The sequence below is a fragment of the Pagrus major genome, chromosome 22 (assembly GCF_040436345.1).
Source record: "Pagrus major chromosome 22, Pma_NU_1.0".
Lineage (NCBI taxonomy): Eukaryota > Metazoa > Chordata > Actinopteri > Spariformes > Sparidae > Pagrus > Pagrus major.
Genome location: NC_133236.1, coordinates 16,639,989 through 16,776,001, shown reverse-complemented (window position 1 = coordinate 16,776,001; position 136,013 = coordinate 16,639,989). Strand labels below are relative to the sequence as shown.

Sequence of the window (136,013 nt, the reverse complement as noted above, 5' to 3'; positions counted from 1 at the left end):
GTGCATCAGGGGTGTTGAGAACTAAATGTAGAGGAGATCGACCTCAGTGCAAACATCTAAATAATATCTTGTGGCACTGTTTGTTCTTGTTCTTTTTCATGAGGACAGCAATGTTTGTCACTCTGGTTCAGAGCAACAGTTCTCAACAACAAGCCAGATTGCAACTGGATTTGGTATGACATTATCATATTATTATTAAGTAGATGATTCCTACTCTGGTTCAAGAGCTCTGAATTGCTACCCACATCTCATCCATTTGTTAAGCAATTCAAGTCTGGTGTTGTTTAGTGATGACTGTTTCTGCCAATCACAGTTTTGTAGCTGGGGACAGCATCTACCTACATTGCAAACTAACTACCTAGCTATAGAGAGCCAAAGTTCTGCCCTTCCAGCGGACCTCTTGGGATCTTATTTCGGACAAAATGTGTACAGTCGTTTCCGGGGAGGGACAATTCCTGTGTGAAAAAAGGTCTTAGCAGATTTTCAGACTGAAAACAAAATGTAAGGATTTGTGTTAGGGATGGATAAAATGCCTTCTCTACTGCACACAACTCATACATTCTCTGCAGTCTGGGTTTTCCGGTCTCTTCTGAAGTAAGATGATCCTTTCTCCTCACTGCCATGCTTCTCATCTTTAGCTTCAACTACAGTCACCCACTGTGCGCCTGAAGTGGACTACTACTTAGATCCAAGCCGACTGACCCCTGCTCCTGCTGTCACATTATACCAGGCTGCAGTTGCACATAACAATCATGACGTGTAGAGGGGAAAAAAGTTGACTGGAATCAAAGCAGGCAACCCTTTAATAGAAAATTAGTAGCACAAGTTTCGAGGAATATTAAGTCTTACATTTGTCTCCACAAAAGTTTCAACACCATTCAGTAAAACACCTGCTGGTTCAAAGACAATAATTCTGCAGCTGGAAATGTTAAGTATGCATCGCACATATGAATATAATCCCACCCATGACCAATGCCAACATGTGTATTCATTTTTGAAAAGATTCCTTACTCGTTTTTCACGTCAAGTGCCTAAAGAGTAGTAACAGTATCTACTGTACATCTATCAGACACTGGAGAGACTGGGACTCACTACAGTTGGGACAGAGCCTGTTTCATAACTGCCTTATCTACAGTGTGGACATGTTCGCACCTGTCAAAGTGTCCTTGAGTGAAAAACTGAACCTTTACCTGCTCTATGATCCAAACTAGCCCTGACCTCTGTGGTGATATGCATACAGTATTTTTAACTACGTCACAGAGCAGAGGGGTTGTATAGAAATGAGAAATCAGCCCTACGAATTACTATAATAATTTTAGGGTTTTCCTTTGGCTCAATTCAGGTTAACATGCTGCTCTCAGGTCAAAATGATATGTTTATTATCCTCATCCAGCTAATTTGGCTCTTTCAGGATTGATGTGTTAATACTGGATAAAGTTCTCTTGAATAACATTTCACTGCAATTCTGAAAAATAAATGCAAAATGAGTAGTGAGTTAAAACCATGATCAGCATTCAAAGGATTCAGTGAGTGCTGATCATGTGATTGCATGAAGTAAGGGTGCAGGGAGCCTTCCCAGCATGCACTGGAGCAACAGATTCATGGACTTAAGTCTCATTTTACGTGTGTTTATGTGAAACATAGTACACCGTATTCAAACGTGAAGTATTTTTAACTTCTAGCTTCGGGCATTTTGAGCTCTACAGGCAGAACAACCTTGCAGCGTTGCTCTGACTCTACAACAGATTGAAACCAGAAACAGTACAACATCCCAAAATTTCCCAGTGGATGCATCGGCTTCACTGAAGGCTTCAAAGTATCCTCACTTTGAGGCGAGGTCAACACTCTCTAGAGGAACTCTCCTCCCTTTTATTTATCAGGAGTCATAAATCAAGCAGGATTATTGAAGATACTGCTCATGCAAAGCTCTGCAGAGCTCACGCACATTTATGAAGAAAGCTGTGTGTGATGTTACTTAGTTACCCCACCCAACAAAACTGCTTTACAGTTCTGATTAATGAGGAGAAGGGACCTGGCTTTTGTCTGTCACACCGACTGGCCTGTTTCCAATCAGCCACAAACATATCTCCTCACGGAGCAATCCTCCAAACTGAGGAATGCGGTGTTGATCCCCTGAGTATCCAACAAGGGGTGTGTACGTAGCGTCACGCAAGTGCAGAGGTCTGTATCATGCAGTGTGTCGGGAGGAATCCTCTTAAGGATATACTGGTCCTCATTATGAGTGATAAGAGGGCAATACAATGGGGCACCCAAAAACGATGCATGTGGAGTTGACCTTTGGAAGAGGAGGAGCTGGACAAACCACACAGAGGAATGTCCATATAAACAGATCAGCTGCAAGGTAGTGCCCCCCACACAAGACAAGAGTTAAAACACCAAGTGAGTGTCCTGAGAAGAATGACTTAAATTAATAAACAGCTTTAAAATGTTCTATCCGTTGAATGACTTCTCAATAAATACATTAAACAGACTGTTCCGCAAATCTACAGTATCTCCTTTTACTGCTCAGATAAAAGTAAAGGTTTTCGTGGGGAGTTTCATCAAAAAGCAATAACTAGAAGTATATATGAGGCAATGAATCTCCAAACCTCAATTTGACCTCGACATATGATAGACTAAGGCCTGTCCAGGAATGTCCTGACGCAGAAACTAAAGCGAACTAAAGTAGTCGTCTATCATCCAACGCCTTCGCTCTTTGATCCCCTACAGTCACAGAGTCGTTGGCCATTACAGCGAGACTCATGTCCATAACAGATGGACCAAGTGAACGGAGGATCAACTGCGCAGCCAGTCAGAACATCAGAGAGGTCCGTGTAGTCATGTATGTTGCATAACGGCACGTGGGGGTCAGACACAAAGGATGGAGCACATTTAGGTCTGATAGCTTGTTTATTTTCCACAGATCTGCGCTTTACGGTGGGGTTGTGAGTGAGTGGAGATAAATCGCTTAATGGTTTTCCTGGAATGTGGAGTTCACAGGGAGGTTAGATTAAACGTGATTTGAGCTGATAAAGAAATTAGCTGTTTAGCTTAGCTGTTTTCTCTCTGCTTTGTTGTTTTGATGTTGAAACTTTTTTCAGATTCTGTGAGCCTAAACAAGCCAACACATTTATTTCCAGCATCAATAATGGGGTTTGTAATACGAAATTGCGAAATGATTCCCTCTGAGACTGACAGAGCTTAAAAAACAGCAATGGAGCCGAGATTTGATGTAATACATCACAGGCTCAGTGAACTCCCTTCTTGGATCTCCAGTTGCCAAAACTATAACTACTTTCTTGTGGGCACAGCACAGAAAGAAACAAACAAAAAATCAAAAAAGGCAAGCATTTTAATTTGCATGGCTAGTTTCCTAATATCTGCAGCTTGCTGTAGCTTAACTTACATGATATAAAGCCAGGAATATGCCAGTGCTACAAAAACAATAGCCTACCTATTGTGACTTACATTCCTTGTTGCCATGAAAATAGAAAAGTAAATTTGAAAGTGTTTTCCTCTCAGACTTGTACACCATTACATTCATTAAGGAGTAATTAAAGAGGGGGAAAGGTTTTCCAAGCTAGCTAGCATGCTAGCTGTCAGTTAACTTGTATTAATTAACTGTCAAAGCTAACTAGCTCTCAGTTACATGGCACATTCCAGGACCACAACACATGGTAGCTTCATATTGTTGTTCAATCTGATAATAGTGGGACATTTCAGAGTGGTGGGACCTTGAGTCACATTACTGCAAGTGATCCACCCATCTATCCCAACCTCGTCCCTTTTGCTTTGCTTACTGGTACTTACAGATTTACTTATGTACATATTTTAATCAAAATCATGAACTTTTCCTAAACCTGACCAAGTAATTTTGGTGCCTAAACTTAACCAAAACGTAACCAAATAGCATTTCACAACATCAACTATGTAGCGTACTTAAAGGTGCAAAAAGCTATTTTGAAGAAAGACGGTTGATTGTTGAGTTTCATTCCCAGGTTGTAATACTCAATAAAATACTCAAATACAGATGCTTTGGCCACAAACACAAGGTATCAGTATTTGACAACCTGGAAATCAGACTCAACAATCAACTATCTTACAAATTATACCGTCATGTATGTAAGCTAATTTCTTATCCTGTTGTCAGGTACCGTGTTGTTGGCAGACATACTTCTTTGTATTTGTGTACAAAGTAAATAAATGAGAAAAGTGTCATTTAGTAATTTGAGATGAACTGAGCCACGCTACCAGTTTCACTTTGCTTTCGGTCTTTATGCTAAGCTAGACTTATTGTCTCCTGCCTTTCACATTATGTAATGCACAAGTGAGTCTTATCTATCATCTCTTTTCATTCTGAGAAAGAAAAGCAAGTAAACGTATTTTTCCAAATGCATCTTCAATCTTTGCAGGAAATCCTGCTTATAGTGACACTCAGAAGATTAAAGCATGTTAACACCATCAGTCTCTAGACCCTGAATCGTGCGTATGCAAGGTTAGAGAGGAAATGTTGATAGAAACAACAACCTAAGAGCACTGGTACCTCTGGGATATCACGCTGTGAAATGTGAGACTCGGAGCATTTACTGTTATTGAACAGTCTTGACTACACAAACAGTTCCCATGCTCATTGTCAAAATGCTGACAGATTACAGCTGAGCGTTGAGAAGCTGATCCTCTGGAAAACTATGGACATAATAATAGCTTAAATAATTGCAGACTGGAGTTATACATACATACACCGTTACACAAACATTTCTCAGGGTAAGAGCTACTCTGGGGGCAAAAATAATTTGCTGTTAGATGGGAGGATTCAAAAAGCCAGTTTGTTTTGTAATTAATAGACTGAAAGACAACAAGACATAAGGGAGTATCTGCGACCGTCATGAATGAATGACTGTGGCAACTGGACCAGAAATCCTCTTGTGCTGTTCAAGTTTACCAGTTAGCTCACTTGTCTGTGAAAAAAACATAGTGCCACTCCTAGAAAACCTCAACTGTCTGTCAAATACTGGAGTAAAAATCCTTCATGAACGATGATTGAATAATGAGTCAGCATCAGTAGATTAGCTCTAGCAGCGCAGCAAACTTTTTGATATCTGTCAACATTTGGAAGTAATTTCCCACAAGGTCTGGGAAAATTCTCACTGTGCTCAACTCCAAGACAAACAGAGATGTGTTGGCTGGCAGTGATTAACTCCTCTGCTCATTCATAAAGCTCTTGGCACATAATGAAGGACCTCTGGCCTGGGGTAATTTGGTGAGAGGCCTCAGATTGCCACTACACTAACTGTGGGAGCTACATACTGGATCAGAACCTGTAGGTCAATCAGAGGAGTCAGCTTGGATAGTGGGAAAGGAAGCCCAGGCATGCACTGTATGTAAAAGCTGATGGTAAAGGACTTGAACTATGAAGTAACCTGATCAGTTACATACACTGTCTGTAGGGGTCATGGGAGGGTCACGGGTGGAATAACAATGTGCAGCAGTTTTTATTTTTAACATTCAGCTGGTAAACTTTTCAAGTTGCGAGACTGCGTGTTTGTCATCATGGCAAGTACGGTCCTGGAGCCACCTGTTGTAGCAGGAACTACCACAGAAGCAGGTTTGAATACTTTCCAGGTGTTTATATGTGGTCCAAGCGAGGGCACCGGAACCAGGCAGGTAGGAAGTAGCCCATATGCATTTTAATTCATTTTCCTGTGTAGCTGTTATCATTTTTGACTTTGACTTTTAAGTCTTTTTTAATGGACAGTATTTGTCACCGATCTAACTTCTCCTGTGGAGACATATTTTAAAAAATCAGGAAGAGTTATAGTTGTTGACAATACGTTAATAAACAATAATGTCTGCTTACAACTACAAAATACTTGAATTACATTAACCAGTCACAACATTAAAACTCTGCTTATACATTTAATGGATTAGTAGCAATCATAATAATCTTCTGATAGAGTCCATTCACCATAACAAAGTACTTTTAGTTTTGATACTTTAATGGCATTTTGCTGATAATACTTCTGTAGTTTTGCCTATATTTAAAAAAAAACAAACAAAACTTTTACATATACACTAGTATTATTTACTACTTTTACTACAGGTGCATCAGTTAAAAAAAACTATAAAATCATTAAGTATCAAGGGAACTGTGTAAGATCATCTGCACTCTGAAAGAGGAACAGTGTTCAGTGGAGCGAATAAAAGAGGACTTTCAATAACAAGAATAATTGTATGAAATCTACTGTATATTTTCTTGAGAAGACTACAGTTATAGTAACTCTCGTATATATATATATATATAATAGTAACTCTCTTTATAGACATTTCTTTTTCAAGTTTTATAGTCTGAACATTTAAGTCAACGAACAAAACTTTGACAGTGAAAAATGAGTGGGAAGGAGCAATCATTAAGTGTTTCTCCCATGTCATTATGTATGTGTTTTGCTTTGTCCCCTCCAACATCCAGAAAGGAAACTCATCCCCGCGAGCGAAGTGCACGAGGGGGGTGTTCACCACCCAGGGCCCCAGTCTTCTGTACTGTCATTGGTCACCATGAAACCGGCATCAGTTTAAAACCAGACACCACTTTCTTCCCTCCCTTCACACAGCACAACCCCTAAAAAGACAGATAGGGAGGGACAGACAGGCAGAGTTACTGAGTGTGTGTGTGTGGGTCAGACTGTGAGAGATAACTAGACTTGGTCTCAGGATGCCAGCGTACGCCACCAACATGAGGCTGAAGTTCCCCATCTTGGCCTTGGTTTTGGAGATTATCACCATCATCCTGTTTGCTCTCTTTGTGGACTATGATGACGGGAAAGGTCATGGGCACGGGCACGACGAACCTAGCAATGAGACTCACACCCAAGAGCCACCCATGAAACTCTACCCCAGTAAGTCTACCTGAGGGATGCTCTTCTACTGCCTGTGATGTTTGCTCAATAGACTACTTTTGAACAGGGTAAAAAATGATAGGTTAACAAGTTTTTATCTAATGCTTCTAACATACTGCTTTTGCTGCAGCTTTGAGGGTAATACTCTTGTTAATTGGTGAAAATTCACTCTTAAAACAGAGGTCAAATATCCAGCAAAGCTTTGTGACACCTTAAAGAGGCGAGGCCCTCATTGTACTAAAAGAGGATTAAATCTACAAATCTTCCACAATTTAAAGGTTTGGTCTTCAACTTTGAAATTTTTAGTACACTAAAAACAACCTCGCTTCATTGGAATAATGTGACATCTGTAATAAGGGTGTAATTTCCTGCAAACAGAAATAGAAGAATCTGAAGGCTGTTTCCAGAGCAGGTCTGCTGAATGCAATAAGAGGAGTCATGGGGTCGCATTCTCGTCCGTCACAAAGTCTATTCATGCACATGCAGCTGAGGAGTCAAGGGGATCCTGCAGGGAAAAGTGTCAGGTCCCATGCAGTGGAGGTCGCATGTGATTTAAATTAATGTCTCAAACACATAAATAACAGAACAACAAAGACGGACGGTAGATGGAGCAATAGAAATGCTGTTTTAATTTTATGTAGCAGTTGAAAGGTGACACTTTCTATTTGTATTTGAACTACAGCACAGTTGAGAGGTTTCTTTGCATCTGGTCAACTTATTTGCATTCAGGCAGCTGCGGTTATAAACCACTGTTTTAATGTATGAACGTCTGCTCGTGGCTGGGTGGGGCAGGGGCGGCCCATAGAGATTAGCTCAGTGGTCACTATTAAGGCCTAGCATATCTTACACTTCAGACGAGATGGTTTTGCAATTTAAAACAGTTAGAAAACTGTAGGAATACACTTTTTTTTTTATTATATGCATTTAAGACATAAAAAATATTACTCTTTGAATAATTATTGTGTCTGTTGTTTTTCCCACAAGAAGAGAGATTTATCTGCATGTGCCAACAATCAAAAATTTATCACATGATGTTAGGGGAAATATCTGCAGATGCCTCTTAAAATGCACATCAATCTTGATTAAGCACATCAGGCTCAGTGAAGTATTCTAATTATGCAGAACGGGTTATAGCCATTTAAAAAGCAATTGCATAACGTGAAGACCTGCGGTTGTAATTGAGAGGACAGCTATCCAACCCATACCAGACATATCTAATTATAGGTTCAAAGGAAGACAAACAAGCAGAGAAATGTTGACTGGAGCGAGTAAAAGCTATCGCAGCTTTATCATCATGGAGCAGTTAAATTTTGAAATAATATCAATGACAGAAACAATTGTGGTTGTATGGTATGACGAAACACTGCGTACTTTTCTAATTAAGACTCTGGGAAAGTAATTTCATCTTGACGAGGAGTTAATTTGTAGGATGAAAACATCAAAGGCAAGGACATTTTTAAAAAATGAAAATAATTTATCTTTATGAATCGGTTGCATCACTCCTGGACTACAGCAGGTCCTTAGGGGATTCCCTCCCTCGTCTTGGCTCACTCACTTCTTCCGCAGATTATCTAACATCTGGGCGTGGTGCCAGTCACTGTGGCTGCTTTCCAGCTTTACCTACTCCCCATCCTCAAACTACTGTTCACTTGAATCCTCTACTACAAAGAAAGCAAGTCTGAATCACCCAGCTGTGAATGGGAGGGAGGTCAGAATGCAAGTTAGATAGGGTTTCTTCAAAAACAGCTCCACATCAGATAACTACACCCCGACTCGCTTCTGCTGATATCAGTTCTCAGTGTTGAAAAGGCTGAGTGTCTGTTATGCAGCGTTAAACAAGGACACATGAGGGTTTTTCAAGCTCATCATCAACACAAATTTTCAGCATTTACAGCATCTTTAGATTCTGCCTCACAAAAGCAGATGCAGGTGTTTCCATGTCTCACTTTTTACCAAAGTCAATATGTAAATATTGTTTGTGAAAATAGGTGTGGATGACTTTAATCGCCCTCATTAGTCTGACATTCAAAAGCTGCTGCATTTAAAACAATTTTTTCTGTGTTGTATGGAAATGTAGCCTGAAGTAGACAAATAGATATTCCATATTCCATGTTTGATACATAGAAATGTAGCATGTGTGCTTGTTTTTTTACTCATATCTAATGTAGGTATGTCATATTAATTGTCTGATTTAAGTTAAGACATGTGGAAGTCGTAATGTGTACAGTATATGGTAGCTCATTGTCTTTCATAGCTCAAAGCCAAATGTGTAATTGATAAAAGCGTCCTTTAAACTGAATCTTTCAAGTTATTTGACAGATAGAGCCTGAATGATACTGGATTTAGGGGACTGATGCCAATACCGATAAAAGGGAATACAATTTTCCAATATCAGATATCGGTCGATATTCATTTTCATAAATATACAAGGTTATCAAACACAATGATATGTAATAACAATAAACCTCATAGTTAAAATGACATCAGTGCACTGAAAACGTAAACCTCTCACCTTCAATTTAATGAATATAAAGTAGCCTGGACATCTTTTTTCTGCATTATGTTCAGTTCTGTTCAAGTTGTTATATTGGCGCATATCGGACAACTTATGTGCCGATAACAATACATCTGATCGGTCAATACTTGCCGATCTAGAAGGAACAGTTTTGTGAAAAGTCACTTCCTTTCCGACACAAGAAAATCAATACCACACTCTTGTTCGTATGGTAAATCCAAAGCGACAGCCAGCAGCTGGCTAGCATAGCTTAGCACAAATACTGGAAACAGGCAGAAACAGCTAGCCTGGCTTTTTCTGCATGAAACAAATTTCGTTTACCAGAGCCTCTAAAGCTCACTAATTAACACGTTATACCTAGTTTGTTTAATCCGTACAAAAATGGAAGTTTGAAAACATGTTTTGGTTTTAAGGGGGTTACTTGGTTGGCAGCAGTCACTTCGCATAGTCTCCACTTGGTTGCCTGGCAACCTCATGGTGACTACAAGACTTTAGGAATAAATCAAATGATATATAATGTGTTAATTAGTGATTTTTTGATTTTACCTTCAGACAGAGCTAGGCTAGCTGTTTCCTCACATTTCCAGTCTTTGTGCTAAGCTAAGCTAACCATCTGTGAATGGTAGATTCGTATTAAGGCACAGACGTGACATTTTTATGTTCCTCGTGTCACTCTCGTGCAGCACTACCCTGCCTTTTTAAAGACCAAACTGTGTCCTGTTTAGACAATAGTGGCTGCGTTAATACTTATTACAGGCTGAGAAAATGAAGCACATTGTTTCTCAGCCTGCGCACACCTTCAACTTAATGTGTTTTCCAAATGCAGCGCTAATCATATCAAGTTCAAAGGCCTTTGGAAAACAGGAGTCCCGTTTCTTGTCACGATATCCTGTCTTGGGGGGAGCATCCGGTTTTACGCAAATCCCCCCAAAATTACCTTGCCTTAACCCAGATTTATGGAGTATCTCCACTAATTTTTTTTTGTGCATCCTTACTGCTCAGAACAAAGCGAAAACGCCATTTAAGGACAGTGTCAGGAAACTTTTAAACCCTGCTTTGTTTGTCCGACTATCAAGTGAGACTAATAGATAAGGGTGTGCTAAACGTCTCATGCTCTTGAAACTACACAAGTTTAAACTTATTAAGATCATATGCGCTTAATAGAAACAGCACAAGGTCACAAACTCTACAGGAACAGTGGCAACATTTTGCAGGATCCCATTCGCAGTGTGATTGAATTGCTTTCCCAGCTAACAGGTCATGGTTGACAATACAGCCCCTGTGGAAGGAAATGACTGCTGTGAAGTCCAGTAACTGCTTGATAAATCATTTAAACTACAAAGTCAAAAGAATACCACTGTGAACAGCAAAGACGTTGCAAATTGGCAATGTCTAATGGACGGCAGGGCATGAAAAAAGTGCTTCGTCTGATTAAATTTCGTGTCCACATTTTGCTGAGGCTAAAGTGGGACTCTTACAACAAAGCAGGGCCCTGTTATCAAATTATCAGCAGAACTGACCTCCCTCCTCTTTCCTCCAGTGTTTCAGGATGTCCACGTTATGATCTTCATTGGCTTTGGGTTCCTGATGACCTTCCTCAAGAGATACGGGTTCAGCAGCGTGGGCGTCAACTTACTCCTGGCCGCCTTCGGCCTGCAGTGGGGCCTCCTCATGCAGGGCTTCTGGCACATGGATAATGGCAAGATCAAAATGGACATTGAGAAGTATGACTGTCTTTTCTGCACGTGCAGCTTTTCAGTAACCGCCTGACTTACATTTATGAACATATAAATCACCAACTTTGTAGCTGCTCAGTAAGAGAGCTGAGACCTGCCCTGCTGGCTGCTGCTGAGTAGCTCTGAGAGATGATGGTTGACCTGTGCTGCTTTTTGTCTCTTGTCCTCATCCTATAATTTCTGTTTTCTTCCTTCTCCTTCAGAATGATTAATGCAGACTTCAGCACAGCCACAGTCCTGATCTCTTTCGGGGCTGTTCTGGGCAAAACCAGCCCTGTGCAGCTCCTCATCATGACCATACTGGAGATCACCATCTTCTCCATTAATGAACATCTGGTGGTTAACGTCCTCGAAGTAAATGCACAATGACACATGCATGTTTGGATAAACTAATTTGTTTTAACTCCAGCATTATGACCAGAGCCTTCTGTAAACTGATTTTTTTTAAACACTGATTGGCTTGTTTTGTTTTTTCTGCATCACCTTTTTAACAGGCAAATGATGTTGGAGCATCTATGATCATCCATGCTTATGGAGCCTACTTTGGCCTGGCAGTCGCTCGAGTACTTTACCGACCAGGTTTGAGAAACGGACATGAGAATGACGGATCTGTTTATCACTCCGATCTGTTTGCTATGATTGGTAAGAGCCAATTACACTTAAAAGTCCATTGTGTACATTGGCAGAAACTGAATATAATTTTGTGACTGTTTTCATTAGTGTATAATCACCTAAAGCTAAAATAGCTTAATGTGATATCTATGTGATGACATCAAATATGACAACAGACTCAAACTGTGGCTCTAGAGAGGGCCTTTCATGTTTTTACATTACCTGGGTCACCCGTACACACTTGAAAAGGGAGGGCTATTCAGTTGGTGGCAATCTGCAAACCCACCAGTAGATACCACTAAATCCTTTACACTGGACCTTCAAACTGATGTACTACATGAGTGTTTATTCAGTGTTTACAGCAGTAGTATGTTTTATTTTACTTGTTCATCACTGGCCTCCTGCACATGTATGACTGGTGCCACCTTGTGGACACAAATAACAATGCAGCATGTGCACAGTGATCAAGCAACAGTAACCTCATCTGAGTATCAATCCCGTTAAAGAATGAGTATGAATACTATAAATGTGATTTGATATGAACCATACATCGATACAAATGTCTTTATCACTCTCTCCTACAGGAACTGTCTTCCTGTGGATGTTCTGGCCCAGTTTTAACTCAGCCATCGCTGAACCGGGCCTCCCTCAGCTCACGGCAGTGATCAACACCTACCTCTCACTGGCTGCCTGTGTGCTCTCTGCCTATGCCATCTCAAGCCTCGTGGAGCACAAAGGAAAACTGGACATGGTCAGATTAGCTTTTCCTTTAATACCCACAATAACACTTTTAAGAGTTTTAAAAAACGAATTCAGTTATATACTTGTTTTTATATTTCTACAGGTGCACATTCAGAATGCCACCTTGGCTGGTGGCGTCGCTGTGGGAACATGTGCTGACATGAGCATCGGGCCATTTGGGGCAATGCTGATTGGATTTGTGGCTGGCATCATCTCTACCCTTGGCTTCAAGCTCCTCAGTGTGAGTTGAAAGTCAAAGCAAAGGTTCAAATTAAAAAAAAGCCAGTAATTTTTTATTTTAAGTTATAGTTTCTTGAAAAGTTTCTAAAATGTGTGGTGTAAACACGGCAAAAATTTTACTAATATAGTGGAAAAACATTTTTCAGCTTCCAAAATGTTAATATTTTCTGTTTTTCTTACTCTTAATGATGGTAGGTTGAGTAGTTAGACTATAGTTACTAGTTATTTTACAAACAATAAATTGTTTTATAAGCTATTTATCAAGCAACTGTTTCTTGTAAAGCTGTAAGTGATGTTTTTAATACTTCGTTAAGTTCATTTATAAACATTATTTGGACGGCAATCATGAGGTTGTAACTTGTGTTTATAAACCTTTACAATTGCTTTATAAATGGTTGATAAAGCATTTCATTGTTTGTTAACACTTAAATAACTATTACATACAAAAGTTTCATTAACTGTAACTTCAGAAGTTATTAATGACTGTTATTTTAAAGTGTTACAGTTGAATATCTTTGGGTTTTGGACTGTTGGTCGAACAAAACCAGACATTTGAAAATGTCACTTTGGGCTCTGGGAGGCTGTGATTTTCTACATTTCTCTGACATTTTCTTTTATACCAAACAATAAATAACAAAAAAACTCATAGTGAAAATAATCAGTTGCAAAACACTTGATTCTTTAACAAAAATGCCTCCGTCAGCCATAAAGTGATATGTATATAGACAGAATCATATATATTTTAGTGCTATGAAAGCGCATGCCTGGTTTTTAAAATCAAAAATGCATATATCACCTTTTAAAACGACACTTCTTTGGTTGCTACATGAGGTCTTTTTTTTCCTCCTCTGCAGCCCATCCTGGCATCGAACCTGGGTATCCAGGATACCTGTGGAGTCCACAATCTGCACGGCATGCCTGGCATCCTGGGCGGGTTGGCTGGTATTTTGGCTGTGGCTTTGGGGAAAAAAGATGGGTAAGGGCCCTTTTCCTCACCACTTCCTTACATACACATATGATAATATATATAGACACACACATACAGTATATTGTAGCTTTGAAGTAATTTTATGCTTCAGTTATATATCAGATCTTACAATGTCTGCGAAAATACAATACAATGTCTTCCCTCCTCCTCTTCAAAAGTGACGCTGCCATGCAAGCTGCTGCCTTGGCTTCATCCCTCGGGTTTGCTCTGGTTGGAGGTGCTGTTACAGGTAGGTGGAGGGGAAAAATGAGAACATAAATGCGACGGTTGAATTCATGAGCACAGGGTTCGTCAAAGGAAAGGCTGGGGTCGGGGCTGGGGCAACACCTGAGTGATCAAACAATTAATTTTCTCCTTCAAGGTTTGATAATGAAGTTGCCCTTCTGGGGACAGCCTCCAGACCAGAACTGCTTCGATGACTCTATTTACTGGGAGGTAAGAAATCCCACTCCTCATAAATATTATCTCTAGGTTCTGACTGTTGAGTGTCACGAGTGATGGATGCAGTCGTACAATATTTTTTTAAGTTATTAAATTAGTTGTTTGGGGAACATAGATGGATGCGGTTCACTCCATTATTATAATCAAGGCTTCCACTCATAAAAAAAGTTTTCTGATACTTCTTTTTGAAACACCACCAAGGCGCTATAGCATATAAGCCAATAACTGTCCGATGTCCATTTCACGTACACTAGGTCTCTTTTATCATGCTACAGACAAATCATTTGGATTTCGTGTTTTCCAGGTTCCTGAGGAAGAGGAGGAGAATGAGGAGAGCTTGGCTCACGCCGATCACTCAAAGAACAAAGCAGAGGTTTAAATATCTGCCCACAGTCCACTGATCTGGAAATGAAGGAGAATAATTAATCAGCTACACCGTGTCTGCAGAGATCAACTTGTCAGTTTTATTAATGTGATAAAGAAAAGACTAGACAATTTACTCCAGTCATCAACACAAAAACCAGGACCGTCAGTTCTGAAGAAGTACAATGACACATCATCATAGTATGAGGCTGTAATGATTAATTCATTATTTAGTCAACTATTAAATGAATAGTCAAATTTCATAATCCATAAATCATTTTTTAAGAGATTCTCTGATTCTAGCTTCTTCAACGTGAACATTTTCTGGTTTCTTTACTCCTCTATGACAGTAAACTGAACAACTTCGGGTTGTGGACAGAACAAGACGTTTGAGGACGTCGTTTTAGGCATTGAGAAACACTGACATTTTTTTTTTTTCATTTTATAGAACGAACAACTAATCGATTAATTGAGGAAATAATCAACAATTAATCGACAGTGAAAATAATTGTTAGTTGCAGCCCAAGTATAGTTTATATTCGTAATTAGGAAGGTCAGTGAAAAGTCCAAAGTACACTGCTTTTTTTTCTAAAATAAAGATTTGATTATTTGAAAAGAGAACAGTGACCTTCAGGGATTGCTTTTTTCTTTTAACACTGAAAATCGCGATGAATCATTTCTAGCAGTCATGAGCCGCTGTAGAAAAAACACAGTGGGTCACACCAGAGCTTCACTGCCAATACACGATCACTTCCATAAGCTTTTTTCTGTATTTTATTTTTATATTATTAAAAAGCATAAACGCGTGTCTTAAGATATTAGTATAGTGTGTATTTCTCGTTGTACGCTCTTTTATATTTCTGTATGTATTTCTGCTGAGGCTTAGGTCAAAGAGAGGAGTGTTACCCGCCTTGATCTGCTGCTTCACATCACCTCACTGGAGCCCAGTCCTTCTGCGAGGAGTCAGAGTCAGACTGAGCTCTGACATGGGCAGGGATAGTCGCATGATATCTTATCTTGTAACTAATGAACCTTCAGGTCACTTATCTTCCACTGCTTACAGTCATTTTCTATCCGAGGGCAGCTGTACTATTGCTTTAATGCAATGAGGATCGCATTCAGAGCCGTGCATTTTGGCATTAGACTGGCTGTCACTGGACGAGCTGAAGCTCATATTTTTGTGTTTTATCTATATACATCCAGTGTATTCTTCTTACATGTACATACAGTTTAGCTTTTAGATGGTTTGACATGGTCGGTTTTATGAAGGCCCTGCAAAGTTAAAAAAGAGCTACTGGTACTGAATATTTTTCAGAAATCTTTTAAAGAATTCAACAGGAACTTACACATCTAAAAATAAGAAAGTTCAGGCATTTATACGCGGTGCAAATGTGACAATAAACTCACTTTTTATTTACAATTTTCACAGTACCATATTATGCATCAGTTTGCCTGGTTTTTTATCTGTTTAGTTACTGTTGAATTATTTTTCAGTCTGAGTTTTGATCCGCCACACCTGCAACAAACCTCCTGTGTATATGACAGCATTGAAGAGCAGCCATTTCTTGCTTCTCAGCATCTTTTTAAGTTGCATGGTGTTGGAGTGTCTTTAACAATAACCCTTTGGACTGCAGGGCTGGATTAAACTGACTACACACAAAGTAGTGTTAATCAATGATATTTTGGTTTGTCAAATGATTTTTGATGCCCAGAACACTGAAACACATCAAGATTTTGTATTTTTATACAGTGGGCATGTGCTTGTATTTGTATAATATACTAATACTGTCATAATAAAGATGTTTTTGTACAATACCCGTGTTTATGTGTGTTTTTGTGGTAGTAATCTTAGACTGAGTTCAGATATTTGGATAAATATTACAGTCTCATGGCTTCCTTACATTAAACTGTCACTTGGCACAATTAAGTCAGGAGTAAATGATGATTACATTGATTATGTCACTGGTGAGACCCTGATTTTTGATCTAGCGACAGGGCAGGTTGACATTTGCAGTTTTTGAGTTAAATATCATAATAACTATTGGCTGGATGTCATTTATCGGAGCCGATATTCAGCATTTCCAGTTATCGGTATCTGTGTTTTCTGTGTGCGATTGCAGATAAAATTAATCAATTTAAAAATTCACTAGTTTGGCTCTAATGCGGCATCCTTTCTCTGTCTGTAGTCGCAACTCTGTGGTCTCACTCAATGTCCCACCCACAACGCTATCTAATTGATTACAAGTCACAAGTAATGGCCTATTAACACAGAATAATGTAGTTAGTTACATTCCAGTAGTTAGTTACTCTCAACTTTGACACCAATATTCTTAATTTTACTGCAACTTTATATTTGTTCCAATAATGGTTATCGGGCTCCTTGATTATTACTAAGGGGTATCTGCCCTGAAAAAAACATCGGTTGATCCTTAATTTTGATTATGGGTAAACTTCATACTGACAGATATATATTTTTTACATTTTGTGGAATTTAAAACATTGAAAACATTTTTTCAATCTTTGAAAAGTTGGAAAAAAGATGTGCCTTGAGACTCTCTGAATTATATTGATTAAATCTCCCTAATTCAATTTATTTTCCTTTTACTGTTGTTTTCGTTTATTCGTCGCTATTTGTATTTATTTCCACATTCAAGTGTGCTGCTTGGAAATACTATGAGTTATGTTCAACAATGATAACGCATGTTTGTTATTTGAAAATGCTGAAGTTTTTTTGTTTTTTTTTTATCTTGTGAGCATGATTAGCATGCTGATGTTAGCTTTTAGCTTAATTGACACACCTCCTTTATATCAATAAGGGTAGACATGAGCTAGAAACACAAGTCCAAAATGGCCATGAAGTTAATTCAACATCTCTCTCAAGCAATTTTAACAACTCCTCAACATCATAACTTTAAAGAAATCTGGATTTACTGCAGAGCTGCTGTTTGAATCTGCCTTAATATTAGCTAGCTAGCTAGGTGTAACGTTGATTAACTCTAGAAAGAAAAAGACATGTGGCAGGTAAAATAAATGTCTACAGCTTAAAGGCAGCTTAATATTAAAATCCCAGCAGACATTATATTAATTTCGTATCTTTTAGTTTACAGCCTTAACTCACCTGTTTGACTCAGCAGCGCTCTACACGATGAGCTGCAGCTCCCGTCGCTGAGCAGCAGGGGGCGCTGTGTTGTCTGTGGGCCCGAGTTCCCTCCGTTGTTTTGAAGGTGTAGCCGCGGTGCATCATGGGATACAAAATGTCTCCTAAGACTGTCGGCTGATGCTAATTTACTAGAGATAATTGCGAATAAATATATATATTTTTACCTATTTCCAGCGGTTGTTGTGTCCGTTTCTCTATATATATGTGATACATTAACTGCAACCTGCTGGCGCAATGGTGAGTAAAGAACCTCTTCTTTCACCAGCAGTAGATTATTTATTAGCTTAAAACGCATTTAGCTTTAGCTTAGTAAACGTAGCCCAGGTAACGTTAAGCACTAAGCTACATAAAGGACAATCAACGTAAGAGTCTTTAACCAGAGGTGTCTTTATCAAGCCACGATTGTAGACATTTGGTTACCTGTTGTAAATGGTCAGGCGTAACTTGTGTGATGTGTAACGCCATCTTCCTGGAGCTCAGATCTCATTTCTAAAAAAATCATGTCCTGTCACATCCAGGACGCAGTCACACACACCAAATATATTTGTCAACATTTCTTATGTTTCCAGTCAACGAGAGCGGAGTGCAGAGTTTCCAGCTCCACCTCCAGATCAGATGAAAGGAGGAGATCAAGGAGCAGAGGCAAGACTGCTTATGTAGAAGACACATGAAACTCACCATCATATCCAAAACTTGACTCGTATATAGACACTTACACTGTTTTACTGTTGTTTTCTCATTTTCACTATGGGAGGAAAGTTGTGTGCATGTAATGTTGTTTTAGACTAAAAAGAAAATAAACTAACCACATGCAAACTTTAAACGCTGGTAGAGCTAAAACAATTTGTCTTATTCATTCATAAACTTCAGTTACTGCAAAATCTTGCAAATATGTACGTGATGCTGCAAAACTGTTGAGTCATCGTCATAGAGGTTCCTCACCCGTACACATTTCTGTTTATTTTATATTAATTGCATTGTGGCCTGTTAGTTACTTTAAAAGAGAAAATTATACAATCTTTAGAATATCAGTAAAATAGCCCTTGGTGTGATAACTACAGTTTGATGATTAAACTTTTACTCATCATGGAAAAATAAATACATTTGGAGCAAAAAAATGTTGATACTTTTGCAAACTCAAGAATAATGTCATTGGTATTGATATTATTTGCTGCTATAAACAAAAAATATCCGTCATATTTATGCTTTTCTTTCATGTGAGTGATATCTTTCCTTTTTTTTCAAAATATCACTCTCTTACATGGTTTTAAAATTGATATTTTTATTTTTATTTAGGAGAACCATGGGAGAATAGTTGGGACTTGGGTTACAACTAATGACATCCATAATATCATCAGTGCATCAGGTCACTGGTTGTTCATCCCCACAGTTTGCAGTTAATTTTGTTTTCCTCATGGCTGGTGCTCATTTCTTGCTTTAAGCAAGAACACAGGGTCACCTTCATTGGAATTCCTAAAGAAGGTTTATCTTTGTGTCTCTGTCTTCTGTTTGTTCAGGACGAGAAAAAGGGAAGCGGAAACGCAGCCGTAGTAGATCTTCCTCGTCTTCCTCTTCCAGTTCATCTTCTTCATCCTCATCGTCTTCATCCTCATCGTCTTCTTCTTCGTCGGGTTCATCACACTCATCTAGCCGCAGTTCGAGTAGCTCTAGCAGTAGCGGTAAGTGTGTCTTTAAGTTCTGAGCACATCTGAGAACCTTTGGTGGCTAAACTTTTTTTGTGGTCACTTAACTTTCTCCTAAAATTTAATTTTTTACAGACTTCTTCAGTGCTGAATTTTATCAATCTCATATGCTTTTAATTATTTTTTCCTAAAAATTGCTTTTTAAATCCACATTTTATGTCTGTAGATATTGGTACTGTTGTGAAAATAAAAGGATTCATTGTGCTGTTTTTTTGTTGTTGTTGTTTTTCAGACTCTCGGAGTAAATCCAGAAAGCAGTCTAAGAAAAGGAAAAAGGAGAAACAACACAAAAAAGTAATCTAATGCATTTTATTTCATGTATTTACAAAAAATATTTTATAAGTAACTCACTTAAAACTAAATCAAACTTTTTTTGCAGAAAGGAAAGAAAGAAAAGCGACATAAACGTAAAAAAGACAAGAAAGCTAAAGGAGAGGAAAATGCGGGACCTGTACAGATATCCAAGGTAACTTCCCATTAAGGTTGCATTAAACAGAAATTCATTTTCTTGCCTGTGTGACCATAAATACATACATCAAAAAAATATTTTGTTTGTTATTGTACATAGTTATTGATAGTTGATGTCGATGAATCATATTTAAATGAATGAATTTTCATATTCTAGAACCCTTGAACGTGCATTGTTTTTCTTTTAGTACTTGAAGGACCGGAAAAAGGGCAAGTACAGTATGATTTCAGGGAAGAAGATAAAGATGAAAGTAAAGAAGTCAAAGAAAGACAAACAGGTAATCTCACCTTTTTGCTATTAAGTAAGCACTCAACAGCATTTTCATAGTTTGACAACTGATTATTTGAGTTTGCCTTTGTTGTTACAGCGGGATAAAAATCGAGCAGAACTTCTTGAGTTCTTGAACTCTACCCTGTGATGCCTCTGTGTACGCCAGTAGCGGTTCTCAGGCCTGGACATGTCAGCAGAACTCAGGACACAACAACTCAGCTTTCCAAGAAAAAATAATGAAGGGTTTTCTGAGAAAGAGATGATGAATGCCACTTACATCGACACACAGGGGCAGCACCAAGCCAGAGCGAAGGAGCTGTGTCTCATGCAGTGAAGTGGTGAAAATATAGCATCTCACATTACCACCCAGGTGGCTAATTCTTCAGCGTAGTCTGATAGTTTTTGTTATATGAGATGTGTTTATGTTGCGCAGTGTCGTTCAGAATTTTATCTATGGCCACCTAGATCAGTTAAAGGTAAAAATTGTAGTTAGACAGCATCAGTCTGATCATGAACTGCCAGCGACTGGCGTCCCAACGTGTGTTCACCCCTTTTTTTATTCCAGGGATTCTACTTGTCATAACCAGGCAAAATTACCCACAGTGCAACTCAGCTGCAGACAGTTTTGCTTGAGATTCCAGTGTGTTATGCTAATGTATGCTAGTAGCGGCTAATGTTAGCCACAAGCCGAGATGAGAAGCGAACAGCAGAGGTCTGCTAAGCTCACTTCTTTCTATTTTCACACCTCCAGAGTTATTATCATTTTCAAAAATGTAGTCTTCGGCCCCAGGTGACATGGACTTGATGACACTTGGTGACATTTTTCTGCTGGTTGTGTCAATCATTCATGCCAACTTTACTACATGTTGGTCTGGCCCGTGCATTTATTGTTCTGTAGATAACTGACCATCGTGTCTCCACAGAAAATGTTGGCTATGAGAACCACAGTGTCATCACAGTTTTTAATGTGTACATTTTGTTTAAAATGATGAGAATCAATTCTGCGTTGTTTGTTGATTTCTGTATTTCTTATTCATAACATTCATTACCCCAAACTCTGTCATGGATATTGTTTCAGCACCAGTCCTGTTATTAAATTGAAATATAATATACAATCACTGTTAGTTCCCCTATATCAATCCTGTTGAAAGCTTTATATGGATGATGGAGTAATGTATTGTGTACTGTTGAAATTTGCTGTGTGACAAACAAACAAAGCAACAAACGGCAATAAACTGCTGGGAAGATTTTACTTTGAAATGTTTAATTCCAGAAGGTCTGGTAACATTTGTTTGTGCCTCTTTCTTTTAATACACCATCTTGCAAATGAATAACAGACAGAAAGCTTTCAGTTTGCTGACCTTGGAAGATTAATTATTGTGCTGAGTCCTTGTGTGCTGTTGGGAGAAAACAAAGAGCAGTCTGTGAGGGGAGCGCGTGACTCACCCTCTAGATGATGTTATGTTAGTATCAACTATTACAGATCATTTGTTTTAAGACTAAATGAGTAACATGTATACATAAATCTCATGCGAAACATTCTGTCTCTGCACCTCAACAGCCATTTTGTGTCATGTGACTTGGCAACACAAGCATTTTTCATTTGTTCCTGCAACTTTTAGAAAGCCATGAAATGACATAAACATCCCTACCAGGCTACAGCAAATAGCCCTTATGGCTTAGATGCCAATGCCTACAAAATATAAGACACATCACTGCAAATTGCAATAATCTCACGCAGAGTTGAAACTGTTTCAATCCCCAACAAAAGATGCTGTCAAGTTAAAAAAGATCTGAGGAAAAACACCTGGCTTTGCCCCTGCAGGTGTTAAGATAAAGCAGTGGATGCCTTGAATGCTGATTGGTCTCATACAGAAAAGAGTGGAAGGATGATAAGATTCATCCTGCCGCCTCTGGTGCAAGTTGGACATACTGCAGCAAAGGGTCCTGGAGTTCAGCATCTGAAACCTCCCACCATCACTGTCCCATGAACGCCTGACATCAGACAACCTTACTGCTGCTGGTTCCTTTGTATCTGAAGTCAGGCATGCTCCACACCCTCTGCACCCTCTCCTCCCCCTCCATCCCTCTCTCCACATCCTCTGACACCGTTTTGAGGTCGCTCAAACCCGCCCCGTCAGCCGCAGCAGAGGTCAGGCCCACTGTGCTTCCGAACGGGTTGATCTTGATGCGGGACCTGAAGTTCACGAGTGACATGCTCATGGCACGCTTGTTGTTCCACTGGCGGGCGAGCCGCTGAGCCTCCTGCTCCTCCTTCAGCTGATCCAGAGCCTCCAGGAGGATGGAGCGAAACAGGCTGGGCACCTCCTGCACCTCGGGCTCATTGGCCTGCATGGCCTCCCTGAACCTGTGCAGAACAAAAGACAAAACACAGGCCGTTATATTCTGACATACACTTTATACCTACTATTACTTATTTTAAATCACTTTTAAACTTTTAGACTATTCACACATCACTGTGTATTTTACTGTTGTGTTTTTCCATTTGTTGTAAAGAATTTTGTTAGCCATATAAATTAACTGATACAGAGGGTCACGGCGTAGATATCAATATATTTACAATATCTCTTATTTCTATCAATATATGTACCCATGCAGATGAGTTGAAGAGAGGGCCTCATTTTGCGTATTTCTACCCAAGGTTTTATTCTGGCCTTTGAGCAAAAACCACACCCACATAATGGCGAGTGTTATAAAAAGCAACATGGATCACAGTCATCAGCCCCCTCCCCATCTGCGTGACCAGCACACTCCAGCTAACCCCCCAATTACTCCTCCTCCTGCTAACAACAGGAGCCAAGGCCTTAATAAGCCCTTAAATAGTCCTCTATTTGAGAGCATGCTTTCCAGTAAGTGCATCCAGTTAGCTGATGATTGGCCCACTTTCCCTCAAACACGTTAGCTCTGAACATGTTCATTGCTAGTGGTATTTATTAAATGTTATATGTGTAGCTATCTAAACCTTTTGTAAACGTCACTGTGATCGTTAGTAAAAGGCTGTAATGTCAAAAAGTAATATCTCTTCATGTAAATGTGGGAAAAGGCTTAATTAAAAGGTACAATTCATCATTCAGTTGTACATGGAAATGCAGCCCGACTGTCAAAATCCAAAATACAGGAGTGAGCTGTAACTCTCAACTGTATAGATCATTTAACTTTAGTAGAGGATTTACTTAATCAGAGTTATTGATTCAGCATGAAAGCTCTTTCTACAACTTCAAAACAGTCACTCAACTCACTCGAGGTCCTTTTTTAGCTTTTCCTGGACCTTTCAAATGCATCTCCTCTGTTAAAAGTACATTTCTTCTCCTCAGGAAGTGATTTTGAGTCTACGTTCATCTTTTTACTCACATTTTAAATTCAACACGTCTGTAAAGGCCAAGTAGGTATTTCTTTAAAATGTACTACCAAATGCTGCAGTATTTTATATTCACATATAGAAATACTTGATTTTAAAGGTGTAATTTGTAGGAAATGGGCAGAATTTGAAGTTAGCTCCGAATCTAAAGGGGGAAGAAAAAACTGAATTAGATGTGTTTTACGATTAGTTAACGAGGCACTTAAGCTCGACTTAGTTTGGTAGAAGAGAGAAACTTGAGTTCAGATGGTGTCCGTTTGTATTTTTCTGTTTAATGAGGAAAATGAATGTAAAAATATTTCCTTTTTTGACATTTTGTGAGTTTAATGATGCATATGTGTTGCTTTCACAAAGTGAAATTAGGAAAGAGAATGTCCCGAAGCTAGCTGGTTAGCATGCTATCTTCAGTAGACATCTCTACAACACAGTACATTAACAACTTTGACACCTCACACATGCTGTTGTTTCTTCACTCTCTGTTATTAATGTTCATCTTTTGAATGTTTTGAATATCTGACAAAAATTTGCCCCTTGAAGAAATCAGCTTTTTGTGATTTTCAGCTTATTCTACATAAATATGTCACAGCAGCAGAAACATCAGTAGCTTAGTTTAAAAAAAAATACATCAAAAAAATAACCTAAAGGAGCAATATGTACATTTTAATTTAAACATTCTAAAATGAACAAAAATTATCAACAGAAAGTGAAGAAATACCAGGGTTGCCGTTATGTCAGAGATGTCTATGTATTGTGTTGCAGGGATATCCACTGAAGTTAGCATGCTAACCAGCTAGCCAGGCCTGCCCTGCATCTTAATGGAAGAAGTATCGGATCAACTGTCCTTGAAATTCCATGAAAATCAGTTCACCTGATCTGACGACAAACACTAGGCGTTGTCTTTGGCAGAGACAGGGAGAGACTTCGTCAGGGACACTGATCAGCTGCCACCCAGCCCATGGCTCTGTAATTCTTTGGTGTCACTGTCCTTTAATCTGCAGCAGAGATGTCCTGAGCTTGTTTGGGCATCTGTTTGGGCCTCAGGTGTCTTGTTAGAGTTTGACAGTTTTTTGGGAGGCAGTTTGAGCGGCGTTAATGTGAGAAAGCAGTGAGGTGCTAATTGAAAGTAGAAGTCACACACACACAGGCATCAACATCTTTGTGTGACTTTAATTAGCTGGAGACGAGGAAACCTCAGTTGACAGATTGGCTGTGAAGTGTAATTAACGCTTTCTCTGAAATTGAAGTACATCTGGGCGCCAGCCTGTCATTTCTCTATACACACCATCCACCTCAACAAAGTGACTCTTGGTCTACCTGTGGTCCACATGAAGTGAAAATAAAAAATATATTATATCACATAATAAAATCATGTTAGATACATTAATAAATGCAAAAAATGAAGAATAAAGGAGTGAGATTTTATGAAAATGCTCAAAGGACTTTTTAAAACAAGTTTAATGTCTTCTGGATGTAGTCTAATGAGGTGTGTGATGTGCTGCTTTCTTCTAAAAACCCTGCATATATGTAAGAACTGCCCACCTGTTGAATTCATGCTTCAAAGGCCATATTAAAATGAAAACAGAAAAGGTGTTTGACATTTGATTTTCAAAGACTTAATCTGCTCTAAAATATTCAAATGAAATATGCAAAACCTCTCCTCTTTCTTGCCAGTCACTGATCTGCTAAGTGAAACTAACATCTATGAGACACTGAGGCGAGATCCTACCAGTAGCTACAAAAAGAAGGTTATAGAATATCTGGAAAAAACTAGAAAAGATAAAAGCCATTGACAGACCATTATATTACAGACTGCACCCCGGGGAAGCCATCCCATGTATCTATGGACTCCCCAAGATACACAAGGAAGGAGCACCACTCAGACCGGTGTCCCCAGTAGTGGCCAACCTCTACATGGAAGAAGTTGAGAGCAGAGCCTTGATTACCTTCACAGGAACTGCTCCTAGCCACAACAACAAGTTCACACGGGAAGATGTCAGAGGAGACAGTCTGCCCTTCTTGTGCTCTGCAGTGCACATTGAAGAAGACAGAAGCCTCAACACCAAGGTGTACAGAAAACCTACACACACAGATCAATACTTGATGTTCAGCGCTCCTCACCCACTGGAGCACAAGCTGGGGGTCATCAGGACCCTAAACCATCGGGCTGAGACGGTGCCCAGTAAGTCCAGGGGAAGGAGAAGGAACAGAGGCACATCAGGGGAGCACTTAAAACCTGTGACTACCCAAAATGGACCTTTGTCAAAACCTCAAAAGATCCAGAGCAGACGGAGAGGAGGAGATCAGAAAACATAACATCGTCATTCACTATGTCACGGGAATATCTGAGACACTCAGGAGGATCTTCAATAAACATCATATCCCAGTTCACTTTAAACCTACCAACACGCTGAGGCAGAAACTTGTCCATCCTAAGGACAAAACACCAGGCATAAACAGAGTAATGTAGTTTCTGCTGTTCAATGCAGCCAGGACCGCACAGATTTGTACACTGGGGAGACAAAACAACCTTTTCATAAACGAATGGCACGACACAGGAGGGCCAGCTCCTCAGGTCAAGACTCTGCTGTCCACTTACATTTGAAGGAGAAAAATTATTCCTTTGAGGACAACAATGTAAACATCTTGGCCGGAGAAGACAGATGGTTTGAAAGAGGAGTAAAGGACTCCGTCTATGTCAAACTGGAACGACTGTCTTTGAACAGAGGAGGTGGACTAAGACATTACTTATCACCCACCTAAAATGCTGTACTGAGTTCCCTCCCCAGACAGCTTAACAACCATTCACAACTGGGTTCACCTAGCCTTAGAAACCCACATGAAGGCCAGTTGGGTCAACTACCCACAAGTCCTTAACAACTCTGTAGGGACACTCCCACACAGAGTTCAAGAAACTGAAACCAGTCCAGTTGCCTACAATACAGCACATAAAATCACCATGACCTGGATGACTGAGAACCCTCATCAACATCTCCTCCCACTCTATTGCATTTACATCTACATGTCCTCACACTTTTTGGGGGGCAGTGCGAGGCGGGGAATGGAAATAAAAATGTAATTTTCTAACAATTTAAAAAGAAAATAATATTTCATTTCAAAGATTTAACCTTAGTAACTCCCTGACTGCGTGCTTCAGTTCCTGTAATATTGCTGTAGCTACATGATGAGTTTTCTTGTCTCCTTACTTGAGTATGACCAGGCCACAGCAGGGCGGCGGCACCTTGGAGCAGAGGTCCTCCAGGCCGAGCTTCTCCCCGGTGCTGACGCTGAAGGAGGAGCGAGGCGTGCTGGCCAGCCAGCTGTAGTCCACTCCAGTCTTGAGGCGTCTGTACTCGCTCTCCCTCTCTCTATGCAGCCTCTCCGCCTCCTTCAGCTGCCAGCTGAACTCCACCATCAGTGTGTCGGTCACCACGTCTGCCGGGTCCCTCTGGGGGCTCCGGTGATACGGCTCATTCCAGTTGAACCAGGAGGCCATGGCCTTGTTCTTCTTCACAGCCCCCTGCGGAGGGAGAGATTAGCACAGGTAGTCAGCACACTGACATTACTTCAGATGTTTGCTCAGTTAATTGATTTCAAATTCAAAGTGGATTTTTCAAGGTTATGTGTGACTGGAGAATAAAAGGAGAGTGCACACTGCCTGCAGATTAGATTTGCTTGCTTTTATTCGAAGTATGAAAGACTTCATGGTGAGACATCTTTGAGAGGTTTGATAGTGATAGAAATATCTACTTTGCAGAGAAATGTGAGAGAACTAAAACAAAACAGAGAGTTATGTTGAACATTTAATTGAGTGTCTCGTTCAGTTGATTTAGTGCTTTTCAAGGCAATTTGAAAATTCAGCGTTTGTGGAGACCTTACATCTGCTTTAGTCTGACATCATTTGTGACACCACATCCACTGCATGCTGTTTTCACATCTCGACATAATCCTAAAAGAGAGCGTTCCCCCCTCATTGTCCTCATCCACTGGCTCTTTGTTCAGCAGGTGTCATATCCGCTCTCACAGATGCTGTATTCAATCAAGTTCCATTCAACAGTCGGGTTTTTGTTGTTTTGTTGTGATAAAAGAACAAAACCTACAGAAGAGGCTACTGAAGGTCTTGTGAGTTATTAATTTGAAGTAAAAGGACCACCTGAGCCGCACGAGGTCCTTTTGTTTTTGCAAGCCTGTGATTATAAAATTGAAATAACTGATGAATTAGTCGATCGAAGATAAATGATATAGGAACAATTTTGATATTCAAAGAATTGGTGAAGTCATTTTTCATGTACAAATGCTGAACACGCTCTTGATCCAGCTTCTTAAACGTGAATCTTTGCTGCTTTTCTCTGTCTTTTGTGATAGTAACTGAATTTCCTCTGAAAATGTACTCGATAAGTTGATCGTGCAGCTATTTTCATAATCGATTCAATAATTTTGGATGCAAAAAACCTATGAAAATACAGCAATCATTGCTCTGTGCCTGGATTGTCTTTGGAACCACCTTTATCTCACATTTTCCAAGAGTGCCTGGCACAGTTTTTGCCTACAATGTCTTAAATAGAGCAACCAGTCATTTTTTTCTGTAAACTGAATATCTTTGGGTGTGAGACTGTTGTAGGAACAAAACAAAACATTTTAAGACGTCACTTTGGGCTCAGGAAAGTTGCATTGGGCATTTTTTCACTATTTGTTAGTCAATTTATCAAAAAGTAATCATCAGATTAGCCCGGGTTCGATAAAAAAAGCACTTGAAAGAAGAACCAGCATCCTGAGCCTTAGAAATTGTGATGGGAATTTTTCATTTCTGAAGGATCAATTAATTGAATTATTTATATATTAGATACAGAAAATAATCATTAGTTGCTTACTTTGTGTATTTCTTAGCAGTAGTACACATACTTTTTGTGCTGCACCTGTACACATTTTGTAGGCAGCTCTTCGATTAGACGGCTGTTTACTTTCAAATCTGTCCTCTTTTAATCTTGTTGTAATCTGTTCAGGTTACGAGGTCACCTCCAGCCCACAGCAGCTGTGCACGCTTTATACAACTCTACATGTGCAGTAGTGAGGCAGCCCTGCACTAACCTGTGGACTAACCCTTCAAAATGGAGTCAAACACATCCAGCCAACACAGTCTCCCGTCACAGTGCCTCCATATGTTAGACTGCACTGTTAGTCCATGTTTTTTAATGTTGTTTTAATGCATATTCTTTTACAGAAGAAAAACATGTGTAGGGTAATAAATAAACAGGACTACCGCAGCTGATGATTAGTTTCATTACTGATTAATCAGAAATCAGAAAACAAAACACTGTCTTGTTTAGTCTGACACACAATCCAAAACCCCCAAATATTCAATTGACTATAAAGCAAAGCCAAGAAAAGTATAACATTTTCACATTTGAAAAACATTTGCTTTAAAAACTGAAATGATTATCTGAATATTTGCTGATAAATTTCCTGCAGATTGACTGAAGATAAGTGAGCTGAAATTGACTTATTTCCCCAGGACATTTCCGGCTTAATTGAACACTTATGTCTTTCGTTCTTGACCCAGTAAAATCCCTGCTTTTCAGGGACGCTTGGGTTGCTGGCTATACTTCTGACAGATACAAACAGAGCCGCTGAATATGTTGAATTATTGCTGGTCACAATCATTTTGTCCAGGGATTGATAATGAACAGTTTTAAAGCAGAATAATTTTCTTACCCCTTCTTCTTCTTCTTCTTCTTCTTCTTCTTCTTCTTCTTCTTCTTCTTCTTCTTCTTCTTCTTCTTCCTTTTAAGTTTTTCTTGGACTCCACAAGAATCAATTACTGAAAGGCAGAAAATCCTCAGAAATCAGAAATGTGTATCTACAGAGAGAAGACTGTCTGAATGAAAAGCAGGGAGAGAAGAGAAATGGATTCTCTCTCTCTGCTCTCCCGTCCTCTCACACAGTCCCACAGTATTATCTCCACCTCTCTCTCTCGTCTCTCCCCTCCTCCCTCCCAGGAGCCTCTCTGGCCTGCCTTTACTTGTTGCGGGAGGTTGGGGGCACCATCTCCAACGGGAGCCATTGGATCACGGCCCCTGATGAAGTGCTTATGTAGCTTTTTACGATTGGCCGTTGCCATAGTTGCATGCTCCTAAGCCTATTTGTCCACAATAAGCTCCATCAGCTGAAAGGGAGCTAGAGAGCGATGAAGAGGCAGATAAAGAGGACACAGTGGGTTGAGCGGCGAGATGGAGAGAGGGAGATAAATCAAGGGATGTAGCTTTGAGGACAGGGTTAGTGGGGTGTGGGCTCACCGTGCAGCAGGCGACAGGCAGCTTAGTTAAATGGCGAGTGGTTGCAACATCTGCAAGAGGTCAGCTGGTGTAAATTGACTTCCCACAGATAATGAGTCTCGCCGGCCCACAGCAGTCATGCATGAATTACAGGAAGGGTGGAAAGGTGCTAATTGCAGGAGGAAATGTTGATGATGCAGTGCAGATGATAGAGAAGCACCGAGTAAAAGAGTCCAGATTGAATGTGCAGTCGTTGTGTAGGTGGATATCAAGGTTTGTTGGTTTATTCTGTGTGTGGGTGTGAGCAGCTAACCTCAGACGGTTTCCCTCTGCACATATTCTCGGTAACCTTAAAATCCCCGTCACACCTCCACCACATGCAGCATCGCCACCAGCGTCATCCTCTCCCTCCTCCGTCCTCCTCCTCCTCAGGGTTAAAATAAAATACTGGGTGAACTATGAACTCTGTTTAGTCAGAGCAGAAACACCAGCATCCTGCAGCATAAACAGAAAACCAGTGTGATTTTTAAAGAGTTTCAGTTTATCTTGTGCGTTCTTAAATGAAGAGCAACTAAATCTATTACAAGGAATTTAAATTGATTGGGTTTAAACTGTGAAACCTGCACACGGTGATCAACATCTAAAAGGGAATCATACAAATAGTAAACACCAGGCCTTTTTGCGGTGACCCAGAGGGTCAAAAACACCAAGAAATTTCAGATTTCAGCACTTCTTGCTTGTGACACTTTCACAGCACTCATAGTCGTACGGACGTTACTAATAACATTAACAATGGATCTGTTTTGTTTTGTGACAGTGAGCCAACATGCACAACACCAGAACCCTGCCAGTGAAGCAGCTAAATGGAATTCAGCCATCATTAATTGTATTATTTACATCTGTAACATATCAAAATGACTTCTCTGAGAAAAATCTATGAAAACTCGCTCATCGATAGTTCTAGTCTGTCGTCTACTTTAGTGCAAACATCTCAATAAATATTAGTGCAACAACAACAGGAAGCTACAGTCAATATGTAGTTAGGTTACATGAAAGGAAAACATTAAACTATTAAAAAAAATACACTCAAAAAATATCAACGCAACACTTGTTTTTGCTCCCACTTTTCACTAGTTGATGTAAAAGATTTAAGCCAGGTGGACGACTTAGGATGTTCGTGGAAAAATGTTGGGCTGATATTTCTGAGTGTACATACATCTACTACAAATATTATTAAACATTTGTATTAATATAACATACTGTAAAACTAATGCTAATAATATTAATCTTTATAGGCACTTTTCAAATCATAAGTGCTTCATCAGTGCTTCTCTGTTCAAAAGAAGCAGTGCTTCAAATAAAAAATAACAACACAGTGATAAATTAAAGAACAAGGGAGTAAAAACGTATGCAGATTTAAACTGTACTGAACTAACTGCATGATTTTGTTATAAATGGCTTAAATAGCTTAGCAGTAATAAGCCATTAATAAGGACATTTCATAGATTACAAGGTTGCCTCAGGAGGAAAATTTGACCTTTTTCCTTTGAGAGAAGAGTTAAAATTCATTATCCATTAAGATATAGTTCCACCTTATTAACCTTTTATAATGTTTACCTTATTAGAAAGAAGTATTGATGATCTCTAGGGTGAATTTAGGTGGATTCATCTCCAGAGATCATGTCTGTAGTTTTGTTTACATACATTACATGAAGTACAAGAGGGTATTGCATCCGTTAGCTGGGAGTTAAGATGCACTCAGAAGGAACAGCTTCACATCCAGACATTTACAGTTCTTCCATTCAGGGCCATAGTGTCGTGTTTTTGATCTGAATAAATAAATAAGGACAGAGTGAGTGAGGGTGAGGCCTTCCACATGTAAAGGCAGTGTCAGGCTAAAGCTGACAGATGGGCAGGTAGGCTCTCCCTGTAATCCAAACAGATGACATTGTTAATCCCCTAAAGTGATTCGCTCCATCAACTCTGTGTGAACCTCAGAGAGAGCGGCCGCGGGGCTCTGACGCTGCGTCACCGGGTGCTGATGTTGTTTGATGAAGAGACACCCATGTGTCCTGACGCAGGAGCTTTTAGACCCTAATCATCTAATGTGGCACATAACAAGGTCACGTGACACCTAAATGTGTTGTTGTTCAGACTGCGTGAACATGATTGAATATCTTGTTATATGTTATGCAAGAGAGAGGTGATGTATGAAAAGAAAAAGTGCATTAGACCAATCGACCAATGAGCATTTTAAAGGAGTTGTTTGATATTTCAGAAAATTCACACTCATTTTCAGCCAAGACTTTTAGATGAGAAGATTGATTCCACTGTCATACAGTATGTAAATATGAAGCTGGAGCTTTACTAACTTGAGACAAAAAGTTTTTGTCATGATCTCAGGTTGTACAAATGGCTTCTGTCAGATTGGCCTGTTCGCTGCCTAAATGTTGTTGACTTGTCTATGCACTGTTTTATGATATATATTATATTGTTCTTATTGCTGCCTGCATGGCATTGTGATTTGATTTGTTGTTGCTAACAGGTAAAAACAGATTTTAATCAAAATGTGACATAAAGGTTTTGTTGTTGTTGTTTTTTTTTTTCAGAAATGGCATGTGGTCCAGGGGGATCAGTTAGATCACCAGAATTTGGCTGAAAATGCTTATATAAATATAATACATGTCCTAATAGCGATATCTAATAGTGATCCATCTATTCATCCATCCATCTTGTTTACACAATGTTAGTGTTGTCGTTCAGGCTCTTTTGATCCATCTGTGCTTCCCCTTGAGTCACACTGACTCACTGTCTATATCTGACTCATCCTGATCACCTCATGGAGATTATGAGGTTTATACATCAGGATCAACGTGTGTGTGTGTATACGTTTAAAAAAAGACACACCACAGTATACAGTATATTGGGACGATTAAACAAACAATATAAAATGTGCTAACAATTGAATTTCAGAGGTGCTGATGAGGATTTTGTTGCCGTTGGACAGAACCAGGCTAGCCCTCTGTTTGCCGTTTTCATGCTGGGCTAAGATGCTGGCTGTAGCTTGTTGTACAGACATAGAAGTGGTAGGCTGACAATCTTCTCATCTTACATTGTCAAAAATGTGAAATTAGTCCCTTCAAGTTCTTTTTGACCAGGTGAGAATGGAGTCAAATTTTTGTAAATTGATGTTGATGACACTAAGATTGAACGAGATGCTCTCATTGTTAGTCAAATAAGTCAAATAAACAACCGTGACTTTATTTCAAGCCATTTTAACCCATTTTTTCTTTTTCTTTTAAGTATAAAAAATAAAATGGTTTTGTCTCTTTGTTGTGTTTACTACCATCATTTCTTTTCCTTCTGACTAAAATCCTCAGAGGAATTGAGTGAAGCATTTTGAGTCATGATCGCCCTCCTGGTTTTTATATTCTGCTCTCTTTTCTAATTCAGACTGTGATGATTTTTAAGGCTAAACTTCTCTTTTTGTACAGTATATGTTGTCTCAGCTCTAAACTAACAACATGGGCCTCTGCAGCCAAATATCACATTATATTGCAAGTAAAGCACAATCAGAAATTATTCTTTTAAAAAAGAAGTAGTTTGAGAATGACATTTGGGCTGTTTTTATTATGCAGCTGTATATCTGTTTCAACAGGGGGCGTCACATCAACATAGACCAAGCTTCAGATCCCTTGAAATGTTGCACACTTCTTAATCAATTTGTTTCTGTCACTCAACAAAGAGATTTAGAGTAACACACAACACAACTGTGTTTTACTGTATAGTCATTCATTAACTGTTTATAAAACAGCCTCCACATTTCGGGTGCAACTACACCGAACATTAAAACTATTTGTAAAAAGTTTATACACTGCTTATAAATGCTAAATATCCCCCCTATTTAGCAGCTTCAAATAAAGTGCTTCAAGTTTTTCCCTATTTAGATGATTATATATGTGAACACTTCATTATAGGCCCTTGTTAATTTCTTATTTTAAACACACACACATTGATCCAGATGTATAAACCTCATAATCTCCATGAGGGGATCAGGACGAGTCAGATATAGACAGTGAGTCAGTGTGACTCAGGGGAAGCACAGATGGATCATAGGAGCCTGAACAACAACACTAACATGGTCTGCATTATGGGCTTGTAATGTGGTAGTACTTAGTTAGTTAGTTAGTTAGTTAGATTTAATTCTGACTTTATTACAGACCCAAAGTTCAAATAAAAGTGACAGCTCTACCAATGTTGCTACATCTGGGTTAGGGTTACATTACAAACATTTCACAGGCACTATTCCATCTAGGTCATTTAAGTAATACTCTCAAGGCATCATTATAAGCTACTTGAAGCTTGCTCTTCTGTAATTTGACCACAAGTGTGCAGCATTAAGTGGTGTACAATATGCTCTGAAGAGAAACAACTCGACTCCATCTGCACACTGAACTGAGAGTGTATTTGCCGGTGGACTTTTTGCTGCATTGTCGATAAATATCATTATCATTTGTAATTTGTTCTGTAATAAAATGCCAAAAATATTGAATTGATTGTATCCTCTTTGGTTCAACAAAGAAAGCACTCTTACTGGAATTTGATATCATATTCAACAGCGTACACAGAACATGTAGCGAGGAGCTGCTGGAGACCAGCACTACTCGTCAGTAAGTAAGATTTGGGATAAATTGCCATTCTGTAGCCATTGGTGACCAGATTCTTAATCATTCAATATATATTTTTTTTTAATTTGGCCCTGTAGATCCACACTGTAGACTGAAGTGAAATTCTGATGATCTAACTTATCCCCTTTTTTATATTTATATATATTTTTGTATTATGATAAAGTTTTGATTCAACTATTAGTCTTGGGTGTCCCACACGGACTGACATCCAGCAAATTAGCCTCCTTTTATAAATGTTCAAATAAATTTCTCTATTTATTCAAATTTTTCATAAAAACAGAGAAAGATCTATTCTTAAAAAAAAAACGCCCAACAACTCTACCACATTAGACAATTCTGATGTGATTTTAGTCATTTGGTGTCAGTGCATTTAGATTTTTGAGATAATACAGACACCAGATGCTGCTCTTAATCTTCATCTAGTGGTTTAAAAATGCCAGCTCATACTTTGAAAGCAGAAGGAACAGGATGACTCCGGTCAAACTGAACAGAATTGAACACTCTGCTCAGACAAACCAAAAGAGATCCCATTGACTGAATTTCTCTACATCACTTTTAATTCCTTTATTGAATTTGGGGGAAACTTTTAATGCACTAAAACTGAATTTTTGGTCCTTTTAGTCAGTATTTTATGATACTTTCATCTAATTTTATTCCATTTCAGCTGTTTCATTTAATTGTTTTTTGGTACAATACAAATAAATATGTATAAAATGTTCATGTGTGATAAAGAATAGACAAAACATTATAACAACGTATGCCCTGGTCTCCATTTATGATTTTTTTGTGTTAGACGCTTAATCTCCAGGATTTTGTCAGCACTCAAACTCACCACTAGAGGGTAGTTTCTCACTGTTTCAGCTGCTGAGGCTTCATACAAGCTGTTGCAACCTCAATTATTATTTCTTTATCTCTGCTGTAACATCTCAGTTTGTTGGGACAATCATCATCACAGGTGGTGAGAGTTGTGTTACACAGTTTTAGGTGGAGAAACGTTATTTGTTTTAAGAGCTCATGCTTTACATTCTTGAGATCAAAAACCTGACAAGTTGGATTAAACAAACACGAGTCACCACACCTTCTGAACAAATATTAATCCATGTAGATGAACACATTTCACTGAACCAACACAGAAAGAACAAAGACAGGGGCAGTACAGATTAGGAAAACACTACACCCAACATAAACTTTCAGAGGTTCTTGTGCAGCACATTAAAAGACAATCGGGCCTCTTCCCTCCTCCAGTGAAGAAACAAACAGTGAAGTGTCGTGGACAGACACAGACTCAGCTGAATGTGAGCTTTGTTTCATTGTCAGATGGGTTCACATAGAGCCCCACATACAGTAAACATCTGTCAGGCTTTTTGCGCTCAACACTGAACTGACTAACAATCACATGATGAGTCGAGCACAAAACATGACAGTGAAGGTCTATTTCACAGACACATTTTCCCTGTTGATGATTTTTTTTACCTTTAGAGACCAAGAATAAGAATATGTTTAACATGTTATTCCCCTTTGTGATGCTAAATGCTTAATATAAAATGTGCATGATACATCCGCTATCACTAAAATGTATTTATGTGATACTATGACCTCTGATATCCTTTTACATTTTTCTAGATTTGTATTATTATTATTATTCCCTTTCTAGTATTTACCCCTTCTTACCTTATTTGTTATTATATATGTAATACCTTCTTATCTTCTATGTTCTTATCACATGTGTTTTTATCTTATGTTATATGTTTTTACATATGTATTTACCTATTAACCTAATCTTATAAGTTATTGTCACATGTGATCATTGCCTCTTTTCTCTGTTTTTCAGTTTGTAGCACATTGAGTCTACGTCTGTCATATGAAATGTTATGCTATATAAAGGAACTTTACTTCGGTATTTCAGGATTATTAAACTGAAAAATCAACAGGGGAAAAAAAAGAAAAACCTGAATCCAATGTTAAATAACTCAGCATCAGAGCTGTAGACACTGAGGTCATGTCCATGGTATTGGTGGATATTTTCTGGACTGTCTTCAAGTATGTTTATGACTCAACAGTTAGACATTTGGGGAAATACGCTAATTTGCTTTTTTGCCAAGACTTACATGAGAAGATTGATGCTCATCTCATCTCCGTCCATTAAAACTAGCAGGCCGTTAGCTAGCTTAGCTTAGAAATCAGCTAGGCTGGCTGTGTTGAAGGTTAAAAATCTGTCTATCAGCCCCTTTACGTTACGTTACATCTCATTTGTTTAATCTGCGCAAACACAAAGTGTAAAAACGACCATTTCTGGGTGTTTACAGTGGGTGTAAATCTGGGACACATTTATTTGAGCCTGGAAGTAAAACACACTGTGCATAATCAAACAGTTACATTAGTTAAGTGGTTGAATGCTAATGTTAGTATTTGACAAACTAAACACTAATGGCGAATTACAAATTGTTAAGAATTTAAATGTCTGACACATAAACATGAATCCAGCATATCATTAGCAAAAATAAACAAAGAACATTTTTATTTACCCAAAATTGATGATTGGCTACCCCCAGTTCCTCATGCACTCATAGGAGGTAGCTGACCTAACGCTGTGCTAAATCACTTCGCAGCACCTAAACATACAGCAACAGCAACTTGGTAAGCTAATTCAGGCCGGTCTCATTCTGAGGGTGTTGAATACTGACGTTTTGTCATTTCCCTGGCATAAGGCTTCCTGGCAGGAATGCTAGAGATGCAAAAGGGTATATTGCGCAGCTGTATAAGACACCAAAGGATGTATTTCCTTACCTGGGATAAGAATGAAAACTATTGGCAAGAAAGCTACACATTACTAAGGTTAGTCTAGACAATATGTGTAGTAGGAGGTCCCTGCCATGTCTTTACAAATCAACTTGGGATCTCAAAGCTTCCAGAGACTTGGATTATGCCATCCACTTAATTTGTTTAGGAGAATGCTGAAACACTGTTTTGCATTGAAGCTCCAAAAATGTTTCACCTAATACGAGGACACCGGCTTGAGTGTGACTCTGACGTCATTTTTGGGTGAACTTATCCTTTAACTACAGACAGTGAAAAATACCAAGCAATGAAGCAGAAAGTTGAAATACTCAGATTCATTTCACAGATGAACGATAAAACAGAACCAGTATCTGTCTGTCCACTCCGCATGAAATACAAATCGTTATAATCCTTTCCTATAGATGTCACCTCTGTTTTTATCCCCTGACAGTTTTTCTACATAACTGTAGATATTCATATTCATTTACAACTTCAATACAGTCACCCTTGATAGACTTGCTGGTGTGTCTTCTCACCCTGAAATCAAAGATCATTTTGTTATTATTTGACTGGAGATGACTTGTGTGACACTAATTAACAAACACATCCACACATCCATAGTACCTTGTTTCATCATCAGTGATCAAACCAACAATCATTGTGTCATCAGCGGATTTAACATACGTGAGGTGAGGCGGACTTCCTGGAAATAGAGTTTAAAAAGGGAAATACTTCTTGAGGGTATTATCTGCTAAATGTATGAAACTTTTGTAAATTAATTGTTACCTACAGTAAAAGGGTTTCTTCTAATTTCATTTATCCAGATTCTTCCTGATCTGTCTCAGCCACTAAGAGTTTCCGCTTGCTCAAACGTATTTATGTAATCCTGAAGCCATGAAACAACAGATACATTCTTCAGCTTCTGAGTGGAACTGAAATCTCCCCACTCGCTGCCCTCTGGTGTGACTATAGGGAAGGAAGTTCAGGGCAGATCACATGAGCACAGTGAAAAAAAACTCTGACTTGCTGACATCCCCATTTTCGTTGGCCTTTGTCCAGCGTCCCATTTCACTAGAAAAGCCTCTGTGGACTGCGTACTAAGGTCAATCTGCACTGGGAGTTGGGTCATCGTGGTCTGAGCTGCTGGATTAGCAGGCATAAAGAAACTGTAAAATGAAGCTCTATGACTCCTCATAATTGCCTGAAGGTTTAGCATTTACAGGCAGTTAAAGTAATTGATACCATTTAATACTATTAATTTATGACCCATGAGTTGTTTTACTACCAAAGATCCCTGCATAGATATCTCATATAAAGGAAAAGTTTGACATATTGGGAAATCATGCTTATTATGATTAATTATTCAGTGTTTATGTGGGACAATCAAGGCTCTTATGAAGGTTAAACATAGCAAAATATAATGTAATTTAGTCAGATTTACCTCAAACAACAGACTTTGACACGACATGAGATATTCATGGTTATTTTTTTGTTTTTCATGCACTTCCGCATTATTAAGCATCATGAGGGACATATTGGTAGAAAATCAATCAGACCACATACACATAGCGGCCATTTTCCTAGGATGTCACACTGAGGGTGTTGTACTGCTGTTTACAAGTCATATAAATGTGGGGAATCTGACAAATTGTCGTAATTTCCCCGATTCCTGATTGATCAGCAACCAAAAAGACAGTGGATAGTGAAAATTTGGAGGGACACTGAACCATATTTCAAGGTAAAGCAGCATATTAGATAACCTTAGGATGCCAACTGAAAAGACAAAACCAGATAGATGGAAACCCAGGGGACACCGGGCCGTATTTTAAGGTCAAACAACATACTTGTTGACTATTAGCTTCAGTCAGACAACAACTCATGTTTGTATTCAACCACTTCCTACCGGTTACTGTTTGATAGTGTTAAAATGCTTCATACAGCTGAGGGGACCTGCATGGTCAGGCAATCTTTGTCACTTTAGTATTATACATAGTTATTTTGTTCAATTCCAAGTCCTAATCAGAGCAGCTTAAAGCAACAGCATCTTCAAAAAAACATGCGACAAGAAGAGTGATGACATACTTTATAAAACCATGTTATATAAAACTTATCCCAGTTTTCCCTGCTCACCCAACTGAGCAGAGATCAGCGCGCCAGCTTTCAGTCAGATAGTGAGTTTGGCACAGACACCCCGAGGCCTGATTCTCTGCTTGTTATATGGCCATATTGCGAGGCCAGATGGCTGGAAAAGCAATGAAAGAATAAATTTCTCAATACAAACTGGAATTCACTCTCTGCGCAGAATGTTATCTCTAAAGCCTGGGAATTACCAAATTATGGGCTAATTGATTTAGTCTGGATCAAAAGTCTGTGTGTCTTAGATAACAATGCAAACAGTCTCAGCTTGACTCATCTGCGGTGTGACTCGATGTTTGTGGCACCGTTGTGTTGAGGATCACAAGTTTGTCTATCCAATGCTGAGATAACATTATGACCTTGTGACCTCTTTGTGAAAGGTGTGCTCTCTCTTTCTGTTGTAAACAGACAGCAGAGCAAGTCGGTCAGACAACACAGACAATAACATCCATGTGAAAATGATATTATATTGCAGAAGTTAGGGGGTTTAGTATGTGAAGGTTTTCATATGGATCTAAAATAAAAAACATTGTATTTTGACATGAGAAAAGGGTCTGTAGTTCGAGACTGCGTTTAAACAATTGTAAGTGTGAAACTACTGGACAGTTTTGATGATGGACCACAGAGTCTCAACATTTGTAAGCACGACACCACTGGATATTTTTAAGGAGACCTCAGGACAATTTCCAGTTGTATTTATTTTCACAATAACTTTGTGCATTTAAATGATCAAAAACAAGAGCTTAGATGGATGAACCTTGATGGATTTCAAAGAGCAAAACGCATAAAACTACATAACCTTGCATAATTTCCAAGTTTAAGGCTTTAAAAATTGATATAAACTATATATTACTGGATTTGAAATTTCATTGGCTACCTGATGCATCAATCATCTGGAGGCTGGAGCGTAAATGGCTCAGGAGAGAGGAGAAAGAAGAGCGAGTGGGTCACTTGGCTACACGAGCCCAACATCCCCCAAGATGTAAAATGTCCAGAGAGAGCGCACTATCCCAACATTCACTATGACTGTCCTTCATGATAAACCTACTAGATCAACAAACATATTAACAACTTATACACCATGTTCTTGATAAATCTTTTTATCTAAAGGTTGTGTGCATCTTGAGATGTAACCTCAGTGTGCTGGATCAACTTCCTTCCTTATAAAAAAATATTTTAAATCAAACTAATCGCGAGAATAAATGTTGGCAATGCACATTGAAACTTTATGTTTCAACTTTACGTTTCAATTTTTTAAATTTTATGCTGTGACACTGCTGTACCTACAGCTGCTGTAAGCGTTGTGGTCGTTTAGCAAAACTTCCTGTCCATTAGCAATCCCCCTCCCTCGTCTCTACATCACCACACTGGCACAACTTCTTCTTCTTTTTTTTTTTTGGAGCTCTCTTTGCCTCTTTCTTTTCTTCAAGCATGTTTCATCACTTGGCCCCTTTGTGAGTATAAGCTGTGCCCGGGAATCCTGGAGTTGATAGCTTTCCCTGTTGTGCCATTGCCTGTACAGGTACCAGAACAGGAGGATCCTGCTCTCTGTGTGTTCAACAAGCAGACTGGACCGCCTCTTTATGGAGTTCTATGTCCTGATTGGATAAAGTGGGCAGGGATACCAGGAAGCAGTGATTGCTGTTGGAATATAGAGCTATTTCACACTCACGCTTAATATAATATATCATATAATTGTAACATTTCAATATTCTATTTACTGAGCATCTTGTCCGTGTTAACTTAAATGTTGATACAGAAAGTTAATTATTGATCTTGGAACCAGACTAAAGGTGCTTCAAGGCAGCAAGCGTCGAAGCCAACGCCTCCACTGTTTTCAGTGTAAACACAATGGCAGCCCGCGGCAAGGAGAAGGAGGAGGACGGCTGCCGCTGTGTAAATGTGTTCTTCTATCGTCAGAGTGAGTGAGGGAAATTATACAATGTAAAGTTTAAAAAAGCTATAAAGTCCTGCAACTCCCCTCCTGTTAGTTATAACTGAAGAAGCCTCTCGGATGAGAGGTGAAACGTCTTCAAGAAACTGAATCACGTCCAGTTGCCTACGATACAGCACTGAGAATTACAATGACCTGGATAACTGAGAACCTTTATAAACATTTTGCTTACCATTTTGGGAAGAATGCCCTTCAGCTAGTACGGGAGTATGAAGGAACATCCAGAAAATCGTATTTGTGTCATTTTGCTTATTCTTCCTTCAATTTTAAGCAGCTAGCGGCTCTATTTAGATGAGATTACAGTAGCCTGTGATGTACAGCCTGGTGGAGTTGGAGCTGTTTAACTGCTGATTAATGTGGAAGCTGTTCTACTGTTGAGAAACGGTGCAAACCTTTTACTGCAAATTTTGTGACTGTGCAGCGACACTCGTTCACCCCCTCTTCACTCAAGTGCAAAATGGTTTTGCTGGCTGGGCGCTGACAGGCGAGTTGAGCTGGCTGTAGTAGCGTGACAGAAACTGTCTGTCATCATCTAAAACGGATGACATGAGGGAATATTTGCACAGCAGTCTTCTTAGTAGTTTTCTACTCAGCCTCCTGTTGCAGAGCTGATTTTATTTTAACATAAAATATTTGAAATCCTATATAAGAACATGAAATGTAGTAATGGATGTGCTCGTAAGAGGATGTGTGTCAAAGACATGGCACATAGAGAATTTAAGCCGATGTTACCTTAGAAAATATTTAAATTTAAAGTTGTTGAGCTCAGTGAAACTGTACAAAATTTGTGAAACACTGTTTATAATGAATTTGGCAAATGTTATACATGTAGTTCTGTCTTTATTTGTGAGATCACATCGCTAGGGGTCACACGAGATACATTTCGAGGCACCTTGATGCCAGGCGTGAACTGCAAGCTGTCCCCTTGTGATCGGATCACCAAAGATGCATGTTAATGTTGTGGATAAACAGCCTCGTAGTTTATTGATAATGCGGCACAGTGAGGATCATACCACAAAATTGCAGAGCTGAGATCTAGTGACTTTTCCTCACCATGAATGTCTTTGTAATATTTCATGGCAGTCCATTTTATATTTGTCAATTTGGGACCAAAGTGGTGGACCGAAGAAGCGATATTTCCATCCATACAACAACTCTACTAGTGGGAGTAAAAATGGCAAAAAATGACCATCAAATGTGGTTTAATGTTATGATGGCAAAGTAAATAGGCTATACAGAGGGCAGAGAGACAAAGAATTAGTGAGAGGGAGGCTTTTATGTAATTATATTTTACTAGGCAGATGTGTGTATATATACCTAATGTGTGTGTGTAGGAGGGGAACATCTCAAAAGCAAATAATTCAGTTATGTGCTGAGCCAGGAGCGTACTCCCAGCAGTAAGACTGCTGTTTTCACAGAATTCCTCTTGGCAGATATTACATGAAACCTTGAGACAACACGCGCGTGCATGCGTGCGTGTGTGCGTGTGTGTGTGTGTGTGTGTGTGTGTGTGTTTGCGTGGGGAGGGATGAGGTATGTGCAACAGCAGCATTTGACTGGGTGTTTGTTTCCAAAGATAAATGTGAAGCATAAAATCTGTGAGCTGGAGGAGGAAGAGCTGCAAAACACATTGTGTAACAGCACAAATTAACAGCATTTAATACGACAAGATGCATCACAGTCACCGATCGGGCCTGAGCAACAAATTCTCTCTGTATTTTAAAATTGTAAAATGATCTTCTTAATCAGTTCATTTTTCTTTTGTCTATTCAATGTTTATTTAATGGCAACCCTTCCAATAGTTGCTGAGACATTTCACTAAAAAGCTAGTCAGGGGATCATCAGTTGAGTGGGCCATATCATCTGAGAACCATGAATATCTCAGACAAATTTCATGAAGTTGAGAACTTTGACCTGAAGGAAACACAAGATAAAAAGTACAGGAGTTACTCAGTTCAGTAGGATTCATCCTCTGGGGATCATGAATGGGTATCTGGACTCAATTTTTCATTCTCAAAGTGCTTTCCATGTTTGGTTACAGCAGCACTTGATGTCATAACGTACTAGGTCCCGAGGTACCAAACTAGCTCTTTAAATCCCTCACCCTCTAATAATTGGCAGCATAAACTCTTCGGACTCTTCTTCTCATCCGTGAAGAGGATTTTTGTTCACAGTAACTTCAATCATACATCATGTAGAGACAGGCTGAGCTGTCTGGCTTTCACACAGTACCTCATTTATGTCTTTAGATCATACAAAACATCTTTAAAACTTTCAGCAATTACACATGTTAGATTTTCAATTAATAACGCAGAATAAAAAAGGACTATTGTAGATTTATTTCCAACACTTTTCTGCTTTATTTCTGTATATAAATAGTCAAACAATATCGCTTAAAATCTTGAACTCTTCCCGAAGTAGCATTTCATTTTCATTGTACTCTGAGTTCCTGACAGCTTCATTACTTGTGAAAGTGGCTGAAAGTGCTTGACAGTTTAAAAGGTGTTAAACAAAGACAGAAATGAATGCATAGAAAGTCAGCAGAGAACCTGTTCACAATCAATCAAGCTAAAACATTCAACAATCCTGACAACATTTAACTTCCCTCTGTACTTTTGTAATGTGATGAGCTGCTGCAGTCCTCCTCACACTCTTTGCTCAAGTCGCTGATAACGGCTGTTAAAAGATGACATTTATCTTCACTGTATGCAGATTGCATAATCGTGGAAGAAGGGGAGAGAGCAAGTGTGTTTGGTGTTGATCTTCTCTTCTCTATTCCTGGAGTTGTTATTACTCCTTTTATCACTGGTTAAGTAACTATTGCCGGGTTGAACCTCCTCAACTCCATGATCAAAGTCTGCCACAGCCAATGAAACATTAACCCAAGTCTTTTCCCTGACACCCTCAGAGAGGCAACATAAACATATATGTGCACACATAGGTACACTCTCTCTCTCCCCCTTGTTCAAACAGGCCTAAAATACAGATGTAGAGTTTTGAGGTATTTGAGCTGTAGCTGAATATTTCTCTTTTTGGGTAACTTTATATTTTTAACTCAGTGCTATATGTATCAGTATTTATAATCAAGCTTATAAACATACCTACTTTTTTAGTATTTCAGATTTAAAAAAGGCATGGGATGATTAAATCATGACGTTTTCAGGTGAAGAGTTGTGTAACTTACGGTTACTGAAGTTGAAGTCCCTTAAACACCCTCATCAGGTATGGAGCCAGATCAAGAAAATATAAAATTTGAAGTTTTGATCTTGAATTATAAAAAAATCAAATACGTATTTTCAAAAAAAATAATTGTAGGAAAAGGTTTCTTTCAATTTAATATTCTTTTGAAATAAATTATTTATTTAAAATTTTCACTTATATATAATGTCATATTTGAGGTCTTATGTGAGATTTTATGTTTTCACTTTCAGATCCTATTTTTTCAAGTTTCAGAGTTCTGGCCCTGATCTGGCATCAACTGTGGGATTGTGAGTGACAGAATAATAAAGGCTCAGGGCCTTCCAAAATGATGTTGCCTTCAGAAAATGTGGGTACTTTGAGAAATATGACTCACGCTTTGTATACACGTCTGTAATACCTAGAAATCATTGAGGAAATGATGGCTTGTAAAAAAAAAACAAGTAAATAATATTAATAAAAAAAGTCCATCAAGTCAAATCAAGTCCAAATTTTTTTGGTCTTTTTTGCTTGTTATGTTTTTTCTCCTCATACCACTAAGTGGCCACTTTATTAGCTACAACAATGTAATTCAATCCAATACGACAGTTCTGTTATGAATTCTACCTTTATGAAGTTCATAATTGTTAGAAATGTCTAAACTTGATTGTTGATGTTACCGTTGCATTCACGACACAACACGGATGTTGTTCGAATCATCGCCGCCCTCAGGTGGTTGCCAGTTTGTTGTGGCTAACTTTGCTACCTTGCTAACACTAACATCACTACCACTAACGTCGCTACCACTAACATCACTACCACTAACATAACTAACACTCATATCGCTAACGTCACTAATGCTAGCTAATGTTAACGTCGCTAATGCTAGCTAATGTTAGGACTGTACATAACCCCCAGGAAGAGCGCTGGGCTTTAAAGCCAACTTTTGTAGTGGCCAGACTTTTTTCCATTGACTATCATAAGTTAAGCCATTCGGTACAATAAAATTGTGAAAGTCTAGTAGAGCTGCAAGATTAAATCATTTAGCCGGGTGTTAAACCAGAAGTTAGACAGCTCGAACAGCGGAAGTCTCTTGTGCGCACGCTTGATGGGCCCCACAAAATGGAAGATCTGGGTAATATCAAAGCCAGGAAGTCCGGCCATGTTGGCTTCAATACGCCACTGAGCAGCTTTCATAGAAATGAATGGGGCTCTACCTCCAACACTGTATCCAGATTTTACTGTAACGTCCTTGGCTGTGCAGTATGCTAGGTGCATACTGTAGAAATCAGCCATTTTTTATGTTTTTTTTCCCCACAAACTGGGAACTACCAAGACCGTTGATGCTGACGAAACACAGATACCACATGATACCAACAACATTATATAATTGGCTCACAAACCTTGTTAGAAGCTTGAACCCACCATGAGAATTCTTACACAGAGATAAACAAAACAATCATTTGGCCCCGACAAACATTGTTAATTCACAATCATAATGTTTTTAAGGAAAAGACATAGATGTATTATTTTTAAAAAATCATTTGTATACATAAAAAATGTTATCAATATGACCTTTAAAGTTGGGGTTGAGTATCTGGACTACGTTACTGTGTACTGAGAAGAGACCTGAATCTTAAACATAGAAATTAAATACCACCTCTATTATAGTGTCAACCTACAGGCATCATTTACTTTGTGGCAGGACAGTTGTATTAGGTTGTAAGTGTATCTAATAAAGTGGCCACTGAGTGTACATTATGGTTACTATCTACAGTATCTTTGGTGTAGTATTATTTCGTACCTTAACGTTCTGTTTTTCACCGCTCTCTTCTTGCGCTAATGCTTATTTGACACTTCCCTTTCCCTGAGAATCATCAATAAAGTTTCTCTTATCTCATTTTATAGCCTTATCAAAATCTCTCTCTATCTTTTTTCTGCAACGTTCCGCACTTCACAGGTCATGACATCTGAGCGGTCACCCTGACAAATAAGCAAACTGTGTACTGAGGAAGAATGTGAGACACACTTTACATATTTTATCATTTATATCAGATATTCTGTCAATGCAATTTTGAAAACTGTGATTTTGTTGTTCTGTTCTGCACATGCGACATCTATTGCATGTCTGTCCGTCCTGTGAGAGGGATCCCTCCTCTGGGGCTCTTCCTGACGTTTTCAACATTAAAAAAAAAAGATATAATGTGTTTATTAATGAGCTTTAAAAAGGGGCTGATAGTTTTTTTTAATCTTCGGATAGAGCCAGGCTAGCTGTTTTTCTCAGTCTCCAGTCTTTATGCTAAGCTAAGCGACCCTGCTGCTAGCATCAGCTTTGTATTGACCACACAGGCAGAGTGGTATTGATCTGCTCATCAATCCTGCGACAAGAAAGCAAGTTAGCATATTTTCCCTTGATTTGATTGGATTTATAAGGACAAAACATATTGATCAACATTTCTGCTGGCTAATTTTATCTAAAGGGTTTTAGATCATGTTCTCCATCCGTAGAGGGGTATGTAATCCTTCAGGTGATCTGGAAACATTAAAAACCGAACACTTGAGATCCAAGACCAGTCAGAATGAGCCACATATTGATGCTAATAATTGCTGATAGATTTTAAACTGCAGTGGACTTTTAATGAGCAATGTACCAATGTGGTGTTTCTATTTTAGTTCTATGAAGGATTTGAGGACTTCTCCCCCCCGCTGCTCATCGTCATCATCATCATCACCACCACCACCACCAGAGAGCTGGTTAACATTCCAGCCCTCCTAATCTCTCTCTGAGACTGTCAGGTCTTTTGTGGGTACGAACATGTGGTCAGATTAAAGGTTTCTGAGAGGAGTGTGGGAGAGGACAGCCCTGTAGTGAAGTCCAGGAAGATCCTTCTCATATTTTTTCACTCTCTGAGCCAGAAGTTTGGATTTCCCTCTTTTAAATTACAGGCTCATCTACTCATACCCTGGATTTCCCGCGTGTTGTAGGGGGTTGGGACATTTCACTCTAAAGACACAAATGTCGAGCACTAAAGCAAAAGTCAGAAGCACCAAAGGCAGGCAATCTTTGGGGACCATGAATGCCTCCGCAAAATTGACAATCAATGGTTGTTGAGATATTTTATTCTGTTAAAAATACAATGAAAAAGAAGGAAGATGATAAAAAAAAAGTATGGTACAGTTTCAGTTGCTGTGTAGTAATAAGAAGCCCTAAATTTCATGAAGTAAACAAAAGTGCTCTTTAGAAAGTGCAGAACAAAGGAAGTGAAACAAGCAATACGCATCATCCTCCCTGAAGTCCTCTAGAGTCATCAGTTTATCTTTACAGCCCACACACTGACTGACACACAGGGAAACCTGTAAGTGTTTCACTTCAGTATTTCTGTATTTGTTGAATTAAAAGAAAACCTGTCAGACCATCAGGCTCAGTTTCACATCTGACAATCTGACTGTCTGGTGAAATAACAAGAGAAATCCTTTTGAAGCTTGAAGCCCAATAATGAATATTTGATATCAAACACATTCAAAAATCCAGGTCAATTTACTTCAAAAGTTTTTAACCTCTCTGGCCTTTTGGAGAGGAAATGTCTTGGTAAAAGTCTAGGCAGACAGTCCAGCTCCTGAATTGATAGTAGCTACTGAGAGTGAATTGACCCCAGCAGCAGTGAAACCGCAGTCTCTTGTCTGTAAATGGGACTATACAGTTTGACACAGTGTACTCTTTCTCTCTAAACAAAGCTCAGAGGTCACTGATCGCAGTCACTTTCACTGTCAGCTTTATTCCCCTTTTTCTTTTAACACGACAGAGGACAAACAGGATGAAATCACCCCCTATTTCATACCTAATGGACTATATTTATTTATACTCATTTGACGTTAGTGTTTAAATTCTAATCTAATCTAAAATGTTTGCGCTGTACAGTATAAACCTCCTCCTGCTCTCCCCCGGCCTGTTTTGGTAGAGGAGTTATATTTTACGTTTGACATTAGTTTGACAGAGATACCACTCTCATATTTATGTGGTAAAATATGAAGCTACAGCTAGTTAGCTTAGCTTAGCACAAAGACTGGAAACAGAGGGAAATAACTAGCCTGGCTCTGTCCAAAGTTTAAAAAAATCCATCTAATTGTCATGTAATGTTGTCTCACCACCTTCTAGTTTTTCCAAAGATCACCTGGTAACTATTTTTGAGAAAAATGAATTAGCTTGGTGACACAGAAGAGACACTGAAGCTACGTTTCAGGAATCATCAGGACGCCTCTTTTGGGGCATTGTGTGCTGCTCTCCCCTCTGCTGAATGACGGCAGAGTTTGAGCTTACGCACGTCGCTGCACCTACAAATGCTGCGTTAGCAAAGGTGAACCCATTTAGGAGCTGAGTGACCTCTGACCCTCGGGTCCAGTGTTCACCCCCTCATCCCCCCTCTCTCCCCCCTCTGAGCTCAACCTCATGTCCTGCTGCTCACCCTGTCTGAAAATCCCAGGGACAAAGCCAGGGAGACAGATGGCCTGGTGCAACCACACACACACACACACACACACACACACACACACACAGATACACACTGTAAGGCTGGGTACTGGACTTAAAATACCCCACATTGTCAGTTATGTCATCCTTTATTGTTATGGGGGGTTCGTGCCTGTTTAACTGTCAGGACAAATCTGACGTGACCCTTTTTTTATTGTACAAACTGTTAATTTGATAGGTTTTATGTGGTTTTATGTGTTCATCTACATACTAGGAGAGTCTTTAAAGGAAAAGTTTAACATTTTCATTCTTCTGAGAGCTGCTCAGCGGCGCATGAAGCCAAAATGGCTCGATAAAAATACCCGGATCTTCCGTGTTGTTGGGCCTGTAGAGCGTGCGCACTAGAGACTTCTGCCAACCGAGCCGGCTAACTTCTGGTTTAGCGCCTGGCTAACTTGAATGAGGATAAAATAATATAATCGTGCAGCTCTTCTAGACTTTCTAAATTTTATTGGACCAAGTGGCTCATTTCGCGGGGGTTGTGACATTTAAAAAAAATGTATCCACCATTTTACAGATGCTTCTTTCACAATGTTAGCTTATGGGGAAAAGTATTTTTGGGCCGCAGTGCATCACGTGATGATAAAATTAGATGGTTTGGCCACTACGAAAACTGGCTTCAGAGCCTGGCGCTCGTCCTGGGGGCCTGGTTTATAGTTTATGTGTTAGCTGCTGACTGTAATTTCATATTTAACATAAAGACTTGAGATTTGTATCAATCTTCTTCTCAAACTCTCCACCAGAAAGCAAGTTTCCCCAAAATGTCTGACTTTTGCTTTAAGGATTCTGGTAGGTGTTGTTTTCAAAGATCACTATGTAAACATCCTTTATGCATACTAAACTAACACCATGATCCTTCCTTAAACTTAAAGGAGTAATATGTGTCACTACCCAATCTGAGTAGCAGCCCGATCTGAGTCACACATGTGCAAGCGCATCCGCCATCTTGGACAGCCAGGTAAGGCAACACCACTAGGACAAACCACATGCACAATTGCAGTAAAATCCAATTTTTTGATCTTCACATTACATTTATGATGTGCCATTATTGTTCTTATGATTTTCAAGTCAATAAATCCCCTTTAAATTGAAGGGGGGATAAAAATTCCTGGAGAAATTAATGAAAATGTTGGAAAAAGAGCTAATCTTGCAATGTTCAAGAAAACAGAGAAACAAAATCCGTGGATCCATCCCTTTATCTGGATCAACCAAAAGATAATGGGGTCTATTTTGGGCCGAGACACATCCTCCATCCAAGTTTCTTGTAAGTCCGTTCTGTAGTTTTTTTGTAATCCTGCTGACAAACCAACAAACAAATGGACACAGGTGAAAACGTAGCCTCTATGGTGAAGGCTACATCACACACAGATGTCAGCAGTGGATGCATGCAGACCCTCTGAACTGTTTGCATACAATGAGGCTGCAGTAAAGGTGCAAAGAACACCTGACTTAAACAAAGAGCACACAAAAGGAGCTGCTGTGTGCATGAACCTCTTTCTGTTCACATGAAAAGGGACAGAGAGGGAGGAGAGAGCAGCCCGGCAGCACTGAGGAATGCTGGGTAGAGCCCCGTTCTTGTTGCCTTTGGAATGCCCCAGGGCCTCTTACGTAAGTCCCGTCGGGCCGGCAGCCGCTCCGTCAGCCCCACAGTCACAGTCAGTAGCCACCACTGAAACTCAGCCACGGGATAAAGGCAGTATCCGCTTCTTTACACCGCAGAGAACAGTTGTGAAATGCTGCAATTATGGACTTATATAATTGTAGCATGACAGCTCCACAACTCACTCACGCTTTGTGTGTCAGACTTACCTTTAACCATCATTACTGCTTAGATAGTCTGAGGTTTTGTACCTGGACCAGAAGACATGAGCCACAAATATCCTGTCAGACTGGATCAGCTGTAATTCTCACCTCATACACAATAAACTTTTAACCTCATAGTTTCATTGTTAAACATTCAACTGGTTTCCATTTTTGGGCTGGCGGAATAAAATGTTGGCAAAGAAATGTAAAGTTTCAACGTGGTTTGCAGAAATGTATACTGCCAACATTTATTCGCTCAGTTGCATTGAAAATTGATGGATGCGTTTCTTGAGGAATCTTAAAACAAGTTGGTTTAAATTCAAAATGTACAAAATGTACAGCACACGCTAATTTATTGACAGAACCGTCTTTAAAAGAAGAGGTTTTGGCAGAAGTAATACACAACTACGGCAACTTATACATTGCTGCATGCATTGATAATAAACCTATAATATATAAAACACTATGAAATGGGACATTTTGCCTGACGAGCACTTTGCTTAAACATTTTTAATGCTGGACTTTTACTTGTAATGGTTTATTTTTGAAGTATTACTACTTTCACAGAAATAAAGGATCTAAATATTTCTTCCACCTCTGCTTGTACGTCTGTGTTTTGTGCGTGCGTTTAATTAAATAGCTAAATAAATTTGGCAACTTTATTGCTATTATATTAAAACTTCTCTGGCTGGTTAATCAACCCTCAAAGAGCACTTCCACTGTCTGCATGAATAGCTACATACTGTTTTATGCATGTACAGTTTAATTTGCATTTTAAATGTCTTCCTTCTGGGTGCTAATATTGTCCTCACAGGAACTCACAAGATGTGTTTTACAGAGCAGATATCTATCGTGTTGAAGACAAAAACATGCAGCTGGACTTTTAACCAACCTGCTTCTTTAAACCTAAATCTCCTCTTTAATCTCCTTCACACTTCTATGGCTAAAGTGAATTTAAAATGCAAAGGCAAACATCAGGTCAGCGTTTGTGTTGGTACAGTTAGAAGTCATTCAACAAAAACTAAAGATCACAAATTATACCAGTTTCAGTTTCTCATCATTGGCTCTGTGTCATCTTTAAGGATTGATTTCATTGCTCATATGGCGGCAGAGTTTTAAAGCTCTGGTTCTGGTTGCTGTGCTTGTTCATTGTGCTGAATGAATAACCTGAAGCATTCTAACATGAATCTACATCAGGAACAGCTGCTTTTTTTATCTTAAATAACCTACAGCCATGAATGAGTTATGAGACCACAGGCAAACTAAAATGTGATCAAATGGTCCCCCAACCCTCATATTAGAGCAAGACACCCAGACGGAAAGAGACACAAAATATATATATCTTTTTCTTCATTTTGCATCTCTTTGTGGTCATTTGACATGTTTGTCTCTTTGTGGTCATTTAGCGTCTTTGTGGTCATATATTTCTGGTCATTTTCCATCACTTTTGATCAGTTGTATTTTTTTGTGGTCCTTTTGTGTCTTATTTGATATGTTTTTCTCTTTGGGGCAGTTTGTGTCTAGTCATTTTCCATATTTGTGTAGCCATTTTGCTTCTGTGACTGTTCTGCATCACTTTGCGGTCGTTCTGGTTCTCTGTTGGTTGTGTGATTGATGTTTCAACAAGAAGTGTGAGACTGTGGTGCAGGGGCACTGTGCCCGCACGATCTCAGTAGGCTCACTCAGTAATAGCGTTGCCACGGTACTGGAATTTCTTACTTCAATACCTTTACAGGCTTGTGTACTGTGTGTTGAGCACAGCAGCATCTAAATTAATTTACTCCTGACTAGGCTGGAGAGAGAGGAGAGAGCAAGAAAGTTCAGCTGGAATGGGTGTATCAGTGCTGTGGGAAAATGAGTATTGAAACCGTTTCAAATGTTCAGAATCAATATTAATCAATATCAATATTATTTATTTATTCAGTAATCCATCCATGATACCATTAACACAACTGGCTCAAAATGGAAGGTGCTTATGCTCACTGCTTCTCCCAGAGAGACTCAAAGAACCAAATTCATCTCTAAAAGGATCTTAAAGCTGGTTTACTTTGGCTTTTTCTTCATTTAAAACCTCCCCAGGCACCCCATTATTCTGACTAAAAGGGTTTGAGAAAGTAAGAATAAGGCGACAGACAAATTTGGCTTCATCAACTGTACCAAACAGCCACATTTTATTTATTTCACAATGACACATTGGACAGGTACTGTAGATATATAGTATATCAAAAACACATCAGTTGACATGTCATCATATCTAAAATTAAAAAACACTTGTTTTCAATTTGAACATAGAGCTCAAGTCTTAAAAGACACAGAATAAAAGTGACCGAACATTACAAATGAAGGAACGCGTCAAAATACATTTCCCAGCACATAGTTCTATATTGCATACACATTTATTCGGGAGTGAAAAAATGAAACGCACCGATGGACCACCTTTAAATGATATCTGTGGTGATGAGTGAAAATTCAGAAAATATCCAAGGCCACCGTATGGACTTCAATTCAGCAGAAACAGCCTGCTCAGCTGTCCAATGCAGAGGACAGAAAAGCTGTAAGATGAGTCATTCCCTACACAGTTATGAGTAATGTATGGGGATACCAGCCGGTTCTGGTAAGCAGCAACTGGCGCTCTTAGTGGAGCTCCTAAAAAAATTGAACACCAAGTCTCGGTTTGGTCATGCAAACAAAGTAGAACATCCTGGAAATATAAAACCTCCCTCAGCAAGGATTGTGACGAGGTGCCAATCACATTCATGAGGATTTTTAACTAAAGACAACAGCCATCATCAGAAAGCTTTTCAGTACAGATTCATACAGAGAATGTTTCATTTTCATTTTGTCAGAATGGCATACAGTGCTCATTTCTTCACAACAGACCTAACCCTCTGGCTTGCAAGGCATCAAATTTGTAAATGAACATTAAATCAGGTGACTGTGCTGTTGCAAGAAGTTCAGTTACACCGTGTCTATTATACTTAGTGCTCTACCACAGCAGTTTCTTGTATTTAAAAGGCAAGGTGAGAGAGGTGTTGATACGGCTTCTGTATCCAACTAATGACTGCAATTAAAACTGAGTCAAGGCCAGAAGAAAGTCTTGAACAGAATCATTAGAAAACGTCACATTTGAAAAAACGACTACAGCATAGATGGTCCGTCAAAAAACAGACAGAAGACAGAAAACTGAAAAAAGGTTTCCATCATCCAAACTAATTACAAACAGCATCTACAGAGAGAAACAGATCATTTCTAATAACTTAAATACTTAAATTAGTATGCAATACAATATTATTCCTTTTGGGGCCAGAGGGTAAGAAAATAGATCTGCTCAAAGCCTACGCAAAAAAACAGAAAAGGTAGACTCTTTGCCAACAGGTCCATAGGCTAAACAAAATAACCAAGTGATGTGTGCTCCGACTTGCATGTGTTGTGTGTTGTGGAGGAGAGGAGGTCTCCCAGAACCCTTCAGTCCTGCAGTAAGAAGCTTTGGCACAGAAACACCATGGGACGAGATGACGCATCACGACACGGTGTTAATGAGGGACACTCATGCAGGCCTCACTCCAGTCCAGGAGGAGATAAGGTCAGTGAACCCCAACATGCATCGCTGCCATACTGCCAGGGCAACAGACAACAAGAGAGGGGCCGAGAGGTAGAGGAGAGGCTGGGAGGAAGGGTATATTGAGAGAGAGAGGATGAAAAGAAACGGCTCAAATGCATTTTTGGGAGGGTTTTTAAGCCTCAACCGGGGGAAATTACAGCGAATAAAAGGCTATGGAGAACCATTTCACTGTCAGGGTCATGACAGTGCAGCGGGTCAAAAAGATAACAGCGTCCATGACAATGATTTTAACCTGGTGTGGTGGTTTTCCAGCGTCTCCTCCGTTTCTCTCTATCCACTCCATCTCACAGAGACGACTCCACCTCTCTGGTGATGGTAACCTCGGCCTCTGACTGAGGACACACCTGAATGGCTGGGGGCTCCTCTAGGGTCTCTCTGATTCCCTCCAGGGCTGAGGCAGCAGCCTTGCATTCACTGCCGGCCTTCTTATCAGAGTCTGTGTTCTGTTTGTCTGCAGAGCCGCAGCACAGCTTGGGAGCACACTGAGTCCGACAGGAGAGCTCACAGAGGGAATCTCGAGACTCCGAGTTGAACGTGACAAACTCGGGCTGGATGGTGGTGGCGTGGATGCCCTCGTCATGGAAGAAGTCCTTGATGCGCTTGGCCACCTCCATGTAAGATGTGGGGTCGTGGCACTTAATGTGCGCTGTAGCGATGATGCGGCTGCCAGCCAGCTGCCAGATGTGCAGCTCGTGGATGGCAAGGACGCCGTCCAGACTCAGCAGTTGCTCATTGAGCCGGTGCATGTTGATCTGCTTGGGCACGGTCTGCAGCAGGATGAGGGCCGACTCTTTGAGCAGCGGGTAGGTAGTATACAGCAGGATGCCCACCATAATGATGCAGAGTGTGGGATCCAGGTAGAGAACCCAGCAGGGACCGGCAAATTTCATGGTCGACATAGTCGGACCTTCCAGCAGGTCGACCAGCGTGTGGTTGACGTGCTGGTGGTCTGTGGTGTGGCTGTTGATGCACGGGTTCACACACGTCTCGCCGTCTATGCAGGGCTGCCACACAAAGGTAAATATTAAAGCAGTGACCACCACAATGACAGAGCCCAGGGCATCGCCCAACACATGGAGGAAGACTCCGCGCATGTTCAGCTGGGCTGATGAGTCGTGGTCGTGGTCCATCTCCTCATAGTGGGTGTTGCCATTCATCTGCACCTCTGTGCTGTCTTTACAGCTGATTTCTGACAATAAAACAGAGAAGCTACTTTACTTCAGGGGAACACAGAGTAAAAGTTTAATGATGAGTTGAACTTTGACACTGAAATGCCAATGCAGCATTCAAATAAGATATGTAGACATCACATGAGTGGCAACTACATTAGAAATGTTGCTTTGAGAAATTACAGGAAAAAAACAAGTATACGCTCACAACAGAAACAAAAGGTGTAACTAATTGGCCTGCAGGAGGAGATTCCAAGAAGATGCTATCAGTAGCACCCAGTTAATAAATTGTTCAGTTACATAATTTGGGGTTGAAGCAGCAGCTTGAAACTTGAAACAAAAGGACCAGAACTCAACCTGCATTGTTATCAGGTGACACATGTTGGAGCTGCTCTTTTCACAGTCAAGAGGAGGATGACTACGGCAATTTCCTCAGCCATTCAGTCCATTAAGTAGACTGAGTCGTGTTTTTTAGCAACGTTCTAGCTCTTGTGACTCAGTCTGTTCTTTAACTGCTCCTACAAACAGGAGAGACATACCAGACAGCCATGCTGGGTTATATGAAAGAAAACCCCCAGCATGTGGGATCCTAAACGTTACAAAACACTTTGCAGTAATTTACATCAAGCAAATTCAGTTAGTAATTGCAGGAGGCATACACAAGTCTGGGGGAATGGCACCTGAGCAATGGCTGCTCGCTTACACCCCGGGACGCTGCTGGGTCATTCATCAACAGCTAATGGTGTGGCTGGGGCTGCCGGTTACACTGATGTATGACCCAGTAGCAGCGATCAGCGCGCAGAGGAGGGGTGGGGGGATATAGCCTCCATTTATTGAAACTGGCGGGGCCTAACAGTGTGGGGGAGACATGGTCTTCTGTATGTAGTGAGGGAGGAGGAGGAAGCTCTTTAAGGGGGTGGTTAAACTCTTATCTGACCACTACAAGCAGACAGACGGGTGAGCTGTTTCTTCACATGCTTGTATTTACCTGACAATAAGATACAGCTATGTAACAATCAGGTTATCACTGCTGTATAAATCCAGAAGAATAATACACAAGACTATCAGGAATTTAGACAAACGGGACACTGCTACTAGTCAAAACTTGTCAAAACAGGGTGACTCAAGACTAAGACTGACACAAGCTTCTACACACCTCCCTGTTGATAAGACAGAAGATTGCAGTGAGTCTTGTAAAGCATGAAACTTGAGTCTTCATTAATTTCTGTCACTGAGGAAGGCCACGTTCCCAAGGATAGAATAACCCACAAACGAATATCTCATAACAAACACAGATGTCCAAAAGCCATTGTCACAGAGGAAACAATAAGGATTAGTCACTCAGGCAGGGTGTCCTCCTGGTATACTGAAGATGTGCAATCTTACGCAATCTGGACTGTTAATAATGGAGATATGGTGAAGCACATGCGATCAGGTGAAATGTGGGACACAATAAGGCCTGATAGGAGTTTTGACACGCACATCTAAACGTGAAAAATACATAATGAAACTGTACAGTACAGCGACAAAGGCTCCATTTTCCCACGCTTACCCTTTCTTGGTCTCACATCACCAGGACTGTTGTGATTTGCCACCAAGTTGTTGGTCTCCTCTCCTGATGACCCGTTCCCAGCCTTGCCCCTCTTGTTCTTATTTCCATGAGAGTGTCCTCCGTGGGAATGCCCGTGGCCTCCGCCGGCGTGGCCGTGAAACAAGCAGAGTCCGAACAGGTTGACCAGGAGCCCCGCCGCGCCGACCCCGGCGACCATCACCGGGCTCTCGATCTCATTGGGCTCGGTGAAGCGCTCGATAGCCTCCAGGATGATGGTGAAGCACAGCGCCGTGAGGAAGACGGCGTTGACCAGCGCCCCCATCACCTCCGCCCGGATCCACCCGAAGGTGTTTTTGTTGGTCGAGTGGGTTTTTTCGGCGAATCGCACCGCCACCAGAGCCACCACCAACGCAATGACGTCCGACAGCATATGAAAGGAGTCCGACAGCATCGATAGAGATGCGGTCATCCGGCTGACTACCACTTCCACAACGAAGAACCCAAAAGTCAATGTGAGCATACATAGCAGCCGGACACGATTGGGCTCGCAAGCCATCTTCCCTTCGTCGAGTCAAGTTTCGAGTGAAATAACGTTCAGTGTTTCTTCTGACGAGCTCGCTGGAGCATCAGCTAGCTAGCTCTCCGGTTCAACACAACTCCAAGCTAACGACTTACGTTCAGATAGGTGGGTCCCTGAGACAATACGAGCAATGCTAACAGCGTTTTCATTCACTGTTGTTATCCAGCGACGGCAGCATCCCTCGGCTAAATGGGAAGACGACCACACGTGTAACTAATCCGGGATACTATTCTAGTTAATGTAGTTTACAGTACCGTTCCAGCATATTCCACATACGTTTGCCGACGAGCTCCGGTTTGCAGACGGCTGAAACTTTGCACCCGAGCCGGTAAACTTTCCACACGGAACAAGGCACCGTGAGGACACGCCTCCGAGGATTCCGATTGGTGGAGAGGGTTCAGGGGTGTATCCGATTGGTCACATTTTGCAACTCTCGTAAGTGGGCGGAGCGAACATGCCAGACAACAGCCGTTGCTATACACGCTAACGGCAACTGTAATCTCGCGATAACATCCTTAATCGCTCTGTTTCTATGTGGTATCAAAACTCATCCATTTATTAAAGATATTCAAGACATTTATGTAAATGGAGAAACACTGGCGATTTATTATTACTATTCATTATGAGTGTTTTCTCAGTACTGAAAATTATAAAGTAAAAAAACACAAGGGTCTCATTTTATCCAAATTTAAATGTGTCAGTAATAGGTTTTAATTATATGTCCTGTCTGCCTTCAGTACTGTTTATGTAAAACAGAAAGAAAATATATTCATGAGCATTTAATAGAATTAGACAATCTTTATTGTTGGAAGTCCTTCTAATCATTGTCGTCTTTTAATTTAGGCTAATCAAATCAACTGTAATCTAAAGGCCTATTATTGAACAAAACTTTGATATAATACAACAGTCCCTCCTAATTATACCCTTTCATCTGCTATTAATCAAACGACTTTCAGGTGTGAGGGATTATTGCCGAGTTGCCTGTGATCACTGGCAGAGGTCTCCCTCTGCTCAGCAGCTGACTTTTCATGGGGAACTGGTGACCCCTTGTGGGAGGGATCTGTGTTGAAACTCTCTGGAGTGCTTGAGGTGTAATTACTATGGTAATTAAAGACTTTTTTGAGTTATTGTTTTGATTTACATACAGTGGGTTTCACTACATTTCCTACCAAACTGTGCTTATTTGTATAGTTCATGTAGTATATCTATTTTACTATGCATTGTGAGAATCTTTGGCACAAAAAAAATATCCAGCATGAATGATGTTCTTATTTTGTCTTAATTTATTAATAAGATCAGTGGTAATAATGTGAAACCTTAAATTTACAAATATTCTCACATAATCTTCCCTTTATGTGTTTTTCTACAATTTGTAAAAGATAACTAAATTAAATTAAACAAGAATACACACACAGTACATTCACAAAAGCATCCACAGATCAAAGAAGATAAAATCCTGACACAACAAAAGTTGCAATAACATACATATGACAAACATTGGATTGAATAATTTAGCTGCACTAATGTCACACCTACGCAATTATCATATTTACATCCAGTTATTAGGACTTCCAGCCTTCACAAGTTTTCACATTCAGTCACAAATCTGACAGCGACGTCTGTGTGATCAGCGGATGCCGAGGATCTGCCTGCTCTTCATCTGGCAGGTTTTCTCCACTTCATTCAGTGTTTGAGCACGCAGCTTGGCCACCCGCAGCCTCCTCAGAATCAGCTCCTGAGACGTCACACTCTGACGACTATCGGGACGCCAGTTCTCTTTGCTCTCACCAGCAAAGTGGACCTTCTTCTTGCCGGGGGAGATGTTCTCCTCATCTACAACCAAGCAGTAAGGAGTCATTGATTAATGAAGAGTAATACTCAATACTTATGTCAGGCAGACTTTCCAACATTATAGCTACATTTCAGATCACCAGGTGTGTAATATGACAGGATTTTTAAACATTTTTTTTAATATAAAAATGCAGGTTTAATTTAATTCTTTATTGGTGTATAAAAACATTATTAACATGATTTAAAAAACAAATAAATAAACATGATTTTAATCATACACATTCCAGACTGAAGCATGAACCCATAAAAACATTGCTCAGTTCTTGTCTCGGTTCAGTACGTCCAGAGGTCTTCGTCCAATGCCCATACCTATGTCTTTGCCATAGAACAGTGCCATTTCCCTCTGCGGCTGTAGACGGTTGTAATTCTTCAGTAAACTCTCTGCTCTGAAACAATAGATTAAGACAAGGAGTTGGTTAGACTGACATAGGATGACATTGTAGAATGACCAGGGTTTGGTCCGTTTCCGGCCGTCGTAAAAGTTTTACCTCGTAAGCTTCTCATTTGACAGTCGCTCACGAACACAAAGCTCCTGCTCCCTTTCTGCAAAAGAAAAGACAACAACAAAAAAAGATGCCTTTATTTTTGGAATTTGTAGCACTTATTTTCAATGCGACACTGCTACTTTGAATTGCAAATACTTGAGGTCCATGTACATATCCTATATTCACTCAGTCAGGTGATGTAGTCATCACGAAAAAAGTGGAAAAAATTGAAAGTCGGTAAACATTGTTGAACAAACCGTTCCAGTTATACAAGTTCACCCACAGAGATGTAGTACTTGATGTAAGAGGATAGTTTTAGTTAGACAACTTCACTTATGGATCCCCCAATCACCTTAGAAAGATATCAAAGCAATACTAGTAAAACTTGAAGAAAGATAAACAAAATGTTTTCACTAAAGACAAAATGCACAGCTATTCCAGGGTCTTCCAGGCCGTGAAAAGCCCGGCTGCAGGTCAACACTGTTTCATGGCCAGGCCACAGTTAAACCCAGGTCAGACATGGGTCTGTGTGGAATGATGGTGAGTAGAAACAAAAGTCTTACGCTCCAGCCTCTCCTCGCGCTCCTTCAGCGCCTTCTCTCTGTCTCGCAGCGCTTGTTCCCTGAGTCTGAGCTCTGCAGCAGAGGCAGATGTTGGTTCAGACGGTTTGTGAGATGGACAGTCAGAATCTGCCGACTTTCTTCGGGGTCGCACTTGTGCCTTCCTCTGCTCCTCAGCGACAGCATCAGCCAACAGGCTGCTCTGGAGAATAGACTCCACAGAGGGCCTCAGATAGTCCTGCCACCAAAAAGAAAACACTCCTGCATTAAAACACAATCTGACTAGTACCTGAGGAGCAGTAGCACAAGAAAAGTTTCTAAATATGAATGACTATCTTAATAAAATCATATGATTGTTTAATAATTCTTTCTAGCCTTCAAGTTGAGCATTTTGCTGAGCAGCGTGTTCAGTTCCTCAGAGTATCGGTACGGGATTCTTCTGAACTTCCCCTCTTTGATCTTCTCTGCCAGCTCTTTTTGGTTGTAGGCAGTAAATGGAGGACTGAGCAAGAGAAATCCAGGAAAAAATATCAGTCAGAGTCGACAAAGCAGCAGCTGGAGAAATCAGCTCAAGCAGAGGAGTTACAAAACTTACGATAATGCACAGAGTTCATACAGCAAACATCCCAGGGACCAAATATCTGACTTCTCGTTGTATGACATCCGATTCACTTGTTCCTGAAAGAAAATATGTTGACAGATAGTAACAAATGGGGCTAATAAGGCTCTGATTAGGTTCTGATAAGACACGGCAGGATTAAAGAACTCACTGGAGACATGTAGTAAGGTGTCCCGACAAATGTCTTTGCAAAACTGGTGTCATGGTTCAGGATCCTCGCTAGTCCAAAGTCTCCAAGCTTCACGTTCTGTCTGATGTCGAGGAAGATGTTGGCTGGTTTCAAGTCTCGATGAAGAACCGTGGCCCTGCCATCACTGCGTCTGTGGCACTCGTTCAGAGCCAATGTGAGCTGTGCCATGACCCGCAGGATGAGCTGCTCCTCCAAATAATGCCTGCCATGTCAAAAACCACACACTCTCATTCTGCAAATACTGTCAGGAAGCACAGATGTGGAGTGGAGGGAAACCTAACTCAAATCCTTTTTGTATTTCAACACATATAACCACATCGTCACCTTTCCTTGATGCATCTGTTGATGAGGCTGGACAGGTCCCCACCCTCGCAGTGCTCCATGACGATGTACAGCGTGGTGTTAGTCCGGTCTATGATGCGGTCGTAGTACCGTACTATGTTTGGGTGCCTGAGCTCCCTCAGCAGGTTTACCTCTGACACCAGCATGTGCTTTTCACTCTCCGCCATGGTGCCATAGTCCAGCTCCTTCCACACGAGGATCTACGAAATTAATAATATTTAGGATAGAGCTTAAAAATCGCAATCTATTATGAAACATCTATTTATGATGCCTTTGCTGAAAAGTGGTGACAAATGGCAATTGCAACATTAATCTACGTGATCAAATTCAAACAGCTTTGTAAATGTGAATATTTTCTGTTTTTTACTTGACAGTAACCTGAATACCTTTGATTTTTTGGATTAAATAGGACATTTACGGACTAAATCTTGGGCTTTGGGCACCGATTGGCATTTTCTGATATTTTATAGGCCAAAAAACTAATCGATTAACTACTTGTCAGATTAATCAACAATAAAAATGTTAGTTGCAGCCCTAATGAAAATGTTACACAATTAATAGATCAGCAAATTGCTGCAGGTTTTTGTTAAATAATTCAGTGGTTTTCAAACTTTTGGTGTGCAAGGCACAACAAAGGTCAAGCCAAAATCTAAAAGGCACATCTGTATTCGTAGCCGTGCAAAATAGCCTCTAAAACACGTGTTATGTAGTCACTTTGGACATGTTTATTTTTAGTTTTCTGGAGGGTTTTAAAGGATGTTTTTTAGCTACAGATTTTGCCTCTGTATTAGTTAGTGAATGCAAATATATATACACAGCAAAGAATATACACTATTCATTAGGGATATGTTAGTGTTTCACTTAATTGTTATTCTGACACATCTGAATTTTTGTTTGAATTTCCTTACTTTTATTGCATATCCATGCATGGCCATGGATAAATTAAAAACTAATTTATTACTTTTTGTGTATTTCAATATCAATCAATTGTCGTAACAAACTCCCAGGGCACACCTGGACTTGCCTCACATTTGGAAACACTGGTTGAACTAATCGTTTCAGCTGTGGTGTGTGACTGACAGAGGGTCACCTGAGCACATCAATGAAGAAAGTCTGTAATTAATTAGCTAACTCCGCTCACTACACCTGGGCTTTGCTGCTGAGATAGAGGCAAGACTTTTTTCAAAATGTGTGTTTTTTGATTCAGTTACTTAACTCATTCTGGTGAATATACCACCACATCTACCATCCATTTGTGATGCCATGTTATATATCAGCACTTTCGACCCAGAAAATGGAGGCTTTAACACTCGGCCATTTCCAGTCACCATTTTGTTAATGGACGGGAGTTTGTTGCCCGAAGGTTTTAGTTTAGGTACGAGATAAAAACATTAAATACTTCTTAACTGAACCGTCTTTGAATCACATCACAACTCAGCCGATATTCTCGCTCGATGGTTCAGCTTTCGACTCAACTGAAGCTAAAACGGTGTAACGTTTAATAACGGTCTCGTTTCAGCAGGGACCTCCGGGGCAGGTAAAGATACCTACAGGTGGGCAGTGGGTTTGCGCCGGCATCACGTGTATACATTACTCACTTTCCCGTCAGATTTCCGCCTTATTTTCTGACATCTTCCATAGGAGCCCGAGCCTATAGTGTACAGCACCTCGTAGTCCTCCACACGGGACGGCATATTTCAACCGAAGTTCAACATACACTTCCGACTTAATCTCTCAGTTACTCGTGTGCTAAGGACTCCGTTATCCCCGATAAAGTTGCTCAAACAGACCAAATGTTTGTCTTCTCCTCGCAGTCCACTTGTGTATTGCAGTAAACAAAACAGGAAGCGTTTGCTCTCGGTTTAAATTGGTGCCCAAATCCTCGATCGCTGATTGGTAGGCTCGCTCCGCACGGTGACTCCTGATTGGTCAGTGCGAAAATGCAAGTTGTGAGGGTTGCTAAGAGCCCGAGTACCGCGAGAGTAGAGCGGGTAGATGGCACGTGTTCGACTCTCCACAGGGGGGCGCCAAAAACACACAATCGAGACACTCTTTGGTCAGTTAAGGATTATTTAGTTGTTTAGGAGCACTGAGGAAAGATTTTGAAGATGGTTTCAAGGAAAAATACTGATAATGGGATCTTTCTCCCTTTTATCTTCTTATAGTTTCATCAGTCTCGCTGGAAAGTAAACCGTGAAAGTATTTTGGACAGGCTAATCAAAATTATTGATAAAAGCAATGAGGTTTGGTCCTGCCTGGCCCCCCATTGCCTTTTTCATAAATGGCACATTAATTAATATTATTCATTCATTTTACTTGATTATATGAATATGAAACATTTAATTCATTGTTATTATTTCTCCTCTTTTGCAGTATGGATGGAAAAACATTGGCTATTGATATACATTTTATGGTTTACTGTCAACTGTTCGAGTCAAGGTTTGTAATTTATGTTTTATTTAAAAGCAGTTTTATTGAGTTGGGTGTATTGATGATATTGCAGTTTTTATTTAACATCTGTTGATCATCCATCATTTTCATATGAATCCCAGGAAGAGCAACAACAAAATGAGATAATGAACGATAAAACTATTCCTAACTTATTTTTTCTTTCAACGATATAAATGTTTTGAACTTCAAAGCTCTTCAAAACTACACAATGTGTTAAATGTCACTGGATAGCACTCTAACTCTGAGTGACTGAGAACATTTTCTTCCAGCTGAAGCACTGGGAGTTTTTCCCAAGATAGAGTAGAAGTAGCTGTCTAGAAAATTAATCAAGCTAAGGTAAGAATAGCTGACTTAAAATATCCAAGGAAGGTTTTGTGTATGCTGTAAAATATTCTCAGTTTAAAATAGACTTTGTTTGGCAAAGTCCTTATACACCTATTGATTGACAAATAGCAACAGTGAGTATTTAAAAAGAACTGAAGGGTACATATAAATACATTTTTTCGTGTTTACTGCTTGTAAGGTCACAGGGTGTCATTAGAGCAGATTCCATGGGTGCAGGTGTAAGAGACAGGGGAGACTGATGGTATCACCATCATGGTAAGTCATCATTACATCTCTGGAGCTTCACAACAAAACAGCATTGCAACATTGTCCCAGACAACTGAAGTAGATGGGGACTTGTTTTAAAAACAACCGAAAAGAAACATAAAATGGCTCCTTAGAGCTTGTCTGGTGTAATTTAAGTCTCTAGAAGCCCTGAAATCCCAATATGATTTGAAAAGACGTTATTTACACCCTCATCATTCGGTTGAGCTCGTGCAATAACGTTTTTTCAAATCAATTCGATCATAAAGATCCTGGAGTTTCATGAGACTTGGATTATGCCAGATAACCCGTATGGACCCAATTTATGTTTTTTTTGTTTGGTTGTTTTAAGTCCCCATCTACTTCGCCGCAACGCTGTTTTGCTGTGCAGCTCCAGAAATTTTCATTTTATTGGTGAACTTGTCCTTTTAAGGATGTCTAATCAAAGCCTGGCTGAAGTAAAACCTTAATGTGACAGATAAACAATGATTTGTCTCATTACAAGGAAATGTTGACGTGTGATCCCTGCCTGAGATGAATGCCGTCTGTGGGATTGTCTCACAGTGGCGTTCCTCTCACTGGGGCAGCCACAGTAACAGTTGTGTTCAAATTATCCTCTCAGCCTTCTCCGCTGCCAGTATACCACACACTGACACCACTCACACCACCAAGAGAGTGAGCGCCCGAGCCGGTCTGTCAGTCTGCCTCTGCAAAGGTCACTCCTACAAAGAGCTGGAGGAGTTTGGACATCAGCCAGGAACAGTCAGGGTGGGGGGTGGACTGACAGCTAGAAACAACAGAGACAGTTGGATGCCTGCGGCCCCTCTGACGTCAGCTGCCCCTGTTAAAGGCCAGGAGTTGAGAGGGAGCGACAGAGAGGACAGACAGCTTCGTCCCACAGTGACCTCCTCACCTCTGCTGAGGTGACTGCAGTGTTGTGACGGGGGTTTACAGCACGCTCATGTTGCTCATCTCGCCTCTTTGTGGGCGTCGTCTCAAGAAAACAGGCATAAAGGTGACGTACGGTTTTTACTTACACTCACCCGGCTGCTTTCTTTCCTTTGGTATTTCAGACCCTCGGTGATAAACCATGAAAAACAATGGCATTAAACCAATGATTGGAATTTTAAAGGAACAGTTCATCATTTTCATTGGAAAGTAATCAAGTCTTGTGCCCAGTTTTAAGGTACTTGAGTATTTCCATTTTATGCTTCTTTCTCCACTTCCACTCCGCTATGTCTCAGCGGGAACCATTGTACTTTCACCCCATTTATTTTATACCTAGTCGCAAATTGAGATTAATAAAAACAACATAGACAAATTCACACAGCGGCCATTTTACTCTGATGTCACACTCAGAGTGGGTTCGTTAATGCTGCTGTGTTACAGTCACATGTTGAATAAATGTCATGATACAGCTTCCCGATTGATTGGCAGCTAAAAAGACAGACGGTCTGGAGGGACATCGGGCCATATTTCAAGGCAAAACAACACAATGTTAGCTAACATTAGCATTCAACCACTTCCGAGCTAACCTGACCGTTTGATTACATCCAGTGCCTTTCACTTCCACGTTTACATAAATGTGTCCAAGATGTGCATGGGTATTTTGAAATGTATTTACGCCTTTCTTGACATATCGTGTAACAATATAAACAGTAATATTTACTAGGAAGTGGTTGAATGCTAACATTAGCTCACGTTATGTCCCATCTACTTCAGTTGTTCAGCAGAATGCCTATTCCACCTCTGGTCATGTGGGGAAATATCTGCATTGGTTATCTTGCCAAGAGTTAAGAAGATTGATACCGCTGTCATATTTACATGGCAGCAAGCAGCCAGTTAGCTTAGCTTAGCATAAAGACAGGAAACAGGGGAAAACAGCTAGCCTTGCTCTGTCTGAAGGTAACAAAATTCACCCATCAGCATCTCTGAGACTCACTAATGGACATCAAGACACATAATCTCCAGCACGATGTGTTGACAAAGGTATTTGCATGAGATTCATGTGATCTTAACAACGCCGAGGGTCCAACCAGCCGCCACCGTCATCAGGACAGCAGGAGGGGCCAGGGAGACTCTGTGATGCCCACGGCTGCTGCAGTGACATTCAAGCCCGGCCCTCCTCTCCACAGCTGGGTGTTTTAGTGCTTGCTGACTCAAGGGACGTCGCCACCACCACGACATTCACAAGGGAACAGGCATCAAAGCGTGACATTGAGGCCCTCGGGGAGCAGTACCCGTGAAATAGTCCATTGCAGGTGTCCGAGGAGGAACACCGGTGCTTCTGCAGAGGACACAAAGTTCCTCTGGAGACTAATTTGTCATTGTAATGTGGGGGACAGTGGGAAGAGATTTTTTTTTTGAGCTGCACTGAGGAGTAGGATTCTTCATACTCCTCCATCTGGACACCACACTGAGCAACAGCTACCTTGGCTCCTGACTATTAGCCCTTTGGTATGTTGGTGAGGCTTCGTGCATATTTAATCCCATTTTCCAGCTCACTTCCCGCTGTTTTCCCCCCTCAGCTCCCATTGGCCGTCTGAAGCATGTGGCTTTCCTGCAGACCGGACCCTCCACATATCACTCCAGCTGCTATGGAGATGTAGTTGATGACGTGTCACGCGGGCCTTGGTTTCTGTTTAACCTGTGAATCAAACACTTTTAAAGCAGATTGGCAAATCAGGAAAGGTGACACATTTTTTCCTAGTAGCTGGTATGAGGGATATTAAACTTCTGTGATAATCAGTCCAGTATTAGGGGAAAAGTGCTGTTGGACACCTACAATACCAGCGATAGAATATAACTCTTCATTACATGAAGCCCCAAAACTGCTGCTCTCACATTAATGCCTCCATGTTAATAATCCTATGAATACTGTATGTACCACCAAGAGAAACATGTGCCCTCATGTTTGTTCCTGTTATCTGATAATACAGTATTTTAAGCCAACATTTGCAAGTGCAGTCAAACTTTGAATGAGGGCCTGTTACTTGTAATGGAGTAATTTTATCTTGATGTATTAGTACTTTTACTGAAGAGAGACTACAGAGAGACTCATCGTCTCTTCGTACTTGTTGATCCTCTGCCGGGGTCATCTCTGCAGTCTTGTGCGGCGTTCACGTTGACATCAGCCCAGCGTCATGGCTGAAATCAGAGCTCTGAAACACAAACCAGGGACTTTCAACAGCTAGTGACTGACACCACAGTTAAACAACGGGTACAGACCTGAGCAAACACAGGCTCTGGTTACCTGGAGACCATTTGAGCCAGTAACACAGAGACAGACAAGAGGAAACACCTGCTAGAAGAGTCATTTAAAATCATTGCAGAGATTTCTCTTCTTAATTTCTGTCTAGGACTTTCAGGATTCCTGCATACTGCTGATGATTCAAGAATACTTTGACATTTAGGGAAACACACTTAGTCTACTGGTTTCTTGCCGAGAGTTAACATTATCTAGTTAGCTTACATATGACGTCAGCTGGCATATAGACAGGAAGCAAGAAAAACAGCTAGCCTGGTTCTGTCCAAAAGGTACAAACAAACAAATAATCCATCTTTACCAACACCTCTACAACTTATATAAATCATAAACAACACAATAAAACGACCATTACACTGTTAGGATCTTTATGATGTTTTATTCCAGCACAAGTCTTTTGTGTTGTAAAATGGCTGTGTAGCTAGGAATTAAAGGAGAAGTACAAAATGGAAAATTACAGACAGTTCTAGTATAATTGTTTAAATCCCTATTGTGTTTATTTCCTAAAACCACATCTAGGAAAACATTATTTCCCTGCCTTCTTTGGAAACATGGTCAGAAAATTAAAATAAAATTAAAAGGTGTAAAAGAAGATAAAAATGAAGCTTTATTTGAAGTCACTCTCACGATGGAGGGGAATCTGAAAGGGCCGTTTGATGAGTCACATTTACAGCCTGATTTAAAATGTTTTTACCTACCCAGTCAGGTAGCCCTTTTTTTGCATTTCACACAGTTTCTACCAACAGTGGCACACAGGTAGGGCAGTAAACTACTAAAATGCACCTTTTATGCATTTGTTTATGACAATGATAATTGCTGCTCCTCTATAATTGTCCTAATTAAAGCAGGCTAAGCAAATTACATATAATTGACCTCAAAACCACAACACAAGTACATTCGAGAGAGCACAGCTGCATCATTGCAGGGCCCTGCCAGAGTTTCCCTCTTAAAGTGAAGAGTGATCCCTTCCTCACGGGCCAAGTTTGAGCTTGACCCCATGAACCCATCAGTATAACCAACACCCCTAATGTTTAAGTGGGAGTGCAAGAAAACAGCATCATTTGGGATTGTGGTCTTACCAGGACATCAGGTAAGGCTCGATAGTCAAGGTTTTCAACTAAATCCTGATCATTTAAAAAGTTAAAACTGGGCCCGTGTGGCTCTGTGCAAGCACACGGACGTACAGTAGCTTTCATGTCATGAAGCACACAACAACTTCCTGGGCAGGAACTCGAAAAAAAAAAAGTCAAACGAAATAAAAATACAAGGTAACACTGAGAAGTGAAGGGAAAATCCTTGCTTTCGTCTTTTAAAAAAAACAAAAAACAAAAAAAAAAACATTCATGATATTTTAAACTAAAATTCTCTGAAATTATCACGGACCAAAACGCTTCAGTCATTTCCAACAATGAAAACTCTTCCTCAGCTTCGTTATGTACAAGATTTAAACATACCATGACATGAGGACGACAGTTCATGTAATTTAAAATAAAATCAAATTTTGACCACTCGTGGTGAAAGTTGCCGCCACACTCTGACGTCACAGAGCAACACGACATGAATCATATATATCAAAAATTGCTGGGGGGAAAAGACAACCACACACACTCACTTAGGCAGGTTATGCTGTAAATTTACAGTAATGACACCTATAGTTCTGTAAGCCAAAATCTCTATTTTAGAATGCTGAACATTAGGGTAGCTTCCTATAAAAATCTTTTTTTTCTTCCATGTCTTTTTCCCGCCCCGACGACACTAAGCATATGGCTTAAATATTTGTAAAACTATGTAGTCCAATGGGGAATAAGAGTCTCTGCCGTCTCAGTCTGGCTCGCTGAGATGATCCTTTGAGACAGACGTCTGCTCTGCTGTGTGTAGCTGCACATGGCTCTGTGTGCACACGTGTATTTGTGTGTGTGTGTGTGTGTGTGTGTGTGTGTGTGTATGTTGGGAGCAGAGGGTGATCGACACAGAGGGAAAAACTTTATAGCTGATCAGACTGCAATTCTTGCCCTGCGTGCCGCCACTGTTTTTTTTTTTTTTTTCTTTTTTAAAATAAGCACTACAGCACCGTCTCCTCTTCCTTCCTTCAACGTCGGACACAGAAAACGATCCTGAATCGAGCGCCGCATCATAGCCGCCATCCCTTTAGGCTTTCAGCAGGGCCGCCAGTGTAAACATGATCCCCTTTTCTCAGTGAGCTCACAATACTGCCTCGACAGACAGGCGGGGGAAAAGAAAGTCAACGAAAAGACATCAACAACAAATACAATGGCCGTTATCGTGGAGATATGCGGGTTAGGGGAAGAAAATAAAAGAAATTAAAACATTGACAGCTACCACTCAGGAGTATTTCCTGGGACAGGGAGCAGTTAGGGCAGTATGGATCCTTAGTGCAATGAAGGCCAGAGGAGCGACCGGCCGGCTGCACAGCCTCAACGTTCATACAGCCGCTCGCTCTGGAAGGTGTGGCCAGCCGGCTAATCAGCGGGCTGAAAGAGAGGTCCAGTGGGCTTCATCAACTCTCGCCAGGAAGAAGAATAAGGGCAGACATTATGCTTCTAGTCACATAGATTCACTCACACACGCGCGTCCATACACACTTTATACTCTGTAAAACTACGACGGCTAAAGCCTAGGAGGGGAGGAGAGAGAGTCCTGTCCAGAGCGTCTTCTGGAGGAGTCCTGAGCCTCATTTCGTTAACTTTGAATAAAAAGTTATGTACGTGTGAGCGTCTACGTGTATGAGGACGTGTAAACATCAAAATGTGAGTCGTGACGAGTGCGATTATTCTGCTAGGCCGTTGGAGCGAGTGTGTGGTGTTAGGGTTGTGTGCAAGTTAACTATGCCTGTGACCAGTTTCGTCTTGTATGGGTATTTGTAATCTGTGTGTTTGTGTGTACTTGTCTTCCTATGTTTTTTTTTGTTTCCTGTTAAGTCTCTCCACTGTTGTAAATGTACATTCATCCATCGTAGGGGGCGAGTATGACGCTGGGCCACACACCAACTGATCCTGAGGCTTTTCCAGTGGTCCGATAAAGACTCTCGCCTCATCAGCGCACTCAAAATAAACAGCAGTAGAGGTACTGGAGGACGCTGTACCACACGAAGCCGGAGGCAAACGCAAACGACTGGATGATACACAGCCACACGGGGTCGAGGGTCATCTGCCGGGAGACTGTCTCCTTCTGTCCTTCATGGGGGAATGATCCTGATGAGGGAGACATAAATACAGACGAGTCAGACGTTTACTCCTCAGTCAAAAATGTATTTTATCTTCTTGTTCCTACAGTTGGATGTTTGAGCATCACTGTGTAGAATGATGTATGTGCAGAGTTTGACACCAGAAGGCTGATTTCACATTCATTGCTGAAAGTGTAAATGTTCTCTGTGCTCAGTGAAAATCAGATTTTAAGAGGTTGGAAGCCAATTCTGCTCCAATATTCAGCAAATACAAGCATGATGTGTAAACTTAAAGCCTCCAGTGCACAAACATTGTAGGAGACATCTTGTTTCTAGCAGTTAAACTTGTGAAAGTAAATATATTTGCATATTAAATGAGGGAGAGCAATTCAAACTCAGAATTGGAATTTTTACAATATTAATGAGGTAACAATACAAACTCAGAAATATTCATTTTTCCCATAACTGAATAAACAAGCTGTTCTCAGAGGAAAATAAGGTCCCCAGAACACTGTTTGAAGCTAGAAAGGCGGCAGGGTCTGCCACATATAAACAAAGTAAAACAGTTTGAAATTGTGTTGTCCTTTAAGGTCAGTTTGTTTATTCAGTTTGTTCAGTCATCCTGTAGAAATGAGTCTACAGTACATTACACTAAATTGTCTAAACAATATGATGTTATCGCAGCATTACTCAGCATTGTAACAGAGTAACATGGGAAACTCATGTTACAAGACTACTTGTTGTTGTGAGTTTTGACAGTCCAGTCACTACATCTAGACCCATAAAAGAGAGTGAGCTATTGCTAGCTAGAACCTATCTTTTATATAATGTGTGAGAAATACAGCACACTTCCAGTCAGCATGTTTACATGCGCTTAAAGTGGAAATCGACAATTTTTTCCTCGGAGTAGCAACTACCAACAACACAGATAACAACGTGAGTTTTTAGTCTCTAATGGAGACGTTAAAGCAGAGAGAAATGGTCTCAGTCAGCACTCATTTCCCCAAGAGAGTTTGTGCCTAATGGCAGACAAAATAGAAGAGTGAAAGTGATCTGAACACCAGTGGTTTTGCAATCAACATTTACTTCATAATGATAAGTTAAAGGAAAAATAATGTGGGAGGGAAAAGACATGCGTACTGAGTGACTCAGCAGATGTTCAAACAACATGAACTAAAAGTAATGTCTAGTTGGAATTACTGTTAATGTTTGCAAGCTAGGCTAACCATCTTCCACTTTCTGAGAAGAATATAAACATGACGGTACCTCCCCAACACACATCCACAGGGCTGAAGTTTGGACATCTTATTAAAATCAAATACAGTTTTATCCTCTGCTGCAGCATCATTAGTTTATATTTCCTCACACAACACTCAGATTTCAGCACGACAGGGTGAGACAGACCTGTGTCATAGAAGTGGGCCAGCAGCTCTTCTTTCTCCACAAACCTCTGATACAACCAGTCAGTCAGGGCCTCGGCCTCCACAGGAACCTCCTTTATTGGGTACATCCTGGAAGAAGAGAGACAGAAACACAGACAGGGGTTAGATGAAACGCAAAAAAGGATTACCAAGGTCTCACTCAGCAGAAACTGTCTACATTGATCAGTTGTGGAAGCTGCAGTCCAAACTGATGTGTGTGAGCCGTGGTCCCTGAGCAGAGCAGTCTATTTCAGACTGGAATCTAACACGGCTCGTCTGTGTTTTTGCTGTGGCTTCAGCTCTTTTAGGGGGGTTCATTAACGGGCTGGCTCATCAGAGTGTCAGAGGGAGACAGAAGTGCTGAGAGGAGCTCTGACAGGAGACAGACAAGTCATGTAGCTCCACAAAATGGCTCGGTTAGAAGTGTGTGGGAAGTAAAAAAATCAAACGGAAAATCAGCTTTCCACCGAGCCAGAGAGAAGCAGCACTGCTAAATTGTGGCGAGAACATTTCAGCTTTTTTGCATTCATAGACATCTATCATCTGTGTGGGGCCTGTAGTGCCAAGTGAGGCAATAGTAGGGCTGCAAATAAGACTAATTTTAAAAGTTTCTTGATGAATCTGTTTTTTTTTTTTTGGTTGACTGAACGTTTGCAAACAGCAAAACTGACCATCACAAGCTTCCAGAGCCAGCAGTGTCTCCAATTGTTTTACTTTGCTCAACCAACAGAGAAAATAGTGAAAAATGAGGTTAAAGAATACAGATTGTGTATTGTATGAAAGGATATTATTAGCATATTCAGCATTTTTAGCGATTAATAGGATACGATGAAAGATTGTATTATATTGTATAAAATATCATGAAAAGATGCTTATAACATGATGCGTTTTGTATCTCGGACCATGTTCTTGTATCAGAACAAGTAATCATATTCTGGGAAAAGGGTGATGATGATGTTGTTTTGTTTACTTGGTTACCATGACAACAGATTTGACGACAAGATTTAACGTGATCTCTTTAAGCCCACACTAGTTGGCACCCTGCTGTTTGCGTACTAAAAGTTAGAAAACTATCCGACTGACAGCCCAAAAGTTCAAAATGAAACGAGGAAATCCTGACATTTGAGAAGCGTAAACAAGAGAATTTCTGCCATTTTTGCTCTCAAATTAAATTATATCCAGCTGGCTAGAACAATGAATTTTTTAAAATGACAAAAGAGAAACAATTGTGAAGGTAAAGACAGTGACTAATGCACTCGTTGATATTGTGAAATCAGAAGTGGCTTTTAAAAAAAAAGGTCACTTCTACAAGCCAATAATGAGAGTGCCGATGAAATCTTGGCTCTAGCCAGAAGGGGTCCCTAGTCAGCCGCACTCCCACACAGCCAGCTCCTGGTCACCTTCAAATAGAGGTTACAGTCTCCTCCCTCAGACAAACATTTCCTCTGCACTCAACGTTTGCTCGATACACCCGACTGGATAACATCCACTATAAAAATACATCTGCGCCTTTGAGGAAAGCTTCTGTAGAAGGGAAGTAATGAGTGATACAGTATTGATTATTAAAGTGATCAATATATATTAAGAAGCAATCCAAGAAAAGGCAGCAGCCCTCTCCTGTCAGGATGATGTCTTGTGTTTTATGAGCAGATATGTTCATCCACTCTGGTGCAGGTACATCAGCCAGTATTCACATGATCCTCTGAATATGAATATCAATAGATACATGAGGAATTTTTGCTTGAATGGACGGACGAGATAATGTATTAAAGTTTTGGCTGCTGATTCAAGTCACAAATGAATCGCACTGTTGCGTTAAAATAACAGATTTCTTTGTGTTTGAACATTGTTGGATACATTTCAGACAACGCAAGTACACAACTCAACAAAATATCTAACAATAGTCTAGTCGTTGGTAGACATTTTCATGTAGAAATGTTAAATATTATATCTTTACTTGGTCATTAAAATTATTATTTTATTAGCTGCTTCCTTAATTCCCCCTCAAGTATTCAAATGATCCCCTAAATAAAATGCAAAATGTCACATCATGTTTTAAAGGATTTACATGAGGACATTTTTATTCTCACTGTGCTCACATTCTTTTGAAACGCTTTCATCGGAGAGGACTTCAGTGCAGATACAACAGGAAGAACGTGGCCTTTGGCTTCAGGAAAAGGCTTGGCCTGCTTGTTCCACAGATTAGAAGGCGGGGGGCTGATGATTCAACACAGACTTCCGTTTAGTTTGTGTATTTTAAGTGCATATCTACAGACCCTTCTACTCATTATCCAGCGCTTCACTGTGTGGGTGTTGCTCTGTGGCACCCCTGAACAAGGTCCTGTTGAAGAACAGCAATTTCAATGTCCCTAGCCGTGTGAAACTCCTATTAAATTCAAGATAATACTAAATAATCCACCACTGTCATCCCGTTAAAGGTTCTTATAAAGCCGACAGCAGTTTAGGCTGCCCAAAACTGGAGCCAAGCTGCCGGGGCCACCTGATAGGGTGATTAGAGGCAGAGCAAGATGTTCCAGAAGGATTCTCCTGCTGTCTGTGGATATCAGGTATCTGAGTCCACATGTAGACAGGTATTTGTAAATCAAAAATTATTTCCATCCAGATGAGCGTTTTTACCAATGTTTCAGAAAAAAATCTTCATAATTACACACCTGCACATCACATGACCACTGACTCACACTGGGCATGTGCGTGTTGGTGTAAACAGGAAGCAGATTGTACTCTGGTTGCTTTTGTTACAGAGAACTATGAACAATTTTTTACTTTAATTTCATTTTACAGGACAAAAATGCTGAGGCAGGGAGACGAATCCTCCTGGATGCTATGTCTATTAAAACATTGTCAGCAGGAGGTTTGGTCTCTCTTTCCCGTCATTGTATTTTTAACTGTGTCATCCTAAATACAGACGACATACCACCCATATAACACAAATACTCCCCAATATTATATCACAATCAAGGGTGCTACATACATGAATTAGGTAACTAATTTAAAAATCATTTATCATTGTTACCAAGTCTTTTTTTGTGTTAAATTCACAAAGGATTTTGGTTTAAGCTGCGCCCTCTGTTATTCACCTATTATGGGAATGTACACATACCTGTAAACTGTAGCAAGATATCTGTAGAATTATCTTGGATATTATTTTGTGTGACTCTGAACCTCTGCTGGAAAACTTGTTTTTTTGTTTCATAAGCTTCAACACAATATATGAGGAAGAATATTATCCATCATCAATCTCATATTGGATTTCGAAGTGATGTAAAGAATCATTTACGTGGTTACGAAAGGCCAAAATGTATAGAAAAAGCTACGTTTTAAGAAATACCCGTATAGTGTGGACATTTCTGTTGTGCCACAGCAACCAACCACTCGCACGATGCTCTCTCAAAGCACTACGAAAGGAGAAAATTAGTCCAGAAAGAGGCTGAGAATAATCAACACACCAGTACCCCTTAATAGTAAGACTGATGCGATAATATGTGGACAGAAAGTAGCAATTAAAGCAAAGGATAAATCAAGCAAGTCACCACTAGAACAATAAAAGCTGTGTTTTCCTGGAAGTGTTTCGTAGTTGTGGTGAAAGGTGGCAATTTTTGGTTTTGGCTGAACATGAAGCTCCTATTTGGGGTCTATTTACGGAGCGGAGAATTCAGCATTTGTCACAGCAACGATTGGTGTAAATGAATGATTAAATGTATGATACGTTCAAACCGTGAGAGCGTTTCACACCTGCGCCAGCGCAGGATGCCTGCCAAAGGCCCAAGTACTCTAAAATGTAAACCGATAGCTCTGTAATCCTGGAAGAGGAGAACAGGAGCCGGCTCGGGCCACTTATCGGAAGGTCGGAGCATTTAGGGCCGAGGGTAGCAGGTGGCTGCCACGGCGCTTTCCTGCAGCTGAAATATTCATGCAGAAATCAGGACCCTTTGGCGTCGTCTGGCTGCCTAACACAGCTGAGGTTGAAGGAGGTGCTGCTGATTCGGGTCCAGAGCAAATAAAAACAACTTGCTTCGTTAGCGTACAGTATCTTCCCGCGTCAGCTGCTTTCACTGGTTTATCAGCTGGGACTGTTTGGAGAACAATATCTGTAAGAGCGGCTTCTCACAGCTAAACTCAAGCAGCATGTGGGGAGTTCACTGGGTTCATTTCCTGCTCTGAAAACACCTGACTCTACATCTAGGCAGCAAGCAATCACATCACTCTTGTTCTATGAATAAGATAAGATAAGATACACGTTTATTGTCCCCAAGGGGAAATTTTGCTTACAACTGACAAGACAGTACAGAGACAGCACAGTGGCAATAAAGACAATGATACACAAAACACAATATTAAGTTGCATAGACTAAAAAACAAATGTAAAATATTGCATAAGCCCCGAGGATAACTTCAGACTAATGATACAACTAAGCACAACCATACCCTCAGATCTGAGAAGCTGGACTGAGTGAAAGTGAACAATGACCGATCGATGCAGCTTTATTTCCATAGCACGTTCTTCATCATTATGTTTTTTCTGCATATCCAAACTTTAGAGGGAGAAGTTTATTTTGGAAAATTTTATTTTTGTTGTTACAGTCAAGTTACTGAATATTTTTTATAAATATATGAATTATTTTTAATTAACTGAATATTCACTTGGGAGACTGTAATCCTTCTCTTTTAAGCTCTGAATCCTCACTGGAATAAGAGTAGATGCTGCAAAATTTGTCATTCTACAGAAGTTGTTAAATGTTTTATACCAAATGTTAGGACAGGAATATAAGTGCTCAGACATTTAAACCAAACAGATGCAAGCAACCAAATAGCTGAAGAATTTATTAAACCACTTTTACACCAAAGTCATGACTTTAAAGTTACATTAAAGTCATAAGCCAGATGTTTGACCAGAGTGGAAGTTGTACAATTAGTAGCAGCTGAAACAACACTAAAAATGCACATAGCTCAAAGCTGCTACGGCCTTCTGGAGGTAAATGTAACAAGATAAGATTTTTAACAGGTTTTGCGAACCAGATTTTTGTGCCTTTTGTCCGGTCTTGTTTGTGGCATTAGAAGTTCAAGAAGACAACAAACAAACAGTCTTTAATCACTTAGTAAACCATCTTGCCTGCAGGCTGCCCAGTTCCAAGGAAAAGGACACTAACAAAGCTCCACCGTGGTTTTGTTTGCTGTTGTGTGAAAAATGGAAACATTGCACTACAGTGTCAATATTGTGCTGAGTGAGGAGAAACAGAGTATGACTGCATTTCTATTTGTTGTGCCGGGAGCCACAGTGGCGTGCGTAACAGTGTATAGTAGTGATGGTGATGGTGGTGCCCGTGCTGGTGAGGAACTGGTGCTGATGTGCTGGCGCGGGGCCACGTCCGCGCTCTCATTTCCACCCTAACCCACTTGGCAGTGGCCTGCTTGTTAACCTGACACCCAGCACACAGATAGACAGCTGTAAGAGAGCTGCAGTTTCTCCTGTCAATAACCTTAAACATCAGACTGTTAGCATGTGCTGACCTGTGCGGGTGATGCAGTAACGCCTGTGGTCATTTTGTGCCGTAGTGAACAGATGACAAACAGTTTATTTCCATGTGTTTATTCATTAGAAGAAAGACTAATTGAAGGGAAGTTTTCTATCCTTCATATTTACCGCCTTGTTTGAATCATTTAGCTTCTGAGCAGCTCTTATTCTTGAGATATTGTTTCCTCTTTTAACAAGGCTGGGAAGCTAATTAAATTGGGACTGTTGCTGGAAAAGTCTGTCCACTCAACAAGCCTCTTTGGAGCGGAGCCACTCATTGTTTGGGGACTCTATAAGGCCCTAAATCTCTCTGGCTGTGAAATCTTGAGAAACAAAGAGGTGCCCTGGGAGGCCTACTCTCAGGCACAACGTTGCAAAAGGTGAATATTGAGATTAGCGGCCAGTGTGGCTCGGGGACCGAAAATAAGTCTCTTGTCCTTCTTCTTTTCTCTTTCTAGTTGAGATAAAGGTTTTCATCCATGTGCAATGAAGCTCCAAATCCCAAACTGCTGCCTTTGAGTTCTTACCATCAATGTTCCTGTGGAGTCAGAGTCAGATTGATCAGCTTAAGCAACTAATAAAGAATCTAAAGTATGTTAAGCGAGAAGGTTTGGGGGAAATTTGTGCTACACTGGATCGATTTCTTGGCATCATTTTACTAAGTGAACCACATACTCCACATGACTCTTAGGGGCTCTTTGCTTGCAGAATGCCCAGCGCTTATCTGCAATCAGAGAGGAGTTGAGGGACGGTAGGAGTCCACTCTTTAATTGCTCCATTTAGTCTTTAATCTACTTCCTCTCTGGCTTTAAGGCTGCCTATGTTCCAGGAAGTGGTTTGGTGCAGAACAACGGACACAGCAGATTCTCCACCAGCAGATGTGAAAAAAGGGCTCGACCAGAGGGAGAAAAGTTGAGAAAACTGGTGATGTGTTGATTGATCTGAGCACTCAACACAGACTAAAACCTTGAAGATCAGCAGAAGTGTGCAGACCAATTTGTACTTACTCTTATTCGACATACAAACTCACTAACTTAATGTAAATATTGTATGTATTTAAAGAATTTTGATTATATTCTACGATTTCAAACAGCTGGTAATGGCCACAGCTCACAATGTGCATGAGGTCTTTGGAGTATGTAAACATCATATCCTGGTTTCAGTAAACCGGAATAAGCACTCCAAAAGAACATCTTATCCGAGTTACTGATTATTCTCTGGAATGAGTGCTGGAGTGTCATCAATTCAAGCCAGAAAAAACAGAAAAAGATGTTGTGAAATGTTGTGAACAACATGCTAAAATGGAAAGGGACGTTTCTAAGGAAGACCACCACAACTAGTCAACTATTTCTTTAAAATTAAGTAAATAATCCACCTGGGTGTGAAGGTAATAATCAGCTGCTCACTAATGACTGTGTGATGACTCAGTAATTAAGTGGCTAAAATGTGAGCCCTGAATTAGTCGGGTAAATCAAGTCATGGGAGGAAAACTCAATGTTTACTTTAAGTGTGTCAAGACCAGCAGATGTGGACGCTCAGCTAATCCTAAAGTAAACAACTGTTAGGGGGAAAATCCCATCTCTGTCCTGGTTTGTTTGCAGTGATAATGTCATCATACTATCACATATACAGGCTTAAGATGTGTTATTACACGTGCTGTCAGTTTGTGGTGTGAAAAAAGATCTTAACTAAATAGTCAAGAATTAAAAAGTGATAATGACCAAAGTACCGATATAAAAGTTACCGTTTTAGAGCTTGAGCAGTGAGCAAACACTATGCCCACCTTGATGTCTGTGTCAGCATGGCAGCAGCACACTCGGGTCACTTTGACCATATGCCTCTGACTCAGCGTTGTGATTTGAGGACAGGGTGAGAGACGGAGGGTGCGGGATGAGCAGTGAAGAGGTTAATAACAGTCTAGCATGGGAGCATCGACCTCTTATTAGTGCACGGGTCAAAAGTAAGGGCCATGAGACCACTGTCACAGGAGGATCTGGACTATGTGGCACAAACTGAGTTTACTGTCACACAGATGCCAGAACACCCTGCTGTTTATGAGGGAGCATGTTGGAGGTCACTGTGAAGAAGTCAGACGCTGACACAAGAACAGATTTGAAGACAAGTCTACAAATATTTATCATCTCTGCTTTTTAAGATTATTGTTTCATATTCAGAAACATTTACTCATGGGCTGAGTTAACATTATGTTTCGAGGCATAACTATTTACATTTTATGCTACTTTTTACTTACACTCCACTACATTACAGAGGAAAATACTACAAGTTTAAATCCACTTCATTTATCTGACTTTACAGAGTGAGCTTCTTCAACAGGATATATTGTTCAGTGAAAAGAATATTCCTCTTATACAGTCGCTTTGCTCTGGATTTGAGCTATTAAGGTTCTGTTTTCTTATAAAAAGTAAAAAGAATTTGCAAGTAAGAGTAACGCATCAATCCAACCTTTTCTATCCTGACACAGAGTCATACCTAAACACAAGATTTATGCTGTGTGTCGATCTAATATCAGCCTTCTGCGATTCCCAAATTTAAGTCTGTATACCAAACTGTGTGAAACTCATCTTTGGAGTCCTTTTTATCTAAGATAACAGGAGGACAGGGATTGCTGTAACACTAAAAACAACCTGAAGCAAAGCAATTAATGAAAATGCTAGTGGAAAACACTGAGAATAAAAGCTACATTTAATGTGGATCAGTCATGGCCGATACATGATCCTCTTAATAAGGTCAGTATCAGGCCAAATATGAATCTGTCACATCGGATTGGTGCATCCTCACAGTTTAGTAGGGATGTTTCAGCCAGTTTACATACAAATCAACTACAAAAACAATCGTTTTATTCGACTTCTTCTTTTCAATTCTTTCATGAAACAGACACTAAATTTTAAAACATTTTTTAGACAAAATAAACCAGGTGTCCATTATGGACACTTTGGGAGGTGGTGAATGGGTGTTTGGTGCCGTTTTTGTTGACTGATTTATACTTCTTTTCTGGTTATGTATTAACAGAAAAATTAAATACTTTAATACAGTTTAGAAACTATTGGTGTGTATAGCTACTGCATTACAAAACAAGGATTTTAGGTCTCCATTAGTGAAAGAAATCTCTTATTTGGCAGATTTAGCAGCCAAATGTTTTATCACATAGTTTATACAATTACTGCTCACACATTAAAGCATCAGTAATAATAAGTACTTCTACTTTTGTTATTTAAAAACACATTTTGTTGTTAGTACTTTAGAGATTTAATTTAAGATTTTGAATGCAGGACTTTGTTTCAGTAACAAAAGGAAATACTTCATACTTCACTTTAACTTTATCCAGGGTTTCTACAGTGTTGGCCAAGTTAAATTTGAGACTTTTTAAGACCTTTTCAACATCATATAGAATGGAGCTCAAAGCCTGTTTCATGATCATACTGGCTAAAGTATTCAAGTCTGATGGAAAACCAGGAGAGGCAATACAGCCTAGAATTAAACTGCAAGCAGTGATGGACGGGCCCTCAGAGCCCTGACACACGTGGGGTTACAAAGGCCGGCCAAAGTTTCATGTGTTTTTGAGCATGTTCAAAAGCGATTTACTTTAGGCGTAGAAAGAAAGAAAGAAAAATAATGAATTGCATTTCGAGAGGGCCTTTGTACAGTTCCCTAATTATTTATTATCGTATTTTTTTATGTACTTTCCAGCAGTACATAACAATCTGAACCCAAACAAAAATGTTTTACCAAAAAGGTTGCACCTTCTGCGATTTGAATATTACACTTGGCCACTTGGATGCGATTTTAATTAAATTTCCATTAATTGTGCAAGCCTATTTAAGGTTTGTAGCCTGTTTACATTGCAGTAGAGACAATGTTTGCGTCAGGTCTAATGGTGCTGAGTGAAACTCCACAAAGAAGGATTAAGCAGCCTCCGGCATGCACAGCACGCTGTCAAAACAATCTACTTTTAGTTTATAGGTGTATAACGTCTCCTGACGCCCACTGTCGGACACAAAAACATCTTCTTTTAAGGCTTGTGTTTGAGGAAACAAATTTCAGTGCTTTTAAAAGACCCCTGCTGAAGGACTTTGAACTCTGACACCTCTTAAGGAGGATTCTCCATCGAATGAAGTGAATATGGGTGGGGGATGACTCCTTTAATGGCTTTCTATGGTGGCAAATGTCCTCTAAAGACTGTAAGCTTTGAAAAAAAATCCCTCTACTCATTCATTATCCCAAGACACCATCTCTAATCACCAAGGCACTCATTACACTCACAGGTAAAACACGGGTGTAGGAGATATTGATCCTGGGTGAGGTGTAGAATGAACCTCAGTAAAAAAAAATTACATCCAGTGACTTTGCAACCTTTCTACAAAGTGCTTAGAGAAAAAGAAAATCTGCCTCAGATATCTTGAGAAAGCGGTTCGGCTGCAAGCTCAACAATTCTGTGCGAGCACCTCGTCGCGGAGAGAAAGCCAGGTGTGCAGCTCGAAAGCATCTATGTGATGACCAGGCAGACTCAGACTCCATAAATCACGTCACCTCTCAGATATTTTCAAACAGCAGCTTTTAGAAACGCACACAGCAGCAAAAAAAAGAGAGGAGAAGGTGCATTTAAAAGAAAAGGATTTCAACGTATTTAACACCCACTACTGCCCTCACTCGGCCTCTGTACGCCCACCTAGCTCTCCCATCTGCCATTCACAGAGGGCTTATGATGCTGCAATCTGGAAGACTGAGATTATATGGGGAGAGGGCAGGAGACACAGCGAGGGAGGGTGAGGCTGAGGGGTGAGGACTGGAGGCAGCGAGAGAAAGAGGGAGGTGGAAGGATTAAAAAAAAAGTGCAGAGCGCTCAGTGTGGATTCATCTAGAATATTACTCAATTCTCAGCTGCCTGTTTTTAAGCGGAGGCTCAGGCGCAGTAGTAATCTATACAGCCCCCGTAAAAAGATAACACAGGAGGAGGACGGCGGTCTATCATCAAGGTCAGTTCACACAGAATCAGTCTGATTTAGAGCCCCGTAACACCGAAACAACTGCACAGGATGATCAAACACTTCATGTCTTCTGTTAAACTGTTGGACTTGAACGCACCACAAAGACTACAGCTGATGTTTAGCTAGCAGACGACATCCATCAAAGTCTGGAGCCTGCAGGGGAGCAGGAGGAAAGAAAAACTCTGTATTTACAATGCAAAAAAGAAACTGAGACCAGAAGAGAAGCAAAGAAAATAAAAAGCCAACTAATTTTCATGCTAACATGAAATCAGGGGTCGTCAGCAGTGAGCATATGAGTCACCTGCAGGGCTCCTTAAACCTACACCGTCTCCGAATACATGCAACCTATTTACGTGTAACAGTGTTTTCTACACATATACTTTACGTGGGCAGGCCCAAGTATATAAGGCGACCCGTTTTTGCATTGTATAGCCTACTTTTCTTTTTTTTAATTCGTCCAGATAACGACAGCATCCGCAATCAATTAACTAGTAGACAAATCTGCCCTCGCTCTTTCCCTCCCGTCTACTGTCAATCACATATTTTCATGAAAAAAGTTGGCCTCTGTATTACTCTCTCTCCTTGAGGTAGCTCTTGGTCGCAAAAAGGTTGGTGACCCCAGTCTATGAAATGTTGGAAAATGGTGAAAAATGTGACCCAGTTTTTTCCAAAACCCAAGGTGATGTCTTAATGTCTTGCTGTGTCCACAACTCAAAGATATTCAGTTTACTGTCATAGAAGAGGAAAGAAACCAGAAGATATTCACATTTAAGAAGCAGGTATCAGGGAATTTTGACTTTTGTTTTCTTTAAAAAATATTAAAATAGTTGGCTATTCATTTGTAATTGATTATTAGTTGCAGCTCTAGCTTGTAAAAGAGGTGGATGCAAAAAAACAGGATGAGACCTCACTAAATGGGTGAAATTGATTTGTGAAGCTTAACCGCGAGTTGGGAGCTCTCATTCGGACCACCTCCAGTCTGCAGATCCTCAATCACAGTTAAAGACCAACAGCTGACACTCTGCCTGGTATTGCAGGCCTTAGGAGGTACAGTATATGAGGTCTGAGGAGCCTCTTTTCGGGATGCTTTCTGTTAGCACCATCAATTCTGAAGTTATCATAATAGTATGATAACATGGGAGGATCTAGAGGCATGAAACACAGACAAACACTTATTTTTTAGTGTTTTGCTTTTCATTCCCAGGTCAGCATAATCTCTGGCTGCTGTCAGGACCATCTCAGTGGGAACAATGGTCCAAAAACATTCCTGATGCAAAACTTCATGACTTTTGTCCTAAATGTTGGATATTATTCAAAACTGGTTCAAACAGGTTGGTTTTTAATTTGATTTGTGCCTCCCAAGGAATCACAATGCTATTAAAAGCTATTAAAATTCTTATCTTTATTATTAGGATAAATGTTTTGACCTCAAATTTCGTTCAATTTTGGGCATGAGCGCTGTATTTTGGTGAAATGACCCATTTGTAACATTCACTGACTTCCCCGGAGAACTCAAAATCCTTGACCGACCCAGTCGGGAGTTTGTCGAGTTTTGTGGCTTTAAAAAAGACAAACTTTCAAACAAAGACGGTAACGGCGGTAACAACTTTTAGACTTGTTTCTCCTCTCAAAACACTACAACCAACGGCCAAGACTCATTAAAATTAGAAATGGATTTGTCTTTACTTTTGTCCATTGACCTTGATGGCTGCACAACTTCAATCCAGGAACAGTACTTGCTCCCTCTCTTACATTTGAGCCACACGTCAAGCATATAGCACAAGCTGCCTTCTTTCACTTTCATAAAATAAATCAAATACATCCCATCTTATCAAAATCCAACACTGAAATCCTTATATATACACACCTTCATACAATCTCGAATAGTCTTCTATAATGCACTTCACTCCGGCCTACCAAAGGGAGCTTCCTGACAAGATCTACAAAGTTGGATATAATGTCTCCGACTTCAAAGTCCTCCTCCTTACCTACAAGGCTTTTAATCGCCTGGCTTTCTTATATCTCCTGCTTTATTTCTCCACATACTCCATCACGTCCTTTACATCCCCTCGATGTCAGTCACCTAACTACTCCTCGATTTAATAATAAGAAGTCTTTTGGTGGTCGAACATTTCCCACTGGGCTCAAAACACATCTTTTCTTATGTTTGTGTGTGTACTTTTATGCGCAATATCCTGTGTTTTCTTCTCTGTTGTTTTTAACTGACTTGTAAAGTCCACACTGGAGGCTGTAATTACAAGCGCGAGTTCCTAACAAAATCAAAACTGCCATAAGAAGTTGTCTAAGGCAAAGACACAAACCCTTACGACAGTTGCCGCTCTCCATATTTTAATTGTAACAGCCTAATTCTGTAAAATTTTTGTTTTTTCTGTATATTAAATGCTATTAGTTAGTTTATGACCGTAATTCTGATGGACAGAGTCGTAATAATTCTGACAATGAGAAAGTCTGGCACAACCTCTGCTCTGACGATGCCTGAACCTAACAGCTCAGGTCTTAAACTGCTGTGTACTGAAGCATTTGCTGACAAAATCTCATATTTTTACATTCTATCATTTTTCTAGGGAGGCTGGTTGAAAAGATGCTGCACTCACAGTAGAAACTGTCCTAAACTGACACAGCAGAAACACTGTCATAGGGTGGCACACTTGTCTAGCCGCCTCTGCTATGTGCATCACCAAAAGTGCATCACATTGCTCACACCCCCATAGTGTTCCCTTGATCAGCAGGCAGATTAATCCTCTTGTTGACTCCGCACCTGTACCAGCATGAGCCTAACTTCTGTGTCATCTACATGGCTGGAACTGAGTATGCACACTTGTAACAGGAACAGCTGTGCCTTCAGCTTGGTTGGGTGCCTCCCTGCTCGTCCTCAGGCTGCAGAGCTGCTGACCAAGCGAGGGAAGCTGATTGTGTCAATGGCTGATTAGAGAGTCCCCGAGGTGGGCTGGGACTGGTGCATCCTCTGCTAGTCTAATTACAGACTTAATGAGTCCTTAGCTTTAGTCCAAGTGGGCAGAGATGCCTCTAGAGAGGAGCCGGCGAGCCAGGGGTTCATAAATCACCTTTTACTTTGCCCTATCCCACCCTGCACCCAGAGGTGAACACACACACACATGTGAGCCTCGTCAGAAAGAAAGGATTAAAGGTCAAGATGACTTCTACCTGATGACTGCTGCTTGAGCCTGGATACGTCCCTTTTGATCTACCCTGTCAAGACACAGAGGGCCACATTTATCTTGACCCTAGTCCACAGAAAATCTAATCCTGGCCCACCTTCATCATATCCTCGAGTGGATGGATTAGCATCAGAGGGGACCTGGAGGGCACTGACAGCAGGACAATACGGAGGAGCAAATGCATTGATAGAGACGAGAGGGTGATATTCTTAGCTACAGAATGCAGGATGATGATAGGTTTACATCCTTTGATAGGGTTCTTACACCTTTTACCACAGTCAAATTCAAGCACTTTCAAGGTGCATTTGTAAGCTTTTATAGCATATTTATATATACTGTCATGATTATTTGACTTTTTGTACTATTAAATATCCAAAATTATGTTTCATGATAGCATTGTACAGCAGAGTGACAGGAACATACTAGTTTCATGTTTCAAATTGTGTCACCTGTCTGTAGAGGACTTGGCAACCTACATGACCTGGCTGAGCCAATATAAAACTATTTAATACGAATGAAAAGCAGTGACAAACCTTGAAAACCGTATGAACCCTGCTTTGAAAGAATGTTATACTGTGATAAACACCTGAAATGTCTGCATAAACACTGTTAAACAAAACATTACAGGGCTGAAACTAACAATTATTTTCATCAGATTTATTTAACTGTTTTCTCGCTAAATCACTTTGCCTGTAAAATGAGAAAAGGGTGATTATAATTTCCCAAAGTCCAAGGTAATGCCTTCAAATTGCTTGTGTCGTTCAATCAATTAATGAACTACACATTTCAGCTCTAAAATAACAGTATTTTTAATGTATTGTAGCAGGGACTGAGTGTCTTTAAATGCTTAAAAATGTCATTATGTATAAGCAATGTCAGACCTGAATCCAAGGTTAGAAAGAAATGAATCCTTCATCCCGAACACATTATCTGATTTGTTTGTTTTTTTTTACAGAGGAAAAGTAGGAAAATATGTTGCATGAGACAATTGCAGGGTACAAAATTTTGCATGGATGGTAGATTTGCTTTACTTACCAGCCAAAAAATGTATTTAAGTCAATTAAGCGACTGATAAAATCTGAGCAATGATGCGCCAATAACTATATTGTCCAATGTGAACACACCTCATAACTGCTTTAACATATGAAGTCTCCAAGTCTCTGTATACCAGAACTGAGTGACTTGTAACTCTATGACAGACCTGTGAAGGGATACTCAATACATATTTCTCTCTGATTTCTTGTGAAGACATAGATATGGATAGATCTTACAGTTAATTAGCAATAATGACCAGAAGGTACTTATTTGAATCTAAAAGTCAAAACTACTACCTTCATGCTGAACTTATATCATGATGTAATGTGGTTTCATGTGATGCAGTCTCTTTGCATGTTGGCTGCACAACAATAAATTTGCATAGTGCAAATGGTTCTGGTGTTCCCTTCTCGTGTGAATGACAAATTACAGTTTTGAAAACCTTCGATCGAAATGTGAAAGGTGAATGTATTGACCAACATATATTTTTTCCTACCTGTAGTGTACATGTGTGACTGTGGGAGGCCTGTAGCCGAAGATCCAGGTCTGGATGTCCATGGGTCTTGCTTTGGGGTAAGCTATGGTCACATCTATTACCCACTGCAGGCCTTTACGTTTATTAGCTGAAAACAAATACAAGAAATGAGTTAAGAACATTTTGAAAACCTGGGATCTAGATTAGAACATGATCAACCAGTATTTAAGGTCTGACATACACTCATAATCCACGCTATTGCTGGGTTTAAAAAAATCGGTTTTCCGATTCAAACTGATCTTCCGTTGAAAGATCTGATATCACTTCATAAAATCCTGAGATCAGTATTATAGATATTATATATATATATATATATATATATATATATATATATATATATATATATATATATATATATATATATATATATATATATATATATATATATATATATATATATTTCATCACATTTTTGTTTTTTGATGACATTTTTTAAATATTTAGATGCTAAAATCAAAGTCGTACAACCGCAAATTTCTGACGCCATTTAATTCAATTCTTGATGTAAACATTAATAGTCTTAATAAAACACCAGGTTAGAGTTCCTTGTACAATTTACAGCATTAGTTCTCTCAATCCCTTTCATATCTAAACAAAATCGAACAATCAAACAAATCGAAACCTTGTAAATCTGAATCAAATCAGGAAATCCGTGGCAATGCTCAGCTCTAATCCACACAGTGAAAGCCAGATCCATGCCATTACAGAGGCCGAACCCTGACTGTCCAGCTTCAGAACAGTATCTCTGACTGCTTCCTAGACATTTTTACATGACAGCAGTGCAGCCAAACGAAGGCTGGTTACCTGCCAAAGTGACTGGTTGAAAACAGTCTGACCAGCTGAAGTCCAAACTTGACAGAAATTGGCTGGCGGCTACGTTTATGAGTCACGGTACAAGAAATATTTTCACCTCATTATCATGTTATTTCACCAAATGAAAGCCTTAAATGTCTCGCCCTCAGAGAAGACTGAAAGGACGACGGGGTGGAGAAGGGAGAAAGCAGTGAGACAGGAATGTGTAAGATGACAGATCGGACAGGGAATGCTAAACACTTCAAAAACGTGTCACCTGCGAATGTACATGTGTGTATTTATGTACATTATGCACGGTCAGCTCTGTGTTCACCTGCATGTAACCGCAAACAAGATTAAAATATAATAAATGAAAGGAGATGAGTGATACGGATGATGTAACCTCTCTATTGTTATTCATTAAAACGTAAAGCTGGGATGACTCGTGTGTGTGTGAAGTATGCTGTGGCAAAAAGGACTTCGACTTTCCACAGTATTGTGTCGATATCGGGCGTGGTGAATCTTGAGAGACAAGAGTTGATCCACCACCATCACATTTGTTGTTATGTTGAAAGCCGTGTTTCTTCACTTCTGATAGATGCTACATCCAACACTGGAGCTAAGCTATTCTAAACCTGCCCTGTCGCATAGATACGAAACAGCCTTAACATCTGACCGTGGGTTTTGACGTGCTTTAACTAAACACTTCAATGATCCTTTAAACTGAATAAATGTAAAGGAGAAAAAAAACAGGCAGCCTCAGTCAGCACGTACACATTTTAAATGAGGTTGATAGAAAGCAGTGCAGCATATTTGACTGATTGACTAATGTCACAGCCCCGGCTGCCGTTACTGTGCAGCACAGCACTTCCCTCTCTGAGCACACTGGCTCCTTTATTCAGTCTGTGTGACAAGGCGAAGCTGCATTTTACAACCGATCAGCCACGTTACACATTACGCTACGTCAGTGTCAACAGCAGTAAAGACAGGGAATGTTGCTAACAGGCCATAACTTCAACCTTTTCACACAAAAATGTGGGCGAGGGGGAGAAGAGTGTAACACAGACGTTACTACATTAATGCAGAACAGAAAGTTATGGATCCTTTGATTTAGATACACTATGTTCATGCCTGTTACAGTACATTATCAATAAGGACGCCTCGTCAGTCACAGTTCCTTCCTCTCAACGAGAAACGCTGCCCATAGCAACCAACAAAATCAAAGTCATTTCGAATGAGAGCTACTGAGAATACTTTGAATAAAGAGTTGGGCAACATGGTGGCATAACCCACCAATATAACTTAAATTTTGCAAGCTGTTTATTCTGCGATACCTGCGGCATTCATAGCTCACGGTGTATTAAAGCCTCTGTTGGGAATGTTGCAAGCAGGGCTTGTGGTTAGTGAGGCAACTTCAGTGTCAACCCTGGATATTGAGGGTTACGACAGCTGTTCACATCTTACAGGTATATCGCAATGGCACCTTATGCTTCACACCTAACCTGCTCCGAAGCCGAAGTTATTGTGTGTTTTTACGCTGATATTGTACAACAAAGACGGACTGAAGCACTAACTAACTACTTGTTGTACTTACAAGATATGAAAGTACTGCTTTGAATTATGTTTTTACATTTATTTTATTTAATTGTATTTCTTCTCAAGTCCGTTTGACACTGAGGGAGTTTATAAATGTAACTATAGTCTGATCCACTCGTGCCCTAGTAATAGGTCAGTGAAATATTTTAAGCTTATAAGTTTACACATTCACACAGTCGCTAATTTTTTTTTTATCAGCTGTTCTTTCTGCATTTGGCAGCTGTAACTGTGTAGCCTTTAAGTTGGATGATGTATTTTACTTGTGCTTCCATTTGTCTAAGTTTGCTTTACATTTCTAAAATATTCAGCTCTGCTGCCAGTAGACTTGTCCATGTTCGTGACTGGACGTATGCTGCAAACACCTCCCGATTAAAGTGTACGTGCTCATGGCTAATAGTGGAAAACCTGGGGTGGCTTATTGAGTTGATAACCACCTTTGTGTAACTGCTGATTGTTAGGGTTTGTGAAGCCAGACAACGAAAAGATATGCTGGGTATGTTGAACTCTCTTCGTAGTACAGGCCTCTAGACTGCTTTATAACAATAATGGATTTTTCTAAATTTTGGGATTAAGTACCTTGATCTGTCACGTATCTAAATTTGAAATTCCTGTCTGACGTATTTTTTTTTTATTTACAGTATCTGAACCTCCTAGAAAAAACACTATCACAATAAAGAGTTTGTTTACACTTCATTTGTTAATTTCTTTGTTAAACTATTATACAAGTATACAAAAATACATGCTTTGTGTTTGCCAAGTTGTCATTTGGTAATTTGTTTTTTCTGCAATCAATTTGGTACTAGCTAACTAAGCTAGCTCAGAATCAGAATTCCTTTATTTGTCCCGCAAATGGGGAAATTTCTTTGTTAGCTGTCCGAGCTAATGTGTTGCTAATACAACCTTCAAATGAACTTTTTATTAGTGTTGGGCAAACTGTCATGCATTTTACTCCCAATACTCTCTTTCACTGTTGTGGTCTCTATGTGCATGCTGTTGTGGACTTAATGTTTATCTTTCACTGGTGATACTAGTTTTCTTCCTTGCGTGAGGGACAGTGGAACTAATTTGACAATACAGTAACAAGGATACTCAATTCACCAAAGTATAGACCAATTAACCTTTCCAATAACCTTGGTCGAGCTGTTGTTTGTAATATCTCATCGTATTCTCACAACTGTTGTACTCAACTTTTATTGAAAGTGTCTAGCTCTCTGCAGAGCTGTGCACCTACAAGAAACACTATGAATGACACAAGGCCTTTAAGAATGCACACCTCTGTTTACTTAGCATTATATTGGCTTCAGAAAACATCCAATGAAGCTAAAAAAAAAAAAAGAAAAAAAAAAAGAAGCAGCTGTGGCACAGGTTGCTGGCTCATTTATACCAATGTTACAGTGACTTGATAGGCATCCTTGGTATTGATTGGACTGGCTAACACCACAGCCGTCCCTGTGTGGGTAATTGGATCCAGATCTCTGTCCAAGTGTGCTGAAGGGCAGCCATCGTCTCCTGCGAGTGGCCAGCCAAAGACCGTGGCCCTGAGCCAAGGTATTGCTGGTGCCCTATACACTGTGACAAACAATACTGTAATAACAGCAGCCGTGGTAATTTAAAATGACATCTGAGAAGCCCTGTCCTCCTGTGAACGGTTAAAGGAAGGAAACACACTGGCAGATATCTGGCTCTCTATCAGGCCACTCTGCAGGCCAATTACAACACTTGAAGCCCACACCTGTCCCTCCCACTGACTGGATGAAAACGGCCCGATTGGTCATTGCTATCAAACACATTTACATCTGGGTCACATGGAGCCTAAATGACTCACAGCTGTGAACTTTGCTTACCTGCCAACTGTAAATACCATTTTATAACACGTAAACCTTATCAGTCTTAGCTGCACACGGAGCCTTATCTGCCGGCTGTAAACTGCACTGGCAACCAGTGACCCATGTGCCTTGTATCCACGCTGAGCAATGTATTTTAGCCTGGCTGACATTGCATGGGTGATACACGGCGGCACACACATTTACATCAAATCCTATTTTCTCCAAGTGGCCCATTTGTCTCTGAGTGAGTCAGCAAGCTCTGGGCACCTCTGCAGAGCATCAGGGAGGGTCAGAGGGAGACAGAGCTGTGTCTTTGATCACACACACACACACACACACACACACACACACACACACACACACACACACACACACACACACACACACACACACACACACAGAAGAGCACTATGTTCCTGGCTATCGTGTGTGTGTGTGTGTGTGTGTGTGTTTTTTTCTTGCCCTAGGACTTAATGCCATTAGCTAGATTCAAGTGGAAGGACAAGCCCTACTGCAGCAACCAGCTTCCCCTCCTCTTGAGCTGCTGGAACAGAGGAGAGGACACAGGGAGATGGAGAGAGAACTGGGATGTGACGTGGAACTACAGTAAACAGGGAAAATATAATGTGTGATCAGACATGAAAAGGACCGACCTGTCCAAATCCTTAAAACGTTTAAATATCCCCCTCCTGCCAGAGGTTACAAACAAAACCTCTTCTATCAGCAGCGTTTGTTGACACTGACGAGATGATGAAAGACTTTGTGCTAAATTAGCAGAAAAGCCAAAAGAGAAACGTGCACATTCAGCACATAATTAAGTACATAAATCAAGCCTTGCCCGTCTTTACCTAAATTTTACGATGGCCGATTAAGATATAGTCCTCCTTTGGTTTGATAGTCCGTCCTGCAGAGCGATAAACTGACGGCATCTTGCTGTTAGTGCTGAGGCTGTAGGACACAGAGCTGTGTTAGCAAACTTGTGGAAGGCTAAAGTCCCTGAGCCACGTTCTCAATAATGCTGCAGGCCCAAAGTCTCTCCAAATTACTATTAACACAGCACACCCTTAAAATGGATTTTGAACCAGAGCCAGGAGGAATCCGCTGGGTAAACTGACTGTGCAGTGTGCACGGGCATGGGGGACTCATTGCGTCTGTAGGTTTACGGCCATTTTAACTCTGTGCTTTTTGCTGAGGACTATCTCAAGAAGGAGGTTTGTTGAGTTATAATATAATTTATTTATTTTTTATAATAATTTTGTTTGGTGAAATCACAAACATGTATTTTTAAAATTAATCCACCATAGGGTTGCAGAGTATATCATTTTAACATCAACATTGCAATGTGTGCATGTACAATAGCAAAATCAGAGGAAGTGCAACTTCAAGTTTCTTGTTTGCTAGTGACATGTAGGCTCTGTATGCACAGCAAACCATCAATCACAATCAAGCTTGATCAATTTACCGAACAAGGCAGAGCCAAAACCAAATCATTTCTAGAAAGAGTCATTATTTCTAAATAGAGCTCAACTGATCTGGTGAAATGTCCTGTATTTTTTCATGTAGAAATACTTATTTCAGAGAACCCAAATGTGGCAATGTCAGTTTTTCCACTATTGTGCAGCCCTAATTCACCATTCAGATTTAAGGGGGGCCAAGCCTCCCTCTTGAAACAAGGCCCTGCTCCAGGTAGCATGAAAAACATGGCGAACTTTGTCTCTCAATTTCAGATACAAAAAATTCAGTCTTTGTCTGAGAGGCTACAGCGACTCAGACCCCTATTTCAGTCAGTTACTGCAGCCAATATTGGTGATCAAGCACAATATACAGCCTTCTTCTTAGATTAGAGTGAAGGCCCTGATTAGTAAAAAAAGAAACAAAAGAAAACTAAAACTGGATAAATGTATCTCAATCTCTGCTTTTAAAGATACTTGTAAATGTTTTACTTCTGTCTCATTTGATTAATTAGTCACTCTTCTAAGACTATAGTAAGTCTAAGAATAAGGGTTGCAACACTGCCACCTGCCTATTTATCCAATCAGGACCATGAACGCCATAAAGGGGCGGTCCTGTCTGCTTGTGAGAGCAGGATCCTTGTTGTCTGGTGAGTCCTGCTGACAGGAGGTATCCAAAACGGAGGTATCCACAGGAGGTATCCAAAACGACAATGTGTACAGCAGCTTAAGTAATTGTTATTATGATTAATATTCTGATTATTTATATTAGTTAGGACAATCCTAAAAGGAATGAAAACATTTTTTTTTTTTGTGGCTGCATTATTATTAGCGGACAAAACATTAAGTCCTGATAGACATGAAACTTAAAAAGAACTTGAAATATATATATATATATATATATATATATATATATATATATATATATATATATATTTGGTAGCACTGAGAAATAAGGGGAAAGACCCACCTGAGAAAATGGGAGAACTGGATCACATTCACTGCAAACAATGATGATGATCTCTCTCACGAAAATACAGGCATAAAGACAGTAGAGTATGAAATGTAGACCCTGCTTAGTTCCCAAGCTTTGTTGACGTTGGTTTTACTTGTAACAATTGGAAGATATTTTAAAAGAGAAGAAACAAAGTTTCCAAAAATTAAATTTGCCTCTGAAAGGTCGTTAATTGCAGAGTTATCTTCCTGCTCACTGGCTGTATTTAGGGCTGGTCTCCAGACAGAAAAAATTACTCTCCTGGAAATAACCACTGGGGTTCCAGGGACCTTGATGCAATTTCTGGCACCTCTGTGCACATCACCCCTTTCCTCTCCTGGCAATCCTTACCACCAGTCACCTTTCATTTAAAAACAGGACTCCCACAGGACAGTTGGACACAGAGGTAATGATTCAATGCTTCATGTTTGAAGCGTGCTCCATCCCGAGCCTTCTAACCAACATGAGACCATATTTGATCAAGAACTACAGAACACTGTGAAGCGGGAGAGTTCACAGAGACTGTGAAGTAAAAGGAAGAAAAAAAAACTCTTCTTCCCAGTAAAAAAGTATTCTACTTTTCGAGACCCAGAAATCTTCAAAGAACACCTTCAAATTCAATCCCAATTTCATGTGTGTTCAGTAAATCAAAAGGCCAAATGCAGTATACTCAAAATCCATTTAACATTTTGAATTAATGGCTGTCAATCAGAGAAAAAAGATCAGCCTGTTCCAGATTCCTGTTAAATTAAAAGTCTTCACCTCACAGCAAAGAAAGTAGCAGCTGAAGCTTCTCAAACATATTGGCATATGCAGTTTTGTCTCAGTTTGAGATGTGATGACCAAGGTGAGACGTACATAAGATTTAAAGCCAAAAAGGAGGCAGTCTGACCTCAGCTGGAGACTCATTTGTGGCTCTCAATTTCAGGGTGAACTTATTAAAATAAGAAACATTTAAAATTATGTGCTATTAGACTGATTACGTAGATTATAGATGTCGGGACATGGTAATGTATTTTCTTTTCCTGGTTTTAAGGGCTGCATTACAATAAAGTGATCTTTCTTACCCTCAGGTGTGCATAAACTACAGGTTAGAAACTTCTTGTCAAACGTGGTCATCTTTTTCTGTTAACTGTATCAGCTGCAAAACATCCATATGTCCATACATATCATGCATCCGTATTACAATTGATGGATCTAGCTTTTAAAAGCCTGGGACAACATGACTGAAGGTTAGGAGAAACGGGGCTTTAGGGTTTAAGGTGCAGACAATGCAATCGAAACCAAGTGCAGCTGAGGACATCTGTCGCATGTCTCCATCCCTCTCCTCATTTCCTGCCTGTATCTACACCCTTCTCTCCAATCAAGGCATAAAATACCCTAATACACCCTTACAAATACACCACTAATACAACCCAGTCCTAATTAGAACAAACTACATCGATCCAAATAGATCCCACAAACATTCCTGTGCCACAGAGAAAACTTTTGTGTGTGTGTGTGTGTGTGTGTTGGTTACCTGTCTGGTTAGGGGTCCCAGTCTCGCCGCCCACGCTGCCGTTCTCCTGCTGGGCTGACAGGGATTTCAGGATAACGTGGGTGGCCCCGAGACGAGGCAACGTGACGTGGGTCAGGTGGGGGAGGGAATTCTTCTTGGCAAACAACTGGCTGGTTTCCCGCCGCTTGCGCAGGAAGCCGCCCTCGGGGAACAGCACTATCCACTTCCTGTCACGGCTGTGGTAGTATTTGTCCAGGTGATCTTTCAGGTAGACCAGCTGCTTGTCTCGGTGAGCTTTACCCTGTAGAAAGAAAGGAAATACATTAGGTGAATAAACGATGCAAGAACAGTTTAATCTCTTATTTAGTCGCAGGTGAAAAAGGTATCACAGTAGAGTTTCCAGTGCAGATTTGGTTGTTTTAAACAACCAGCGCTCTAAAAACGCGGCTTAAAAACTAGGTGACTCAATTCAAAACAAGTGCAATTAGCTCAAACAGTTTCTTTATTTGCCCTAAGGGGACAAACTGATTGAGGCTAAGTGTTACATTCACTTGATTAGATAAATGTTTTTGTCAGCAAACAAACGACCAAACAAGTGAAAACAAGCGAACACACACCAGAAGTTAGATGCAGTAACACTATGGAGCACTCAGAGCAGCAGTAATGGCACTACTGAAAATGGATGCAAAATCATGATGGCCTTGACAACATTAAGAGCATTAGCAGTGATGGGACGAGGAGGAGTGGGATTGATTTTTAGCTAGGCCCGGTCAAAAGCCATTTTAAATGCATTAGCATAGCTGGGCTGAACCCTTTTTGTGGCATGTGAGCACACGTGCAGCTGTATGTCGCTTGACTGTTTACAAGACGAGTAAAATGGCTGAAAATCACAATGTTTTTTGCCAAAACAAGAATCAGTAGGGAGTTAATTTTAGCTGCAGCTATGAAGTCTCTTTCACAGAGAGAGAGAGAGACGTGTATTCAAACACATCACAAACCTACATATGACCTTGAGACCGTTTCTATGCGTTTACTGCAGCTATATGAGCCACGTGAATTAAAGCAATCATTCTCCGTATTGGTGCTGTTAGAGTCAGACTGAGCTTCTCTCCTGCCGTCCCAGTATCACAGGAATGAAATATATATATATATATATATATATATATATATATATATATATATATATATATAATTAATTAATTAATGATGTTTTGCATTTCATTTGGATCTTGGTTTAGATCTGGCTGAATTATCAAATGGTTTATCTTACAGCTGAAAGTCTCTGATATTAAGCCACCTGTCCCTCAAGTGAGCAACTAGCGCTGCTTCAACTCCCACGTGCTCTCGTCACTTGGAAATAGTCAGTTGCCAGTTCATTAGGCACACCCTACTAAAAAGTATACAGTATAATACAACAGTCCTGCAGTGCATCCTCCTCTCATGAAGGTGATAATGTTCCAGTTTCGTTGAAACCGTTTTGGGGGTTATTTTGGAGGCTGTAGTTGGTGCTGCTATTGAACTGTATCTGGTTGGATACTGAGAGGTGCATGAAATATAACAAATATTCAACATCACCACAAACTGCAGCCTCCAAAACGAACACCTTGAACAGAAGCTGAACATTACACCTTATATAAAGGTATTTTATTTTATTAGGATTGTAATTTTAGATTAGAGCCTGACTGATATTGTTTTTTTCTGGGCCAATGCTGACATTATGAAGTAAAACATTATCATATATACACACACACATTGGACCCTAAATACACACACACATACCCTAAAAAGCAGTTATCAAACACTTGGAGGCAGGATATTTTACAGGTTAAAAATAAACTTCATTGTCTAAATTTGGATTGACTGATTTGGCTTTTTATATTTTTTATATTAGAAATTATCGGTATCCGCATTTATGTTGGTCGATATGGGGTTAGAGTTAGGTTTAGGCTGATATGACACCTTTTTTCTTTCAAGAATATAAGGCAGAAAAACATGCTTGGGGTAATTTAAAATGATTAAATTCCCAGGGAAGTTTACTGTGTCAGCTGATATTTGAAACAGATATACATGTCCAATAAAAATTAAAATCATGTTGTTCATTTGTGTGAAAATGTAATTCAGGTGCACAGGTACGGCTACAAAAAACTTATGTTATGCATTTATTCCAATACAGTCTCAGAAGCAAGCATAGCAACACTTCCACTTCTTTCCTGTTACCTGCAGCCATTTAGTCAGGCAAATGCTATCCTAGTTTTTCTCTTCATCAAAGCAGCTAATGCTAATTAAAACTACTCCTCATCCCTATAATTTCTTCTCATGGGAACTTGTTTTTACTTGTTTGCCAGATAAATTAATTTAACCCCTTTCCAACTTGCTGATATAAAAAAAAGATGCAAAACTTTTGTTTCTATGCCGTTTTCCCTGCTCTATTCTAAATCATGTAATTTGGCACTTTCTACTTATACAATGTGTAAAACTGAACATTCAAACATAGTATACCCTAGTTGCCAGATTGAATTGATCCACAGTGAGGATTTTGTATAACTAGATGGCTTAATTGTGACCAGAAAACCATGTTGACAGCTGCCAGCCACTGCCATGTGATTTACATTATTTGAGTTGATTCAGAATTAAAACTGCAACTTTTTATGGCTTTGTATATACTTACATAATTAAATTAAACATTAAATATTATTGAGAGATATGTCTCTAATTAGAAGGGTCTCCCAAGTTTTAGAGGTTGAGAAAACTGACACGACCAAGGAAAAAAGTTCAATTACAGGCCTGTACCACAAGTAACTGTGCTAGAGCCATCAAAGCCTGCCGTGTTGTGCTGTGCATAATGATGTTGGAGACATGTCTGCCAGCCTGAGTGGACAGCAGATGCTTGGGAGGCAGGGGCAGATGCTTGCTGTGCTGTGTGGATGTGTGAAGTATTCTGGGGAAGGATGTCAAGAATGCACACACAAGAATGCCAGAGGGCCTCGCAGAGAGAGAGAGGGAGTATGGCAGAAATGGCCGAGCCTGATGCAGCCCGTCTGGCTGTTTGCAGGCTCAGGGTGCTTCACCCTCGGCACAGTGCCTGATGTGATGCGATTCCATGGCGAAGCATTTCTATGACCTAAAAAAATTAATTCCCGCTCACTGTGGCCGTGGTGTTTCTGCAGCTCAAAAAGTGAGAGAGGGATTTTCATTAATTTTCCCGACAAAACAAATCAACAGAGATGACCTATCAGCAGCAGTGCTGTCATTTAACGTTTTAAATATTTGTCCCATTGGAGCTGGTGCCAGCAAGTCTTGTTTAGCAGCATAGAGTAAATACAGTTAAAAAAAAAGCAGCTCATTACCAACATCTGAGGCAGAGGCTCTCAAAGTTTGGATGACTGAGTGCCAATTTAGCCAGCCAGCAGAAGATTGAGCGCTGCGCAGGAAAACCCATGAACTTGTCTCAGGATCTCATTAGATAGGATGATATGAAAGTTTTAAATGTCGCAATTATGCTGGTCAAAGGAATTGCAATTCAGGGCGTTATCAAAATATCCCAAAGACATTTTGTGGGGGAAAAAAAATTCTATCCCAAATTTGTTCTTTAGTTTGGAAGCCATGGTATTTCCACACATCCAATTTAACTTTAATATAAAACTTGTATATATTGGAATGACTTGTGGCCAGTGGACTGTACGTTAGCAGTTAGCAAACTTGCATGATTTTTCCAGGAATTCCCTGACCAGTAACAGCCCTCTAGGCTCCATGTGTAGGCCTGTCAGAGCAGGCTGCACTGTTCCAGCTGCCCCCACAACAAGAGGGTCAGTCTGACCCAGCGGGGCCGAGCAGACCTCCCACACTACTGTCCACTGCCGTTTATCCTTCTCAGAGGACGCCATGGCCGCAGGAAACCCACCAACATATCTGCGGTCCAGCTGGGACAAGCAGATGGGTAGCGATTCCACTTTGCAGAGTTTAGAAAAAGAAGGCAGCAGCAGCCGGGAGGTCAGAAGATTTGGGTTATGGCCTGAAGGTGTGTGTTTTAATCTCAAGACTTTCAGGGAAAAACAAGGTGTTGACATTTGTGGGGAAGTAGTCATTCACATCCTAGCAATAACTTAGATGAAGCCTTGAGGGTAATTTACGGATTAAAACACTGACCAGCAGCTAAATATGTTCAGTGTTAACCGTGTGCAGCAGAGCGTGCCAATGTCAACAACTTCTGATTACAGTAAAAACAAACATTTTAAAGTTTAGGTGCTTTTATCTCATATGACTATTTCTGAATATTTATCTTTTCCATAACTGAACAAACAAGCAAAGAAGAAAAAAGGAAAAAAGGTCCCAGAACACTGTTTGAAACTAGAAAGGCAGGGTCCACCAAATATAAACAAAGTAAAATATGAAATTATGTTGTCCTTTAAGGTCAGTTTGTTTATTTAGTCATGAAAACAAAGTTTGTTTATTCAGTTTGTTAAGGCATAAAAAAATAAGTCAATAAAGATCTTCTGATAAAAAAGTCTTCCCTACAATTTCCTAGAAAATGCCAAAAAATGTTGAAGACTCATCCTGCACTCAGGGATATACACATTTTTCTTCAAAAAATGTTTTCTTAACTCATATGACGCTGCTCAGGATGTATAAAAAGAGGGACGCCCAGAGTGGAGTGTTTCTGGGGGCAGGACCTCTCACACACACAGACACACACACACACACACAAAACATACTAAGACGTTTGGTGCCATCATGGGTGTCTTACCTGTCTGATGAAGAAGTCCCCATGGATGAGGGACACTAGGCCAAAGTTGGTGTATTTGAACACATGGTCCATCAACCACATCATTTTTCGTACCACCTGTAAAAGGGAGGAGAAACACAATGACAGTCTGTAACGAACCCAGCTGCTCACTCCCACATTTGCCTGTAAGCAAAAGCACGCGACTTTGGCTTTGGTGCCAAGAGCGCCCAAACTGATACAGCCCCTCTGAGCACTTCCACCCTTCCTGACCTGCACCGATGCAGCTTTGGCTTACTGTCCTTTCAGTGGTAAGAGGATAAACTGGGCCAGGGATGCAGTTGTTGAGGCGGATCATGTCATCATGTCTGTGCCGCGCAGCTCTGCGGCTCCAGTGCAGCACCAGCCCTCAGCCAAAAAACAAAAAATAAACACAACACAGCTGCCCCTGCCGTCCCAGAAATCCACAGGCGATTTTCAGGATGATTTGTAAGGTGGCAGGACAGCGAGCTACACCTAGTCAAATAATCAATTCTTTGAGCGAAAAGTGACTTCACAGGTAATAAGACTTTTTTCTTTGCTGATGTTCTATTTTCAAACTCACTTCTGCTGCTGACGATATTGTTTTACAGGCAGAAAAAAGTTATTTCTGTAGATGATTAATGTACATTTGGTTAATAATGACATGTAACAAACAAGCAGCTGAGCCCCCAACAATGTCTGGTTTTCACAGTGAGGATGAATGTGTTCTGCTGTGGGCTTGTCAGATCTCATGGTTAAATTAATGCAGATCCTGTTTTAATATGCAACTTATCTTTTATATAGCTTGTCAAAATGCTTTTCATCTCCAGTTTCATGTCTCTAAATTTCCACTTATGAAATAGAGATACAATCTGCATGTTTATCTACTATGTTTACTTTGAAGGTGTACATGAAGTGACATTTCCGTGTAATTAAGTAAAAGAACAAGTGTCCTATTGAAACAGAGGAATGGATGTGTGAAGTTTGGACACGTTTTGCTTCCTTGCCTGTTGAAAATGATCAGTGTGAAAGAATGCAAAGCAGCAGCCGCTTGGATCTTCACACATCTGTTGTCGCCTGCCTGACAAACTCCGCTGAGCGCTCGAAACTCATTTTTGTAATTTGAATGCAGCAAACCACAGCACTGCTGTCTGTCTCTACGGTGTCGACTACTTTGACTTGAAAAGCGTATCATGATATCACTATGGCTCTCTCCTGCTCTACAAAAAGAACTAAGTACAAATTATAAATAACGTCAGATTACAAAATAGCTTTGAAATGCTCTAAACATCCTAAGTTGCTGATTAAAAAAAGGACCTTTTCTTTTGTTTAAGACTGAACTTGCAGTTTTCACTTTGTGAAAATATAATTTGGCTAAATAAACCGACAACCTTTGGCAAACATCCTTAGAACACATACTTAACTCAGGCTCATAGCCTGAGTTAAGTATACTATTTGCAGCGACATACACATGAAAACATGCTCAGACAGCATCCTGTTCTGCAAACCACAGACGGGACCAAGTGCCCTGCAGGTTCAAATTACTGCATGGCTTTTATTTACACTCATGTGATCCCGGTCAACCTTAACTTGGTTATATTTTTGATTTCCTAAAAGAGACCGTGGAGGTAACACATTTCTCTGTTCTTCTTACCGTGCCCTTGTCTTGCAGGCACATCATGAGGGTGCACACGTCTCCTGTGGATTGGTGGTTGACGATGACCATGGCCTCCTCTTCTGAGATGGGCCGTACGTCGTCACCCCACTCTGTTACTGCAAGACGAAATAAACAGACGGATACATCATGGTTAAACAGGCTGTGCAAATAGTGTCTTTTACAAGTGTTGACTGTTGACTTTTCTTGTAAACAAAGTTTGTTACATTTGTGTTCGTCACTAAAACTCACTGCATCTTTGAGGTCCAACAAACATGTTGAATTAATTGTTTACATCCATGTTTGCTAGCCAACAGTCTTCTTAACTGCTTTTTGTTAGTGCTTCGCTGTGTTTCTTTGTGCATTACCGTCTCCAACTGTCTATCAGTGAAATATTGTGTGACCATTGGCAGGAATTTGTGTTACATCACATCCTCATTGCTCCATAGCACTACTACGGACCAAAAACTCCACAAGGTGCCTTTAAATAAAAAGATCTGTCTCAAGCATTTTTTTGAAATTTAAATATTTAAAAAAATTCAATTCCATTCAAGTTTTTTTAAATATTAACCCTTAAAAGTGTAATTGAATGTAAAAATGTCTTTATCAAGAGAGACCTGTCCCAGACAGGCAGCAGCACAGTTGGATGTTTATAGACTTAGGGCACACTCACACTAGGCCCCTGCTGCCCTGCACTCACACTGCCCCGGCCACAACCGGGCCTGAGCACGGTGACCTCTTGTATATACGTCATCACGCTGTAACTCGGTTGGACCACAGTGGAAAACAACAAAGACAACATGACCAACTTTACTGACTTTTTGTGGCTTATTTTGTGTTGTTTTGGTCATAGACGGCCTCTCACATTCTTGGATTTCTTGATTATGCAATTCATTCAGATCCAGATCAAAAACTCCCAACCAAAGTTCACTAACAACTGTTAATGTGTTATAAAGGTATTATGCAAAGTAATAAAACTACAGTGGGACCAAAAACAAGGCAAATGTGCTTTAAACAACTTGGAATGTGTGATGGGTGGGGTTCATTGTGTCAACACAATTAAAATGGAGTGAGGAAAGCCATCACTGAAATCCAATTTGTTTACATTAGGAGTGAATGTTTTATCATTTAAAACTGACTGACTGTCCCACATTGTCTGTTGTTTTTAAATCCAAGTGTTCTGACGGCAAACAGCCTGCCACCTGTCTGATGTGCAGATCCTCGCTGCCTGGATCAGGAGTTTAATTCCATGCTCCTGCCTTCTTGTAGCTAAATGAGTCTCCACCTCCAGAGATTGGTTTGGCTGATTACACCATGCAAAGGGCTCATTTAAGGCTAGATTTATTTATTTATTTATTTATTACTGTATTTCACTCATCATGTGTATTAGGGGTGTAACAATTCTCAAAAACAACAATTTGGTTCAGACCTTCATTTATGAGCCACATTTCGATTCATGCGTCACAGTTTTATTAAATCAACTACAACTGGAATAGCAAGATCACCACAGAACATAATAAAAAGGTAGATTTGAAAAAAGAACTATTTAAATTAACTTCACATAAATAAACTATGTACACAAAATAAATGGATTAAAAAACACTTCATTTAAGACCAGCCCACATATGAACTAAGTGCAGCAAAAAAAAGTTATAAGCTGCCCCTAAATGCATCATGTAGAGGCAGCAGTTTACAGTCCAGAACGGAGTCCAAATGTATTTTTTCACTGTTTTTGCCCTTTTTGGGACAGGACTGGAAGTTTGTATCATGGCTTCAGTCTCGGTTTCTGAGTCGTAATACCCCTAATGTGTTTTAATCAATGACGAAAAGAAATAAAATGTTGGCCATGTGGTGAGAAATGAAAAAGGAGAAGCGAGTTTCAGGACATCACTTTCACTACTGACCACATGAGAGGAGCAGAGGAAACTGTCTAAAACGCAAAAAAAGGGATGGTTTGTAGACTTTCTGATCGTCTGTGCATTCATATGTGGTTTCTGGTGCAGCCACATGCATGATGTGTTGAAAATAAAGTGCAATGATACTATGGGCTAAATATGTAACACCTTGTAGGAATAACAAAGATGTAGGTACTTAAGATATATTGATTATAAAAAAAAAAAATCAGCATCTTAAACATTATTTCATGTGCAAGAAGAATGTTAATGTTAGCATTTCTACTTATTTATGGAGATTTCATAGCATTCTGGCAAATTATTATAACTCTCATGCTGAGTGACACAATTACATTTTCCCAACATGGACAAAATGTACCTACTACCTTTAAAATATAAAAAATCAGCACAATCATTTCTGCGCAGTATCAGATGTAGAACTTGTGCACCCATTTCTTTTTTTAGGTAGCATTAATTTATTTTTAGAAACTAACACAGCAGGTTACAGTCTGAATATTTTCAGTTAACAAACGTAATCATCAGGCTTTCTGTCAACACACAGCATCAGCAGACTTGTTGGTATGGGAGCTCCCTGCCTGAAATAACATTTTTCATTTGGATAAACAGCAGGTTAATTCTACATCCTGCTATGGCAGGACATCGGGCTTATTTGCATGTCTACGATCCATAAATAATGCTTCCCTCTTCAGTGAAACCACACAAGGTATCCATGTACGGCTGAGAACAGAACCAGGCCTTTTTTATTCGCTGTCAAAGTGATAAAAATAATACAAAGCAGAATATAGCTGCAAGCTGCAGTTCTTTGGGCCAAGCACAGGCACATCAAGCAGGGTACACTGCACACAGGTACATGGAGGTCTGATCTACCCACAGAACAATTTTGATCATGAGCCGCCAAAATGTTGATGATATGAGTCATTTCCGCTTTTTGTGACTTTTCAGCCAGCTTCAGAGCCAGATACTTTATCAAACTGATATGATTTAGTGATGTAGACACCAAATCAATGATTAGTCAGTTGCTGCTTCACATCAGTCAAAGCTGATGATGCAGTAATGGTTGAAATGACAGAGAATTTGGACTGTTGAGCAACTGAAATCGATGAGTAAGAACAGGAAAGAATTTCACATTCAAAACTTCAAGAGTTCATGTTCTTGTTCCCAAATGCTTACTGAGTGTTGCTCAGAGAAAAGGTGATGGATCACAGTGCCTTGTGTTGCTGACAGAGTGTATATTTATCAAAAACATTAAAGTTTTTCAGTTTGAAAATTAAATATATTGTCTGATATTCAATTGAATATCGGTTGAAAAGGGTTTGTAAATCATTGCATTCCGTTTATATTTACATTTTACACAGCGTCCAAACTTTTTCGAAATCAGGGTTGTCAGAATGTATTGGGTTGTGCAAGCTAGCTACGTTCTCCAATCACATACCAAAACCCCTGACTAAATATCTACGCTGAAAGAAATGTCATATTCGAAAATTGCTGGTGATTCAAGGAGAATTGCTGGTGATTCTGATAGTAAAGTTACAGACAGGAGGATCACTCAGAGAAAACTACCATCAGCAAAACAAAAGTAGCGTTAGCAGCTAACGAACACTCCTGCCAGTTGAAGGCAACAGTTAAGGCAATAAGATGTCTTATTAACAATTTAAGCAATGTTGAAAGTATCTAATAGGTGGACAACACCCAGTTATTAACTTTTTTTAACAATTTTTTTTTTTTTAAACAATAAAAAGCTAAAAAGTTAGCCCTGCCTCTGGGCTCTATTTTGGTGTGGTCAATTTGTGATTCAGTATTTGAAAATAAAAACTGAGGAAATATCTGTTTATTTAGTGACTCAGATGCAACGTGTGAAGTAAAACTAAAAAATGGCGTATATCAAAGTATTAATACTGAATTGAAGTTGAATTGTAGCTGAATCCTATCAAAGAGGCTTTAAATCACAGTTTTCAACATCAAACTTTTCACTACCATTTTCAGATCGAATCATGTGTCTAGCCACATAGAAAACAACGAACAGCATGGTCTTTAATAGGAGTCTTCTATGTGGAAAAATCAGTGAGCCCTCGCCATTGTTTATGATCATCAGTGACGAGGTACTTCTACTTGACAAGCCCTTTCAACATGACAATGACCAGCATTCTCCATCAGGACCAACAGGAGTGGATTTCTAATGACCCTCTGCTCTCTCTTACCCTCATTTACATCGTCAGGCCTCAGAGCAGACAGACCATTTTACTAACCATTCACCTGTAACTGATTGTTGACAGGATACACATAGCAGCTGCAACAAAAGGAGGATACATGGCGTGAGACGATGAGGTGACAACAATAACCCTCCTGGAGAACACATGGGCTTCCTTTGCAATTTAAACTAAATTCGACAGCTCTGAAACGAGGCGGTGAAGAGAATTAGCCGGCCTGTGATTATTTACTGGAAACCCCCACAGTTCTGGGTGGGTTTGACCATTTGTAGTTCTGTGTGATGCAAATGTTGCATCAGTCAGGCCTGAGGCGGCAGAGTGAGCGACTGCTTCCCTTTAATGGGGGGGGGTTGATGTTAGGATTGCTGGCAGATAATTAACCGGACTTGTTCTTAAATCAGCAGAATTTAAATAAAACAAGAAGATGACACCAACGCAGTTCCAGACAGCTACAAGATATAGAATTGACCAAATTCAGGCAAAGCACTTTTAAAGCCTGCATTTCTGGTGTTGTAGTTTTGTTATTTTAATGGATAACAGTCCTGCTGTACACAACATGATGTCACACCGCAATTGAAAATGATAAACATTTTTGGTGCCAGAATAAAACAGCAACTCATACAGAAAAAGGAGATGATATCATTGTCTCCGCCAACAGCAACCTCAAAACACCACAATGCAATGCAACAATAGTTTCAGTGATGGTAAGAGGATGAGCTCCCATCTTTTCTTTACAGTAAAATCTCATTTTCTTACTATGTCTACTGTTCTGTCTTTGTACACAAATGTACCAAGTACCAATGCACACGCTCTGGGATATGAAGGAAGTCATTACACAAACTAAGAGTACACAAGTTTGTCACTACTGTTGGAGCAGCTAAGAACTGCAGTTTCTTCCCAATGTCCTTGAAATCGTTGTTAAAAGTAACATTACATACGCTGGTGTTGCAGGCGGACGCCACCACAGCAATGGCGACTTGACTACTTAATACTGTAATTCCCCAATTTATGTTTATTTGTGTAATAACTTTTTCCTTACACATCCCTTTCTTGAATATGATTGGTTGAGCCATTTGACTGTACTTTACTAAACTTTGGGTTTCAACAAATAAGAGGATGCCTGGAATAAAACAGCTGAAATCTGTTCATTGTGTCATGTTGGCATATCCAAATACAGCATGCCTTTTATTTTAAAACTGTGCAATTATGTGCAAGTGAACACTGCTGAATGAGGTGTACGACCTGCCATCTTTACCCCTGGTGAAAATCATGTCAAGCAACCTGTCAGATTAACCATTTCTGCATGAGTCACAGTAAAAGGCCAAGTCATTTTCCTGGGATCGTTTTCAGTGACAAAAGGTTTCTTGCTGGTTTCATTCCAACTTTAAATTCAACCCACTCTACCTGCTGCTCGCTATTCAGCATGTTCAATATTAGATTTAGTCATGTAATGCTAATACACAACTTGTTTATTCAGCAGCTCATTAGAAGATGAAGGAGAACACACTCCATGCTTCAAGCATGAACAATAATTGTCCATTTTTAATGCAGGAAGCTCCCTGTTGTTTATTACTGCTTATTGTATTACATTACTGTTACGCATAAGAAAGCCACTTAAATAGACATGGGAGGTTATTAACTGATGTTTGCTGCATGCACTTAGAATGAATTATGATTAACATGTTGCTCATATCCTATTGTATCATCTTTAATGCACTTTGTACCATGGTCTAAGCTGCAGACTGGCAACACAGGGTGCTTTTGAATCGTCCTGTGCCACACATACTCACAAGGAAATCTCCTTGCGGTCAAAGAAAGTGATTTAAAAAAGGGAATGAAGGGAGACTAGTTGTTGGCATGTTCAATTTAGGCCTTTGTTTCACCTCCTGTCCTCCGGAGAATGAGATCAATCCTCATGAGCACAGAAATCAAGAGCATACTTGTAGAAAAATGACACATCTGTGACACCTGCCAGGGTTGTGTAGGGTGTAGGTACCCTGAAGGCAATGTCATTTCATAAAGGAGCATGCCTTCATGCTTGCTGAATTCTCCATTGTTGCAGGAGACTAGCGTAAATGATATCACAGAGATGGGTCATCTGTCAGATAGAATACATTAGGGAAATTGTCTTTGAGAGATGACACAGTTAGCGCAGCAGGATGACAGCCATGCTGCAGGCACACTGTCTAATCCGCTATCGGTGGTCAGCTAAACGGTGTGCAGCTGACCTTGCTGCCCATCTACACTTCTTTCTCCCTCTCTGGAGGAGGAGAGAGATGTGGCAAAGCATCACACCAGCTCCTTCATAAAATGTGACTGTGGCCGAAGAAGAGTCTCCAAAATTATAAGACCAGTGTCACAAGCCACAGCAGAAGGGGACATTTTTCATTGATAGTTAAAGCTTCCTGGTTACTCGGTCAACTGGATAAAGAGCAACGATTAACTATGGCAAATAAATGCCAGCAACATTGTGGTGGAAACGCTTTCTGCTTGTACATTTTCAACATCTTTTGCCATGCATATGTTTTAGAAATTGAAAATTTTAAGCTTTTTCTGTCTTTACACTAACCCTGATCTTCAGTTACAAGGAAGCTAAAGGTCTAGAAAAGAAGATGTTGTAAAATGTCAGGAGATCGCTTAAGTTCATAGAAGAGCACGAATGTCCCCACCCAAATACATAACAATCCATCGAACAGTTGTTGATATATTTCACTATAAAAACCCTAAATGAGGCGAGCCGCATCTGTGTGAATGGAAAAGCTGGAGACGATCAGGGGTGTTGCGATCTGATTGTGTTCACAGTCCGACAACTAAACAGATCCTTCACTCATCAAATAAAAGATAAATGTCCCACACTTCAACCCACAAAGCAACATTACAGGACCAAACAACAGTAACTTGGTAACTGGTAGTGTCTTTGGCAACTTCTGAGGAAAGAAATACTGCAGCTGTACGTGGAAAAGTGTCTGTCACCCTGTCTGTCCTACCGACACTCCGTCACATTTCTGCCCGAAAAACACTTTAACTCACATGTCTTTGTCGCCTTCCACTATTGTGTTGTTGTAGTTACTGTCTCTGGCAACTTGTATTGGAAAAAAATCCCTGTTATTGTCAGCCCTCCTGACCGAGACTTCAGTGAACTTTCGCGAGTGAGAGAGTAAGACAGGGTCCGCTGATGGTGATTATGTAATTATGTAATTTAGAAAATTACGAAAAACATAACTTTGACACTGTCCAGTATGCATGGTGGGTCAGGATCTCTATCACAACACATAATAACAGCATCCATTTGATTATAAACAGTCGGCGGAAAGAAACCACACAGATGTCAACGTCATGATGTGTACCTTCACGCCTCTTTTGGATCTGCGTATCTGATATTGTGAAAAATATGGCAGGTGACTGCAAATGTTGCGATATTCAATAATATTTTATATCTTCCTCAGCCTACAGGTGTACCATCATCTGATTCTCAAATATCAATATCATCTTAAAAACTCAAGCATTGGTCAGGCTATTACATTATGTAATGCAGTCTCATTAACTGCCTTTAATTTCTTGCGCTCATTTAAAGCTAATGTGACCCCATTTGTTGCTTCTCAAAGTTTGTTTTATTAATTACATCACAACACATTAACATTAAAATATAGATTTACAACACAATCCGTCCATATCAATATCCCAGGGAATAAAACATCAGCCTCCACTTATGCAAACATGTTTCAGAGCTTCAGTACAAGAGTGATGCTAATTATCATACATGCTATGGCCCTCTAACTTGACCCTCCATTACTTCATGCAGGCTTGCCTCCTTCACTCGCGCTTCAAAACATGATTGCATACATTTCCATGCACTATACACATTAAACTTTTACCAAAGTCTGTTGGCAAGACACCAAATGTACCCTTTCCCTAAAGAATAGCTTTCAAAAGTGCACAGCGCTAATGCTTTTAGAGCTGCTTTTTCAATCACAAGATACATGTTTGTATCTTCACAAAAACCCTGCCAACGTACAGAAAAACTATTCAAAATGCCAGAAATGTTCACGTCAAAGGGGAGACTGCCAGACTAACTTGACAAGGATGACGCACGATATGGCTCAGCTGAGGTCGACGTACAAAAAAGAATCATAAAGCTGTAAACGGCCTCAATCAGACAGGTGTACCAAAGATAATTCAGGACAGTCAGGAAGATGTCAGTCAAGCATGATCTGTACACACCCACACAGTCCAGAAAATAAGTCTAATCAGCCAAGTAACTGATAACACTTGTGTGGGTGCACCGTGGCTGTACAGAGGGTTTAACAAATGAAGAGCTGTTTCCGTTACAGCTTTAAAGTGAAATGATCCACATTGAATTTATTCCAGCTCTACCTACTGCTGAGCACATCTGAAAACTGATCGTTCTTGTACCAAAACATTTACAGAAACACTGAAATTGAACTTATACACAGAGAAATATGACAAGCTTTTCTCCTGGTGTTGAGAAACCTCAGTCGATTGACAAAGGATTAATGTTAAGTATTTTCAAATAGTTCATTTTCAAGCAACATTGCCAAACTAATTCATGGGCTCCAGCCACTCAAATGTGAGGATTTAGTGTGTGTGTGTGTGTGTGTGTGTGTGTGTGTGTGAGATATGTGACATTAAACTCAATATATTTGGGTTTTGAACATTTGGTTGAATAAAACAAGTATACAAGTTAATAAGCATTTTGCACAGTTTCCTAATATCTTATTAATCGAAACAATAATTAGCAGATGAATTGAAGTGAAAATAATTATTCGTTGCAGTACTGGTAGTTTTTTGTTTTTTTTTCTTTTTAAGAAAATAAAGGACACTGGTTTTTAAACCTCCCAAACTCAGCTGCACAGAAATGACTGTCAGCATGATGATGGATTATTTTCATTATGAATTCATCTGTCTGTTTTCTTGATTGATCGATTAATTGCTTCGTCTATAAAATGTAAAAGAAAAAGAAATGTTGTGCCAAAGTCCATCACAGTTACCCAAAGCCCAAGTTGACATATGCAAATTGCTTGTTTTGTCTGACAGTCCCAAACACAAAAATAGTCCATTTACACTTCTCAAATATTCACAAAGCAAGCAATTTGCATACTTCAACCTGAGCTTTGACACCTTGGGCTTCCAAAATATTAACATTTGAGAAGACAGACCAGAGACCAAAGTTAGAAAGACTGTCAAAATGAAATGGGTCAAATTACTCATAAACCAAAGTGGATTCATCGTCAACGGTTGTGACAATTACTTTTAGACTGATTAATCAGTTGTGTCTTTTCTCGATTAATTGATTAGTCTATAAGAGAAAAAAGTTAGACAGTACTAAAACAGACAAGGTGGTATCAAACAAGAGCAGAAAAACAGACTTTACAAAAAGGAAATAACAATAGCAAAACTGGAATGACACTCAATAGAGTGCATACCTCCGCCAAGACTCAATGCTCCACTTCAATACAACCAAGCCTAATTAAATCAAACTCGATAGGCCTGCATCACTCATGTTTTTAAACCACCGATAAAACCTTGATCATAATTTAAGCACCAGATCTAGGATCAACATCAAATCACAATGTTAAAGAAAGTGAGAAAATACCAAGTTTTGTGGAACGGTTTTTGTACAACACTGCTGATAAACCAACCAACAAACAGACACTGTAAAAACATAAAAACTAAACATCAGTTAAAAAAAGCAAATTTTGCTTGGAATCATGTAAATGAATAATCGATTATCAAAATGGTATCAGATCAACTTTCTATCGATCCAACTAATCTAAGAAAGCTTGCAGGGAAGCTAAGGAGTTAAAGATAAGCCTGCGAGGACAGCAGACGGATCAGAAGTTTGGATAGTGTGATATTCACGTATACAGGGACATGAATAACCAGGTGACTTTGTGACTCATGTAAATATCAGATTCTAAATAGGATCAAAGTCTGGGAAACAAGTGTGCAATCTTACAGTCATCATCTTTGATCTCTTCACAGGTCCAACAGACCACCCACTCATGGAACATGCAATGAAAACTTAATCCTGCTGGCTTTAGTGCACCTGTTTGTTGTGTGTGTGTGTGTATATGTGTGTGTGTCACTCTGATCAGGCCTCATACAGTTGTGCTGCTTTTGTCAACAACAGAGAAAAGGGGGTCAGGTCAAATGACAATACAAGTGACCACATAACATTAATGGCGCTAAATAAACCACCAGACTCCAAAATGTTCATACCGTCAGTGGTTTTCTGAGGTAACTTGTGTAACCGTCTGACAAACATCTTTTTTTTTTTGTAATTTCAGGATGATTCATTCTTGACGCATGAAGCCAACAGTTCTCTGAAAATGTATTTTTCAAATAATAAAGATTAGTCCTACAAAGTGGGCTAACGTATTATAATTACCATGGTTTGCTGCACCAGTGACATAGTGCATCTGTGATGTACAGAAACGGATATACAAATGCATAGATTTAAAAAAAAAAAAAAAAAAAGCCTGATCAAAGCGTTTGAGTCAAACTGCTGGAAACTGAAAAAGGAGCGTCAGTAGGACATACAAAGTGTATTTTGACATTTCAACGTATCAGAGCAGGGAAAGTACATGTGTGAACGATAACGTTAACAATGTCTCTGTTCCATTAAGTGTCCCAGTAAGGGGCATGCACAATACAAGAAGATGAACATTTTTTGGAGATGTAATGGCAACATATTTCTGCCTTTTCTTTTCATGCCCCCCTACTTGCATATGTCCGAAGGAAAAAACAATATAGCTAGCTAACCAGAAGCCTGCAGCAGCACTTCCAGACGCTTATCCTGTGTGCACGAAGTAAATCAATGTCGGAGATGTTGGGTTTATTTTCTTTTTCATAGATCCTTTATTTATAGATTTGTCTGGGAAGAGGGTTTACTCATGGGGGAAGACCTGAACTGAACATAATGATAACACTACCAGAGATCCTTTATTGATTTGTTTGGGAAGAGGGTTGACTTGGGGAAAGATTTGACGAACCAGACTTGTAATAAACTGCATTTCTATCTTTCATTGTTTATTGTTGAAGCCCCAAAAGGTGGTATTTTTTGTTGAACCCTGGAATCTTTCCTTTGTACATATTATTAAGTTCCTGCAAAAAAGCCACCAGGATAAAGTCAAACTGTTGCTCTAAAATACACCTATCTTTTAAAAGAAAATTTTGAAAATGTAACTGATGTATGTAATGTTTTTAGAGCATAAAACCAATGATCTGTAGATCTTTACAAATCCAGATGAGATAGTCCAAGATTGCCATAGCCATCAGTGCAGGGGAAAACAAAGTTTAAATCAAAAATCAAATCAAAAGGGGGATTTGGAGAATGGTGACACTCCCTCTGGCCACACTGCACACACTGTTTGAAATTAAGATTTTTTTAAAAGAAATCCATGATTAGAGCTGGTGAAAGTTCTGAATTCTGGGTAGGTTGGCGTGGAATGACCATCTGGTCCTTGAAGATGTGATACTAAGGTCTATCAAGATCAGGAAAATGGCTTTTCACATATTATGTTCCACAAAAGAGGAACAATTTGCACAAACAGGCCAATTGTACATTTTGCTCAATTAAGTGCCATTTTTGACTTTTTGACTGACTGCGTTTTCTTTCACTTTTATGTTGTTTGCTGTATAGTATATGTGTTATATATACATACATGTATTGTATTTTATACTTATATGCTGTATAATTATCTTTACTCAGGGCAACCTTGACAATGAAGCTTTCTCTCAATTACCCTTTCTGTGTTAAATAAAGGGTCTGAATGAACACGCAGGTATAAAATGCCATTAGCTTATAAAATTTTTTTTTAAAAATCACACTGTAAAGAGGTTTACAAGGCATTGCTAAGTGAAGCAGCCAAGCTAATGACAGCAATATCAGATTGGTCAAGGTACGTCTGGTCTTCAATAAAAATGAACGTCTTTCAAAAGGGATGAAGCTCCGTTGTTTTAGTTATGGATGAATGACTTAAATACATTTCACTCTGACCGCCCTCACTGAGAAATGACCTCCAGCAGTTGAACAACAGAGTGGATACCAGAACACTGACGACAACATTTCAGTGGCAGTCAAAGATCAGAACCTTTCACTTAATGATTCAAATTAAGCCTCTACGAGAAGCTTGAAATTGCACTTCTAAACCATGGGTGGACAGTCAAGAAAGTTTTCCTACAAATCAGCATGTTCTGATTCAGATCAGATTTTCACGACACGATTACGTGGCCAAATTTTTTTGACAATAATAATATTACTGTGGTATTTATAAAATAATCGCTACTGTCAAATTCATCTTTTACTTTGTACTTTCATGTGTGTTTTGTCTCTTGTAGTAATTAAATTACACTCAAATACAAGTGCAGGCAGGAGGAGAGAAAGACACGAAAGACTAGAAAAAGACAAACAATTGGACTTAATAAATAGTGAGAAGACAACCAGATGACCTGATAAACAAAAGATCCACAAGGCTTAACGTCTGCACTGGATTATTCAGACAATAATATCATGTGTGTATTATCAACACAATATTGATATGTCATTTTTAACACATCGTTAACGTCAGTACTGGTACATACACACGGTGATCTTATATCAACTTCAAAGCATCATCGCTCTGCTTCTCCAGCAGAGGTGACACAACATCCTTCATCTCTGATAGTTAACCAAAGCTCAGCTTCCAGACTGCAGTGTGTCAAGCTGTGAATGTGTGGTATGCCCGTGTCCCTGACACACATCAAGCATTACTTGAGTGCTAGTGCTACAAGAAACAGCAACATAAAATTGATGTTCTACAACTGGAATATGTCTTCATGCATGTCATGTATATAAAAAAAAAACAAGCAGGAATTTGTGCAAACTTGGAAACTCCACAAAATATTATCTTTGCAGAAGTAGTCTGACTTATAATGCATTGAAAAACACTGAATGGGGCGACTTAATTGGTCAGTTGTCAACTCTATGCATGCCACATTGTTTTTGTTCAGATCCCTTCACGTCCATCATTTGCAGCTGTTAGTTAAAAAGAATGGGGGAAAATATGTACTGCATGTATGACAATACAGCTGTGACCTTGGACAAAAACTCGACCATCTAAATTGTGTGTCGTCCAGATTCAAAGGTCATTCACAAAGTGCAGGGAACTTGTGGCTACAGAGGACTGCCTTGTGAGAGAAAGGTAACAGGGTTGATCGACCCATCCTTGACAAAATGTCCTTGAGTGTGGGTCACAACAACACTGATGCTCCTGGACTGCTGTCCCTGAATGCTGACCCCTCTGCTAAAACTGTTTATCCAATGCCGTGTTTACATCATCAGTGTTTATTGTTCCATACTGATTTACTGCTCGGATCTCATTTTTTTTGTCAGACTGTTCACACAGTGGTGTTGTAATGGGGCCAATATATGACAGCAGTCCACACAAGTCATTGTTCTGAGGTGACCTGCGTGTACCAAACAACACCAAAGATTTAACACTTGGCACGCTTGTGCAGAAGAAAACAAATAAAATGCAGGACACACCAAAGTGACTGCGCATGGCGTGCCATCTGGAATTAGTGTGCAACTCTTTGTTAAATGACACATCATCCATTGTGGCTTCTTTAAAGTTCATTTTAAGGCTCTTAACTTTTGCACTAGCATTATCCTGTGACCCCATTCAGCCATCTTCATTTCCATATACTTCACATGAGTTTTTGTTACTTTAAATGACATTCACAGTGATTATGCGGTGTGATACTTCACTGTTTCTTAAAATCGTGGCTGCAAAAGCGTAAATTCTCATGACTGTTCAGAGTAAGGTCACAAGGTCACGCTGAAATAAAAACAGATCTCTCAGATCATGCAGAGAGAGAGAGAAGAAAAATCCTTGGATCATTTTACCTGCTGTTTGAATGTAGCCTAATACACAGGTGACATACAAGTGTATACAGTTACTATAAAAAAAGTGTAGTGTATGCTATATCCGATTTAAAATATAGTCACCGTTTGCATGAAACGGCCGAATGGTATGTACATTTCAAACTCTGTCAGTCACAGTGTAACAAATATTGCTCAATGCAAGACCAGGTGTTCTATAGGCTGAAAGCTCTGCATTATTAATCAGTACGCCGTGTTGCTCCCCATGTTCACCACTTAAGCAGTTTGTAAGCATTTTGTAAGCATTTCGCTTGCTGCTTTGTGCAACCAAACACCGCTGACTGCCTGAATCACTTCGACATATTCAACCAGCCAGCTGAGAGGAACCAACAAACACTCACGACATCCTGCTGTTCTTCTAAAATGTGTGCGTCAGTAAGGAATGTTTGTTGTATTGTCTCCGTATGAATGTTCCCAAAAATAATTCCTGTGTCTTCAATGTACAAATAACAATGATTTTCATTATAAATTAATCTGCCAGCAATTTTTTCAAGTCGTCGTATGAAATGGGAAAAACTTCCCATCACAGAAATGTAAGAGCACAAGGTGACATATTCAAATGCAATCACCTGTTACGGCTGTATTTTAAACTTGGGAGAAAACATTTGGTGATAGAGGGCATACATTTCCAAAGTCCTCAGAAACTGTTTTAACCATCTGGATGAAAAATATTCTTATATAACAATATAAAGGGGGTGATTTTGTATGAAAATATAAAACAAAATAAAATAAGATCTATGTATCAAACTTAACCTGTAATTGTTTTGTAGCCGTGGTGTCAGAGAGTAAATTCTCACATTTGTTTCACATTGTTGGTCTCAGTTTTGGTTCTAGTGCTAGTTCAGCACTAATACTGTTCATATTTGGTGACTTGATCTTGCTTAAATGGCTACTTCTATACGCGAGTGCTAATGCTTGTTTGTGGGTTGTTGTTGAAGTTCAATTTTCCGTTGTATCTACCTGTTGTGGTTATTGTTCTTACTGTGGTGGTCCACCACTCCAGAATGAATGTAGAGGAAACGCTGCATCTGTGTTTGGATTGGGAAAGCAGTGTCGCAACTGTTTCAGCGTGCAGCGAACACAATATTTTTCATCCAGATGGTTAGAAGAGTCTTGGAGGATTTTGGGAATACCTTGAAAACAGCAGTGAGGGTTGTTAAACAACCTCCTGGGCTTTTCAAACACGGCCAGGTCTAAGGTAAATAAATGAAGCACAAACTGGTTTTAGAGCAATCTTGTGCATGCTTACCCAACACTCAGTAAGGCTTTATAACTGAGCAGATACATCTCTGCGTGCAAGTCAGCACATGGACTAATGGCAATGTGTAGGAGTCGTAAACAATCTTACCTGTATAGCCTGCAATCCAGCCCCATGAAGACACCATGGCCAGCAACCATTTGAACATGACTCCTTCAATGTGCCAGAAAGTGGAGCTGTCCCATATTCTGAGCGGCTGCAGCAGTATTAGGTATAAGCAGTAGGATGGGATGGCTACACAGTTGTTGAGGAACATAAACACAAAACGGAGCACAGACTTGAGCAGAACCCAGCCCAGTTTGCCGGCCCCGTCCAAGAGCTGTGCCATCCTGATACACACCGTCTGTAACAGAGACACAGCAGCAGTTAGCATCTCGGCTCGTTTGACAAAATGACAAGTCGAGTCATGTGCACACACACAACATTATCCTTACTCCAAACAAACAGATGTGCTCGGGGCAGGACACCGAATCCACAAATAACACCCGAATGTTAAAGCATCCACCCCGGAAACACAGGAGCGAGCCTGCCGCTAGCCGGTGGAGGGTGAGGCTGTTTCACGGGATTTAAACGCAACACGGGCGTAGTGGACGTTATCTTCTCATTATTGTGCAAGAGGATTTATTCGGACCTGTGGTTTGTTATTCGTGACATCATGCTAGCTAGCTGCCTAGCCTGAACAGTAGTACATGCAAAGACAGGACCATAAAAGGACCAGTCGCACGGGTCGTGGTCGAGCACTTCAAGACACGCTAGCTAGCAGTTGGCTGAGTTAGCATAACGGGGACAGATGTTTAGATTTGTGTCGGGTATGACAACCCGGGGGGTTATAGCATTATATAGAAAACACACTCGCACTAATGACAGAGAAAGCTAATGAGCCTCCAGTATTTTGTGAGACAATGGCAAACGTTAACTCGGACGCTGGATGTCTGGTGCAAAGCGCAATGCCCGCCTGCTTCATCCAGAACATAGTCCGACCCTGTGTTTCAGTAAAAGTCTGGTGCCTCACGTTACTCACCCAGTTAATGTCGCTGAAGCATCCAAGGACGGCCAGAGATGTAGCTAATTGTCGGAGCGAGATAAATTGTGTCACGTGTAGCTAACCTAAACGGTTAAGTTAGCATTTTTTGCTAGTTAACATGGCCAGCCTCTATCAAACCTGGGGACAGTCGTGGAAATGTCTGATAACGTTACAACAAACCCCGCGCGGTAAAACTGCAGTTGCACCCATTTAGCTAGCTAACGTTATCCAGAGCTGCTCGGGCACGGTAAATCCCAGCGGGCACCGTTAGCTCGCTAGCTAGCTAGCAGGCAACTCCACTTGAGTGTCGCTGGCTCCATCTCAGTCAGAGACACCGGGATAATTCCACTGATGCATCATCATCATCATCATCATCGTCAAGTTAGCTAGCTGCTCGGCTCCTACTAGCGAATACGGACGAGAGGCGATGCGGGCCGGGCCTTGGATCAACGCCGCTAGTTAGACAAACGGTGCACAAACTGTAAGCGACATATGTACATCAACGACAATGAACGGCGATTTTTCGTTTCTGTGTTGCCAGGACCCGTTATCTCTCTCCAGACCCGGATTCACGGCGCGTCAACATACACACAAGATAAAGGGAGCAAGAGCGGAAGTGCGCCCTCTTTACCTTCACAATAAAGGTAGGTGGCAAGGCTCGATTGTTGAGATAGGACTTTAAAAACTTTACTACCTATAAATGAGCTAAAAAAAAACACTTTTGTATATTCATGTTCAGTATTATGTGTATAGTAAACAAATAAACATCGTTATTGAGAAAATGTTTTCATTGTGTTATTATTTTTAATTTCTTTGATTCAATTTCTTCCCAGTATTTGTATTCAGCAACAACAACAAAAGAAATCTTGCTTTTCAGTGTTGAGTGTCTTTAAGATTTGGGTGCGATTTCAAAATTTATGTAAACATAGCAACATCGCTGCAATGGCAAAAATTTGCCATTGGCCCTTCACCAAACAAATTTAGTTTAATTAATTAAATTTAGTTTTGATTCAGGTGGAATAAGTGGCAAGATAGCTTTGCTATTAAGTACTGTAGTGCTGCAGAGATGCCGTGCCTGACAAATCTGGTTCTCCAGATGTAAGAAACCATGTTTGTTAGGTACAGACCCCAACAAATGTCGCTTCATCATGAATTCAAGGTTTTTGTTGTGCAAAAATGATCTTTATTCCACTAATTGTGGATCATATCACACAAATCTGTCAAAAATAATCAATATTTCATTCACCATATCATGCAGCCCTACTTTAGTTGATATTGAACGTTAGTGAAAATATCCCAAACTATTAGATATTTTTTGTACATATTTACAGGCAGACAGACTGATACACTGCTAACTTGGTGCCCCAATCCAGCAATGGAAAGTACAGCAATGCATGTTGTCAGAGGACAATAAGAAGGAAAGCTAATATATACTCAGCTTAAATATGTGTGCAAAGTGGAAAACGAGAAATAAAACCAATGTACTAAACTGCAGAACAGGCAAGTCCACAATGAAAAGAATAATTTCACAGCAAGACATGCTTGATGCTTTTCTTCTGAAAACCCTAGGATGTTGACTAATAATTAAAATAAAGAAAAGCATCTTCTGAATTTTATTTTACCTATTTTAATGTTAAGTAAGATTTCAAGAGGATGTTACAAACATACAGTAAACATTTACCCTTTATTTTGAAAACCACGTGCGGAAGCTGTGTTGTTCCTCTCTCTCGCTTGACGCTCTTGAGTTCACCTGACGCCAGATTCCAGCCATTAAGTGCGCAGGCTCTCTGATGTCAAGTGCTGATGGTTACACTATCTATTAACAAGAAACTGATTTTCTAATGTCGCTGTGACTAATTCTGAAATCATCTGGACTCGTTCCCGGCAGGAAGCTGTTTTCTGATGGCATCATCAGTGTGGGTGCGTGAGTTCATCGTTTCAATCAATGTATTTTGGTACTTTTGTATTTTTGTCATCATTGTTAAAGCAGGTTCAGATGATTTAGAGCTAGTGTCATACATGTTGGGGGAAATAACATGTAAAGCACAATATCTTTGTTCAGCATGGTGCTTTTAAATATTAAAGTGTAGGAATTAAAAGTCTAAATTTAACATTGTGAATCAGACAAGTCTGGAATAGACATCAGAGGGATGTTAGTGCTTTACAGACAATGATGTCCAGTTAATGACTATACTCTGCCCCCTGATGGCCCTTTATGTCATTACACCTTAAGTAGTATAGATGACAGTAAATCCAAGGGCGTTCAACACTGAATGGCCCTTGAGATTAAAGCAGGCGTGAAATACTATTAGATTAAGAGTAGGGGCAGGGATTTTTCTGTTGGGCGACCTCCATGCTGAAAATCATTACCTAAGGGTTACACTGAAGGCTAATAATGTGCACACTGATCTTGTGTCCTTTACACCTGATCAACATCATTTTGGAAGGATTACACTCAAAGGCAGCATCAAAATTAAATCTGGCTTTTTAATCATAGAGAAAATATTTACATATTCAGTTTCAGGTCAGAGTACACAAGCTAAAACTGTTAAAGCATCTAGAAGCGGGCATAGGCACTCCTCTGAGGAGCAGGCTGAGCTCCAGCCTGCTGCTGCAGCTGATGGCGGAGCTGCTGGGAGTAAGGATCCTCCAGGGACTTGACAGACACCGTCGTCTTGGGCCCCGTCTTCCACTCGATGCCACTCTCGTCCACCACGGAGGCCTCCACGGTGACGGTGTGAGTGCCCAGGATGGAGAAATTCAGCAAGAATTGGGTGCTGAAGTAGTCGTTGTGGGGTTCGACCCGCTGCTCAATCTCATTGGTTTTAGTGTCGAGAGGAACCTAAAAAAAAGTGTAAGAATCAACTGAGCAGCAACACAGCGACAAATTAAAGAACCAACATGATCTGTGGATAAAAACAGTGTGTATACCTTGAAGTCGGGTCCTGTCTTGCTCTGGAGAACTGAGGTGACATTGAGGCAGACCGACTGAATCTTCCTGAAGAGTCCCGGAGTCGAACCATGCTGCACCACCCCCTCCACCTTCAGAGTCAGCTGCTGACTGTTCTGCACTGGGATCGGTTCACTCGGCGTTCGCGGGGAAGGAGAGAGGGCAAGCTGGACAAATACAAGACATAACTGAGTCAGCCTTAAGAGAGCTAAATAAGGAATGTCGCATGTAGCTGCAAATGTAATGTATGTCACTATGATCATCAACTTAAGTGGTTTTAAAATGATTCACCGTACCTTAATGCTTGTCGACTGGAGCTTTTGGAAGAAATACCTCTGGAAAGACAGCGGGACTTTGAGCAAAGCTATGACAGCGTCACAGAGACAACCTGTATGCTGCAAAACAATTACAGCAAACAAAACATTGTTATAATTGACAGTGGAAGCAATTTTCTGTTGCTCACTTCCAATGTTTTTATTTTCCATGGTATGAAAAATGACGATTATCACATCATGTACATTTGCTAATCTATGATATTGACTTCTACCACATTAGTGTTATTAAGAAATATATATATTTTAAGTTATCCTCAAGAATCATGTCCGTCAGGCCATCTCATCCTGGTCAACTCATACTGGCTAATTCTGTCCATATGCTTTAAAAACTCATGTAAAGTGGAGTTTCTCAGCCTTTTCGTGGCATCATGCATGTCTTGTTTGAGCATTCATGGGCTCCATAGCAATTGTGATTACACCATCACGTTCTGCAGCACTGATTCACAAAGGAAACCCATGCAGTTTCTTCATAGTTGTAGCCAAGCTATTTAAGTTGTTCATGTTCAATGGATAATATACTGCTCTGAAAAAAGTCACTTTTGCTTCAATGTCCTCCGTTATGATTTCATAACCTTTTTATTTACTTTCTGAGCTTTTTTTGGACACCTCATGCACGTCATACAAATATGATTACACCTATTTTTCACTTAAAAACGGCAAGATCATCTGAATAAAAATTACTGGCTGTCCCTCAAACCAGCTGTAAAATCCAAGGTGACCGAGCTTTTCAAGCTGTGGCAGCCAATCTATGGAATGCTCTCCCCTTAATCTTTGTGATCTCTACATTAGAGTACCTGCTCCATATTATTTATTACCTTTTATTTGGTGTTACTTCTTTGTAGGTTTTGTGTGTCTCTGCCCTCATTTCTTTTGTTGCAGTGATTTTAACTGGTCAGCCTGAGCTATTTGCCATTGCTATTTTTTTTACATCTATATATTGCTTATTATGTTTTTAATCATAAATATATAAACTATTTGCATCCTGCATCTTCCATTTTTGTATCTGTGAAAGGTGCTATACAGATAAACTTAACATACTTACTGGGATTATATTATAATAAATGTCTGTGACTTGCTTAGGAAAGGTCAGGTATAGACAAAAACTCATATTGAAGTATTAAATAACCAAGCATATTTTAAAATAAAAAATAAACTTCCCGAGGTTCGTCTGAATCCATAGTTAAAAACAAACACCCCATTTTGACCCTGGTAAATTAATCAACTCTCAAACAAAGCACATGTAAAATTAGGACTTTAAGTGAACCAGACTGAAAGGTAAGGTTCTCCTGGATCAAATGACGTATTGGTACTTGATGCCGACTGCTAGAATAGGAGGTCAGGTGCCCAGAAAATTGTTCTATGTCTTTGAAGGTTAATTGTTTCAACCATTTTTCAAGCAAAAATGTCAAACATTTGCCAGTTTCAGCTTCTTAAATGTCAGGATTTGCCGCTTTCCTTTGTTATTCATGATAGAGTGACTGAACAGCATTTTGAAGACGTCACTTTGGGCTCTGGGAAATTGTGATGCATTTATCACAATTTAAAAAAAAAAAGTTCTAGACAAAATGCTCAATTGATTAATTGTGACAATAATCGTTAGTTGTCGTTAAGATGCACATACAGGTATGAGTTTAAAAAACATCTAAAACAAAGTAAAGAAAATAATTTAAAAAGGCATGTAGTAGCAGTCGCTGGCTAATCTGGACACGATTCAAGCTAAACTGTAGCACAAGTACTTTAGCAGATGTTGTTATCACTGTTATCACAAGGTGTTCTCTATGAATCTCACCAGACATGAGACAGGAGGGTGTTTCTTGGCGAGGCCCTCCACTTCCTCCAACACCCGACTGAAGACCGACATCATCCGTCGCTCATATTCGCTCTCTGTCTGGACTGACCCCAAGGTGCCGTACTCCTGAAAACTAGATTACAGAGAGAGAGAGACAATCTGTTACAGTCAAACGTCTGCCAGGAGAATGCCTTCTGGGGATGTGTGTTATTGTAAAACACCCTCAATAAAAAACACTCTAGTACAGGGTACAGCGAGGAACCTTTTTATTAAATTAAATAAGCTGCATTTATATTCATTAATGTGTCATCTATGTCAAAAGTGCATCTTACAAAAAAGCTACATCATAATATAGTTAAGCATGATTACATTCCTTGACAAACTCAATATGATGCATTTAATCTAAGCTGACATTGTTCCTCATACTTTACTGCCACAGAGAACCTACGTTTTCTCATATGTCAAACCAAGCAGATAAATAAAAAGGTACAAGTCATTTTACTCCACTGCATTCTTCTCAAAAGTTCAGGAATCACACAAGATTAAATCTAGTATTAATTTAAACTTTCTCCCGAAGCACCAAACAAATACATACAAATCCCATTGTTCCACCTTCCATAACAGCTCTCACCTGGTTGCCTGTGGGTCCAGTATAAGCGCTTCTATTACATGTGAGACAAGCAGACAGCTCTGTTGTTGTCTGAGCAGACAGTTAAAGACAAATGACAAACTTCTGAAGTCATAATGAACATTGTTCGAAAAATACATACCTTTCATAGAATTTTGAGGCATAAGCAGTCCACGTGAGACAGCTTGAACTACACTGTTTGTCCTCTATCCCCTCACCTCACTAATCAACAGATAGTCCCTCTATTTTCTTCTTTCCTCTTTAATTTTATTTAAGTTTTCGTAAAATCTTGTACAGACATCTGGGCTGATATTGAAGTGTTATATGCTGTTTCCTTTATCTTCTTTTTCAAAATTAATAAAAGCGACAAAAACAAAGGAGTTGGGTTTGTAGGTTGTTTTTTCATTTTTTTTCATTTTACTATTCTTCCTTTCTGTTACTATGATGTCTTCTATTGGACATGCATACTGCTTCTACTCATATGTAAGTGATTGTCTCTCCTTCTGTTGCTCTGTATCCAACTGTCATTAAAAAGAAAAACTTGTTCACAAAAAAAGGACAAATGACTGACATTAGAGGAGAAAGACATGACAGAAGAGAAAAAAGGCCGAAAGAGAAGACCAAGTGGGATGTGACTGAGGCACGTGTAAGGATACAGCTCCACGTTGCGAAGGGTGGCGTAATCGGCGTCAAACGACGACTGGTGTAGATCAGCATAGCGAGCTGCGAGACTTCTGAACTCATCCATGCACACCTTCATCTGGAAAAAAGTACAACAGTGACTTGACAGTTAAAGAGGGAGATTTCTAGGGTATGCCATAGCTCACAGTAAAATAAATAAACTGTAAAAATGTAAAACAAAATCAGAAGTTACCATCTAAAGTTTTACATCACAAAGAAATAATAATAAAAAAAAGAAAAGGATAAAATGATGGACAACAGCGGAGTGGAGGACGAGGAAATGAAACAGGAGGCAAATGTCAATAAAGGGAAAAGTCTCACGCCGAGTTGAGTGAAATTTGGAAGCATATATTTCTAATTGTGATCATTTCATCCCTTTTCAATGCAAACTGAGCAGAACGGAGGGCTGGAGCAGGCGCAGGAACGAGTGACACACATCAGGCAGGCATGACGGCTCGTACGCCCACAACTGCCGCTGTTTTGGGTTGCCAGGTACCACGACCCACATCCCAAAAGAGACTGAGACACTCCCATTTGATGAAATTGGGAGATCAACGAGAGAAACTACTTATCAGGAGCACAGCAGGAGACTTTCATGAAAATCAAGAGTGTTGGCAAGTATGGTACAGATGTGCCCCTGTGTAGAGGTAGGTTTAATGTGTCATCAGGGGTATTCGAATGAGTGAGGTTCTTCTACAATTTGCCAACAGCTAAGTGCAAGTATAAAGTATAAATGTAAAAAGACTATTAGGTTAGGTGTCGATTTTATGATCTGTAACATCAGAAATGTGGACTTTCACGCAGAAGTGCATGACTCATTATGACAGAAAGAAGTTAAAAGATGGATTCATGAAATTGGTTCATGTTTGTGGTAATTAAGATCTCACAAAGTCAAACTTAAGACTATTTAATGACGTTTAAGATCTAACATTTATAAAATTGAATTTAAAACATTCAGACACCCTGAACCTGAAGCCTTGAAAGAAAAAGACCAATTCCCTGCAGGCAGGCCGGCACAGACCTGCTCTAACTGTGACACTTTCAGTGTTTTACCTGCATGGCAATGCGGCCGCACCGCTGCAGGTCATTGCCCGAGGTGAGGGCGATGGTGGTGGCGATGGCAGGAGGAGGGCTTGTTTTTAGACTGTTGCAGGTACAGATGAGCTGCGACAAGGCTTGCAGGGTGTCGATCCGAAGCTTAATGAACTCGCATTGGAATGTAAGCGGGCTCAATGGCGTGCTGGCGGCCTGGAGAGAGAGGATAAATCAGATAACAGCACATTAACACTATGCTTAAAGAGCAACACAGGTAATAAGATACAGTCAGGTATTAGGTGAGTTAATCCATTAACAGTCTGAGATGCTACAAAAGCAGCTTCAATAGCAACACTTTCCAGACTGAGCATCAGCAGCTCTAAGCATCCATCCGTCATTGTTGAAGGAGGAGGAATCATATTAATGATTTTTGACATGCAGATCCCTGACAGTGAACTGACCGTGAGGGATGCGATGCCCTTTTGGTAGGAGCGCAGGGCATCTGCAATGGCGCTCATGGCCCCACTGTAGTCTCCATCCTCCACATGACTCAAGCACTGCTCTGCCTGGGAAAACTCTTTCAGGCTGTTCAGCCAGAAGTAGAAGTGCTCTGATGCAACACGGGTCCGCAGACTCTGGTACAGCTCGCTGGAGAACTCATGGCAGCCCTGCAGATTAATGATAACATTTCATCATTGTGACACATCCAGAAGGACTCCATCAAGGTCAACTGGACCTGCTTTAGATTCTTGAGGACGTGCTGTCGCTCATTGATTAGGCTTCTTCAGTTCATGTGACAGTTTTTAAATCAAACAAATAGATGCTGCTGCCTCGGTTCACCTTTACCAGCTCTGCGACAGACTTAAGGGCTAAGCTATTTTAGAGCATGGGCCTATATTTTAATCTTTGTGGATCAAATAGAAGTGAAACATAGACTACAGAGTACAGCTGAAGGGTAATTCAGATAATTTTAAACTGGGCAACGTTTGACATATTTCAGGTGTAAATGACCAATAGGTATTGGTTTTGGAATTGGTCTGATAGATATCCTCTGTTGGCAGCAGGGAATCAGGCGGCAGTGGGTGCAATGTAATCCTTTGGTGCAAAGTCAAAGTAGGTCCACTTGAACTGCTTTTTTTTGCCAAGGCTCAGATTGTTAGAAGTGCTTGACAGCATTATAGAAACGATCCCTACACCGATAGACCTTTCTGTAAAAGATTAACAAACTTTTGGTTTAACCAGAAACAGCCGTTAAATAGTTTCTTTTCAATACCACCAGACTCCATTGACAAAAACACTCATTTCACCTTGCAGAACACAGGAGTTGCTGATTACTGCCACCTCCCTCGGTTAGTTAGTTATTTTGTGACTTTACTTTTTAACACATTAGTTGTCAATTCTGAAGTGCTTGTTTTGCCACTGGCAGGCTCAGATGGTTAGTTAGTGTCTGACGTCATTACGGAAAGGATCCCTACACCAACAGATACGTTTGTAAAAGAGGAAGACACTTTTGTTAAGCCGTTAAGTCGTTCTATTCAATGCCACCAGACTCCATTGACAAAAACACTAATTTTACTTGGCAGAATACAGGAGTTGCTGGTCTACCCCTGCCTCATTCGGTTAGTTAGGTTGTGTTATTTTCTTTTTTTAAACACATTAGTTGTCAATTCTTAAATAGCATGTTAAAACAATAGTCACACAATAACCCAAACAAACCAACCAGCAGCGGCAGTAGTAAACAGCAACTCCCATGTTCTGCGAGGTAAAAGTTATGTTTTTGTCAATGAAGTCAGGTGGCTTTGAGGAGAGTGCTGTATCTCTTGTTGCTAGTTCAACAAAAAGGAAACTCTTTAACAAAAGGTTTGATGTCTTTGGAGATCCTTTCCATAATGATGTGGGACACTCAGAATATCAATCTGAGCTCATCAGTGACAAAAAAAGCACTTTTAGTGGACATACTTTGCAAGGCGCAGTTAGCCCAAAGGATTACGTTGCAGTCATTGCCTACAGCGTTGTAATGGACCAATTCAAAAACTTCTTGTATCTATGAGTCATTTAGGGCCCAAAAATATGTAAATATAGGGTTTAAAAATACCAGAATTAATGTGCTCCGAGCTGAAACATAGAAGACAACTTCATATCAGCCCACACACCCACCAACATGCAATCAAAAGTGAGATGTGATCAAATGTGTCTTAAGTCCTGGTCACATAGAGATGAGATTACCATGCGTGAGGCCTGTCGTGCGATGCGGTACACCGTCCAGCCATTAGCGACGTTCTCCAGCTGCTGTTTGATGACAGTCTTCACCTCAGCTGAGAGAGACGACTGGCTAGCAACAAAAATCACTGTTGCCAAGGAAACCTGCAGATTGTTAAAATCCAAATTCAGAGAAATGCAAGGGCAATAAAACATGGATAGAAAAAATAAGTATTTTTAAACTGAATGCAGTCTCAGCTATTCTAACATTGTTAGCAGTGAGGTTGATGCAAAAAAATATAACAACAAGCTCCATTTCTGATTAAAAACATGCATGTGCAGGCTGATTTTCCATTAGAACATAGATATAAAACAACTACTGTCTAAATGTAATGTAAATGCTCTTGTGAGCCTCTAACTTAAGCTACATATAAGTGTTGTGAGAGCTTTAGTTTAGCTGAGGTCTCATCTCTCACCAGAAGCTCCTGCTGCTTGTCAGTGGAGGAGTGACTGGCCACTCTGTAGAGATCCACCAGATCTCCCAACATGCCGTCGCCCAACACCGGCAGGTGGGTGGCGATGGCTGCCAGAGCGTGGCACATGAGAACACGAGAGGAGTCACAGGATAAGTGGAGCTGGCCAAGCAGGAACTCCACAGCCGACTGGCTGAGATGGGGTCGGCTTTTCAGCAGTTTGACTAATGAGGTGAGGGCCGTCTAGGGTTGACACAAAAAGGGAAGAAGTCATCATGTAGAAGAGGGTTAGTTGATGGTTAACCACACCCTGATAAGTAATCACAATGTCGTACAGTTCCTGGGGGTGGATAGCAGTAGAGTTGCATGTTTGAGTTAAAGTAAGCTGCCATTATGATCATCAGTTTGAGAAAAAGCTGTGAAAATTCAGCTTTTCCCAACATAATTTTGCCATCCTTTAATATTGAACTGATAAATAAAAGTGCACACTGCATTTATCATTGCTTTGGTCTCAAATAACACTAAGGTAAACAAAGTTTGGGATATTTTTGTGTCTCAAAAGTCAAAACACAATATCTCAAAAGCCACATACATAAGTTTTACATTTCCATGTTAATATAAAATCGATAAGAACATTTGGCATTACATTTTCTGGGTATATTTGAATAGAAATGTGATACTATTTTCAGTCAAATGCCGACTGTGTTCAGACATGTTTTCCACCCCCAAAATACACATTTTTAATTTAACAAAAGAAGCCAAATTTCTCAGATGTTAGCATTCCTAAAAACATCTTTGCTTGAATAAACTTCAATCTAAACAAATTTTTTTTTTTTAACTTAAATTCAGTAACTCTCATCATAGGATAAGTAAGGATAGGTAAACAAGATTATAATTACCAAGCGGACAAAAACAAAAGAAAACACTCTTCTCAGAGTGTAGTATAACATCATAAAGATTGTGAGGGAAAATAATCCAAACAAAAGATGAAAAGTAATGTTGGACAGTCATCTACATGAAGAGCGTCCATTATGAGTTGAAGTTCTGACCAGGAATTTGATGCCGGCTAATGGACATTTATAATTTTCTGTACTATATGCTACAAACGAGGGTTTGGCAATAAGGCCCTAAATTTATATCAGATTACAACTGACAACAGATGTTGAGCTTCTCAACCCACTCCTTCTGTTTGATTCGATTAAATAGGTCTGATGTTTTAACCCCTTATGATGTTACAGTTCTTGCACTTCTCACACATTACCGTGGTTTGTTGGACACTGTTATCATTATGATATGGCACACCTCTACTACTAACATATTTGCATTGGTACCAAAAAATTGTTGAAATTGAATTATATATATTCCTCAATCTAAGCCCTAAGCCTTGTGGTTATAATGTTGTCTTACTTTGAGTGTGGCCTGTGCACTGGAGCTGCTGTCCTGACTGCAAAGCATCAGAAGGGACTCCACTCCCAAAACCGTGTCCTGCTCCAACTGTACTATATCTAAGGAGAAATACACAGCGACACTTGGCCTTGGCACACACAGAGCAAAGATCAGTGGGGCTTAATGTGAGATCAATGGATTGATGAACAATTGGCATTTGAAGAGTCCCTAGAGTCCCAGGCCATTACTTGCTGTAACTAACCTTTTTCTGGACAGGAAATGGCGATGTTGGAGAGCACTATGACCCCATGAGCCGCCACTGCCAGGTTGCTGTGGTAACAGCATTCTTGGGCCAGTTTAACCAGGTCAGTGAGCCGGGGGGGAACCGAAGAGCCACCTGAGGAGAATGTCGGAGAGGAATACAAATCAGCTCACGGTCGCTTCCTTCTTCACAATGCAAGTAACACCAATGGAAATTCTTACATACTTAAAGAAATTCATATTGTGAAGTGAACACACCTGTGATATTACTAAAATACTGCTTGATTGCAATTGTTCCAGAGAGGGTGGAGAGGACAGCCAACATCCCAAGCTTCAAACTGTTGTATGGGCTGGTCAAGGCGCACTCACACAGGGTCTGCAGAGATGAACATCATTAGATTTGAATCAACAAGAGGACAATCTTACAGTACAACCGTCAGCATTTGAAACTACCTGAGTGTTTTCTCTGATCCAAAGGTGAGGAGCCTTTTTAGCCAGGAGCTTTAGGTCATTAATTGCAAGTCTCTTCACAGCTTTTCTTGGGTCATCTTTCAAGTACTGAAGGAGGAGCTGCAGCTGTACAGATAGGAAAATAATCAATCATTGAGAATTTTTTTAAAAAAGGTACAGTGCAAATCTTAACAATAACAAAAAACTACAGTAGGTATTTAGGCTGTCTTACACATACAAATACAAAGAAGGATGCAGTCTCTCATAAATCTGTCATGTCATGTTGCTCTGAGCATGAACTTACATACTCTGCTCTGACCGGACAGACTGACGAATCATTTTGTTAATTTCCTGTTGCAGTTTGTTTCCCAGAGTGCAGAATATCTTTGGTATTTTCTACCTTGCAGTAAGTGTAACTAAACAGTTTTCATGCAACACTCAGGCTTATGTTTACAATCTTCTTATATCTGTACTTTTGTAATCAAATCGGTATACATTGATATTTTTTTCGATAAATATCTTGTGTGGCCTGTCCTCTTCCAGGTCATCATTGTAGAGAGGAGGTTGTGGACACCTCCACCTGCTCAGTTGTCCTCCTGGATCCACACTTGTCACATATATTTTAGAATCTACCAGAATCAGATATTTTGTCATTGAATCAGTTTATTTAGATTTTGTTGGTCTGTTCTATACACGTGACATCTCTTGCTTGTCTGTCTGTTCTGGGATAGGGATCCCTCCTCCGTGGCTCTTTCTGAGGCTTTGTCTATTTTTTTCCCTGCTCAAAGGATTTTTCTGGGGAGCTTTTCCTTACTGGAATCACAGGTCTAAGGAAAGTTGTACACTGTTAAGCTCCCAAAAGCAATGTAATTTGTAATTTTGGGCTATATCAATTAAACTCACTTGACAAGTAGCACAGACTAGTAAATAACTTTGTGTTTACATTTCCGCAGACATTAAAGTGAGCAGGACTGGCTGTCGCAGCAAAACCGGACAAGAAGATTCACTGTGTGTAAATTCTGCCTCACAACTTCTAACCGCATAAATCGTTTTCGCCTGAAGCCAACGTCAGCAAACATTAAAGTTATAGCAAGTCCAGCTAATCAGCCAAGAATTAAGGAAGCGCTGTAAACTTTGCTGTTCAACTCTGAGAGGTGTGAGCAGCAGTTGTGTTCGTGATGTTAACCACATTCAGGAAATGCTCCATCTTAGAGCTGCTATGTGAAAACACTATTTTTGTAATTTACAGCACTTGTGTAATTCACTGAGGACGGACTTCTGTTTTGTTTATGTAATGTTTATATACTGAGGTGGGTCACACGGATACTGGTGATGAAAAAAAGTAGAATGTTGTAGTCTGAGGCTGGTGAAGACTCATACCTCTAGTTAGGGGCCTACCTGCTTTGGGATATCGACGAGGGAGGAGGCAGCCAACTGGGTGAAGGTGTGCAGGGTGACGATGACCATGGGGGTAGAGGGGTAAGAGCTGACCAGATGCTGCAGGAGCTCCCGGCTGCTCGAGGCCAAACTAGCATCATGATGCATGTGCTGCAGCATGGGGATCAACTTCAGCTTCAGTTCCACTGGAGTGTCTAAACCTGATTGAGGCACAGATTGAGGAGAGAATATCTACTGAAGAGAAAGCTTTACCTGCATAATGAGGAATTAAAATGATTCGTAGATTGTGGAAAATATGTAGTTGGTATTTGATGGGTTTTGAATGTACAATTATTCCAGAGTTACATGTTTAATTTTGATTTTCAAATGGCCTATGTGTATCTTAGTGTGGACCGTAATGTTCACACGAACCACATTTTAAAAACAAAGAGAAAAATTGATTTTTGAGTCTCACATCCTGCTTTGGGATGGCGGCCGGCCTGTCCTACAATCCCAAAGCTTCAGTTTTTGACGAGTTGGGAAGCCCAGAGCGTCATTATTGACGCGTTGGGAATGAGACTCAAAAATCAACTTTTATTACAAATAGGACCTTTACTGCTCACTTGTTTCATGGCTTATTTGAAATGTTGTTTTAACTACAACCTCCGTGGACACATTCACAATGAATCACCTGTTTTAGACCTTGATTTGTTTTTATATAAATTTTGGATTATTTCGAAAATTTACCAAATATTCAAAGCTTGAAAAAAGGTTATCAGAAGAGCTAATATTTTGTTTTGATTTACCTTGAATCATTTCACTGACTTTGTTACAAATCCCAGCTGCAAAGTCTCTGAAAATCAGAAAACACACAAAACATACAAAATTTGTGTTATCAAGAACATCATTCCATATTTATGCACTAAAGCTCAGGTGAAACAGCCATTTTCCTTACTTTGACTGTGCAGAGAAGCTTGCAGCAGCAAATATGGCCGCCTCCACTTCTACATTGTCATGAGAATCCAGACTTTGGCGAATACTGTGGTGGGCATTCTTCCTCTCCGGGATGATGGAGGCCAAACTACCGAGCATCCTGAATAGAAGGAGCAACAGGGAAATTGTTTGTTTTAACGCTCAGATACTGTAACTGGAAAAGTATACACAGTCATAAAAAATACAGTCACATCGTTACCTCAGAGTGATGGCTCTGGCCACAGGGTCATTGCTATGTATGACTGAAAACACCCTTTTGACAAATTCGTCCACGTTGAGGATCTTTTCGAGATGTTTCTCACTCTGTTGAGTTACTTTCAGCACGCAGAGACGCAGGAAGTTGTTCCTGAAATCAGACAGACAAGATTTTATAAATCAAAGAGGTCTGTGCCACAGTTTCACCAATGACACAATTCAGACAACTCAGGGTTCTTCCAGCATTGAAAGTGTAAAGTCAAGCACTTTCAAGGTGCCTAAACCAAATATTTCCAGGCTCTCAAAGCTTTCACAATCGCATTTAAATTTTAATGATCAATACAACTGCAAAGTTGTGAACTTATTAACTTTGACTGTATATTTCGATCATAATTATTCGGTTCATGCTAAATTCAACATCAGGAGTGAACAAAAAAATGATGAAAGGATCCATTAACTTCAAATATTACAAGGTTTTGCTTTACATTTGTGAATTTGTAGATGAGACACCAAATTATGCTGAAAAGCAAGTATTTTTCAATGATTACATTCAAATGAATGCAATGTCCTATCCTTGAAAACACAACGGTTAAAAACAAGCATTTCAAGATCTTGTACGCCTCCTGTGATCCCATCTTTTATTGAATGAAATATTTAAAATACTGCTCATGACAAGTTGACAGAGGACAAAATGTCCTCATATTGATAAACTGCTGAAAAACTATTCCAATTATAATTACATGAGATGCAGAAAAACAAGCAACTGTTACCAAAAAAAACCTTCGTCTGAGTTTTACTTGAAATGTAGGGTAAGGTTGCAGTAGTATTAATTGCAAGAGTATTACAGTTTCATGGTACCATCTCAGAAAATATCATGGTTTCATGGTATCAAAGTATTATACAATAAATATTATTTTTTAATTATTACTATTATTATCATCATTATTATTACTGACTAAAATTATTAAAGGAATGTAAATAGAAGGGTGTTTTTTTCAGGTTCAACAAAGGCTTTATCATAATTTCACAAAATATTATGTCCAAACAGGCATTAAACTATATATAACTTTGGAATAAATATACATTTAATAACACTATTTATGGTAGAATTCAATATGAGAGGTGTGTCTAAAATCTGGTTAGGATTCATTGGTGGGGTGTTGGAAGATTACATTACTTTGACTAGGTTTAACCAGTAATTGGACAACTTTGAGTTTGACAGATATTAACAATCATCAGAATTTAGATACCATTAACATCCGGTCAGCTGGCTGATCCAAAGTCTTAGTAACAAGTTATAAAGCACCCATACCCAAGTCTGAAGATGTCTGCCAGCTTGAGAAATGCAGAGTTGATGAGGATGGGAAAAGGGTACTTCTGAAACAGCTTGGGGAAAAGCACCACAGCCTCACACTGCTCCCCCAGCTTCCCCGACCTCAACCCTGGAATTAAAGCGTTTTCACTGGTCACAACAAAGCAGGGACGTCTCATATAATCAGTCAAATTTAGCAAATCCGACACATGGACAAGACACACACAATCATTCGTACTACAACCGATGAGCAGTATGCTAATGTGTTAGCAAGCTAGCTAGCGCACCTTTGTCCAGCTCCATGAGAGCGGAATTAGCGTCCAGTTCTTGTTCGCCATAACAAGCCTCTGACAAGAATGAACGTGCAGTTGAAAGCGACATTATGGTTTAGTTTTTTTTTACTGGATAGAAGGCTTGACAGCACACGAGAGCTGTTAGCATTTCATTGTACAGGCGGCGAATACAACACACTTAAACCGGACGTTAAATGACCACTGCTTCCGGTTGTAGGTCTTGGTTTTCACAATAAGAGGTTCCTAAATAATTTGCTTAAAATAAGGAAATGTGCAATTTTTTGTTATTTGTACTTTTCTTGAGTATTCCCATTTTAAGATACTTTCTTCCCTCTACTCCACCACATTTTAGAGGGTAATATTATACCCTTTGCTCCACTGCAAGTATTTCAGTTTTAATTATTTTTCATATAGGTGTTTTTATATTGTTTAAGTATAATTGTTTTGATGAAATGTGATGTAAGATTGTTGATTAAATTATCACAAAAATATGTAAAGGAGTTAAGATTAGATCCACCTCGACCAAATTACACTGAAGTACTGTAATGACCCAACGCAGTATTTACAAGCACAGATAAAAATATTAGCTGATTGACAAAACAACAACCATTGCGAAGTTGTCACTTTGGGCTCAATGTAATAGTGATAACATTTCTCTACAATTTTTGAATTTTTACACACCAAACAGTCAATCAATTAATCGAGAATATAATCAGCATATTAATCCAC

At 39.9% G+C, this 136,013-nt stretch overlaps 7 protein-coding genes and 1 long non-coding RNA gene across 9 annotated transcripts; 3 read left to right on the top strand and 5 right to left on the bottom strand.

Moving 5' to 3' along the window:
* Nucleotides 1-6,596: 6,596 nt before the first annotated feature.
* rhag (Rh associated glycoprotein) lies at nucleotides 6,597-16,344 on the top strand. The gene is made up of 10 exons (XM_073492852.1): nucleotides 6,597-6,893; nucleotides 10,949-11,132; nucleotides 11,348-11,498; nucleotides 11,639-11,786; nucleotides 12,341-12,507; nucleotides 12,601-12,738; nucleotides 13,592-13,713; nucleotides 13,884-13,954; nucleotides 14,087-14,160; nucleotides 14,471-16,344. Exons 1-10 carry the CDS (start codon nucleotides 6,710-6,712, stop codon nucleotides 14,543-14,545), a joined length of 1,314 nt encoding a protein of 437 aa, XP_073348953.1. The 5' UTR covers nucleotides 6,597-6,709; the 3' UTR covers nucleotides 14,546-16,344.
* A 1,424-nt stretch (nucleotides 16,345-17,768) lies between these two features.
* LOC141018008 (uncharacterized) lies at nucleotides 17,769-21,383 on the top strand. The gene is made up of 7 exons (XM_073492850.1): nucleotides 17,769-17,926; nucleotides 18,259-18,331; nucleotides 19,207-19,368; nucleotides 19,625-19,686; nucleotides 19,772-19,858; nucleotides 20,049-20,138; nucleotides 20,229-21,383. Exons 1-7 carry the CDS (start codon nucleotides 17,924-17,926, stop codon nucleotides 20,277-20,279), a joined length of 528 nt encoding a protein of 175 aa, XP_073348951.1. The 5' UTR covers nucleotides 17,769-17,923; the 3' UTR covers nucleotides 20,280-21,383.
* Nucleotides 21,384-22,132: 749 nt separating this feature from the next.
* Nucleotides 22,133-27,003, bottom strand: rd3 (retinal degeneration 3, GUCY2D regulator). Its single transcript, XM_073492305.1, has 2 exons — nucleotides 26,714-27,003; nucleotides 22,133-22,499 (listed from the first exon to the last, which is right to left on the bottom strand). Exons 1-2 carry the CDS (start codon nucleotides 27,001-27,003, stop codon nucleotides 22,133-22,135), a joined length of 657 nt encoding a protein of 218 aa, XP_073348406.1.
* A 25,977-nt stretch (nucleotides 27,004-52,980) lies between these two features.
* slc30a1a (solute carrier family 30 member 1a) lies at nucleotides 52,981-58,061 on the bottom strand. Its single transcript, XM_073493401.1, has 2 exons — nucleotides 57,187-58,061; nucleotides 52,981-55,654 (listed from the first exon to the last, which is right to left on the bottom strand). The coding sequence occupies exons 1-2, from the start codon at nucleotides 57,740-57,742 to the stop codon at nucleotides 54,750-54,752; spliced, it is 1,461 nt and encodes a 486-aa protein (XP_073349502.1). The 5' UTR covers nucleotides 57,743-58,061; the 3' UTR covers nucleotides 52,981-54,749.
* Nucleotides 58,062-59,026: 965 nt separating this feature from the next.
* nek2 (NIMA-related kinase 2) lies at nucleotides 59,027-63,649 on the bottom strand. Its single transcript, XM_073493015.1, has 9 exons — nucleotides 63,412-63,649; nucleotides 61,796-62,013; nucleotides 61,433-61,673; nucleotides 61,258-61,340; nucleotides 61,038-61,164; nucleotides 60,666-60,900; nucleotides 60,106-60,160; nucleotides 59,927-60,003; nucleotides 59,027-59,599 (listed from the first exon to the last, which is right to left on the bottom strand). Exons 1-9 carry the CDS (start codon nucleotides 63,505-63,507, stop codon nucleotides 59,394-59,396), a joined length of 1,338 nt encoding a protein of 445 aa, XP_073349116.1. The 5' UTR covers nucleotides 63,508-63,649; the 3' UTR covers nucleotides 59,027-59,393.
* Nucleotides 62,912-65,895, top strand: LOC141018121 (uncharacterized). The gene is made up of 3 exons (XR_012180698.1): nucleotides 62,912-63,002; nucleotides 64,187-64,252; nucleotides 65,475-65,895. It is a non-coding gene; the product is annotated as an uncharacterized lncRNA (long non-coding RNA).
* Nucleotides 65,896-68,476: 2,581 nt separating this feature from the next.
* Nucleotides 68,477-119,489, bottom strand: lpgat1 (lysophosphatidylglycerol acyltransferase 1). Of its 2 annotated transcripts, none has more exons than XM_073492955.1 (8): nucleotides 118,925-119,489; nucleotides 117,994-118,246; nucleotides 102,583-102,701; nucleotides 100,932-101,027; nucleotides 96,209-96,488; nucleotides 87,992-88,118; nucleotides 72,706-72,812; nucleotides 68,477-71,329 (listed from the first exon to the last, which is right to left on the bottom strand). In XM_073492955.1, exons 2-8 carry the CDS (start codon nucleotides 118,229-118,231, stop codon nucleotides 71,181-71,183), a joined length of 1,116 nt encoding a protein of 371 aa, XP_073349056.1. In that variant the 5' UTR covers nucleotides 118,232-118,246; nucleotides 118,925-119,489; the 3' UTR covers nucleotides 68,477-71,180. The 2 variants fall into 2 exon arrangements, with proteins under 2 accessions (XP_073349056.1, XP_073349057.1); XM_073492956.1 differs by lacking the exon at nucleotides 118,925-119,489 and adding an exon at nucleotides 118,338-118,448.
* Nucleotides 119,490-121,394: 1,905 nt separating this feature from the next.
* On the bottom strand, nucleotides 121,395-135,465 carry ints7 (integrator complex subunit 7). The gene is made up of 20 exons (XM_073493245.1): nucleotides 135,279-135,465; nucleotides 134,992-135,121; nucleotides 133,684-133,830; nucleotides 133,447-133,584; nucleotides 133,298-133,344; nucleotides 132,513-132,712; nucleotides 131,118-131,240; nucleotides 130,923-131,040; nucleotides 130,666-130,800; nucleotides 130,425-130,522; nucleotides 129,021-129,260; nucleotides 128,572-128,709; nucleotides 126,807-127,013; nucleotides 126,364-126,558; nucleotides 125,286-125,389; nucleotides 124,633-124,701; nucleotides 124,002-124,134; nucleotides 122,174-122,272; nucleotides 121,859-122,044; nucleotides 121,395-121,769 (listed from the first exon to the last, which is right to left on the bottom strand). Exons 1-20 carry the CDS (start codon nucleotides 135,370-135,372, stop codon nucleotides 121,485-121,487), a joined length of 2,886 nt encoding a protein of 961 aa, XP_073349346.1. The 5' UTR covers nucleotides 135,373-135,465; the 3' UTR covers nucleotides 121,395-121,484.
* Between the last annotated feature and the right edge of the window lie 548 nt (nucleotides 135,466-136,013).

What these genes read in the sequence shown, in the direction of transcription:
- rhag (XM_073492852.1), top strand. Translation starts at nt 6,710, where the DNA reads ATGCCAGCGTACGCCACCAACATGAGGCTGAAGTTCCCCATCTTGGCC. An exon ending in CGATCTGTTTGCTATGATTG is followed by an intron (nt 11,787 to 12,340) that starts GTAAGAGCCAAT and finishes TCTCTCCTACAG; the next exon opens with GAACTGTCTTCCTGTGGATG. An exon ending in TTGGCTTCAAGCTCCTCAGT is followed by an intron (nt 12,739 to 13,591) that starts GTGAGTTGAAAG and finishes CCTCCTCTGCAG; the next exon opens with CCCATCCTGGCATCGAACCT.
- LOC141018008 (XM_073492850.1), top strand. An exon ending in GAGGAGATCAAGGAGCAGAG is followed by an intron (nt 18,332 to 19,206) that starts GCAAGACTGCTT and finishes CTGTTTGTTCAG; the next exon opens with GACGAGAAAAAGGGAAGCGG. An exon ending in AGTCAAAGAAAGACAAACAG is followed by an intron (nt 20,139 to 20,228) that starts GTAATCTCACCT and finishes TTGTTGTTACAG; the next exon opens with CGGGATAAAAATCGAGCAGA.
- rd3 (XM_073492305.1), bottom strand. Translation starts at nt 27,003, where the DNA reads ATGGCCTCCTGGTTCAACTGGAATGAGCCGTATCACCGGAGCCCCCAG. An exon ending in TGTGGCCTGGTCATACTCAA is followed by an intron (nt 22,500 to 26,713) that starts GTAAGGAGACAA and finishes TGTTCTGCACAG; the next exon opens with GTTCAGGGAGGCCATGCAGG.
- slc30a1a (XM_073493401.1), bottom strand. Translation starts at nt 57,742, where the DNA reads ATGGCTTGCGAGCCCAATCGTGTCCGGCTGCTATGTATGCTCACATTG. An exon ending in TGATGTGAGACCAAGAAAGG is followed by an intron (nt 55,655 to 57,186) that starts GTAAGCGTGGGA and finishes TTTTATTGTCAG; the next exon opens with AAATCAGCTGTAAAGACAGC.
- nek2 (XM_073493015.1), bottom strand. Translation starts at nt 63,507, where the DNA reads ATGCCGTCCCGTGTGGAGGACTACGAGGTGCTGTACACTATAGGCTCG. An exon ending in CACCTTACTACATGTCTCCA is followed by an intron (nt 61,341 to 61,432) that starts GTGAGTTCTTTA and finishes ATTTTCTTTCAG; the next exon opens with GAACAAGTGAATCGGATGTC. An exon ending in GCAAAATGCTCAACTTGAAG is followed by an intron (nt 60,901 to 61,037) that starts GCTAGAAAGAAT and finishes TTTTGGTGGCAG; the next exon opens with GACTATCTGAGGCCCTCTGT.
- lpgat1 (XM_073492955.1), bottom strand. Translation starts at nt 118,231, where the DNA reads ATGGCACAGCTCTTGGACGGGGCCGGCAAACTGGGCTGGGTTCTGCTC. An exon ending in GTCACACATGTACACTACAG is followed by an intron (nt 72,813 to 87,991) that starts GTAGGAAAAAAT and finishes CTCTTCTTCCAG; the next exon opens with GATGTACCCAATAAAGGAGG. An exon ending in GGCCCACTTCTATGACACAG is followed by an intron (nt 71,330 to 72,705) that starts GTCTGTCTCACC and finishes CTCCCTCATCAG; the next exon opens with GATCATTCCCCCATGAAGGA.
- ints7 (XM_073493245.1), bottom strand. Translation starts at nt 135,372, where the DNA reads ATGTCGCTTTCAACTGCACGTTCATTCTTGTCAGAGGCTTGTTATGGC. An exon ending in CACGACAGGCCTCACGCATG is followed by an intron (nt 127,014 to 128,571) that starts GTAATCTCATCT and finishes ATTAATCTGCAG; the next exon opens with GGCTGCCATGAGTTCTCCAG. An exon ending in GCGGCCGCATTGCCATGCAG is followed by an intron (nt 125,390 to 126,363) that starts GTAAAACACTGA and finishes ACTTTTTTCCAG; the next exon opens with ATGAAGGTGTGCATGGATGA.